Source organism: Trachemys scripta, chromosome 7 (assembly GCF_013100865.1).
Source record: "Trachemys scripta elegans isolate TJP31775 chromosome 7, CAS_Tse_1.0, whole genome shotgun sequence".
NCBI classification, from domain to species: Eukaryota; Metazoa; Chordata; order Testudines; family Emydidae; genus Trachemys; species Trachemys scripta.
In genome coordinates, this window is record NC_048304.1 from 22,569,482 (window position 1) to 22,713,660 (window position 144,179).

General features: G+C 43.7%; 2 protein-coding genes across 9 annotated transcripts in view; one reads left to right on the forward strand and one right to left on the reverse strand.

Annotated features, from left to right (window-relative positions):
* Positions 1 to 9,424: 9,424 nt before the first annotated feature.
* MGLL (monoglyceride lipase) lies at positions 9,425 to 98,924 on the reverse strand. 3 transcript variants are annotated; one of them, XM_034775865.1, is made up of 8 exons: positions 98,533 to 98,924; positions 96,989 to 97,127; positions 69,903 to 70,009; positions 32,370 to 32,506; positions 30,163 to 30,273; positions 23,349 to 23,438; positions 15,408 to 15,623; positions 9,425 to 13,557 (listed from the first exon to the last, which is right to left on the reverse strand). In XM_034775865.1, exons 2-8 carry the CDS (start codon positions 97,111 to 97,113, stop codon positions 13,432 to 13,434), a joined length of 912 nt encoding a protein of 303 aa, XP_034631756.1. In that variant the 5' UTR covers positions 97,114 to 97,127; positions 98,533 to 98,924; the 3' UTR covers positions 9,425 to 13,431. The 3 variants fall into 3 exon arrangements, with proteins under 3 accessions (XP_034631756.1, XP_034631755.1, XP_034631758.1); XM_034775864.1 differs by lacking the exon at positions 98,533 to 98,924 and adding an exon at positions 97,671 to 98,132; XM_034775867.1 differs by lacking the exons at positions 69,903 to 70,009; positions 98,533 to 98,924 and adding an exon at positions 97,332 to 97,582.
* A 19,044-nt stretch (positions 98,925 to 117,968) lies between these two features.
* The window catches only part of KBTBD12 (kelch repeat and BTB domain containing 12), a 57,433-nt gene continuing 31,222 nt past the window's right edge, over positions 117,969 to 144,179 (forward strand). For 2 of the 6 annotated variants that reach the window (XM_034776986.1, XM_034776990.1), the window contains exons 1-6: positions 117,980 to 118,049; positions 118,924 to 118,974; positions 126,369 to 126,452; positions 126,576 to 127,762; positions 128,829 to 129,099; positions 134,698 to 134,848. In XM_034776986.1, coding sequence (XP_034632877.1) covers positions 126,693 to 127,762; positions 128,829 to 129,099; positions 134,698 to 134,848 — 1,492 coding nt within the window. In that variant the 5' untranslated portion in view covers positions 117,980 to 118,049; positions 118,924 to 118,974; positions 126,369 to 126,452; positions 126,576 to 126,692. Of the gene's footprint in view, positions 118,050 to 118,923; positions 118,975 to 126,368; positions 126,453 to 126,575; positions 127,763 to 128,828; positions 129,100 to 134,697; positions 134,849 to 135,176; positions 137,470 to 144,179 lie in introns of those variants that run through there. The other 4 variants (XM_034776992.1, XM_034776988.1, XM_034776989.1 and 1 more) reach the window with 4 other exon arrangements.

Here is a 144,179-nt window from a genome sequence, read left to right on the forward strand (position 1 = left end):
TGGGTAACATCGAGCTTCCATTAGCCATACGCTGGAGAGCTTCATTGTGCTTCAGAGGGGTGTGGTAAACAAAGAAGCCACCTGTGACAGGGAAAAAAATGTTTGTCTAGTGATCAGAGCAGTTCTCTGGCAGAGTCTGTGGGTTCTACGTGGTGTGTGACTTTGGGCAAGATGCTTATGACCTGATCTTGTGCTGATCAAGCCACCTTCAGGACACAGACTAGGGGTCTGATTCAATTGTCCTGTAAGTAAGATTGGGGAAAAACCTATTCCCCACCTCATAGAAAGGTTTAATGTATATGTATATGGCAGTTCAAAGATTGGTGCTATAGTAGTGCAAAGGTTTATAATCTAATATCAAGTGGCACAACACTTAACTCCTCTGTATCGCCGCTGCTGTTTTAACTGTAGGAACCTAAAGAGAAAATATGTATCAAAATAATAAGAGAAAATAGTGTTTTTTTGTTTTTTTTTTGTTAAGCATCAAGGCTCAGTGATCAGATTAGAAAGGCTGGGGGAAAAAAAACTAGGGTTAATTAGGTGACAGATTGCACAGCCCCAGGTGGTGATGGTGTCATGCCTGCCTGCTGGAAAAACTGCAAAGCACAAAGGCTTTTGCATGTGCATTCTGCTCCTGTCCTGTCCTTTCTAATTCTTGGACAATTATCAGGAACTTATTTTTCCTCTCTGAGAGTGCGGCTTCTACGTATGCCTGCTTGTGGGGGGCAGGTGTGCAACCTCGCGTGTTTATAGAGAAGGCTATTGGCTGAGAGCCACTTGTTTCTTGTTTAGATTTCTAAGATTACAGAAGAGGGAGCAGCCCCTCCGGTTCTGTCTGGCTGCAGTGAGCTCAGAGCTCACGCAGTGTCCTCACACTGCCCTTGATTTCTCCCCCCCCCCCCCGGTAATGCTTATTGAACCAAGTGACACCCTGCTCCAGCAAGATGCTCACGCTGGCCACTGAAGGAGTTCATTGCAGGGCAGTTCTGTGGATGCTGAGAAAATAGCACGCAACTGAGCTCAATAGCATAGAGTGGAGAAAACAGGCCAGACTGGCACCTAAGCGGTGCCTGCAGTGTGGTGGGACAGAAGGGCAGTTCGTGCCACTGTGCCTATTACGCTAACACTCCCTGCCCACACTGACACTGCACCAGCACTAGAGATTATTATAGAAGAGGACCACACAGCAGTTGACCTTTCATAGTCCTTTAGGGGGAGGGATAGCTCAGTGGTTTGAGTATTGGCCTGCCAAACCCAGGGTTGTGAATTCAATCCTTGAGGGGGTCACTTAGGGATCTGGGGCAAAATCAGTACTTGGTCCTGCTAGTGAAGGCAGGGGGCTGGACTCAATGATCTTTCAGGGTCCTTTCCAGTTCTATGAGGTAGGTATATCTCCATATTTATAATTTTTATTTATTAGATAGCATCTACTTCAGATGGTGGTGTGGATTCTGCCAAGGTCTGATCTGGATCCTGCCTTGATTCCAGTTTCTACAGGTTTACATGAGCACAATCAATTGGAATCTGGCTCGCTCAGGGATTCTCTCCTGGACTCAGGCCTTGGGGACTTCCTGTGGCTTTTTTTTAGACAGGCTGATGACATAAGGGGTTGGATTTACCAGATTTCAGTATCTGTCCATTTGCTTCTCATGGAGACCAAGCTTCTTACTTGGATTAAACACTTGTGCAGCAGAGTCAGAACTGCCCCCGTGCACATTGTACCCCTGTGTGGGTGGTGAGGACCTTGGGTCTGGGTACAGAAGAGGTGCTTCACAACCTGCCTGCTTGCTCCCTGAAATGTGCTCAGGGAATGTAGAACCTATGACCTGACCCTTGCTACTTCTGGCCAGCATAACTGAGTCAGCATGGTGGGGTGGGTTGTAATGTGATATAAACCATCTGCAAATAGTTCCTTCTTAGAGTAAGGAGGAAGTGAGAGAGGAGTGAGTCAGACTCACAATACCCCGAAGTGTGATGCACTCACGTGCTCCCCTTTTCCCAGGTCTTTGTCTAAGGTCACAGTCTAGTCCTTTAAGTAGTGAGTATCCAGAAACCATAGAAATCACCCACTCTACTTGCTCTCAGTTTTGATCTCTTCACTGAGGTGTCTGAGTCAGGTTGATTGACCTTCTAGTGCTACATGGTTCCCAATCCCAGTGGAACCTGTCAGGAATCTTCCAGCTTTGCCTCAGTGGGGATCACACAACAGCTATCCCATGTGCACCATTTGCCTTGAGACACAATATATTTCCTTTGCAGCAGTGTCCTCCTCCCCTGCCCGCACGCCCACACACACACACACAAAATGTGGGCTAGCTCTCTCCCAGCCCATCTTCTCTTTGAACCTGGCGAGTTCAGTGAAACTCCGCATCATGACTTCTCAGTGGGGTCTGAAAGGGCTTTTACTGGAATGCAGGGGGCTGCCTCACTAGCAAAGGCGAGATAGAAAATGGCTCTGAATGCCTTAGAGATCCCAGACATTTTACTGGGTTGACCCTTTCCCCCCTAAACTCTCTTCCCAGTCTCTCTCCAGCCTTCACCAACACAAGAGACCATACCGGGTTCCTGACAGCATTTTACAGGTAGATTTTTTTTTTCCCCCTAGCCAAACAAAGGGTTTTGCTGGACATAATCCAAAACCAAAAGGACCTCAACACACCTTTTGTGATGTGTGTTCTGAAACCAGCTTAGACGCCTGGACAGTCATCCCAGATGAGGCCCTGAACTTGGTTTCATTTTCAAGGTGTTCCCCAGCCTCTGCCCTTCAATGAATGAGGCGCTTCCTCTTATGTTGGTCAAAAGCAACAGAGGGTCCTGTGGCACCTTTGAGACTAACAGAAAGGTCTCAAAGGTGCCACAGGACCCTCTGTTGCTTTTTACAGATTCAGACTAACACGGCTACCCCTCTGATACTTATGTTGGTCAGTACATTTAGCACACCTGGGTTACTGAGTGGGGTGATACTCTGGTGGTGCGAGCAGGCTTGGATTTTAACGTCTTTCTTTGCTGCCCTACTCTAGCATGCAAAGCTGTAACCCCCTGCAGCTGAGATCACTACAACCAGTGCCCTCCTTGTCACTGCAGTTGAAAATCAGCTTTTCCCCACTCCCACTCCACTGTGCACATTTGTCAGCTAATTACTGTACTCTTGTGTTTAGGCCCAAGCTGTGACGAATAAGATGGGTCATATTATCATAATGTGCTGTGACGCTTTGATGGGGAAAATACACAAGGTGAAGAAAAAGCATAATGACACCTTTAGGGAAGGAATGGGGGATTCGCTGATGGTAAGAAGCCCATGCACTTAGAGGTTAGTTTATGATTCTGATACTTCCTACCTGGCTTCAGAGAGCTTTGTTAAACGATTGTACGTCTCCTCCAGGTGTGTGCTGTGCAGGCCAGAGATGCGTGATGTCAGGACTCTGAGCTATTCTCCAATCCTCCTGCTCACATCAGGTTGCAATTGAATGCATCAGTAAAGAGTTGGCTTTTCCCTAGGCTCTGTAAAACTGGAAATTTGCAAATTGACTTCTGTTAGCTAGGTCTGACTGTATCTGCTAGGTGGGAATAAACGTTGGGAGACTCTGAGCGTTGAGCATTGTGTAAAGAGGCAACTGACTTGGTGTCCCAGATCCTGAATGTGCAATAATATCACTTAGTGCTTATGCCACCTTTCAGCTGAGCCTCTTCGTGTGCTTTGTCAAGTTGTCAGCAGCATTATTCTCCTTCTTCCAATGGAGGCAAAGAGGTGATGGGACTTGCCCAAGATCACAAGTCAGGACAGAGCTGGGAACAGAAGTGAGGTCGCCTGAGGTGTAGACATTTTTCATAAATGTGTTACAGAAACAGGCAGGACAGTTTCACAGGAAAACTGAGTAGCAGACACATTGCCACACACAGCACAACCCAGGCGTGTGGATATATGGCGCAAGCCTTTGCTTTGACATTATTGCTTCAATAAGCAGGGATGCTAATACCCTGCCCTGCTAGGTAGTCCAAATCTCCAAATCTATGTGCAGTGATGGTCACTGGCTTAAAAAAAAAAGTAGTGCTTTTAGCTCCTCACAAAGTTTAAAAGGATGTTGGCCTGGCGCCTGCTAAGTGTGCATGTCGCTTTCCCTCTGGTGATCTCCCATTAGCTAAAGGCCTTTTCCCTTTTGTCCTCCTGCCAAGGCCTTACATGAAGTATTCAGGAAGAAGCATTTGCCTTTACTCTAAACTCCTTGAGCCTAGCACACTTATGTTCCTTTCTTATAGCATTTTATGGGTGAATTTCTCTTCTGGTATGTATTAAAGGGTGCTCACCCCTGCTAGCCTCAGAGATCTAGTCTCCTCTCTTACGCAAGTCTGAACATCTGACTTCAAACACTGGAATGCATATGATGTGCCTAATCACCCACAATGGCTCCTCCTCTAGTCTCCATCAGCACAATGGAGCTACACTGACAGACACCAGCTGAAGATAGAGCCCTAATTCTCCTTTGTGAAACTGTCAGGATCTTAATGCCTCTATTAATGTCAGGACAATGCTGCACGTGGGCAGAAGGGCAATTTTCAAATGTTAACAACTTGGTACGATGACAAATGGGAATGAGGATACGGAGGTAGATATTACCACATCTGAGGTAAAAGCCAAACTCAAACAGCTTAATGGGACTAAATCGGGGGGGCCCAGATAATCTTCATCCACGAATATTAAAGGAACTGGCACATGAAATTGCAAGCCCATTAGCAAGAATTTTTAATGAATCTGTAAACTCAGGGGTTGTACTGTATGACTGGAGAATTGCTAACATAGTTCCTATCTTTAAGAAAGGGAAAAAATGTGATTTGGGCAACTACAGGCCTGTTAGTTTGACATCTGTAGTATGCAAGGTCTTGGGAAAAAATTTGAAGGAGAAAGTAGTTAAGGACATTGAGGTCAATGGTAATTGGGACAAAATACAACATGGTTTTACAAAAGGTAGATCGTGCGAAACCAACCTGATCTCCTTCTTTGAGAAGGTAACAAATTTTTTTAGACAAAGGAAACGCAGTGGATCTAATTTACCTTGATTTCAGTAAGGCATTTGATACGGTTCCATATGGGGAATTATTAGCTAAATTGGAAAAGATGGGGATCAATATGAAAATTGAAAGGTGGATAAGGAACTGGTTAAAGGGGAGACTACAACGGGTCGTACTGAAAGGTGAACTGTCAGGCTGGAGGGAGGTTACTAGTGGAGTTCCTCAGGGATCGGTTTTGAGAACAATCTTATTTAATCTTTTTATTACTGACCTTGGCACAAAAAGTGGGAATAAAGTTTGCGGATGACACAAAGCTGGGAGGTATTGCCAATACAGAGAAGGACCAGGATATCATACAGGAAGATCTGGATGACCTTGTAAACTGGAGTAACAGTAATAGGATGAAATTTAATAGTGAAAAGTGCAAGGTCATGCATTTAGGGATTAATAACAAGAATTATAGTTATAAGCTGGGGACGCATCAGTTGGAAGTAACAGAGGAGGAGAAGGACCTCGGAGTATTGGTTGATCACAGGATGACTATGAGCCGCCAATGTGATATGGCCGTGAAAAAAGCTAATGCGGTCTTGGGATGCATCAAGCGAGGTATTTCCAGTAGAGATAAGGAGGTGTTAGTACCATTATACAAGGCCCTGGTGAGACCTCATCTGGAATACTGTGTACAGTTCTGGTCTCCTATGTTTAAGAAGGATGAATTCAAACTGGAACAGGTACAGAGAAGGGCTTCTAGGATGATCCAAGGAATGGAAAACCTGTCTTATGAAAGGAGACTCAAAGAACTTGGCTTGTTTAACCTAACCAAAAGAAGGCTGAGGGGAGACATGATTGTTCTCTATAAATATATCAGAGGAATAAATACCAGGGAGGGAGAGGAATTATTTAAGCTCAGCACCAATGTGGATAGAACAAATGGATATAAACTGGCCATCAGGAAATTTAGACTTGAAATTAGACGAAGGTTTCTAACCATCAGAGGAGTGAAGCTCTGTAACAGCCTGCCAAGGGGAGTAGTGGAGGCAAAAGACATATCTGGCTTCAAGACTAAGCTTGATAAGTTTATGGTGGGAATGGTATAATGGGATAGCCTAATTTTGGCAATTAATTGGTCTTTGACTATTAGCGGTAAATATGTCCAATGGCTTGTGATGGGATGTTAGATGGGGTGGGATCTGAGTTACTACAGAGAATTCTTTCCTGGGTGTCTGGCTGATGAGTCTTGCCCACATGCTCACGGTTTAGCTGATTGCCATATTTGGGGTCGGGAAGGAATTTTCCTCCAGGGCAGATTGGCAGAGGCCCTAGGGGGTTTTCACCTTCCTCTGCAGCGTGGGGCACGGGTCACTTGCTGGAAGATTCTCTGCATCTTGAAGTCTTTAAACCACGATTTGAGGACTTCAATCGCTCAGACACAGGTTTGATACAGGAATGGGTGGGTGAGATTTTGTGGCCTGCGTTGTGCAGGAGGTCAGACTAGGTGATCATAATGGTCCCTTCTGACCTTAAAGTCTATGATTCTATGATCTATGGTCATTGCGAATGTGAAGGTCTATTATTATTATTAATTATTGCTTTGTAGGCTAGTAGTGCCTATGGTCTGGAACGTGGCCGGGCCTCTCCTGCCCTTGGTGCTGCACATATGCACAATGAGCCATTGTATCTGTCCTGCAGAGCTGGCATCCCATCAAACTGACCAAGGGGCTGGGGAAAGGGAACAGGAGTACCCTGATTTAACAGACTGGGGACTGAGGCCCAGAACTATTCAATGACTTGTTTCCGGTCACAAATCAGGTTTGAAATATTTCGACTACTCAAACCAGAGCCTTGAATTCTTAGGAATGCTGATTCAGCACTTCCCTTTCTACAGTAGCAGCAATAATAACTAGGGTTGCCAACTCTGTAATATTTAAGAACCAGACACTCCAGCAGGAGAGCCAGAACCTCCCCTGCCCCACCCTTTCCCCCTGCTGCCCCGCTCCCCCTTCGCTCCTCTTTCCCCCCTTCCTCCGTTGCTCACTGCTTTTCCCCTCTCCACCCCCTCCCTGTGTGGGGCGGGAGGGACTCGCCTGCAGAGCCAGGGCTGGGAGCTGCAGCCACCTGCTGCAGTAGGAGGTGACCCTGGCTGAGTAGGGTATGGCATGGGTGATGACTCAGTGCTTCCCCCCTCCTCTGCCTGCAGTAACTGGATTTTGGGTGTCCGTCAGATTTACACCATCAGGTCCTCTTTTCAACCAGACTTGAAAACCGGACACCTGGCCACCATAGTAATAACATGTAGCAAGCATGTAGTTCACTGTGTGTGTGTGTGGGGGGGGGGGGAGAGGGCTAGCACGGATGCCTCTTCAAATTGGGCGACTCCCTGCTCTCCTTGGACAAAGATCCTCTAGTGCGGTTTGTAAACGGGGCTGGAGCATGAGAGGAAAATATTTCTTGTGTTCTTGGCCATAACCCACCTCTCTGCCTGAGGTTGTGCAGCTATGTATGTAGGGCCCTGATCCTACAGCTCTCTTCATGTGGCTGGATCTCTTGGCCTTTATAGAGCCCCAGTGACTTCAGCAGGCTCTATCTGGCACAGCAGGTCTGCACGTGCAGAGCCAGTTCCAGGATTGGGGCCCTAGTTTATAAAGGGTTTTGTTATCAAAAGGAGGCGCTCAAGTAGATGGGTAGGGCCTTTGGGGAAGGGCTTGTATCTTCATGTGTGAGGGCAGCCCCTAACGCTCTGAGGGTGCCCCTGGAATGTAAACAAATACAAGGGGCCAAGTGAACCTCAACTTGGGAACTTCCAGCCTCCTAAACTTTGTTTCAAAGGAGAACTCCCTGGTCTCCAAAGCATGGTTCTGAGTCCCAGCCATGGCCAAAGGTAGTGTTTAAAATATTTCTGTGACTGTAATGTTACAAACTCTTCTGGGTTGCTTTCAGTATTGGTAGAATAACAGCTCCCATGGGGTTAAAAACTAGTTTGGTAAATTTCAGCCCAAGTCATATTTTTAAAGCTTTTTATAAACCCTTGAAAACTGGCCTGTAGGGAAAGATGAGCAGTCCCTTTCAGTGAGGGTTACTGCTGTGTAGTGAAGGCATTAGGGCACGTTATTGAATTACGGTAGTGGCAGGGACAAAATCAGGATACAGTCCCCATGGTGCTAGGGGTGTGCAAACATGTAACAAAAGGCCAGGCCCTGCCCTGGAATGCTCAGGGCTTGTTTACACATGGATTCCTTGCATCAGTGAAGCATCTCTGATCCAAACCTGAGGGTATGTCCATGCTACAGTGGCACAGCCGCTGTAGTGTAGACACTTACTACAGTGATGGAAGGGGTTTTTCTGTCAACAGTAAATCTGCCCTTTCGAGAGGCAATCGTTAGGCTGACGGTCAACCAAGTGGTGTCTATACTGGGGTTTAGGCTGACTTAACTACTTCTCTCAAGGGTGTGAATTTTTCATACCCCTGAGCGATGTAGCTAGGTCAGTCTAAGTTTTAGGTATAGACCAGACCTAGAGCATGGCTACACTTGTAGATGTAAAGCGCTGGGAATTAAACCAGCCTTCGGAGACCGCAGCAGGGAAAACGCTGCCGAGTGTTTACACTCGCAGTTGGAAGCGCACTGGCGTGGCCACATTAGCAGCTCCTGCAATGCCACAAAGAGCAGTGCATTGTGGTAGCTATCCCAGCATGCAAGTGGCTGCAACATACTTTTCAAATGGGGGTGGGGTGGAGTATGACAGGGAGTGTGTTGTGTGTATGTGGGGGGAGAGAGAGTGGGTTTTTGGGGGGCTGAGAGCATGTCAGCATGCTGTCTTGTAAGTTCAGACAGCAGCAGAACTCCCTCCCCACCCCACGCCTCTGTCTCACTCACTCAAAGCAAGCAGCATTCCTCAGTAATGGTTCCTTTGTCCTGGAGCAGATAAGCAGCGGGCTGTCAGAAATGGCGCTTTGAAAAGGCATATCCACATTCCTACAGCGAGTTCAAAACAATGACAAGAGTGGCCACTTGACTTAAGGGGATTATGGGACATTTCTGGAGGCCAATCAGAGCACAGTAACGCAACACCTTGCCAGTGTGGATGGGGAGTGAGCTAGTGTGCCCAGGGCTCCTTAATGCGCTGTAACTTGTAAGTGTAGCCAAGTCCCTAGGTTTACTGTGGTATAGCTACACTGGTACAGACTTTCCCACCCCAAGTATAAACTGGCCTTTACATTGCAGGTTTAGGACAAGATGACAAGTGGTAAGGTTGGTTGCACCTGCTATGTTGCTACACTGGAGATTGCTGTTCAGCAATATATCGGTGGCTCCGCTATTTCCCCCCCAAAGCTGAAGTGTTTTAATAACCCCCCTTCTTTCTACTGTTCTTTCAATATAATCTGATGACAACAGCAAATAATGCTCCCAAATACACCACATTCAGAAAACATAACTTTATTATTAGTTGCAATATACATTGTATTTCTTTAAAGAATCCTAAACTTGTACACACTTTTCCCACTGAAAATACATGTATGCACATATGTCTATATTGTATTAAACTGGAGCACAATGGAATGACAGGCTCAGAACTTACTTGGAAAAATAAGTGATCTCTACAGGTTTATGCTGACGGTGTGCTAGGGTGACCAATATAAAAAGAGCAGGCTAAATAGAAAACTGTGTGCATTACACATTATGAGTATGGTCTTTTGATGCTACGCTTGGTACATGTGGTGATATATACAGTAGTTACATACTATTGCTCTGTCATAAATGCATTCTATTCTCAGAGGGAAACTAACCCCATTTGTCTCAGCAGAGCAAGCTGGAAGTTCATAAGGCCAGCAGTGCTCCCCCTAAAGTGTCCATGGTATTTGAAAATAAAGGTTTTAATTACATTTCCACTGGTGGCAGATCTGCCTGCTGCTAATGAAGTGGCTCAAGAAAGGATTTCTACCAGGACATGGTGGAGACTAAGTGTGCCCGTTTAAGCCAGTTTGGACCCGTGGCAATGGATGAACTATAGCAGCAAGAGTTTAAATGTGGGGCGGATCCCTAATTGCTGTCCATCAGTGTAGCACAAATGACCTCACTAGAGCTAGGTTGATTTACACCAGCTGAGGGTCTGGCTCTGTTTCTATATTAAACAGTGAGATTTGAGTTCTGTTCAAGTCTATTAGAAACTGGCCCTCAATTTCTCAGCTAGGTCTGCCCAAGGCCCAATTTCCCAAAAGATAATGCTTCAGAAAATTGTCTGAAAGCGGCAGCAAGCTCAGCTGTGCCAAATGTCATCTGAACACTTTATTTTCAAACACAGTTTCCCCTGCCTGTGTGACCTCGCTGAGCTTAGCTGGACAGAAGGCCAGGTTTTCCTTTCATCAGACTCATTTGCTTCTTGTATATTGCTTCCAAGCGCAGGAGGAAAGCAGCTCTTTCTCAGGCTAAAGAACAGAACTGATCAAAGGCACTGACCCCAGGCCTGCCTATGGCCACATACAGGTTCTAGGGAGCAGCAGGGCTGTGCCCATCACGCTGTAGGGTTAGTTCTTTTTTTCCAGTGCTTGTTCATTTAGGATTCTCTCTTCTCCCCCCCAAAAGAGCTCAGCACTCAACTAATTCTGCTCCACTTTAAGTCAATGGTAGCAGACTCAGGACAACATTGGGTGCTTTTGAAAATCATACCGTCTAATCGCCTCTTTTTATTTATAAAATAAGTACTTCTAGTACTCCCCATGTTACCCTAGCATACATCCCTGTATGATTACATCTACCCTAATGCATGCGTGAGGCCTAAGAGGTAGGCAGGGTCTCCCACCACTGTAATGTCTCCATGCTCCCCATCTCTCCCCATCTCATGGTTAGTGTGTGTGCGGGAGGGAGGGACCGACCTATAGGAGAACAATGTTGCAACAAGCCAGCTCACTGGAAACTCCGGAGCATGCAGTGCGTGAGCTTCACCTTGTGTTGATACCCAAAAGCCATTGGAGGGGGTTTACAGTTGGTGGTGGTAGCAGTTGATTGGCTGGAACAGGGTTTTAAATTCAAGTCCAGCTGAACTCCTGAGATCTATAATGATTTCTCAGATTGCAGCCAGGAAGCCAGAGCTGTACAAATGCCAGAGCCAATCTGTAAAGAACAGCATTTCTGATTAGATGCACTACACCGTTGCAAGCACAAGGATGACTTCCATTAACTTCTCAAACCCTTATTAGAGAACAGGTCTGAGGTCATGAAAGTCAGTCTCTGAATATTATTGTTATTGCACAAGGTTACCTTTCCTGAGTCCTGCCAGAACGGGTTTCAAGGGGAAGTGAAATATTGGTGTAATAGTGGTACATTGCATTACAAGCCACTGAAGCAGCAGCAATCTCTCGTGATGGGAATACTGCCCTATTCTCCTCCAGGGCAGAGTTGGAAAGGGAGCAGCGAGGACCTGTGATAGCTCCAGCTGCTGTATAATGCCTGTATATGCCCCCTCTACAATGGGAGCCATGGAGGATACTTGCTTTTCTCTGTGGTGAAATGCTTCCCCCACCCTCTGCAGAACTTTGATGGAACACGTAAGGGAGTGGGAGGAAAAAGCCAAACTCCCTCCTGCATGTGGGCAGAGGCCTATTACTAAGGGCATGTCTGCATGGGGCATTGTCTGGCAAAACTATACTGGTATAATTATACCAGTATAACTGATCTAAGAGTGTCCACTGGTATAACTGTGTGGACACTTGTATGTCCATATAGGGAGTTTACACTGGCGTAACCACAGTGGTATAACTGTATAATTTTGGCAGTAGATTTCCCTGTGTAGACGAGCTGTAACACAACTACCAGAAGACAGGCTAACAGGTTGATGCAAGCTCACTTGCCATGTGAGTGAGTTTTCACATGGAAAGTTCTCCTAGAAGTCTTCCTCTTGCCTTGCTGGTATGAAAGACCAGTCAGCTCTGGCATTTGGATCTGTAGCTTCCAACCAATATCAGAATCTGCTGGATTTACAAACTTTCTGGTGGCAGCTGTCCTCGTGGTAATATCCTTCCGTACAGCTTGTTCTATGTAGCCCCAATATTCAGATACGGATGTTTGGCTACCTAGTGTGCTCTATGATCTGCTTTTAACTGCCCACCTACCTCTCAGAAGCAAGTGTGATCCTTCATTGCCACCCAGCTAAGACACAGCTGCTAAGTCTAGGAGAATCACCCAAGAAATGACTATTTCACAGAATCGGAAGTGCTTGCAGGGGAACCTAATAACATTATGAGGCTCTTAGTAAATAAGTGGACTGTGAGGGTACATGTCATCCATCTCAATGCCCTTCCCTTCACTAGATGTTCTGAGCTTGACTAGCATTTCTGGCCATCTCCAGCTGATGAGGGGAAAAGGCCAAATGATTGCTGTAGAGTAGTTATGAGAGGAATGGACCATGGTGGGACAACCTTGCCATGGCTACCACAGTGCAGGGGTGAGGACAGTTAGCTCCTTCTTCAGACTCTGCTCCCTTCCTCAGTGACAGCTCTCTGAGCCGCCGAGATAGACATCATATAGTATATTAATATTTCCTCTTAAATAAAATTTTGACTTTACATCTTAAGTATCAGTAGCACAAGTAATTTTTTAAAAAAAGCAGCCCCTAGGAATATTTACAGAGTAGCTCATCTTGCCGAGGGGCGAGGGTTTGGTATCTGGAAGTCACACGGTTTGTGTATGCTTAGTAGGTTTTAAGTATCTTATTCTACATTGGTCCTTCTCCTCTGTGAACTCTGCTCTGGTGCTGGGAATTAAACAGCTGTTAAACAACATGTCTTTCTAGAGTGCAAACTGGTAGGGTAGGACCCTACCCTTCAGGCCTCATGTGCTAAAGAGGTTGCTTCATATTGGTTTGACCTAGAAAATTAGCTTTTCACCTTCAAGTATGGAATTATTCCTCTCTCTCCATCCCCAAGCTCTCTTTGCTAACTCTCTCTAATGTTCCCTTCTCAAGGATAAAGACTTCTTATACAGTATGTTCTGCAACTGTGGGAGCAGGGAAGGGGACCATACTCCGCAGGAGTAGAAATGGAATGAAATGAAAGATGCAGAACTACTGAACATTCCAAAGATTATTGCAGAATAAAAACAGCCTTGGCACATCAGGAATTCCAGAGAAAACAAAGAACATGGGAGGTGGCGGGGGGGCTTTTCTGAACAGGAGCCTTGTAGTACAATAACCAACCTGGAAAGTTTTCAGTGACAACTTCTGCTGCCATAACCCCCTTTCCTGCTTTAGGGCAATGGCCTCTTTAAATGACTGAGTGGTGGCTCCCTCCTATGTGACAGGAATGTCTATTGACAGCAAAGTATCTTATGAGTCCCTCTAAGTTAAATCTTTTCCAGAGAGACTTTAAAAAAAAACAAAAAAACCCCAAAAACTTCCATCCCCAGAAGACCATTGAGAAGGTAACAAGGCGGCTCAAGTGTGGCTGGGTCCCCCAGCTGCTGAGACTTTCTGACCAATCCATGTTAGTATTTCCTTAAACACAGCAGTGCTGACCTCGGGCAGCTCTTTATGGAGAGCATGATAGGCCTCGTCATACACCTGCAATCAGAGAAAGAACACAGGTTCAGACAAAACCCTCAAGAACAAAGCAGCCCACTCGCCAGTGCCCGCAATCTTGACATGTCCTACACACGTCTCGTCGGACTTCCTGTATTTCTTAGATATGGTGAATTATGAAAATTAAAGGACGCCACCAACTTGAGATCTAGTCTGTTTCAGCAAGGGAGATAACCTGGGAAATCCTGTTTCACACCTGTCCTCCCTGCACACGTTTGCGGTGTTGCAATCACAATTCCTTCTCCTCCTGCAGTTCTTTCCACTCCCCTCACCATGCAGGGAAGACCCACCAACAGGAGAATGTGACATATGATCACACGTTCACATGTATGGCCTCTGATTTTGGGTTCCTGATTTGAGACACCTTTCTTCAGCAATGCTGACTTCAGCTGGAGTTGGGAGTGCTCATCACCTTTGAAAAACCAGGCTCCAGGGCCCAGAGCCACAAAAGTGTTTAGACACCTAAACTCATTTGGTGCTTAAGTTTCCAGGTACAAGTTCCTCTGTGCTTAGGCTTTGGCCTCTGGGCATTTGCACTGCTGTCTCACGCTAGGCGTCCGTCCACCTAGCTCCTGCCTGAGCCCCAGAGCAACTCACAAACTGAGGGAAGGTGGGTGTTGGGCTGTCTAAGTCGCATGCAGGACCTGACCCTGTAGGCGGCCTCTGAACACTGGATCCTGAGTCTCCCACCTCCTAGGTAGGTGACCTAACCACGGGACCTCAGAGTCATTCCCCCCCTCCCTCTCTTTCTCTGGCCCAATGATTGTTCCATTGTGGATAAATACTTGAATAGTCATTGGGCCAGAGAGAGACAGTGAGAATAACTCTGTAGTCCAGTGATTAGGGCACCCATCTGGGAGAGGGGAGAGCCAGGCTCCAGTCCCCCTGCTCCCATCATTCTCTTTGATTATTTATCCATAGTGGAAGAGCTTCAAGAGGAGAGAGTGCCCCATGCTGCTGCACACCCTCTGTTGCAAGAGGAGTTTAATAGTGCAAACTCTGGAGATGGCAGTGATGTTATCAAATCTAGATCTGTCGTGCCCAGGCAGAACATTCCTTTGCCTAGTGCCCTCTAGTAAGGGAATCAAAGCCATGCAGATCCATTGTCGCTCTTATTTTAATCCCTATACAGTGTGTATGCTGAGAAGCACAAGTCTCTTGCGAGGGCTGCTTTCATGCACTTAAGCAGTAGATACAACCATTCCCTCAGAGTCTCACACCCGCCTTCCCAGTCCGTGTATCCAGTGAGCCAACTGTAGCATATCAAGCTTGTAACCCAACGAAAGGCAGGAAATATTAATCACACCCTTGGCGTGTAAACGCAACGGGAGGCGTTCCCACAACCCCGTGTGTAATTTCACTCTTTTGATGTCTGGTATAGATAGTTATTTTTCTGACCACAAAAGCTTTTGCTTGGTCTCCCCGTCTCCCTTTCAAGCTCATTCATGTGCTAACAATTGGTTAATCAGCTGTGTGCTCTCTCCAAATGAGCAGATGTGGAATGGCTTTTGTTCAGTTGCTTTTGGAACGTTCTCGCTGTACCTTTACGCCGTGAGCTGGGCTTGGCGTGAAAGCAGCCTGCCCTGTTGCAGAGTTTGGGGGCACTGGGTTACCTGGTTAGGAGCCCAATCCTGGAATGTGCCAAGTTCTTTCAATTCCCTTGGATGTTCAGCACCTCCCAGAATCGGACACGTTCCCATGCTCCGCACTCTGTCAACAGCACCTGGCACCTGCTCTGACAGTGACTCAATCAAATCCTTAAGCCTACACTGAGCAAAGCAGAAACTGATCTGCACAACATTACACCCTTCAAATACAAGAAGCAAGGTGACCTTGAGTGTTTTATCCTGACTCTGCACGGTGTCCATCAGTAAGTAGGAACCTTTGATGTCGCAGAGCTTGTCGGGCAAACCATGTAGCACCAGGATTGGCAGAGTCAATTTAGGCAGGGATCGTTCTATTTTGGCAACGGCATTCATCAGCTGGATGACAAAGGAGATCTTCATGCCCCCATGGTAGACCAGGGGGTCCGAGGTGTAAGATTCAACCTATTGGGAGGGGAAAAATCATTGTCAGCAACAGTCTGTTCTGAAAATGCAAGGCAGAGCCCTCCATGTGTGATGAATCTGTTACCATCTATTGCTTAGGCTACCCATTTCCCACCCTCAGTGGGCTCCTGTGCCATTTCACCCTCCATCAGGGGAGTCAATTATTTTTTGTCAAGGTCCAAATGTCTTGGTCAAGGTATAGTCAAGGTCCAGACTCCAGAGAAAATAATAATAAATAAATAGATTTTGAGGTCCATTCAAAAGTGCCTGGTGGTCTGGGTTTGGCCCAGGGTCTGCCTATTGACTACCCCTGCACCTAGAATGATAACCCCAGTTAGCAGCCAGGGCCCATCACCTCTTGTGCAACTGGAAACTGGGCTACTCCAAACTCCTCACTTACACCACTGAAAAACGTTCATGAGTCAAAAATGCTGGGGCAGGCAAACAAGCAGCATCAACAAGACTTTGCCCAAGAGAGCTCCTTTTTGCACTTATTCATGCTCTGCCCTGGTCTCCTACTACTCAAAGGTGGCAGCCTTTTTTCCCCCATAGGCAGTTTTTCATTCTGCTTTATTGCAAAGATGATATTGATACAAACAATTCCCGAGTACCAGTTCTGTCTCTGGTGCTGAGTGGCCCTGCCATGAGTCACTTTATTTCTCGTTCCCTCAGTTTCCCCATCTGCAAAACGGGGATAAAGATATTTACTTGTCTTGCAGGAGGGCTGACGGTACTGATTAGCTCCTGCTTCCAAAGCACTACTAAGAGGAGGAGGTCTGTGTTGGTGTTAAGTGTGTGTATGTGGAGATGGTGCCTGCAAAGATGATGGATCTTGACAAGTCGTGCTGCCTTGAACCCAATGGAGGCTGCTCTGCTCACGCTGGAGCATTGCTTGTTGGGGCCTGTAGTCTCCAGGGACCACCCCTCTGGATTAAAGATGAAGGTAACTTCAATCTGAATACTTTATGTGCTCACTATGTATGGGCCTTGAGCTCCTGATTGGGGAAAGTTTTCCTTAGTTTAAACTATGACATAAAGTGCCAGGAGCCACCCTCCTTCCCCCCCACTTCCCCCCCCCCCCAAAAAAACAGCAACAAAAAACTCAAACCCAAAAAACCACATACCCCAGCATTTCACTTGCAAATTTGTATCCTCTTACAAGCTGGCTAAGAGCGGAGAGTCAGCACGAACAACCTGAAGTGATGAGAGTGCTGAAAACAAGGCACTGGACTAATCAGCACAGGGTCTGGGAGCTAGGAACGGGTAGTTACTGCATCAGGCATATCTACAGTAAATATTTGTATGCTGTATATAGAGAAACGAGCGTTGGCAGCCTACGCAGGCTTTACCAGCTCAATCTTTGCCAGAGCGTTTTGATTATAGGTGGATCCCTGGCACAGCCGCCGATTCCTCTAAAGTCTGACGCGGTTTTAAAAAAATAAATCATCATTTATTTGTAGGTTGGCTGAAGGAAGCCTAATTTTTCTTCTCTAAGGCAGCGTTTCCCACATGGTGGGTCCTGAGCCACCAGTAGGTCGCAGGAAGGTTCTAGATGGGTCGCCACATCCAGGGCTGGATTAACCAATCACCGGGCCCTGGCCCAAAGCAAACATACACTTCTCCTAGCTCGGTGCGGAGGGGAGACCCCAATGGGGGGGGGGGTGTTCGAAAGCAAGCCTGCCCTACTGTCACCCCGCACCGATAGTGCCTGCCCTGCGGGGCTGGGCATCGCTCCCCACTCTGGGCGTTGAGACCTAGTGCATGAGGTCGCAGCGCCACTCGGGTTTCACACGACTGCCCCTCCATGACGAAAGGGCAGCCAGGCCAAACTGAGTGATGCTGCAATGTGCCAGGTTGCCATGCTCTCAGCAGGGAGCTGCACCCAGCCCTGTGGGGCAGGAACCGTCGCTGTGGGCTCTGTGTGGGGCAGGCCTGCTTTTGTACACCCTTGGCCTCCTCTCCTCAATCTGCACCAGGCCTGGATTAGGGGGGTAATGCCAGGGTGGAGGGTGCCTATGTTTAATGATGGGTCCTACAAAAAGCAGTTGGTGGATTTCCTTAGTATGAGACCATTCAAAAATAACCCCCCTCCCCCACCCTGCACAGCAACCTCCTATGGTAACAGTTCAATAGACACCAACATACAATGAATTCTTTAAAAAGAACAGGAGTACTTGTGGCACCTTAGAGACTAACAAATTTATTAGAGCATAATTTTCGTGGACTACAACCCACTTCTTCGGATGCATAAGTACTCCTGTTCTTTTTGCGGATACAGACTAACACGGCTGCTACTCTGAAACCAATGAATTCTTTGGCAGCTGACACGCCCCTCGTAAAGTCAGTCCATTACAAAGATAGTTATTCTAACTGATGAAGTGTTTTAAAATGTGCCCATTGCACCCTGCACTAATTCCAACGAGCACGCAGGTTAGTCTAAACTCCCTCCTTACTGTGCTTACACAGACACCACATCCAAGCATTAGAAGGCTCAGAGATCGACTCTCTTTCCCAATCTGGTCTCTTTGACGGGCTCAGGTGGCACAAAGGGAGTGGAAACCATCACCCTTGTTCTGGATACCGCCCATGTGTGGGGGGAGTCCCCAGTGGATGTAGAGCCAGCCTCCCTCCCCACCACTCTTAGCACAAGAGATGCATTGGGGAAGGGACGGAATGGCTAGGACACAATGCACTCCAGCAATCCCTAGTTGATGGGTGGTCCTTAGAGGAGCATATCCAGCAGGCACAAGTTAGAGTGGCCCTTAGGCTGCGCTAATCTTTGCCAGGGCTGGCCCAGAGAATTGGGGAGATGTAATTAGCTACCTGATACTCCCTGCTTGGCTGGCCCAAGTGCAGGAGAGAATCTGCCATCAGTATCCAACTCAGGAACAGCTCCTCTACTCGTTTGCTGACTGAGCCTAATTCCATAGATTAGCAGGGTGAGTCTTTTCCTTTCCTTCCCCTAGCTGAGTTCTCACGAACTAAACAGTCTACACTGCACTTTTGTCAGTAAAACTTTTGTCAATTTGGGGTGTGAAAAAATACCCCCCGCCCGACAAAAGTTTACTGATGAAAAGCACTGGAGTGGACTGCGCTTTGTTGGTGGGAGACCCTCTCTCGCCGACAAAGCTACTGCCGCTCATTGGGGGTGGTTTTATATTGCTGGCATGAGAGCTCTCTCCTACTGGCAAAGAGTGGCTACCCGGGAGACCTTACAGCGGCACAGCTAGGCCACTGTAAGGTACGCCGTGTAGACACAGCCTAAGAAGAATCCTCATTCTCTGCTGTGCTGATGGTCTGAAGGGTGATTACAGACTTGGCCAGAGAGAGAAGTCTTAATCGGAGCTCTGAAGCTCACCAAACTTGGACTCTGGGTGACCCTTGCAGGGAGCAGGCTTCATAGGAATGGTCCTGCCACTGAGACATCCATGCTGCAGAGGTTGGAGAGCTCAGCACCAGGAACTGAGAAGAGTGACCCACACTGCAACTGTCCTGATGGGTTATAGGAAATGAGAGCGAATCAGTCAGACCGCGAGGTCCCTGCCCATTTACTTGTGAATGTTGTCCCTGGTTGTCCCAGAGGCAAGCCTCTGATTGGATTAATTAAGAGCGCCAGCATCCGTGTGACTTTACTGGTAGTATGGGATCCTTTTCCTGACCATGTTGGTGCAGTTTGGCTTCTCTTCTGGAATCACTTAAACTTCTTTCAAACAGCATACTCTGCTGGAGGCAGCAAAGGGTCTCTTTTAGAACCCCGCACAGGACTATTTTTTTAATCCCGCTCCCACTATTATGGCAGCGGGTCCTGCAAGACCCATAGGATTCCAGACCCGCTGCAGGGCTCTACACTCGTCCTGTGCAGGGCTCCAGTCTATTTCCCCTGCCATGGCAGGTCCATAATCCCCATTACTGGAAACTCAAGTTATGGGCATGCTGGAGTGGACCCTAAAGTGAGGGGCAGTTACTGGAGGAGAGACAAATGCAGTATGGCTCCCCTGATCCTGATGACACACCCACCCTGAGGGTCTGAGATCTAGCCCCTGGGAAATGCTTGGAAGATCCCCCTGGGCAGGTGAAATGCTGGCTGAGGTTGAGCTGTCAGGGCCTGATCCGAGGAGGCGGTAAGCATCCTCGACTTCCAGAGAAGTCAATAGGAGCTGAGTGTGCTGAGCTGGCCCTCAGTCAGTATCCACATAGACTCTTCAGTGCCTGGAAGTCTTTTCTAGAACAGCTCTAAGGTGGCACCATGGCTGCTGTAGGTACCTCTAACCTCCTCTGCATCCCCTACAGGCAGGCAGCCTTTTTCAGTGGGATTACACTCTTGTGAGATATAGCCCTGCTCGTTTTAAATATCTGTCCTGTTCTGTAAACTGTCTCACTCCCGAAAGGCTGCCTTTCATGAGAAGGAACCGCCCTGCCTGTGAATGGGCTCATGGAAAAAGTTACACTCTGGCTTCTGGAACACCCAGTGCATCTAATTTTGTCAACTCTCACTTTAGCAGCTGGTAACTTGACATTTTCACTCAAACCCATTGACTTTTCATCTGCAATTTAAACAAAAGCACAGGGTTCCTCTGGCTACTTAGCAACTGGCTTCAGCCTAATCTGGGAGTTATTTGTTTGGAGCTGTGTCACAGCACTGCACTAAGGCAACACAGCTTTGAGGGGTGTTTGTTTTTTTACTGAAAGCAACAGATGAAGGACTCCGGGAAAAAAATCAAGAGGGGTGGGTGGCTGGATTGACAGACGTTGCCTTCCCATGGAGTAAAATAATGTAGATTAATTCATATGAGCTGCCCCCTTCCCCGCCCCCGTGTAGTGCCATAAATGCCAAGAGATGGCCTAATGGGTTTCTTTCTTCTTTTTCTTCCCCCTCCCCCCCCAAACAAGGATTTTTTAGCTACTGAACAGCAGACAAATCTTTTGTGTAGATGGGGGGGATCTTTGAGAATGATCGACATTGTGAGAGGGATAAAAACAGCTAATGAAAAACAATCCTTATCGGAAAGTTAATGATCTGTGCATGGGGCGAACGCACTGCACAGGGCAAGTCCTTGGTGAAAGGAGGAGGAAAAAGGGAGAAGGCTTTATCTTGAGCCTTCAAAAGAAGGTAGAGAAAAGGGGAAACCCTTCCGCTGTGCAGCAGGGCAACTCGTAATGGGGTAGGGGATGAGGTTTAAAGAAATGTTCTCTAGAACGCTGGGTGTGCTGAGTATTAGTTGTAGGGAGGGATAAGAGAAACTGGGGTGACCTTCCAGGCTCCACATCACGCTGTCCACCTCAGCCTCTGCTCTTGTTTCTTAACACTCCCCCCTTGTCCACCTTCGCTCTGCCAGCGAATCCTGACTCATCTCTTCCTTTGTGCCTTCTCCTACTCTCATGTCTGCACTCTCTGTTTAGGAAACCCTGGGTCACCTCTGCCTCCTTCCTCTGTTTCCTGTTCTTCCTTCGTTCTTAGTTACAGCTAGCAGGGCCCCGCTTTCCAGGATAGATACCTTGGACAGTGTCTGCATAGTGGATCTGGTCTAAATATTTGGATCCAGTTCAGTCCATTGATCCTTTCCAGCCCTGGCTTGGAGTGGGGTCTGTAGAATCCATCACAACTGCCAACTCTTTTTTTAAAAAGATTCTCTTCAAGACAGAACCATCCACCAGGTCTCCTGGTGCATTTGGTATTGCCCATCTATTTAGACTGTAAGCTTTTCTTCTGGGCAGGGGCTGCATCTTTCCTTTCCATCTTGCACAATACTAAGTATGCTGTAACAATATTTAGCATGTTCTTAGCATCTTCCATCTGAGGACAAACCCCTTTAAGGTAGGTATTTTTACAACCATTTAACAGATGGATAAACTTTGGCACAGTGAGTTTAAGTAGTTACATAATAAGTCAGTGGCAGAACCAGGCAGGGAAACCCAGGAGTCCCTGCTGTAACAGCCAAGGCACACTGTCTCCTATTCATAGGCTGTGGCTTTGATAGGCCTTTTACTTTATAAACCTGGTATCACTTATCCGTTACAACCTAGGAATATAATTCTTCCTTCATATGATTTTATTGTACCTTTTCTCTCCTGTTATTACTTACACAGAGAATTATTGGTAACACCTTCCATATGATGGAACACTAGCGCGTATGATGGTGTTCCTATAATAATGGAATCTGACCGTATTTATTTATTTATGTATGTTTTGTACATTTTTGTTATGATAAGGCTTACCAAAATATCTGAGGACATATACATTACAAAGTGGATGTATACTAATGCTTTCTATGTTGGTTCTTATACTGTGTCCAGTATTATGGAATCGCTGCATTTGCCCTATCTAATTCTCTCTTCTCTAGCTGAAAAATCTCAAAGGGCTTTTCAATTGTGATGTTTTTAACCCCGTGAAGTATTAATCCCCTTTTACGGGACAAGGAAACTGAGGCATGGAAAGAATAAGTCACTGGACCAGAAAATCTGTGTCAGAGCCAGGTACAGAACCCAGGCGTCCATGTGGTTTATCCACAAGATCAGTCTTCCTTCCAATTTACCTAAAGGGCAATTTGGCAAGTTGAATGTGCAAACAAAAGCTAAGTGTACTGTACTTTAAATATGTATTAACACCCTCTTTGCTCCTTATCTAGTCAGCCTGCATTCTGATGTCAGCATGGACAGGGACCCGCCTAGCCACCCACAGCTGGGGAATTCATTAGCATCTATTTAAAATAAGAATCCAGCTCATCTAACCAGTCAGAGACATTGAAAAATTACAGCACGCCTCGGGGGCACGTGGGCTGCCCCAGAAGTAAGCATTCACTACACTTACAAAGCGCTCCTGCTTTTTAGAGACCCATGGGTGCCATCTTCTGTCATTCCAGTTGATCTTAGAAATAAAACTAAAATCCTGATTTGTGATCCCTTCCCAGACACAGCTGTTTCATTCACTTTTTTTCCTCCTCAGCAGTGCAAATACAAACCTAAGCCTACATGTGGCTGTTTTGTACTGAAAGATGTGGGAGCCTTTTTAGTTGTGCTGCTGCAGCAGTTGTCAACACATCTGGTTTTACCAGTATTGCCGAACCAGGCTGTCTATAAGCAGGAGAAGGGGTGTTGTTTTTCCACACAGCAGCCTGGTCCCACAAGCCTTGTCTAGACTGGCAAAAATGGGGGCCTACAATTCACAATGGTAGAAGCTCTAATTAGTTAGTTACAGTGGTTAAACGATGGGGCAGGGACCATCTTTGTACAGCACCTAGCACCATGGGGTCCTGCTCTATGACTGGAGTTCCTAGCCACTATCTCAGTACTATACAAATAATAGTAAGTGTAGATGAGACTCAAGCGTCTTTGCTACTGTATTTGTGTGAAAAGCAGATTTAGACAACATGGTCTTCAAAGTATCTGAGCCCTGCCTAAACTACAGCTTCTATCACTGCTGCCCCATTGGAGCTGCACTTGGTGGTGAATTATGGGTCCCATTTTTTTTGCCATAGTGACTATCACACAGCCCAGATCTTAGATCTCCTTCTCAGAACAGGACATGGATGCAAAGTGCACTGAACTGGTGACTGAATGGTTCCAGACTGGACTAGTCAGCTTATGAGCCAAATTTTCTGTGTAAATGGGCACAGATATTGACTGTAAGGGCATTTCACCCATTTCCACCAGCAGAGAATTTGGCTCGAGGTGTTTACACCATTACAGAGGGCCAGCAGTGACTTAAAATGATATTAACATCCTCACCTCCTTTTTGTTCCGGGAAACCACATTTGGATCTATAGCTCCAAGCGTCAGATTTGGTAGAACAAAGTTGAGCACTTTAGCTGCAAAAACCTGTGGGAAACAAATGAAATGAATTAACTGGGCAGCAAGGAGAAGAAATATGTGAGCCAAAGTCTTAGCTAGCATAAACTGGCATAACATAGCACCACTGAAGTCAATAGAGTGTCCCGATTTGACACAAGCTAGGGAGCTGGCCCTATAGTTACAAAACTGTCACAAAACCAAAGAATTTGGATATCCATCGGCATCAATTACAAGAATGGGCACAATACTATGAAATATTCACAACTGCCCTGACACTACTCTCTGCATTTCTTCCCCTTGCAAATGAGAGATCACGTCAATGTGGGAAAGGCCTGGCTTAAGACCCTGCTAAGAGCCATTGTTTTATGGAGCTGGCGGTATCGCTGTTGCTGCTGCCCCTTCCTACCATCGCTCAGTTCTGATTTCGGGCTGCAGCACTTAAGTGATATTCTGTGCAGTTTACAGTACTTGCCTAGGCTGGACTCTCTTTGCTAAGCACATTCTCCAGGGAGTCTGCAAATAAACAACAGTAAAATGTGTATGCATTGACTAAGGAAATCTATTGCTCGCTTGTCTCCTGGGAATCAAACACAAAAGCGTTCAGCAGCCTGAGCTTGAAAGCACTAGCATGAGAAAGGATATCCTTTATTTCAGTAACATTCCTCAATCCCCGCGCCCAATGCAAGATTCTTCTCTGATCTTTGATAACTGTCTTCTAATTAAGTGGTCACCGCGTAGAAAAGATGACAATGTGTAATTGGCCTTTGTACTGTCTTACTGTATCCACAGATACTACCTGCAAGATTAATTTGTAATCTGCATACGCTGCTTGTGTTTGAAAGCATAGACTGTAATCCATTACATAGGATTGTCTGATACTCTTGTATCAAAGATACTATGCAAAGGAAAATTACCAGGCTGAAATTAGAGTTCTCCAAGAGTAGGAAGCAGTGAAGGCTCATAGGAAATATCAAGGAAACCCCATTCCTAGGGGGATATGTAAATCATGTAACTTTCACCTTGTACTCTGAATACCCCATTGGTACTCCAACCCCATGAGCCAAATTCATCTTCATTGAGGTCAATGAAGTTGCACCAGGAATGAATTTGTCACCATGGGTATAAATACAAGCTCATAACTTCAGATAAGATTCCTACCTAGGGATGGAGCGAATTTCCTCTGGCCTTCTTTAATTTAAGAATCATTGTTATTTGCTCTGTGTGTGTGTGTATTTATTTATGCCCTCATGATGGGAGTCTTGCAAAGAGAGAGTAAATCTGAATTTTCCCACATGTGAGCACATGCTACTCTAATGAGGCTCACTTTTTGTTGTCATGGCTCCACACACTTGTGGTTACCTAATCTTTAGAACATAAGAACGGCCATACTGGGTCAGACCAAAGGTCCATCTAGCCCAGTATCCTGTCTTCCAAAAGTGCCCAATGCCAGGTGCCCCAGAAGGAATGAACAGAACAGTTAATCATCAAGTGATCCCTCCCCTGTTGCTCATGCCCAGCTTCTGGCAAACAGAGGCTAGGGACACCATCCCTGCCCACACTGGCTAATAGCCATTGATGGACCTATCCTCCATGAATTTATCCAGTTCTTTTTTGAATCCTGTTACAGTCTTGATCTTCACAACATCCTCTGGCAAGGAGTACCACAGGTTGACTGTGCATTGTGTGAAAAAATACTTCCTTTTGTTAGTCTTAAACCTGCTGTCTATTAATTTCATTTGGTGGCTCCTAGTTCTTGTGTTATGAGAAGGAGTTAATAACACTGCTTTATTTACTTTCTCTACACCAGTCATGATTTTACAGACCTCTATCATATCTTGCCTTAGTAATCTCTTTTCCAAGCTGAAAAGTCCCAGTCTTATTAATCTCCCCTCATATGGTAACCGTTCCAGACCCCTAATCATTTTTGTTGCCCTTTTCTGAACTTTTTCCAATTCTAATACTGTATATCTTTTTTGAGATGGGGCGACCACATCTGCATGCAATATTCAAGATGTGGGCGTACAATGGTTTTATATAGAGGCAATATGATATTTTCTGTCTTATTATCTATCCCTTTCTTAATGATTCCCAACATTCTGTTCGCTTTTTTGACTGTCGCTGCACATTGAGTGGATGTTTTCAGAGAACTATCCACAATTATTCCAAGATCTCTTTCTTGAGTGGTAACAGCTAATTTAGGCCCTATCATTTTATATGTATAGTTGGGATTATGTTTTCCACTGTGCACTACTTTCCATTTAGGAACACTGAATTTCATCTGCCATTTTGTTGCCCAGTCACACAGTTTTGATTCTTTTGTAGCTCTTCACAGCCTGCCTAAGACTTAACTACCTTGAGTAGTTTTGTATCATCTGCAAATTTTGCCACCTCACTGTTTACCCCTTTTCCCAGATCATTTATGAATATGTTAAATAGGACTGGGCCCAGTACAGATCCCTGGGGCAAACCACTATTTACCTCTCTCTATTCTGAAAACTGACCATTTATTCCTACTCTTTGTTTCCTATCTTTTAACCAGTTACCAATCCATGAGAGAACCTTCCTTCTTATCCCATGACTGTTTACTTTGCTTAAAAGCCTTTGGTGAAGGACCTTGTCAAAGGCTTTCTGAAAATCTAAATGCACTATATCCACTGGATTTCCCCTTGTCCACATGCTTGTTGACCCCCTCAAAGAATTCTAGTAGATTGGTGAGACATGATTTCCAAAACCATGTTGACTATTCCCCAACAAATTATGTTCATCTATGTGTCTGAAAATTTTGTTCTTTACTATAGTTTCAACCAGTTTGCCTGGTATTGAAGTCAGGCTTACCGGCCTGTAATTACTGGGGTTACCTCTTGAGCCCTTTTTAAAAATTGGCGTCACATTAGCTATCCTCCACTCATTTGGTACAGAAGCTGATTTAAATGATAGGTTACAGACTACAGTTAGTAGTCCTGTAATTTCACATTTGAGTTCCTTCAGAACTCTTGGGTGAATACTATCTGGTCCTGGTGACTTATTACTGTTTTGTTTATCAGTTTGTTCCAAAAGCTCCTCTAATGACACCTCAATCTGGGACAGTTCCTCAGATTTGTCACCTAACAAGAATGGCTCAGGTTTGGGAATCTCCTTTACATCCTCAACCATGAAGACTGATGCAAAGAATTAATTTAATTTCTCTGCAATGACCTTATTGTCCTTGAATGCTCCTTTATCATCTCGATCGTCCAGTAGCCCCACTGGTTGTTTAGCAGGCTTCCTGCTTCTGATGTACTATTTTGCTATTACTTTTTGAGTCTTTGGCTAGCTGTTCTTCAAATTCTTTTTTGGCCTTCCTAATTATATTTTTACACTTCATTTGCCAGAGTTTATGCTCCTTTCTATTTTCCTCACTAGCATTTAACTTCCACTTTTTAAAGGATATTTTTTTGCCTCTCACTGCTTCTTTTACGTTGTTGTTTAGCCACAGTGGCTCTTTTTTGGTTCTCTGATGATGTTTTTTATTTGGGGTATACATTTAAGTTGAGCCTCTATTATAGTGTCTTTAAAAAGTTTCCATGCAGCTTGCTGGGATTTTACTTTTGGTGCTGTACCTTTTAATTTCTGTGTAATTAACCTCCACATTTTTGTGTAGTTCCCATTTCTGAAATTAAATGCTACGGTGTTGGGCCGCTGTTGTGTTTTCCCTGCCAGAGGGATGTTAAATTTTATTATATTATGGTCACTATTACCAAGCGGTCCAGCTATATTCACCTCTTGGACCTGATCCTGTGCTCCACTTAGGACTAAAACAAGAATTGCCTCTCCTCTTGTGGGTTCCAGGACTAGCTGCTCCAAGGGTATGTCTACACTACCCACCGGATCAGTGGGTAGTGATCGATTTATCGGGGATCGATGTATCGCGTCTCATCTAGGCGCGATACATCGATCCCTGAACGCACTCCCCGTCGACTCCGGAACTCCATCAGGGCGAGAGGCGGAAGCGGAGTCGACGGGGGAGCGGCAGCCGTCGATCCCGCGCCACGAGGACGCGAAGTAAGTCAATCTAAGTCAATCTAAGATACGTCGACTTCAGCTACGCTATTCTCGTAGCTGAAGTTGCGTATCTTAGATCGATTTCTCCCCCCCCCCCGCCTCCAGGGTAGACCAGGCCCAAGAAGCAGTGATTTAAGGTGTCAAGAAACTTTATCTCTGCATCCCGTCCTGAGGATGGTACATGCTCTGGACATGTTCTCAAAGCTTTCACACATTTCTGGAACTCTCGCCAACTTGATTCAATAGCAACAAACCAGCACAGAACTAGAATGGGCCTGGTTCTGATCTCACATACCTCCAGTTTTACACTGGTGCAGCTCCCTGACTTTAGTGGAGTTACTCATTTACAACTGCATGAGAGAAGAATCAGGCTGTGTGTGAATGTACGTTTGTGCATGTGCACACACACACATCCTCTGTGTGCGCATATACACAAATATTACTCATGTACAGATATAACTAATCTTAGGGTCAAAATGACTGACTGACAGTGATAAGGAGGTACTCGGACACCGTCCTCATAAGGAATTTCAGATATATGTGAAAAGCCACATTACCCTTGTAAATTTAGTGCAGGGGGCATCAGTCAATACAGCTTATAGCTCAACAATTCTAAGAGCCAAGGTCATTGCCACTGGAAAAATAATCTTTCATGTTATAAACCTGAGCTTCTAGGGTCAAAAGGTTCCAATGTGGCATCATTGATTTTGTGAGGGCCATGGTGATGGTCTATAACACAATGGGCTTTTAATTAAAAATACTGTGTTGTTAAACACCCTAGCTACATTTGATAGCTGAAGATTTTATCTCCCAACGGGTTTGAAGCAGCAGGTGATGCAATATGGATTATTTAGGGAGTAGTTGGCAGGCCAGACTCAATAAAATGGAGAAGACGGTAATCAGGCAGTTTTGGTCTGGGACAAAAGAGAAGTGAACAGTACATCCATTCAGGCATGGCAAACCATTCAATCTTACCCTTCTCCACCCCAGTCTGTAAGAGAGAGATCCCAGATTGAGATGGAAAAAAGTGTTTTGAGTCTGAGGGCTTGCTACACACCAGTCCGTATGGGTTTTTAACTAGAAGTGTGATTTAAAACCAATTTCGTTAACCTGGTTGCAAAAGGCTTTGCGGGAATGCCTAAACCAATATATACGTGTCTTATATTGATTTATCTTAAATTGATTAGGAACAGGTTTAAATTAAACTGAAACAAACCACTCTTAAGCCAAAATAAGAGTATCTACACAGGTTTTTACCCCAGTTCAACTACATCATGTTTAAAACAGATTTAGTTAAAGTTAAGCAAACCAGTGAAATTTTATTGTGTGAAAATAAGGCCTGAGTGATCAGAGAAGTTGTAAGTTTATTGGGACCAGCTGACATCCAGCCACAAAGAAAAGTGAATGGCCCTGGTCAGTAAAGGCCAAGTGGAATGGAGAATTGTAACACAGGTCATACAAATTAGAGATGGAAAAATCTCATTGGGTCCCATCTAATCCTCTCCTGGGAGGCCAGTGCGGGATTGTTTCTTACAGAACATTTTCTAGGGGTTTATTCCACCCAGGTATAAATGTTTCAAGCAATGCAGCCTCCTTCGGACGCAAACAGATTCCAGGGCTTACTAGGGACATGCTTTCTATTATTCATCTTACATTTCTCTTTCCATACTTCTACATGATTCTCCCTGGTTCCATCTCCTCGTGCCACCAGAAATAATCCCTTGCCTTCTTGCTGTTTACATCCTGCACATGCTTGGAAACACAGGGCCAAATTCTGGCTGCTCTTACCTAGGTGAGCAAGAAGGGAGGAAAGTGCACTTGTGCAACGAGTAGCCGGGTGCTTTCATTCTCTGTGTGAGGGAGTCAGAGAGCACACGGGGATAACACAGGCTGCATTTTTTTAAAGTGCATAGTGGCTGCCACTCCTGCATGTGCTCCCCCAACACCCCTTGAGCTGTTCTGCCTGACTCTGTCCTCCACAGCCAGAATGACTCCAGGTGCTGTCCCGGGTGCAATACTGTTCTGTTCCCCTCTTCTAACATGCTAGTGGCTGGTTAAGCTCTGTTCTACGGCAGCAGTGTCTGGGGGATCTGGGCCCCTCTTATGTTCCCTCTGATCATTATTTACCTAGGCCACGTCAAACTCTTCTTGCCACAAGAGGATGAGCGTGATGGCCCTTGCTCTGTCACCAGGGAGCAGGTTCGGGCACTACAAGTAATAACAGCTCAAGGGGCTATAAGCACCACTGTTAAAGCTACTGACTTTCAGCCGCTCCTGAGGAGAAGAGCAGACAAATTACCTGATTGTTTTTCTTTGTTTCCATCTAGAGTTTTAGAGCCTTACTGTGCAAGGCGCTGTGTGTCCTATGGGGAGCCCAGAGCCCTCCTTTCTCGCTGACTTCATTGGGTGCTGAGGGTACACAGTGCCTGGCAGGATTGGGCCTCCAGTCATTTGCCTTTGCAAACTCTGTTCTCATCACAGACTCTCCTCCCGCTCCAGCGCAGGAAGAATTTAACCATCTAGATTTTTAAATCACTTTTCCCTTTTCCAATTTGACTAATCAAAAAAACAACTTTCTGAACCAGAGGCCACAATTCATTCTCCTTTGTGAATAAGTAGCATTTGCTTAGAAACAGGGGCTGATGGAGGAAGAAAGTGATGGCCGTGTGTGTGTGTGTGTGTGTGTGTATTTTACATCCATTGCTATTACCTTGATAGGCGTCGCTACCTCTGGGCTTGCTACAACTAAAGGAGAAATTAACACCAGGCCTGAAAACTCGTTTGGTCTCTCGCAGGCAGTTAGGATGGAGATGGCTCCTCCCTGCAATACAAAAGTGAGAGGCAGCCTGAGCACTAATACAGATGATCATACTTTGCTATTTGTACAGCATGGTGATGTGCCGGGCACTTTACTGGCAGGTACAAAATAAGGTTCTCTGCTCCAGGGAGCTTCTAATTAGCTGGACACTTTGTGCAAGCAAAAGATGGAATAACTAGAAGCAAAGGGGTAGATTTGGTTGTTTTTTTTGGTGGGGGGCAGCTTTTGGAGAGTGGAGGTAGGATATTTTTTTGAGCTAGGCTTCAGTACTGCAAACCCTTATGCATGTGCTTAACTATATGCACATGAGCAGTCCCAGGAATTTACTGGATTATTCATGTGCATAAAATTTGCAGGTTCAGGGCCTGAACAAGCCTCTGTGGGGAGGACTAAAAATTAAAGGTCTCTTGGAAGTAATATAAATTTCACATGAGACATGAAGGAAGAGAAGTGGGGACTTGGGGGACTGGAGCAGAGAGGGGGCTGCATGACAGAAGGGGTGGAGATGAGCAGGAATGGGACACAAAGATAGCGAAAAAGCAGGCAGTAGTTTTACCCAGTATTTCCGAGTTATACTGGTATCCATGGGTAACAAAGTATTGTCACCTGGGAATGGAAACCATAGAAGTTTGGATAATTACTGTAGGCCCCAAATTATCCTCTTGCAAATGTCTCTTTCCTCATTTCCCCCCCCACCCCTCCCCCGAGCAAACAGTTACAGAGTTCTACAATCAACAACCTACTCATGGGCTGCAAGTTAAACAGAGGCGCATTCCCATGTAGTTTCAAGCCAAGTGTTGGCAGGATTGCAGAAACTGTGTGAGAATTGTAGGAACTGGGGTGCTTGGCTCGCTTGCTCAGTAAAGATCACAGAGGATTAGTTGTTAAGGAAAATGCTTGGTGAACTTACATGCTACTGAAGAACCACTGGCTTGTTTAAATGGAGCAGCAGCAAAAAGAATCTCAATGACCTTATTTGGCTTGGTACTTGGAAATTAGCTCCTTGTTACAGAGGCTTAGAGCACAGTGAACTCTTAAAAGCATGCCATGTGCTTTAGATCAGAATTCTTGTTTATTGGAACATGGGGTTAAATCCTGAAGTGCTTATTCATTTTTTGTACGCAGGGACAATCACTGTGACACCAATAGGAATATTGCCTGACTGAATCCACGGGATTTGGCCTGTGGTGTCAGAATCCCATTTAAAATCTGCTCACAAAACCAATCCTTCTTTTGTTTTTCATCCCTAATCCTTGAAACACTGTCCAGTACAGTTGTGTAACTGAATGAGGCTACAGTGTGTCGCCATGTTTTATTCCCACTCCACTCACAAGGCCACAGAGTGTATTACCTCCTGGTTACCGGTTCAAATACAAGCCTGGTTGTTGGTGAATGAAAGAAGTTACCATCTGCCAGTTGTTCAGTGCCCCCCCATGAGGAATGTAGGAACTCAGTCCGGTTCCTAGTGGGCTGGTAGGGATGTGCATCATGAATTAGCCTATTGTTGCAAATGGCACTAATTAGCATCCTGATCTCAACAGAAAGGCCAAGGACTGAATGGGTCACAGAGACTGAAGTTCTCTCTAGGGGTGAGGCAGTGAGGGGAAGCTTGTACAGTAGAACCTTAGTGTTATGAAACCTCAGGAACGGAGGTGGTTCATAACTCTGAAATATTCATAATGCTGAACAAAATGTGTTGGTTGTTTTTTCAAAAGTTTACAACTAAACATTGACTTAATACAGCTTTGAAACTTTACTCTGTGGAAGAAAAATGCTACTGTTAACCATCTTAATTTAAACGAATCAAGCACAGAAACAAACTTTCCCTTTATTTTTTAAATAGTTTACATTTAATACAGTACTGTACTAGGGAGCTTTTTTGTCTCTACTGCTGGCTGATTGCGTATTTCCGGTTCCAAATGAGGTGTGTGGTTGACAGGTCATTTCGTAACTCTGGTATTTGTAATTCTGAGGTTCTTCTGTTTCTTAATTTGCTTTTCTTATAGTAGGTTGTGTGATTCCCATCCTCCAGAATGGGATCCATAATGCTGTGGCAGATGTAATGATGACTATTAAGGTGTACGGTGTAGCATGCTTACCATGGAATGCCCCAGAATGAAAACTGGGATGTCTGGGTGATCCTTCTTCATGAGTTCAATGTGCTGCAAGCTGTCTCTGATGAAAACATGGAAATCTGACACGACCATGCGGTCACCTTCGCTCTGCCCGTGGCCAACTGTATGGGGGAAAGGAAAACATTGCTTCTACATCACGCAGAACAATATTAACATTTTACTTGGCACCTAGATACTCCAGATATGGGTGGATCAGAAATGCGGCAGACAGGTAAGTAGGTGAGCAACGTTCTAGTTCCCACACACACTGCGTATTGCATAAATCCGGTCCCACCCTGCTTCCTTCCCCAATACCTCATAATGGATAACTTCAATGTCCTGTAGAAATACGCAGTACAACACACAGGACAGAAAAGCAAGCTTATGGCTGCCTAGGTCTTGTCTAAGAGCGTTGTTAATTCTTCACGTACGCATTGGCTCCCCATCACTAGAGATAGGCCTGACTAAGAGAGTTCAGATCTAGTCTCTGACTACTCTCAAGTTCAGGGGCTGTTCAGTTCTGGGTGTTTGGATTGGCCTATTATAGAGACAGAAGGCAGATGCCAAGTTCAGAGTTTGATCCTGATCCAAAGTTGCCCAGAATTTGTGGACGTTAAGATGCAGCCACTCAGATGCCATGGTGAGGGGTGCAGTATATACACATAGAGAGACAGATAATTTTAGATATTAGATTAAACCAGTGGTTCTCAAACGTCATTGCACTGTGATCAACTTCTGACAACAAAAATTACTACGTGACCCCAGTCCCTTGTGTTACGCTAGATTCTAGAGTCTAGAATCAGGGCTGGCATTAGGGGGCGGTAAGCAGGGCAATTTCCTGGGGCCGCATACCACAAGGGGCAACACGAAGCTAAGTTGATTGGGCTTCGGCTTCAGCCCCGGGCAGCACGGAGTCTAATGATGGCCCTGGAGGCCCATTAAAACGAACTTGTGACCCACTTTGGGGTCGCGACCCACAGTTTGAGAACTGCTGGATTAGACTATTATAGGCATAGCAGGTCTCCTGCAAAATTCAGACTTGTGTACAAACTTTCCCAAATTCTGGGGCTCTTGGGACTCTGGTCTTTGATTTTGCCACGTCTGTTCCAGAAACAGTTTTTATATTTGGAGAGACCTGCCTTGTCCTCTCCTTCTTCTGTTTGGGGGCAATGGGTTAGTGCACTAGCCTTCATCGATGGAGAGCTGAGTTCAAATGTCAGCTTACTGTAGGGCCACAAGCGTGGGGAGGGTAAACAAGGCTCTCCTACTAAACAAGTGGTAACACAAACCCCCAGCCTCCCACCCTGACAGTCTATTTATGCTACACACAGCATTTGTCTTGTTTTTGATCAATTTTTAGTCTCCTCTGCCTTTTTTTCCTCTTTGAAGTACACTAGTTACTATGGAAACAATGGTATCTTTAGTAGGGGAGGGATTAGTGACATCCATAAGCACTGTACAAAGTCCATTTATTAGCATGCCAAGGTTAGAAACGTATACCACACATTGTGGAAACAACAGCGTATATATGATGATTATCATAACCACACACATTGTGTGATATATATAATGAATATAATTATTTTTTCCCAAAAAAGAACCTTGCTGTTTCTGTTCAATATAGTTTGTCATTTAAGGAGATTTGGGGGAAATAAAAATTACTGGTTCCATGTTACAGGCTGGCCATGTCTGCTTCTAACACCCACCCTCTTCGCAGGTGTTGCTCCTGCTGGGAAATGCTAAGTGGGCCCTTCTGACTCAGTGATGCAGGTGTCTCTTACCTCCCCTGGATGTTAGGGAGATGGAGAGGAGGTTCTCTAGAAAGAGAGGATCTAAGGTGTGGGCTGAGCAAGCCAGAAGGAGGAATCCTGGGAGTAGCCAAGTCTAGGGAAAAGGTGTGAGCAATACTTTATATGATCTTATTAATTTCTGTGTTTGAAATCAAATACCAGGCAGAGGGCGAGTTTGGCTTCCACACAGTGTGTGGACTGTGTTTGTAGAGCAGGCTGGGAAAGGCACTTGCTCACATTCCATATTCTTTCTTAAAAACATCAGTTTAAAATAAATCTCATCACTAACTCTATACATGGCTTCATTTCCACAAAAGATTAAATTCTGCATTTACTTTAATATTTATTGGTCATTTAAAGCTGTTTTCAGTCCACTGATGTATGGAAGATACTTTGGGAGAAATATGCTAAAAGCTTGCTACTGTCTCTACAAATGGCACAGTGATGTACTGTACCATGTCATTTGTAATATACTAGCATGTTGCCAACACGTGGGCTGATCCTGCAAATGCACTATTGATTTTAGTGCTTATTGCCCTGGTCTCAGAGTCAGGAAAGCACTTAAGTGGGTACTGTAGCCCCACTGACTTCATTGGCATTACTAAGAGTACTAAGAGTTGAATTTCTTGAATTGCTTGGTGGCTTTTGAAGGCTCAGACCCTCAGAGGGTCCCCTCTTTACTATGTGTAGTTAATTTTTTTTTCTCTTATGATAGATCCTGCCATGAATAGCGTACAATCTTCTATTCTGTGTTTGGAAAGTTCCTTGCACATGGTGCATGCTACCACACTTAGGCCAGGTGTACACTAGAAATTTTTGCCATTATAGTAATGTTGGTTTGGAGTGTGACTTATTTTTTTTAATGACATTTCCATACTGGCAAAAGTCCTAGTGTAGATGCTGTTATGCCAGCTTAAAAATGCTTTTGTTGATTCTAATGGGATGTACATACCCCAGTGATACAAGAAGAATTCAGTGGAGCCAGAGAGCAGTTAGTGCACTCAGTTACACCTAAAGGATGGGTCAGGCCAATTAAAGATTAGGCCCAGCTGTAGCAGAGTGGGGGTGCTTGAATTAGTCCCATCTGAGAGGAGCCATGGTCACTAATAAAGGAAGGCCTTCAGGGCAGTAGAAGGGAATCAGGAGGCTGAGGGACAGAGTAGGCCTTGAGATCCTGTCTCAAGAAGGGAGCTTTGGCAAAGGGTTGAGAGAGATACTGGGAAGCCACGGGGGTGACGTGAGCTCCTGTGGTGAGCCTTGACAAAAGAACAAGACTCCAGAGGTTGAATTTCAGGAGGAAAGAGAGAGGTGCACAGAGGGCCTTGGGAGAAGCAGACAGGAGCCAGGTCTCCACGGCAAAAGCCCTGGCAGGCACTGTTCAGGTCAGGAGTTGCAAAGAACTGTGCAGAGCCTGGGGAGGGGTGAAGGTTTGTGGATGAGTGAGCCCAGGTCGGGGCTGGGGAAAAAGACCTAGAGACAGGCTGAGGAAGGCAGCAAGGAGTCTGAAGCAGCAGATGTTCACTGTTTGCTACAGGGTCCTTGGAGAGGAACCCAGAGGATAAGGAGGGCCTGGGTTTCCCTACCAGCTGTGAGGAAGGTGGCATGTAAGCCCTGATATAAGGGGTGTGAGGACCACAGAGCCCAAAGTCAGGCTGAAGAGCGACTGGCATAAGATCACTGGACTATTGTTTTGTAGGACTCTGTTACCCGGGAAGGGCTGGGACTAAAAGTCAACTGGCTGGGGATCTGGCGAGTCACAAAACAAAGCCCACCACAGCAGAGCCAGATTGGTTGTCTGCAGAGGGCTCTACAGTAGGAGAGCCTGCTATGGCGTGCCCAGCCACAAGGGGGGGTATGCCAACCAGTGAGTCACTCTTACATTGGTATAGTATATTTCACTCAGGGAACTGGCATAAGCTATACTAAGAAAAGCACTATTTTGGTATAAGCTGTGTCTATGCTCAGAGAGTCACAGGTCTAGATATATTGGTATAGCCATCCTGGCAAACCTTTTCTGGCATAGACCTGGTCTAAGGCCTGGTCTATACTTAAAAACTAGATTGATCTAGCTATGTCGCTCAGGAGTGTAAAAAACTTTGTGCGCTGAGTGCAGTCCTTAGGTTGACCGATTCCCCTGGCGTAGATGCAGTTGACAGAAGAATGATTGATTTAATCAACCTAGCTGCTGCCTCTCGGAGAGATGGATTAACCACATCAACAGAAAACCCCTTCCATTGATGTAGGAAGTGTCTATGCTACAGCGGCAAGCTATGGTATTGTAGCTGTGCTGCTATAACGCTGCAGTGTAGACGTGCCCTAACTGACCACTGCTCATTATGGAGAGATTTTTCAGCTACACAAATGGCAGTTAGATGTCTAGGGCTCACTGACTTTCAGAGGAAGTTAGACACCCCACTGCCATTTGTGCCTCTGAGAATCTTCGCCTCTACATACACATCTAGTGGCATGCATGGCATTTTGTTTAATGGTGCATATAAAGTCGCAACACATTGCACTGAAATGGTACCTTTAAATCCAAAGACGTCTCGGCACTTCACAAATGTTAAGGAATGAACTCTCATAACACCTCTGAGGGGAACCCGAGCCAGGTCAGTATTTCCAGTTTTACAGATAGGAAAAGGCATAGGGAGATTCAATGAATTCTGCAAGCTGGCACAGTGATTTAATGGCAGAGTTAAGAATAGAACCCATCAGTCCTGATTCCCTTCCCCCTGTTTTCACCCATTAGACAAGCATTCCTCTCTCAGATCTCATAAAACAACCGATTAGGGGGATTTCCCCCTGCCTGTGACAGGAGTGATGCATGTGTAATAAAGGGAGAACAGACTCCCCCTTCCCCTGTTAATATATTTTTATTTTTGGCATTGATACTATAATTGGCGATCCAGCAGTGTTAATGAGAGAGTATGTGTAGATTACACTAAGACATTCTTTTCCCCCCTTCATTTTATTTTAACAGAGCAGTCACTGCACTTTTATCTTTTCCTCCCTGAGAAACCAAACCTGCTCTGAACGGTAATGAGTCCATTAAAAGTTAGAATCTCCCAACTGACAACTGCTCAGGGCAGGGAGCTGAGACCTTCTGAGCTAAATGAAAGGAGGTGGCACAACCAAACATCAATACAGTAAAGACTGCTGATATTTTTCCTTCAAATTTTACAGACTTCGGAAGAGTTTGTGAGAGAGTAAAGGGGCCAAATGCATCCCTGATGAAACCCCAATATCTGCAATGGGGTTACACAAGGGATGAATCTGGCCTAATGGTTCTAAAAAGCCAGTTTCACAAAAGTCAGTGCAGAAAAAAGCTACATCTGTGAAACGTCTGGAGGATGAAACTAAGCAAGTGATGCTCAAAAGCGAGGAGCACAATAGTGGGTCACAGAAACGCCACAAGCTCCAAAGCTCTGTGATTTGGACAGCTTGTCTTTGAGGCGAGAAATACCAAAATACACGATCCACTAAGCCACCTTGCTCAGAACTTTTGTCTAATGTACAGAGACAGACAGCCATTTTAATGACAAGCCTTTCAAGACGCTTAGCTGAAGGGGCTGATAATGGAAGAGACGTAATCACCACACAAATTCTATAACACGGGCTTGATTTTCCAAATTATGCCTACACAATTGTGTGTCTAATTTGCCTACTCAACCACTACTATTGCATATGCAAATAGCCAGAGAGATGACAATGCAATGGCTGTAACTAAGTGCACAAACTCAGTGTACAGCTGCATGCATGTTGTGTATTTTTAAAATAAATCAGGCCACTATTCTTTTTTTAAATTGTTATTTCTAAAATGAGAGGGTCTAATCCTGCCTTCTTTACTCCAGCAAAAGCACCCGTGCAAAATGTTGTGGTGTTTTGCCTGAGTAAGGACTGAAGGAGGATTGCAGGATTTGGCCCACTGACATTAGAAAAGGAAAATAAGCATTAGGCCATTTTATCCTCCCCCATGGCCAGAGCAGGACTGTTCCCTAACCTAGTCTGTTCAGATTATAATGATACCTTAGAGTCCAAAACCAAAACAGCAAGAGGAGTGGGTGACAAACTCAACCATGTCTGAATGGGGCCTTGGGCACATGAGTTTCAGCCAAGAATCATAGCCATGGAGTTTAAGGCCAGAAGGGACCACCAGGTCATCTACTCCAACATCTTGAATATCACAGGCTACCAGCACCTGCACACTAAACCTAACAACCGGAGCCATAACTAGGCATTTTGGTGCCTGGGGCAAGCAAGCATATTTGCATCCCCTACCGTTTTTTTCTGCCCCCTCAGCTTTGTGCCCCGCTCGCCCCATCCTGGTTACAGCCCTGCCAACAACCAAAATTAGACCAAAGTATTACAGCTTTCAGGAGCCTAAACTATTATGTGGCTCCTTCATTGTTACACATCTTTGCAGAAGGGGAACTGCTGACTAGCCTTGCTGGAAGGTGGGGGTGGGGGGATGGAAGAGGGAGCATTTGGGGGTATGGAGAGAGAGAAAGAGAGCTACCACCATATAAGCAAGGATTTGCTAAAATATTCATCCTGCCTGTATTGTTTGCGCAGTTCTGCTTGCTCCTACATCCTACAAGTGCCTTGCCTGCTTTGACCCCCAGCTCCCTGATACGATTTTTCATAGAATCGTAGAATATCAGGGTTGGAAGGGACCTCAGGAGGTCATCTAGTCCAACCCCCTGCTCAAAGCAGGACCAATCCCCAGACAGATTTTTACCCAGTTCCCTAAATGGCCCCCTCAAGGATTGAACTCACAACCCTGGGTTTAATGGAGTCTTGCTCTTGAAAAAAGACTGCAAGGTGAAGTCAGCAAAACCCTTCAAGCTGCTATGAGTTCACGCTCTTTAGGAGACTTGACACATTGGCAAGTTTGCCGAGGTGCTAAGCAAAAATGCACAGTGTAACTTTACACACTTTAATCAGGGTGAATGGTGCATCAATGGCTATTAGCCTGGATGGGCAGGGATTGTGTTCTTAGCCTCTGTTTGCCAGTAGCTGGGAATCAGGGCCGGCTCTAGGGTTTTTGCTGCCCCAAGCAAAAAAAAATGTTTGGCTGCCCCTCTGGGGTCCCCCCCCCTGCACTCCCGTGCTGCCCCCAGCCCTGGGTTCTCCCACCCACACCCACTGCCGCCCCAGCGTTGGGCACTCCCCTTTCCACCCTACCCCCTGGTGCCCCTGCCCTGGGCTCTCCCCCACAACCTGCACCCTTCTGCCGCCGCAGTCCTGGGTCACTGGTAACTCGCTCCCAGGGCGGGTCATTCAGCAGGAATTTTGGATGTGCACAGAACACAGACAGGATTGGTTCCCATATGGTTACAGAACTGCAGTAAAGTGGAACAATTTTCAGCTTGTGTGATTGGAGGATCTCTGGATGCATATTATAAGACTGTCCTACATAAATGAGGAAAAGTTGAGGTGCCTTTATTATTCTTTTGTTCCATTCTTTCTTTCTATGGGGAATTTGCCAATGCAATATCACTGTCTTCCTTTTAAACAAATAAAACTAAAAAAAAAAAAAAAAAAAAAAGGCAATGGCAGTTGAAAATAGCAATTCCAGTCCTAAAAACCACTGGGAAGCATTTCTTGCTCAATTTTATCCTACTTTTTCTACAGCAAGTTACAGTGGATCAGTATATTTGATTTGGGAGAAATGAAGTAACAGCTGCCTGAATTGAGCTTGAGCACTCCTGAATTTTGAGGTGTTCAAATCTGGAAGGCAGGTGCTAGATTCCCGTTCTGAATATTAGCTAGATCTGGAAAGGAAATGTCAATTTCTGCTTCCAGGGCTCAGAAGTGGAAATCCTCCTAAGTGCCTGGTACTGTATCTAAATCTGCCCAGGTCCAGAGCCTCCCCTCCCTTACTTTTCATTTTAAATTCTAGTGGGATCCATGTACCTCCCTTGCTAGGCTTCAGATAGAGAGGGGCACTGTCCATTTAGTCCACTCAATTCCTTCTTTGGGGGCTGCAAGGTGAGGTCCAGTATCCCTAATCCAGTCTGGGAAAGTCTTCTGAAGGGAATATCTGAGGCAAAGCCTTCTACTCCTTGGGCACACTTGTTCCCCATTCACAGTGCCACCCCTTTCGACTCCTGGCAAGCTGCAGCATGGTTCAGCTACCTGACTCCCTACCCCGCTCTTTCCAGTTGATAGCTGCAAAGGGATTGCTGGGAAATGTAGTTCTTTCCCTGCTCCAGGGCTGGCTCTATAGGCAGGGAGCCAGGCAAGGAACTACAGCTCCCAGGGTCCTGTGGGTTCTTAGCTCCCATGCTGGATCCCCAGCTGCTCTCTGGCTCCACTTCTGCAGGGTTGTGAGAGGGGAGGAAGTGAGTTTAAAAAAAAAAAAAAAAGGGATGGCCCGAATGCTGTCCCCTGCAAATGTGCCGCCCCAAGCACCTGCTTGTTTTGCTGGTGCCTAGAGCCAGCCCTGCTGGGAATGAGTGACAAGGGATGGATCACTTGATGATTACCTGTTGTTCATTCCCTCTGGGGTACCTGGCATTGGCCACTGTCAGAAGACAGGATACTGGGCTAGATGGACCTTTGGTCTGACCCAGTATGGCCATTCTTATGTTCTGACACTTCTTGATGAGTAAGCTCAAGGAACTTGCACAGCCCTGCACTGCCACCACTGAAGGAACTAACCCATCACCCACAACGATATCCATGCTATGTGCTTAGGGTGACCAATTTTATAGGGACAGTCCTGATATTTGGGGCTTTGTCTTATATAGGCGCCAATTATCCCCCGTCCCCTGTCATGATTTTTCACACTTGCTTTCTGGGCACCCTATATGTGCTTCACCTGACGCTCCTGCTGGCGACAGCCTGGGGATAATTAACATATAGCATGATGCCTTCTCCTTGAAGTCAATGGGAGCTGCAGTTCTCAGCATGGCTGAAAAATCAGGCCTTTAAATACAGTAAATTAGATCAGCAGGACATTAGCCACAGTGGATATCATGGTAGCGTCTGCTTTTCGCCTCTCCCAGGTCCTAGGGCCTCTGTCACATTATTTCACAGCTCACAGATGTATGTATTAAAGGGTTGGTGAAGACTGTTTAAACCTCATCAAGGTCAAGATGTGGAGAGTTTGCTGGAGAGACCAGGTCCTTTGAAAGGCTTTTTATAAAAGGTGCTAGCAGCTTTCATTTCAAACTTAGAGAGGAGTAAAGAGAACTAGGCAATGCGCTGGTGCTTTTTATAACCTGGTTTCTTCTCCACATCACAAAGTGATCTCTTCTTGGGGGAAGGAAGGCTCCAATCTCCCTGGAATCATGTAAATTATTGATGGAAAAATCCCACTAGGTCTTTCAGATCAGCTCCCTGTCCATGCAGGACAGGGGGTGAAAGTAATATTAAATTTTTACCGGTATGGGCGTCAGCTCTGGGCCCCCGGAAGGGGCAGGGCCTCGGGCGGAAGGGGCAGGGCTGGGGGTCAGCCTCCCCCAGCCAGCCCATCCGCACTGCCTGGCCCGTGCCGCCCGGGGTTCCGGTGGTGATTTAAAAGGGCCCAGGGCTCCGGCCGCTGCCGCAGTAGAGGTGGCCAGGAGCCCAAGGCCCTTTTAAATTGTCGGCCCCGGGTCAGCTGCCCCTTTTGCCCCCTTTGTCGGTGGCCCGGGAGGGGGCAAAAGGCAGCACTTTAACATCGTCTGGGTACGGGCCCGTACCAGCTTCTTACCGGTACGCCGTACTGGCCCGTACCAGCCCACTTTCCCCCCGATGCAGGATTGTTCTTTATCAAACGACTGTTAGGTTTCTCGTTAGTTTTAAATGTTTTTCATATGATGATGCTTCCACTATTTCCCTTGGGAGATTATTCCACAGTCCAAAAGATCCCACGATCATAATTTCATCCTATTCCTCTGTTATCTCCCTTAAGGCATTCCTATGTGCTACACTCCCTCGTTGGTGCTTAAACCCCTCAAATATTTGTAGACTTTCATCATCACTTTACATATTACTTACAAGCCATACATATTTATTTATTTTAATCCTTTCCTGTAAATCAAGCCTTCTAAGGCAAAGGCAGCAGCCTAACTCTGGTTTTTAGTGAATCGCGGTTCACAGCTTTATCTAGAACATTTCACTGCAGGAGGACTAAGTGGTCAGGGAAAATGCAGCGACAGATACTGATCTCAGTTGTGCTGGGGTAAATCCATTGATTTAGTGGAATCACTCCAGATTTGAAATGGTGTCAGTGAGATCAGAAGTTCTGGGCCTATTCTGCCCTTTATCCCTTCACTCCCAGTTTACCACTGAAAAACCATGAGACTGGGAAGCATGGGGTGAAAAACCTTCAGCCTAGAGAGGAGCTGAGATGCGGTGTTTGAATCTGGATCCAAAGTTCAGTGGAGGTCAGGTCTGGGAGTCTGGGTTACATCCATTTTTACTTAAGACAAAGGCTGTTTAGCGACCAGGGAGCAGGATATTATCACAGGGCTCCCTGATGGAGCTCTGTCCCGAAGGGTATGTCTACATAGGAGCTGGAAGGTGTAATTTCCAGCTTGAGGAGACATATCCATGCTAGCTCTGATTGAGCCAGTCTGCTAAAAATACAAGTGTAGTCATGGCAGTGTGAGTGATGGGATGGCCTCGCCACCGCAATATGTACCTAAGGTTTCACACAGGATCTTATGAGGGGTGGCTCCCCCATCTTGCTGATCATGCTGCTGCCGCTAAACTTTGATCCTGCTAGTGCGCTAAAAATAGAGCGAGTGCAGGTATATCTATTTGAGTTGGAAAGTACACCCCCACTGCCAGTGTAGACATCCCCCTGATCCAATAGGTTGTAAAATAAGGGGAAAGAATAAGAAGATACGTCTCTCCTTTTACTCATGTTCTTGGTCACAATTTCCCACTAGGCTTTCTCTAACCTCTAGGCTTATTGCTTCTACAGTTCAAAAGGGAAGCTATTAACAGATGAAGGAGGGAGGGAGAAGATCATAGTCTACCAGCCCAAGCAGTGCTTTGCCTGTAGCCAGAACTCAGCTCTCACTCTGAGCATAAATAAATATTAAATCCAAATGGCACTAAGAAAGAAGCTTGGATCCAGAGAATTTTTTTAAAGGTAGTTAAAGGTGAAAACTCTGTCAACACCCACATAGACAAGAGCATCTCCCATAAAGCAGAATCCACACATAAGGGATGCTTATTAATTATGCCACAAGGCCTTCAGCAAGGCAGAAATTAGATTCAATGCAGCAGTAGTGTGGCTGATTTAATAAGCTGGAGTGCAGCTGAGAAGCTCCTTTTCAATTCCCAATAGAGCCTTTTGGAGGCTAGAAAGGGCGGTTTTACTGCTTCAGAACTAGCTGGGCCGTAGCAGCAGGTACGTTACAGAGGACCCTGCCATCGCTCTCAGTGTAGTGCAAAGGAGGGTGTTTCATTAGAGCTCAAACCAAGTTCCAACTGTACGACTCATTAGTTACCCCACTGCCTCTCGGCTCAATAAGCCCATGCGGGAACCCAAAGAAACAGCAGGGAGACATTTTTCTTACAAAGTAATCTAGTGGATGAATATCCAAATCCTATGGGGGTAGGAGCACGTTATCCTTATTAGATCCCCCCCCCCCAACAAAAAGCCGGGTTAAAACCCAGTTAAAATTGCTGTCGCAGTTATCGGGTGTGCTGCCCCTTTGAGGCTCCCTTGAGCGCCCCCCGTCAGGGGACAGGCCTGGCTTCCTGCACCTCACTCTAGGTGGAACCACGTGGTCCAACCACTCTTAGACTGGATCTCTGCACAGCAGCCCTGTGTTTACCAACTGCATTTATCTGACAGGCCCAGGCACCCATAAGCTGTTTCCTCTGGGCACATGTGACAGCAGCTGATTAAATTGACTCTAAAAAACAGCCTCTCCAAAACAGAGCATTATTTATTCACCCAAGGTACATAGCACCCAGATAAAAGGGTAAAAACAAGGAAGGTCTAGATGCCTGGGTATTACCTACAGTCCTGCACCTTAATCTTGACCTTTCAAGCTTTTGAAGTTCTCCTCAGCCCAGATACCTCCATCTCTGGAATGAGTGAATCAGACTGCCCTTCTGCAGCTTCTGTCTTGTTCCCTCTGCCAGAGGCTCATCTCTAGCCACTCGGTCCCCCTTCCTCCCTAGGTCAGCATCTTTAAGGTTTAGGAGCCCCTTTGATCCTCCTTGGCTTTCAGCCTTGGGAGGAGTAAACTATGCTAGCCTGGTGGGAGCCAGGCAAAGGTGTTCCCCAATTAATAGCTTCCTCCGGGAACCCATTTGTTTCCTTATCTTTGCCATTGTTTCATTTCCTGTTTGCTTCCGCCTTAACAGCCTCCTTGAACTTAACTCCTGGCAGTCAGACAGGCTAATACCAAACAGAAACTGAATTACCGACAATTATGAAAAAAATACACATAGCATCAACACAGCCATCAAAAAGCTATGAAATCACTGGTAAAGTCCTCACCCATCTCTTGCAACCTACACCCATTATTTTTCTCTTCTCTACTTTACCTTGCCCACATCCATCTACTCCCAAAACATGGCCTCTCTTTCCACCTCCACAACAAACATGTGACTTTCAACTCCGACCAGGTGGAGTGGCTAGAAATTGAGGTGTTCTGGTTTTTCAGTGTTGAACTGGTTTTGTACTGAAGCTGATGGTTAGTGTGTAGATTTTTAGCTGATGGTTATGCTGAAGTGAGTCATGCTGGATAACTGTCAATAGCAGTGGAAATAGTTTGCATAAGTGTTTGTTAGTTTTGGAAGTCATAGGAGTTGAATTATTTAGGTAATGGAATTATGAAGAAGTAGGGTATTTTTAGTATCTGATGTCTGTATTTAGATGATCTGTACTTCGATTTAAAGCTTGTCAGGGCATCGGTTGTCTTTTGTGTGTGTGCAGCACCTAGTATGGTGGAGACCTGGACTCTGACTGGGGCCCTTAGGTGCCACAGCAATACAACTAATAAATAATTATGACATGATCAGATTTAAGGCTGCACATTTTGTGTGGAGGCAGGAGGAGGCACGCAGGTAGTGAATGTGGGTGAGAAAATGAAAAGACAAAATCATAAATGTAGGTTGCAAGGGCTGTGTGAGGACTTGGTGTTTTCCTATTTTTTTAAGGTTTATGTGGAAACATACCAAATGTACTAGTAAACATTTGAAATTACATCAGAACAGAGCAGAACCCACTATTTAAAAATGAATCAAGTAGATACTTTTTATTGACTGAGCAAAGTTCATTAATTAAACATAAAGCTCCTGATGCTGTTTTCATCATTTGTTTAACAAGTCACATACCTCATCTGCCATTCAGACACAAACAACTAAAGCAGCAGGAACAAACATCAAAGCAGGACAATCAACATCTGGAAAAGTCAAGAGACTGTTCCATATCCTTCATATCACGCCAAGCAAAGGCGACACTCACAGAACAAACACACACAGGAAGCAGCTCAGACTTCACCAGAAAGATGGGGAGCTGCAAAACAAGCTTCCTCACGCTGGGAACCATCTCTTAGCAACAAACACAAAGTGAACTTGTTCTCCATCCACCTTCCAACAATCCAGGCAGGACTGTTCCCTGCAAGATATTCCCCCAGTGTCTGCTTAGGTAATTAAATGGCCCCCATTACCCTAGTATTTGAGCACCTTACAATCTTCAGTGTGTTTATCCTCACAACATGAGGTAGGGCAGTACTATTATCCCCACTGGACAGGCGGGGGACCCAGGCACAGAGAAACCAAGTGACTTGCTTAAGGTGACGCAGGAAGTCGGCGGCAGAGGAGGGAACTGAATGCAGGTCTCCAAAATTCTAGGCTTTAACCCTAACCACTGGATCATCCTTCCTTCCTTCCTTTCTCCTTGCTTAGTGTACTGAACAGTCTAGTTCTGAAATGTCTCTCAAAGCCCAATTTTAATGAACGGTGTCATCTTTCACCTGCACAGAACACACCTGGTATAGCTTATCACTCGCACACACATAGCTAATATATACAGTGCTCTCAGATGCTATGATGATGGGCATGTTATAAGATCATAGAGGGAGAGAGACACTAGGAATATCCCACTGATCCTCTGGACAGTACACACCAAGGATATCCTGCCTGTGACCTGCATAGAACATAGGAGATGTGTCCCATCCATCCTCTATAATACAGTGGGTTTCCCCTACAGGATCAGGATGATCCATTTTCTTTCAGCATTTACAGGATGTTTTTTTCCCCATCTCCTTCCTCACACAAACACTGCAGTACACTGTGAGCCTTCTCCTCCCACATCAGACACACATTTGCAGAGCCAGGATATTTTTAGACTAGCGCATGCACACATACATTATTATTTGTTGCCTTGGCAAAAAAATAATTGGAAACGGGCAATTTTCTAGGCTAAAATTATTAGTGTCTTATTCCTTGGGATCTGAGAACTCCTGTGAAGCCATTTAAAGTCTTTTCTGTGCTCAGATGATAAACAAAATGACCTAGTATATTAGAATAGCTGTTAAATCCAACAGCTAGTCCAGCAAGGTAAACTGTAGTTCTGAATGGCTGTCAGTGTTAAGGATCAAATTCAGCTCTGGTATTAGCAGGCACACTCTTTTGAGTTCAGTAGAATTGTCCCTCCTTAAAGGAAGGCTGGATTCGGCCCTGAGTTGTGTTTTCTTAAAGGACATTATTGGAAGTAGATATTGATAATCCCACAGCGAAACTTCAAAGTGAGCATGTTGCAAAGTAACAGGTTCTTTGAAGAGTTCACTTGCTAACAGAACTACAATTGAACTGGAAATATTAAAACTAACTCCTGCAATGCACTGTAATATGGGAGACGCAATGATGGTGTGAAAAGCATCGTTTAGCTGGCTAGTCCTTGTACCAGCCCTGCCTTTGAGACATTCACTGCAAAATCTTTGCACAGTTTTGAATGGCTTGTGAAGGGGTCATGGCAGATGTTGTTCTATCTCCTTCCAATATATCCCTTCACATTCATGGGAGATGCAGTTCTTTATTCAGCTACTTTTGAAATGCAGTTTCTCAGGCCAGCACTGAGCCCATTCCCTTCATGCATATTAAGGCAACAGGCTGACAGGAATGGATGCCCCAGTCTATCATTAACTGTGATCAGTCGTCCTAAACTGTTATGTAATGCTGCTGCGTGTGGTTAAATAGCTGTTGAGTTCCACCCCAAAAGAAGCTGCATTTCAGTAGTAGGTGAAGGGATTCCTATCAAATATTTTGTTCCTCGGGAAGAAAATCTCTATATAAATTTAAGATCTATAATCAGCGATGCACTCATTAGGGTGTAATCTAAGGAGCTATATATCCAGGCATTAAGTGGTTGTACTATAGGCCCTGTAACAATTTTTCACTGTTGCTTCAGCAGAATGTCACAGATTTATTCCTCCTAACTGAACAGTGTTTGATTGCCTCCAGGGTAGAAGGGTGACAGTGGCTAATATCAAATAATATAATATATAGAGATATATAGGGGGTAGGGATAGCTCAGTGGTTTGAGCATGGGCCTGCTAAACCCAGGGTTGTGAGTTCAATCCTTGAGGGGGCCATTTAGGGATCTGGGGCAAAAAGCTGTCTGGGGATTGATCCTGCTTTGAGCAGGGGGTTGGACTAGATGACCTCCTGAGGTCCCTTCCAACCCTGATATTCTATGTACTATGTACCTATCTCATAGAACTGGAAGGGACTCTGAAGGGTCATTGAGTCCAGCCCCCTGCCTTCACTATCAGGACCAAGTACTGATTTTGCCCCAGATCCTTAAGTGGCCCCCTCAAGGACTGAGCTCACAACCCTCGGTTTAGCAAGCCAGTGCTCAAACCACTGAGCTATCCCTCCCCCCCAAGTTTGTCTTCAATGACTTATCACCCTGGGAACTTTAAGATGACACAGGACTGTGATGGGGTGTACCAACCAACCCTGCAATAGGCAGGGAGGGATTCACTAGTTACTTTGGGCCCAGGAGGCCACACCCCCTCGCCCTTCCTGGGCATGCTCCTGGTGGAGAGAGTATATAAAGGAAAGCAGCTCTGCTCAGTCTGGGCTGGCTGAGGAGGAGATTAGACCTGCTGCAGGCTTCTGGGGAAGAACCGCCAAGATTCCAGATTGCCAAGGCGGGGGACCCTGACTGTGCTGCGGAGAACCATTGGCTGGGGGGACTGAAGGGGATACCAAGCCACTCTCAGCTGAGGAGATGCCTGAGACAGGCATAAGGGTAGGAAGCAACCCAGGGAACACATTGGGTGACACAGAGACCTAAACCCTGCATCAGGGGGACTGGTTTTGCAGAGCCCTGGGTGGGAACCTAGTGGAGTAGGGTGGGCCCAGGTTCCCCTACCCTCCCTGCACCTACGCGCTACTGCCAGGGACTGTCAGTGCTAGGCGCTATTGCTTTGGACTATTGATACTGCTGCTATTGCGTGGGGTTGTTGACAGTAGGCACTACAGCTGGGCACAATTGGTACTAGGTTCTACTGCCTGCGGTTGCTGATGCTAAATGCTACTGCTGGAGACTATTGGTACTAAACGCAACAGCCGTGGATTGTTGATGTGAGGTGTTACTGCCTTAGACACTTTCCACTAGGCCTTGCTGCCCTGAAGGACAGGGTGGCTCTGAGAACCCATACCATTAGATGTTGTGACTGCAGTAGAGGGGGCAACCTTCATTGGATCCCTGTCATCCCATGTGACAAGGACCAATTTCTACTGTTACACAGGAACATTTTATTGGAGTTATTCCGGCTTCATACTGGGTACAACAGTTCAGAATTTGGCCCCTATGCTTCAGATCTCTTATGAACAGTGAGGGAGGGGGGTCTATATTCTGTTTTCCCTGCACATGAGTTAAGATTCCATTCATGGGCGTGAGAGTTTCACACCCACAGGGAGAGAAAATGAATGTCTGTCTGTAGCAGCCAACAAAATTTCCTTGCTATTTTTAATCTAGAAAGATTGCCAGAAAAGCACGTGAAAAAAATGCACAAAGGACATGTTTTTTTGTTGCTTTAGAACTACATGCAACATAATTGGGTGCATGTCTTTTTTTCTATTTATAAATAAGGAGAAAACAAATCTACCTGCATTAATTTGTTGGTCAAAATCCAAACAAAAGTGCTTTAAAAACAGTTGAGGTACTAACTCAAAACACCAGGGTTTCCTCTGGAAAAAAAAATAGAGCTGTAGTGGAGCTGTGCACTATACTTCATGATCACCACCACCCCTTTATTTCCCAGCCATTGTTGGTGTGTGGATCTGCTTTCCGACACGCGCATGCTATTAAGTCCTAAATGACAGCTTGTTTAACTGGAAAACATTTCCATTTTTCCTCAACAAAAGCCATTCATTTCTCACTCTTCTGTTTGCTTAAAGACTGTTTCGTTCACCCTGCCTGAGAGTTCTGTACAACCTAATAGAGTTGCAAGTTAAAGACCTACCTTTTGATCTCTGAGGGGGGAGCCCGGCCAAGTGCATTGCTAGGCCTTCTGCATTCTATTAATCTCGCAGACTCCATAAATGGGCCTCAAATATTTTTGAGTGAGACAACATGCAAATCAATTATCTCAGGAAAGACAGTCCTGATTCTTCTCCGCTAAAACTTCAGAACAGGCACCAAGAGGAGAGGAGACAGAAAGCAGGACTTGGAGTCACATTTAATAACTTCATCCATGCTGTCTTCTCTGCTTGGAACACCTGCCCTATGCAAATATCTCAGGGGCCTGCTTTCAAGCCCTCGTCAAAAAATTCTCCTTCCATGAAGACCACCCAACACGAACCCACATCAGTAAAAAGCTGTCACTCACCCACACTATTTATTTTTAAAAAATAAACACATGCGCTTATATAGAACAAGGGCTCCTAGTACATTCTGTTTTGCTGGTAAGATTCTTGGGGCTGGGAGTGTATCTTGTGTGCCTTAAGCACTGTTGGTATTTTAACAACTAGTAAATAATTTTTATGCTTTTTAAAACAAAAAATGCTGCAGGGCATTGCAAAGTAGTTTATATGTTAACCCACCAAAAGTATGTTCGCCGGGCAACATTTTCAAATTCCAGAAATTTGGACCTGAGTCTCTACTACCTGGCACCTTGTGTTGTCACTTACACCTGTGCAAAGTAAGTATGGAATTAGGTATAAGTAAAACACCACTATTCTGAGCTGGTAGCATTTTATATTCACTTTGCACAAGTTCATTGAGTACACAAGGCAGTTGGATTAATTAGACAATGGTGTCTGGAAATATTCCCCTCTCACTGTGTAAATACATGGGGAACCAGAATGGCAGAAAATAGCTCAATTCACCTTGTCATGTAACAAAACTTTCTTCCTTTCTTATAGCTGATTGATCTCACTGCTACTGTTCCCTCTAGTCTTTAGCATTTGATTTCCTTTCTCTTCAAACCTCTTCCCTGTGATTCTGAATACTTCATCATATGCTCAGGCAATACAATTACTGGAAGAGTTGGGCTCAAATAGACACATTATCAACTTTCCCTGACCTATAACTCAAATTAAAACCACAGTTGGTTTGTTGTAGACAATGAATAGCACCTAACAAAACTGTGCTACTTTAATGCACCATGAAAACCCACATTTACTGCTTTTGAACCGTCAAAGATCAGGGACCTGTATGTTGTTCGGTGCTGCCAGAGCCATGCCACAAGACCTTAAACCAACCATAAAAGGGGGTTCCTCATCTTGCTGCTCTCTGCACCAGAGTAGGTTGTATGCTAGGTGTGGGAAAAGGCATGCGAGGGTAGGGGGGAATGGGGTCCCAATGGACTGCTTCAGCCAGTGCAATTTAGAACAGCCCTCAGGCTGCTCTAAGTTACACCAGAAGATGTTTATGGCCCCAGATCTGGGGACTGGAAAGGTGGCATGGAGCCACCTTCCCCTTCCCTTCTCATAGCTGTACTGAGCATAAACTTGGCACAGCTGAGGCTCTTGGCCCTCTGTACCTTAGTATTATACCAGATGCCAGGGCTTCCCAAAGCTCTCTGTCTTTTTATTCAGCTCCAGAAAATAAATGCAGCTTAAAGAATGTCAGTTTTAAGGGATCTCGGCTGGTAGCATTAGTCTTTGTATCATCTACAATTCAGCAATTTTTTTTTCCAGGCTGAACAAGGATTTTCAAATTGCAGACTGCTGCCAAACACTGAACAAATCACAGCATTAGAGATGCTGTTGGCATAACAGCTTTTCCCTATGAATTGAATCAGCAGATAGTCTCTTTCGAGAAATTAACCCCTTCATGCCATGGATTGGCATATCTCTTTGACATCTGTTTGACGCACTGAGAAATCTTGCCCTCTGGTGCCCAATGATTGATATTAGTTATTTTACCCCAGGGGAAAGAAAGCTGAAGATGGGAGCAAGAAAGCCAGGCCCAAAGCACACATTTCAAATAAAACACCGAATAACTTTAGTGCCTGGTTTGCAACAAATTGGGCATGGAGGTGCAATTATATGAAAAACACTGGGTAGGCATGCAGGTAAATAACCAATTGTGCATCTCACCAACCATTTGTACGTGCAGTTACCTGATGCATTCTTGTAATCTGGATAATTACACATACAGGTTGGGCATGCAGTTGCTTACATGTTTTCCATGCAGTTGCATGCTTACATTATTTTAAAATCTTACCGTTTAGATGTTCTGAGATGCACTGTGAGTAATGCTCTTAAACATTTTACTGTAATTCTTGCATCCTTGAAATATTTGTATTTCATTTATCCTAGGCGATAAACTATTTATGGCAGGGACCATATCTTGTTTTAAGGTTTTTGAAACGTCATTCATATCTATAGGCTACATGCTCAGCACTTACTCAGTGCTTTTCATCTATAGATCTCAAAGCTCTTTACAAAGGTGGGTCAGTATCATTTTCCTCACTTTACAGCTGGAGAAACTTAGACTTCACCAGGTGGGTATTGCAGTTTTAAGCATTCTTAAATTTTTCTGTGAAGAAACAGACTGACAGAGCCAGAAGGGTACCGAGAAGTCACCTACTACAAGACAGGCCCAACAAAGAAAGTAACAGAATGCCACTAGCCGTCACCTACAGCCCTCAACTAAAACCTCTCCAGCGCATCATCAAGGATCTACAACCTATCCTGAAGGACGATCCCTCACTCTCACAGACCTTGTGAGACAGGCCAGTCCTCGCTTACAGACAGCCCCACAACCTGAAGCAAATACTCACCAGCAACTACACACCACACAACAAAAACACCAAACCAGCAACCAAACCCTGCTACAAACCCCAGTGCCAACTCTGATCACATATCTATTCAAGGGACACCATCATAGGACCTAACCACATCAGCTACACCATCTGGGGCTCATTCAGCTGCACATCTACCAATGTGATATGTGCCAGCAATGCCCCTCTGCCATGTACATGGGCCAAACCGGACCGTTTCTACGCAAAAGAATAAATGGACACAAACCTGACATCAGGAATCATAACATTCAAAAACCAGTAGGAGAACACTTCAATATCTCTGGTCATTCAATAACAGACCTCAAAGTAGCAGTCCTTCAAAAAAAAAAACTTCAAAAACAGACTCCAACGTGAAGCTGCAGAACTGGAATTAATTTGCAAACTGGATACCATCAGATTAGGCCTGAATAAAGACTGGGAGTGGTTGGGTCATCACAAAACCTAAACTTAATTTCCCCAATACTAATTTCTCCCTACTGTTACTCACACCTTCTTGTCAACTGTCTATAATGGGGCATTCTCTTACCACTTCAAAAGTTATTTTTCCTCCCTTGGTATCATGTTAATTGATTTATCTTGTTACCTCAAGTGACCTCACACTTGGAAAAGCAACCCCCAGCCTTTAATGTATTTATACCTGCTCCTGTATTTTTCACTTCATACATCTGATGAAGTGGATTCTAGCCCACAAAAGCTTATGCCCAAATAAATTTGTTAGTCTCCAACTTGTGGCACCTGTAATGTAAGGTGCCACAAGGACTCCTCTTTTTTTTTAAGTCAAAGAGAATCTCTCCATTCACTGCAATAGACTTTGGATAAGGTTCTACTTGTGCAACTGAGAGGACTAGTAATGAGTTATGAAGCTTTTCAACCCCAGAATCATTAGACTGGGGCTGGCCCTGGTTGGGACTGACCAAAAAGTGTTGTCATCTGATGGATGGATGAGTGGTGGCCTGTGTGAAATGAGCTAGTGAGTTCTCATTCCAGTACTTCACAAACAGGTTTCCACTTCCCAAAATTCGCCACCAGAATAGGCAGCCTCACAGCTGATCTGGTGGGAGATTTCAAAATGGGGGGGCAGCATAAACTTTCAGATGAGATTTATCACATCTGGCCACTGCCTGAGTGAGATCAAATGTTTTTCTTTCGCAATTTCACTTTCTTGTTCTATTGAACAGGGAGGTACAACCAGGCTAGAAAGAATGTGGCTGTGATGCTGGAAACCGCAGGTGGTTAGAAAGTGTGCCAGATGCTAACCAGATGCTCTGTTCAGTGTCACTAATGGGCTCATAAATGAAGATGCTCTCACTGTCAAAAGCTTTAAAAAATGAAGATTAGACTTTAAAAAAATTTCAGGAATCTCTCTCCCAAATCATCAAACCAACTTTTAAAATAAACATAACCTGGTTTCTCGAAGCGGCCTGTGCACTTCCGTCAACTGAAATAAAGGATTTTTTCTGCATTTTTAAAGAAGTATGTTTGTTTATTTTCTTAAATAACAGAATAGACATTGTAATCCCTGGATCAAATCCTGGTCCTACTCAAGTCAATGGCAAAGCTCCCTTTGACTTCTGTGGGTCAGGATTTCACCTTCTAGGAAAGCAACAATGCCTACCTAGGTGAATCAAATACAAACCACCCCAAACCCTACATTATAAACGCTATAACAATTTCCTTTGTAAATATGTATCAACTTTAAGCTCAAATAGGGATCTCAAGGCTTCTTCGATATCTACTGGTGACCTGTGGGGCTTCCTAAAGGGTTATGTGGATCAGTGCTCTTCACCCATTGTGGCCCTGAAAGTACAAACTCTCTGCATGACCCCCAAGTAGGAATCTCATAACTAAAACCCCACCGAGCCTGATTCAGCCACCCTCACTCATGCACATTACGTTGCAAGCAGCCCATTTTCAGCGAGGCTACTTATGGTATAAACCACTCCTCAGTGGGCTCGATCGTGAGCAGGGTTGCATAACTGATCTGGGGATTGTAGGAGCATAGAGAGGCTTTTTATTCCCCTGTGTGTGCCACAGAGCCTGTATAAGAGGGAGACAGCCATCCCCATACGTGTGAGCAGGCAGAGACAAGGAGAGTGCAGAACCCTGACTCCTTCTATCTCCCTCTGTGCCCAGCTCATCTGACACAGTGGGGGAAGTAATCTGCACCAGTAAAAGGGCTGGGGCAGATTCCTTCCTCCTGGAGCAACAGGTACAAGCATAGATCAGATTGTGATGCTCAGAGCCGCAATCTAGTTCCTGCCCTGCTCCTCAGCAGTGCAACTAAAGGCTGCCCCCTAGTCAAATTGAATTGTCTGGTGACACTCCAACCTGATGTAATTGGGTGGCAGAAACAGGCCCTCTGGAAATTAAGGGGGACAATGTATTTGTTTTTAAGAGGGATAGCTCAGTGGTTTGAGCATTGGCCTGCTAAACACAGGGTTGTGAGTTCAATCCTTGAGGGGGCCACTTAGGGATCTGCTACTCTGAAACCTGTCGTTAGGGATCTGGGGCAAAATCAGTACTTGATCCTGCTAGTGAAGGCAGGGGGCTGGACTCAATGACCTTTCAAGGTCCCTTCCAGTTCTAGGAGATAGGATATCTCTATTAATTATTATTATTAAGAGCATTAGGGAAAATAAATTTTGTTATCCTGGGTAAGGCGATTGGTCCAGTGAGTCCAGTATCCTCAAAACTCAATGATTTGGAGGAAAGCAAAAAACCCTCTTCCAGAATGCACCTGCTGACTGTGCAAAGGTTGGCAGGGCAGAAAAATTCCTTCCTGATCTACCTGGCTATCAGCTTCCATCTTCCCAATATTATTAGTGTTCAGAAACAGTCCTCCACAGACTGGTAATTGACTCTAACTGAATGCAGCAGTGAGTACCATAAGTTGAACATATGCTGCGTGAGACTGTTTCTTTTTATTTCTTCTAAATTTACAAGCCATTAACTTTATCAGGTGACATCCCTATCATCGGGTCTCAGGTTTTGGGACAAAATAAGATGGAGGGATAGGGTAAGAAAGAATTGTCCATCTCAACTGTAAGTGAAACATTCAAATAGATGGGCCAATCTCTGCTTTTGTTCATAATGTGCAAGACCAGGCTAGCTCTACTGACTTCATGCTACCTGAACTTTACAATTCGCTAAAAGAGAGCAGACTTTGCCTCAAGGCACTTGCTACTAAAAATGTCTACAGCATATGTACATTGTTTACTAATGAGATCGTTAGTATTTGGGCCTGGATTTTTAGAGCTGTGTGTACAAAAATCCATACTCATAATTGGAGAGTGGCAAACGCTTAAGGCCAGAATCATGCTTGGTACTTGGGGATGGTGCAAAAAGCCTTCCTACCGCTTCCATGGCCTGCATAAGGGTCAGGCAGATTTGCAGTCCCTGTGATAAGTGGAGTGCAGGTACTGCTCTGTCTCTACTCCTTAGGTGGCCCATGGTGAGCCAAGGGGAGAAGAGAGAAGGCAGGGCCATGAATCTGAGTGGTATTCTGGGATTCAGGAGACACAGGTTCAAGTAACAGCTCTGCCACAGATTTCCTGTGTGACCTTGGGTAAATCATGTGGTCTCCCCGTGCCTCAGTTTGCCATCTGCATAATAGCCCTGCCCCACAGGATCTTGTGAGGTTAAATGCATCAAAGACTCTGAGGTGCTCAGGTACCATGGTCATGGGGGCCATATTAGTACCTGGGATGGCTGACCTCCACACGCTGGCAGGAGGGAGAGGTGCAAGTACACAGGCTGTATGCCATGAACAGGTGTAGTGGCAGGCATGGGGAGCTCAGAGAGGGCATGCTGCCAGCCCCTCCAAAGAAGAATGCCTCTTGGTGTCTTTGTGCTGGGCTGTGCCTAGAATGCATCCTCTAACCCAGGAGTAGGCAATCTATGGCACACGTGCCAAAGACGGCACACGAGCTGATTTTCAGTGGCACTCACGCTGCCCGGGTCCTGGCCGCCGGTCCGGGGGGCTCTGCATTTTAATTTAATTTTAAATGAAACTTCTTAAACATTTTAAAAACCTTATTTACATTACATACAACAATAGGTTAGTTATATATTACAGAAAGAGACCTTCTAAAAACGTTAAAATGTGTTACTGGCACGCGAAACCTTAAATTAGAGTGAATAAATGAAGACTCGGCATGCCACTTCTGAAAGGTTGCTGACCCCTGCTCTAACCTTTCATAGCTGTGATGACAATCTAAACCAGAAGCCCAAGTTCATCCAAGGAACAATGAATACATTTAATAAAACAAACAAATGGCATTTCTATTTCTTAACAGTCAAAAGTAATTGAGTAATGGAAGGGACACTGTCAACCTAAAAATTAGACATTGTAACAAAATGAATGTCCTCTGTGTTACTAACAGCACCCAGGATTATTAAAAAGAGAAGAATTCACTTCTGATTATAAAATGGAAGAATTTCACTTTTGTTTATTGTCGGTCACGTTTTGAGGGGTTGGGGGTCAAAGTGCAGTGCTTGGCTTGCAGATGCTGCTGGGGGATATTTATTTCTTGTAAAATAACCGTCTCCAGTTTTTTAAAATATGAAACATTTCTATTGGTTTTAGGGTTTGTAGAAGTTTGTTTTAAAAAAAAATACAATTTGGGGGCAAATCTGAAATCAGTGACCCTTCAAAAGCTCTCAAGACAATTAACAGACGTTACTATTTATAGAAAATCAGTTCTGGACTGCTATTTACAGAATAAACTGACTTATTTGACTCAGGACTGGGAGCCCTATAGCTATGTGTCATATTTTGTGAATGAGCCAGTCAATAAACAATAAAAATAGACCCCAAAGCCACTGCAGAATAAAGGGTGCTTGGGTTCATTTATTTTGACAATTGCAGTTGAGGCCCCAACCCTGCAATCGGATCTGTGTGGGAAGACCATTATGTCTGAGAAGAGAACCTGTTTGAAGTCAACAGAGCTCTGTGGGGGTTTGAAACTCCGTCTGCATGGATCCAAATACAGGGCTGGGGCCTTCGTTTTCATCAGCTGATAACACTTCATAAGTCTAATGTACTGTATTTAGCAAAAAACAATGAAGTCTTATCACACCACACACCTGTTAAAAACTTGCTGTGACGTGAGTGAGATTGCTACATTTTTACACAAATTCTAAAGCATAGGGCTTAGCGAGTTAAAGGTTAGTGAGGATCTGACTCCAACTATGACTGTTGGTTATTTATCCTGTTTTGGATTTTGAGGAGCAGGTAGGTCAGACTTTTGATTTGTAATTAAAGAAATCTAAAATACACATCTACCCCGATATAATGTGACCCGCTATAACACGAATTCAGATATAATGCGCTAAGCAGCGCTCCGGGGGGGCTGGGCTGCACGCTCCGGCGGATCAAAGCAAGTTCGATATAATTCACCAATAACGCAGTAAGATTTTTTTTTGGCTCCTGAGGACAGCGTTATATCGGGGAAGAGGTGTATCTTCCATTTTTTTTTCAAATGTGATCCCGCCCCTGACTCTCCTTCCCTTAGTGTGGTGGTGGTTCAGTTCAGCTGCAGAAAAACTTAGTTTTACCCGTTAGTTTCCAGCATAGGGTACAATAACCATAAAAACGTAAACTGAGATGAAACAGCAAAGCTGCCCATATAATCAATGGGGAAGCATTTAACTTTGCTTCATGGAGTAGCCCTTCCCTTTCCATTGCTTGTGTCGAATAACAAAGCACTCATGGGACCCTCTAATAATTTTACTCCTCAGTTTGCTGATAAGTGGGGGGCTGATCCAAAAAGCGCTCAGATTTCCCTCAGCTCCCACCAGCCACCACGGGATTTGAGGGTACTCGGTGCCCTGCAAGAGGTACTCAGCAACACACAGAGAAGGAACTAGTGCAGCCAGTTTTACCGGGCTAAGATGACAAACTGAACATCTGTGTAAAGATACATTTGCATGGGAGGAGTCACCCACAATTGCCTCATAAAACACAACCTTTCAAATTAGACACGGCCGACAAGTAAACAATAGGAAAACCAGTCAGTTGATCATGTTAATGAAATGCTGTTGCTATGGAAAAAATCGTCCCGGTAAAGGTGAAAACACATACACTTTTCTTTCTATACCACACTCCAGACGAGTAAGAAATCAAGTTCAAAACAGCTCCTTGAAAATGGATCTGCCATGATTATGGGTACAACCAATGACTATTTTTAAGGGGTTCACTTCCTTACACCCCCCAAATATTCAGATATAATTTGGAAATAAAGTGCCTGTTGCCAGCTACTGGAATGATCTGCGAAGCTACACAGGGCACATGCCATATTTGCCCTATGACTTTTTCTTTCCTTTTTAGTCTGAAGCTATAGGTCCTTCTGAATAAACTCTTACAGCCAAACCTTTAGCTGCTGTAAATGGGTGTAGCTGCATTGGAGTCAATACAGGTACACTGATTCACACCAGCCCTTAGACTGATAATTTATGGCAAACCTGACATCTGCACAGTAACCTAAGGAAGCAGACATTAGTGATGTTAAATCATCTGCAGCTCCAGTAACAGAAACATCTGGCTCTTGTATTTCCATCTTCTAATGGGAGCATGCAGATGAATTCCTGAAGCTAGCCGTGCAGTTTTATTTTGGGGTGGGGAGGGGGTTGTTGAAAATGTAATGACAAGGTGCTGTCAACTGTACTTTGCTAATGGTAAAATATGGAACAGTTACAAATTATGGGCAAAAATCTACTCTCTGTGACACTTTGGTGGAGTTGTTCTGGATATGCACCAGTGCACATGAATTGCTATGGGAATTGATTTACATCTTGAAGGGGTCCCTCCAGAACACAACACTGTGGCATTTGCCCAGCTCTTTGCGCCAACATTGTTGAGGTTCCCTGAAACCAACAACTTGTAAAATTAAATGGAACTGCTTCTCCTTTCACTTACATGAGTTTTGTGTGGGTGTATCTGCGATGTCTTCAGTGGTAGGTTTCACCTAATTAATATTGTTGTACATGAGAAGAGAGTCATAGCCAGTCTACAGTAGAACCTCAGCATTACAATCACCTCAGGAATGGGGGTTGTTCACAACTCTGAAATGTTCATAACTATAAACAAAACGTTATGGGTGTTCTTTCAACAGTTTACAACTGAACATTGACTTAATACAGCTTTGAAACTTTACTATTGTGATAAACTCAGGACAGACAGCTGCAGGGGGGACGGGGTAGAAATCAGTCTCAGAGGGTTAAAAGGCCTTCCTCGCTATCAACTGAGGAGGGGTAACTACAGGTCAATCAGGTTCACCTGAGATGGGGTTACCAGAGTATCAATTAGAATCAGCTGAGAGGGAGCTACCTGAGGTTAATTAGGATCAGCTGATTACAACTAAGGGCTGCCTGAGACCTTTTTAAACCCTCCCCTGGGGGAAGAAGGGAGAGGAGCAGAGAGAGAAGGAGTTCTGCTGCCAGGAGGTTAGGAGCAGCAAGACAGTGAGCCTCACCAGGAGGAGTGGCTACTTTTCCTTCTGTAAGGGAGAAAAAGAAGCTAAAAAGACTGGTGGAGAGAAGGAATGGACTTCCCCTGTGCCACCAAGAGGGAATATATTACCCAAACCTGTCTTGCCAGGGCTAAAAGCAGTGGAGGCTGGGGAGACTGAGAAGGTGCCTTGCCACACTATGTAGAAGAAAAATGCTGCTTTTCCCCTTATTTTTTTAGTAGTTTATTTAACACAGCACTGTAGTGTATTTTCTTTTTCTGGTCTCTGTTGCTGCCTGATTGTGTACTTCTGGTTCCAAATGTGGTGTGTGTTTGACTGAGTCTGTGACTGTGATGTTTTGAAACTCTGAGGTTCTACTGTATTTACATACATGGGGGTTCCCATATTTGGACTCAGAATCTGATCTCAAGTTTACTGAAGTCAATAGAGTCTCTATTGGTGTAAGAGAGGTTGAATTAGGCTCTGTGACTTAACTGGAGTTCTCTGGATTTACACCAGAGTAACTGGGATCAGAATCTGGCCTTTGATTTGTATCACTGGCAAGGTAGTATTGCAATTCAGGGCAGGGGAGAAGGCTGCATTATAACAACATTTCACTTAAAAGCCTATTAAATCAACCTCTAGAAAAGAAAATTGAGCATCCTTTGCTGCTGTCAAGTGTTCTGTTTTGTAACTTGCAAATCTCCACTTGAGGATTAGGAGCATGATGAGTGGTGTCATGGCAGTTCCTTCTGGCGCACTGCTCAACGAGCAATTCCTGACTGCACATGTGGTACAATAGCATGGAATGGAGCTTCTGCCCTTTTCAGGCTTAGCCCCTGGCTCTGAGAATCATGACTTGTCTGAACCTGTGAGAACTATGCTGGGAAGTAGGTACCCACACACTGTCAGGCAGGGATGGAGTTAACTGCCTCCCAAGAGAATGGAGCAGGGCATTTGCTCCAGCAGGAAAGAGAGGACGCCCATCTGGTTCATCAAAGCGGTTCTGTAAATGGGAAGGAAGTGTCCTAGGGGAAGGAGGGAGCAGGGCTAGGAGACTCCTAGATGACTACTTGACCAGAAGGCAGGAAGACCACAGAAACATGCCTTTGACTGTACTCCTCACTAGAGGCTTTAAATTACAACTGTTTAGTTCCCTTTTATATTGCTTACCCCTGGCTGGAGCGAGCCTGCCTGGGTCTGACAGTGCTCTCACCTTTGGCCCAAGTTCCCCTCTGGCCCACACCTCTCAAATTTCCCTCATTTTATTCCCAAAGGTGCCTGTGTTCCATACAAACTTGGTATCCCCTTACTCTTATGATTGATAGTTATTCATCTCAGATATAAAGAATCATGGGGCTGGGGTTGAAGGGAGTTCTTTACATGGAAAGATGGAATCCCTTTGAGTGTCCTGCATGAATCATGTTTTGGTGTTCCTCATTCTGGATCTTTGTCATGCAGTGTGCCCCCTACTGGGGCAATGGCAGGTTGAGAAGTGTGGTCTGGAAGTTAGCCAGCAGCCATGGGCTCTCTGGTGAAAGGTATGTGCCTTAAAAAGACAGTGCTTTGTTTCTTCTGTTGTTGTTTCCTCTTTTTAAATGGTATCTGGTATTACGGTCTTTGGCCATCCTTGTGTGAGCACCAACAGCAAGGTGATTATGTCCAGGGAGCAGCTCTTGAGAAAATACATCACCTCATAGAACAACCTAGTGACACTTCTTCCTCTGTTCATTATTGAGAGTAAATTAACTATGAACACTGGGGCAGGCCAGCCAGATCTGACAGTATGTCTAAATTTGTTCCTGATTTTTTTTTTTTTTTTTTTAAAAGAACATGTTAATGTTTAATTGATATGTCTAATTGACACGTTCCGCTCCCTTGGTTGTATGTGCATTTGTGGTAACGCTGCATGCAACCTTGGTGTGCAATTTTGCATCTTTCTGGACTGAAAAACAGTCCCTGGGACTGATTCTCCTCTCATTTACATCTGTGTAATTCTGGAGTAACTACACTGAAGTCCATGGAGTGACCCTAGTTTTACACCAGAGTGAGAAGAGAATCAGACTCCCTGGGTCTAACAGCTGGACAGGAGACTGAGAGTTGAATCCTCACTTCACTCCCTAAAGTAACAGAGGGGCAAAACATGCTGAGTAAATCTATGCCTATGCTCCAAATCTGGATGCTTCAAGGTAAGCATTCCACTGCAGCTTGTGCCAGCACTATCAGCTGTATGCTGTCTCGTTGTCTGTTTTTAGTTCAGTGTGGTCCAACTGGTTCCTGGTATGACAATGTTGTTGCATCTTACTTCACAGGGGGTTGAGCCAAAAATAAAAACCACAGTTGCATTTCTCTGTATTAATATGTGGTCTCTTCCAGCATGAGAAACGCTGTAAGTATTTGCTTTCATGACTCATCAAGTATTTTCCTTCTGTCTTACAGTAACCTTCTTCAAATGGAAGCACTGTAAAATACACTGTGGGGCTCAATCCTATGTAGGCAGGGAATTTGCATTATATGATCCTGATAGGTCATATTCAGATCTTATACACTGCTCATGCTAAAAGACACATTCACTATTGAGATAACCGTACTCCAGAAGAAGCTGGGTATGCAGGTCTAGAACGTGGCCTGCAGATGACCTCCTCTTTAATAAAAGTGCAACATGGAGAGGCTACCTCCATGTCCACAAAAGACGGACCCAATGCATGCTGGGATCTGTGGGCTCTATGGGCTGAACCACTGTATTAAAGAGGAGGGAGGCTGCCATATGCTCCACTTCATTTAAATAAAAGGCCTTGAAGTCAATGGGAATTGGGCACTAGGCGTGGCCTTAGACTCCTGACAAATTGCCAGTGTGGCCCTGGCTTGGGCCAAGTGAAACATAATGCTAAAGTCTAGGCTCTCTTGGCATCCGAGGGCTCTTTGGGACCATCTCTGCTATTTACAAATAATTCTATTTGTCCAAAGTTGCTGAAGTACAAAGTACCAAAAAAGCCCATTCTAAATTGTGCTTGGGGGTCAAACAAACCCAGTTCCCCACTTACCAGAGCTGCTGAAGATAAGCATGACAGGTTTCGTTCTGACCGGAGCTCATCAGCTGTAGGCAACTGGCTTCCAAAATCATCTTTGGTTAATTTAACTTTTTTTTCCCTTCAATTTTGTCAGCTGCTATTACTATGTTCTGAGAAAAGAACGTTCTTACACCTCCGACGTGGTCAAGTCTCTACTTTAAAGTTAGACTTTTAAAATTAATATTTAAATACAGTAGAACCTCAGCGTTACGAACACCTCGGGAATGGGGGTTGTTCGTAACTCAGAAATATTTGTAGTGCTGAATAAAATGTTATGGTGCTTTCAAAAGTTTACAACTGAACATTGACTTAATTCAGCTTTGAAACTTTACTATGCAGAAGAAAAATCCTGCTTTTAACCATCTTAATGTAAACGAAACAAGCACAGAAACAGTTTCCTTATCTTGCCAAAATCTTTTTTTAAAAAACTTAATTTTTTTAGTGGTTTACATTTAACACAGTACTGTCCTGTATTATTGTTTTTTTTTTTTTTTTTTTATTGGTCTCTGCTGCTGCCTGATTGCATACTTCTGGTTCCAAATGAGGTGTGTGATTGACTGGTCACTTTGTAACTCTGGTGTTCGTAACTCTGAGGTTCTGCTGTAATCAAAAACAGTTAGAGCCAAATCCTTGCCTCCTACCATCCTCATTCACTTGGCTAGACCCAGAGTTTCCACACAGGCCGGGGAGGGAGGAATCCAATAGTCAGCATCTGCAGAGCTGCGCTAGGGGTGCACTTGCTCTTGCAGTTACAAGAACTGCTGGATAGGGATTCTACACTGCGCTTGAAACCTTATTGCCTGGGGTGGGGAAGGACCCTGGGTGGAGCTGCTGGTTTTGCCACATGCTAGGCAAGATGTGTACCTTAGAGCTTTTCAGCCAAGCTCTAGGGGATTTCAGAGCTTTGCTAAGCTTTCACAGCTTGAGTCCCCATAACTGAGAGTTAGCAAATGGCAGGGGATTTTAGTCTAGGTTATTACCAAGGGGCCCTTTTGTCTCTAGCTCTCCAAACCAGAAATGGCATGATCTATTGTAATATCTAGTCTAGAGCCATGCGATGATCATGCTTTCCATGTTTACCTTTCATCCCATGATTTCTAACTGCTTTACATATGTTAAATATCATCCAGAAAACACCCCCCCCCCCCCCCCCGTGAGGCAGGTCAGTATTGTTATCTTAATCTTACAGATGGAGAAAGTGAGGCTCAAGGAAGTTATGCTTGCACTATGAATCAGTGGCAGAACTGGAATGAAACTGGGGATGACTGCCTATTCTATGTCCTAGCTAGTAGACAACATTGCCGCCCTCTCAAGAGCGCAGCAATGTTTCTGGCTGTCTTTCTTTTACTTACAAGGAGGGGGATGGATGAGCTGCAGTGGTGCTCATCCATGGGAGCCATACAGGGAGAGCTGTATGGCTCCCATATAATGAATAACATGGCTGGAGATTCAAAATATTATCAAAGAGCTTTTGCAGCTGAGGAAATATTCTGACTACTATTGCTCTGATAAGAAGCTCTCTACGCTGTAGTTCTTATAGCTATAAGAGGTACAATTTACATTTATGGTTTCATAAATCAATCCTGCCTTGATCCCAGGGGCTGGATTAATAACACATTGCAGCCCCCTTTCAACCCAAATGATCCTTTGATCATAAAAGATTTAGAGACAAGTCAAGCCTAGGTAATTTGAAGAATAAAGATTATTTCTCCCTCAGACTATACTGAAAAGTCTAACCTGAAGCTCTGAAGACTTTTCTCTTACCAGACTATGCAGACAGCAACTCAAAGTAAGGGAGTAAGGAGAAAATGACCCAGCCATAGACCCTATCTGACAAAGGAGAATGAGTTCTGTGACTCTGTAGACTTGGAGACCTTCCAGAATCAAATCATTAGTAAAGTTATTAAAAGAAAGATATCAGGGTGTGAAATTAACTTCACCTGTATATAGCTAGACTGTATACAGATGGAATGCATGGAGATAGCGGGGAAATACAAAGCGAGATCAGGACACAAGGTCTGCAGCCCTTTGATGCCACTTGTGCACTGTGTTAAGACCACTTGATTTGCATAATTGCAGACCTTGTGCCCCCTCTTTTGGCCCACTGCCAATGTTGCCCTCTATGGTGTGCTGTTGAGAATAAAATCACTGGGTACCAGGAATCCTAACAGTTCTGGGCACAAGCTGTCCCCAGCTGGGATCACAAAGACATTTCCTCCCCCCGAGCAATGTCCAAGTAACATTCTGGAGTTCAACACAGCCTCCCATGAAAAATCTTACAGTAGCTACTGTCAGAGGGAATACAGGACTGCGCCTCATGGCAATTTAAGTTCCTGCTGCAGAGAAGCCAATATTTTTTTTTTCTACTGAGCGGTCTTTGAGTCATAGAAATCAGAGACAGACTAGACCATTACGGCTCACTGAGCTCACCCACAACCATAGCAAGATTGTTCCTTGCAGAACTGAGCGCTTTGTCCAAACCAACTCTAAACTCCTGCCCAGGCTTCCACCATCCCTGTGTGGGACCAGACTGGAGTCTGCTTGACCTTATTATTAGGGAACGTTGCTAGCCAGACATTTTCCTTTCCTTTTATTACATGAGCTGTTGCTTCTCACCTGCAGAACCACCCTAATCCTTGCTCTTATTAATACTGACACTCGATCATTTCAGCCCCCCTGCCCCAGCCTGTACGTATTTAGTCCTTTTAACCTTTCCTTATAGATCAATCTTTCCCAGTGCTATGAACAAATGGAATATTTCTGTTCTCACCAAGGGTCTTGCAACTCACCAACAGTTGCAAGAACAAAACAGCGACCCTGCTGAAAAATCCCAAACATTTGATGCATTTTTAAATCTACAGCTCCAGCTGGTTTCTTCTTTTTAAAGTAAGAGTTTTATCAAGTCTGGAATCTGATGAGAAAATTAATGGAAAGCATAAGCATTAGTGGATCTCTGTCTGAGGGGACTTCCAACTCACCACAGAAGCAAACCACATACAAAGTAGCAGCAGGGTACTTCAGTTAGGAACTTCTAAAGAATCTATATAAGCTACAAGAGCAACATCTTTCCCTTCATTTTGATCTGACTTTACAGATAATTTAGAGCATGCAATTCACCTGGTGGTCCTCTAAGTTTCAAAGCAGGGTGAAAGACTGGGAGGTGTCTACACATTCTGTGCATCAGAAAGGGGAGACTTTATGGGAGCTCTGAATATACCTGCACAGACGAGAAGCACCGAGGGACTGGATACTTACATTGTGCTTAAGCAAACCGAGTGGCTAGGAACCTCCCCGTAGTGGGGATGGAGGGAGGGGGCAGATTATTTCATCCTTCCTCCTAATGACAGCCACTTATGTTACACTCATAAGGAGCACTAGCAAGTCCATGTAAAAGGAAAAAAATATTGCAACATACTGAAACGGGATAAGAGATAAGTAAATACAAGATTCTGTTGCTATCTACAAAAATGTAAACACCGTGGTAACTGCTATTAGTTGATACCCATTTATAAAAGTGAAATAGTAGTTCTTTTGGGCTCTGGTCATGTAACGCAATCAAAGTAAATATAAAACTCACCACAACAGACAAAACAGGATAGGGTCTACAATGAGAGTGGATGGAACACTTTGAACTTTAATAAATTAAAGTGCTTTGCATGTGAAAATGAAGCCAGGTTCTCTATCCTTCAGCTTCATTTTCTTTGGCTCTTAGTTTCATGGATCCCTAAGGCTATCACATCCTATCTAAAGCATGTCTCCAAAACAGGCAGCAATCGCCCCAATCCACAGAAAACATAACATCTCCAACATAAATTTGTTGCTGATGAGTGATTCTTCAGTGTGTCCCCAATAAATCAAAGACCTTCCAGGACAACCAATGTAGACATATTCTTTTTTTTTTTTTACTATCATCAGAGCTTCACAAAAAAATAGGTTTCCTCTTTTTAAATTAAACTGAAGGCAACACAGAAAACTTTTCAGGACTTGGAAAATAACTTCATGAAGTGAGAGGGAAGGTTGAGAGCACAAATCAGTACTGTAAGGGACAAAAACCTTACAAGAATGTTGCAGTTATTAAAAACAAAAACAACTATCAAAAAAACCAACCCCAAAACCCAACCACTCTGAATTCTGGAAATTCAGAATTTAAATTAAATTCAGAGATTAAATTTCAAAGAAACCCAAATGTTATGAACATCTAGAAATGCACAGCAAGGTCATCCAAACAACCTTAACTCTGCCCCATGTTGTGATGCCCTGAGTAAACCAAGAAACTTTGAAATAACATTTTTCATCCATAATAAACAGGTTTATCACATGAAGGACCACAAAAACCAGACACTGGAGACAATGGAGAAAATCTTTCTATATTACAAAGGAACTCTTTGTTTTTCTTCTGCCAGATGCTCTCATGCTTTATCGTAGGCTCAAAACAAAGTAATGTTTGACTGACTATTTTGGGAGATGTAATGGAGAATTAAGCATTCTTATGGCATTAAGTTATCATCAGTTTGGGGAAATTTTCCAATAAGGGACATTTTTTACCATTTAAAGCAGTCTGTTACTGTGTTTGGAAACTTCTGCTGGGGAGTATGCCCAAATAATATAACCTGACTCAGAACAGTTATTTGCAGTGTTGTTGTAGCCATATTAAAGAGACAGGGTAGGTGAGGTAATATCTTTTATTGGACCAACTTCTGTAGGTGAGAGACAAGCTTTTGAACTACACAGAGCTCTTCTGAAGGAAAAGGAAAAACAGAGTTCCTTTGTAATATAGAAAGGTTTTCCACATTGTCTCCAGTATCTGATTTTTGTGGTCCTTTATGTGATAAACCTGTTTGTTATGGATGGAAAATGTTATGGCAAAGTTTCTGGGTTTATTTTTCTGAAGAGCTCAGTGTGGCTTGAATGCTTGTCTCTTTCACCAACAAAATTTGGTCTCTCTCAGAACAGTTAGTTAGCTGAGTATCTTTACCGGTTGCGAAGTCAATAATGATGCTCTAATTTGGATACTGCTATTCAAAGAAGGTAAGAAAAGAATGGAATTGTTCTCTGTTAATAAAAGAATATTTGCAGTTCTCTAGCCTAAAAGATATTCACGGCGACACAGAGTGAGTACGCTTCTCTTTATATAGTGCAATAACTCCTGACAGGTACCTTTGCTTTCAAAGCTCCTTTTCTGTCTCGAGATGTGGCATTCTCTCCCTACTAAATTTACACTATAAAGTGCTGTGTCTTGTTGCTGTTTCCATTTCCATCCCATTAAATATTATTTTTTTAAATCTGCTACTTCAATCTTGTTAAAAGTTTTCTTGTGAGGAGCATAAGGAACTAAAGTAAAAAAGCAACAACAGCTCCACATTCCAGAGTGCCCAGATCTTTACAGCTCTGGCATTCAAACAAATCACTTAGGTGTGCACTAAAATTCTGCATAGCTCCTATGTGGAATAATAACAGAAATCTGGGTGGCTACAGAGGCAGCCTCACATACAATAGGGAGTCTGCTCAACACACTATATGATCTTTCTCATCAACTTTATGCCACGTGAGAAAAAGAAACACTTTCCACCTGGATAACTAAATATATAAAGCCTGACTAGCCCCACTTATGCAGGTGTAACTCAAAAGGAAGTCTATTGAAAGTAATGGCGTTACAGTGGTGTTAAAATTGTATAAGTGAAAGGAGAAACAGGCCCATACTGTCTGCAAAGATTTTTCTGTCCTGGCCAACTGCCTGTTTGCCTGTTGTTAAAGCCAACCCTGTATGTGGTGTTTCATTCACTCTTCATACAATCACAGCTTTGTAAAAACATGACAATTTAATTGACTACCAGACTATCTCTATCCTAAGGAAACCTAGGGCCCATTTCTGCTCTGAGATGCCAGTGCTGAAACTCAATGACAGTCTCAAGTGCATATCTAAAGGGAGAATGTGGATATTGGGTCTCGCTGAGGTTTTACCATTGTTCTTGAAGACCAGATGGGTCTCTGCTGGATCTCAAATTTCCTAAACTCTGAAGTGGTCAGATTTGTGAGACATCTCAGGCTAAATTCAGAGGTAATGTGTACAGAGATGTAATTTACACGTCAGTAAGTGTGTGTCAGAGGGGCGGGGGACTACAGGCCAAATTATGGTCTTGATTTCAGTCAAGAAAAGCCAAAGATACCTAGCAGTATCTACACTGAATTTTTCACAGCCCTGAGTGAAGTAGCTAGGACAACCTAAATGTTAGGTGCAAACCAGGCCCAAGTTACATCAGCGTAGATTCATACCACTTCCCCTACCACCCATCTCTGAATTTGGCCTCACTGCTCATCCACTGCCCTGATCAATCCCATTTATTTATTTTGCTGATTTGTATAGCAGCTATCACAGAGGCAGCTGTATGCAATGATAAAAACAAAACAAAGGCTTAAAGGGGCAGGAGAATGGCAAGCTGTGAGTGCAGGAAAAGGCAGGAGGGGACCGCTGCAGGACAAGGAAACACATCATTTAAAATATTGTTGGGCTGTCCCAGTTCCTGGGGATTGCTAGAGAGGTCACTCACCCTTTGTCTGTTTGTGTCCTGAGGGAAGGCCTTCAGGTTCAGTGAGAGTGTGAAAGACACACTGCCATTTCAGCATCAACTTGGGGTGATTCAGGATAGTAGCTATGGTGACCCTAAGAGGGAGGGGCAAAAATCCCCACCACAACCAGAGACAAGGCGCAACAGTGACAATCCCATAAGGAGAGGATAAAAATAGTGTAAATGGTGGCTCCATAAGGACAAGGCTGAGAAAACCCAAGGAACTGGTGTGGCCATTTGATAGATAGGCTAGATTAGACAGGCAGTACTACATGATGCATTAATCAATTCTTTCCCTTTTACGCTGGTATATAATTAATTTATTTTCTTTTTTTCTTCCTGCTGAACAGTTTTAACTCCATTCACCTTGTTACAGCCCTGATCTGCTATACGTCACATGCTGTTTCTTTTATAATACTCACCATGGTCATGAGCAAATACAAACAAGTTAAGTCCTGTCAGCATCTGGGCTAAGTCATCATAGCGGCCGCAGTGTTCCCCAGCACCATGAGCGATAAACACGAGGGCCCTAAATGGAGCATCAAGGTATAAAGCATTAACTTGGAAATCAGCCTAGAAAGGCACCAGAGCTGTGGGTAAAAACAGCATCATCATTTTATCAACAAGCACCTCAGTCGTCAACAAATTCAAGCCAAGTAAATGTGGGGCCCGAGTGGCATTTAACTGATGGTATCATGGTGAGAAAGGGAGCAGATTGTCCATAAAGACCTAGGAGCGTATGAGAAGAAATAACATCAAACGAACCTCTAACAGATGGCTTGATGGCGGCAGGCCTTTAGCTAGATGTGAGCCAGTTGCACACTGGATGGATGTACTGTACTTTTCCACCTGGCTCAGCACGAGGCTGCCACAATGGGAAGCTACAGGTCAATATTGTAGGTGGGTCTCTGTAACTCTCTTTTATCAGTCTAATTACATTCTGGACTGGACTTTGCTCCTATGGAAATCAATGGAAGTGTTGCGATTGACTTCAGTGGGATCAAGGTTAGGGCCTCTCTCTGTAGTTTCACCCAGATATATTATTATTCACTTTCTGACTTAAATTGTTCTGACTTATATTGCTGCACACACTGTTAAATGGTTACTGGATTTCAACAAAAATATGATGCAAACCGGAACCCAGGACCTGAGTCGAAGTTTGGGGAATGCTGGACTTGATCCCAACATCAGTGTTTTACCCATTTCCAATTTCAACCCAGAAATAGCTGCATTACAGAGATGAGTGAAGTGATTCCTAAACAGTTACAGCAACCTTAGGCTCACAGAGTGTAAACCACACTAGGATCCTGCTGCGTGAAAGGCGCTATCACTAAGTATTCACATTTTACAAAATTTCTTACCCGTTCAGAGGAATATCATCAAATAATGAAATTAATGGTTTGAGTTCAGAGAAATTTTCCTGTGTCTTTACTGGACAACATTTACGAAGAATGTTGATTTTGTTGTAAAAATAATTATGGCCGAGTGAAACTCTAGAAGTTTGCTCTGATTGATAGGTCTTTTTTCACCCCTATTAAATTTTAGTGTCACAAATCTGAGTTGTTCATTTAAAGGTGCAATCTGTTGTCAGAACACTTGTAACCATACCAGAGACTGATACTTCTAGTTTTTCAGTATATATAAAAAATCCCAAGATGAACTAATAATAAATGGTAACAACAATTTACATTTAGTGAACTCTTCAACTCTATTTTTACAAGGGTTTTTGATACATCTGTAAAAGATGTAATCACACAAAGAAACTGCTTTGATCTTAGTTATATTTAAACTTAGAGAAGATGCTAGATGCTGTAGTAATTACTGCCCCATCTCTTTGATTAACACTGATTGCAAAATAATTGCTAATGCTAGGCAACTTGACAGACCATCCATTTGAACTAGACAGGCTTCACAAAGCAAAGAGTAGATTCTCTAACAGCTATATAAGGTTACCCTGACATTTCATTAACGCTAATCAGTAATGACAAGTCCAGGAAATGTAGCATCCCTAGCCCATGGCGTTGGAGAGCATTTGATAGGCCACACTAGGGGTTCCAAAATGACCTGTCATACAGTAGTAATGCCTTGAGTTAACATTTCCCTTAGAAAAGGCTAAGAGATCTTAAGCCTTCAGAACAAGGGGTGTAGGGTGGGGGAGAATTCTGAAGCAAACTCAAGATGACTAATGCATATGCTTCAGATCCTGCTTGCTTTGCTTGTCTACAAATCGAACACCAAACCAAAGTAAAGGAATAAAAAGGAGAATTTTTTGCCTGTCTATATCAGGCATTTCCAAGGTGTCCCTCACCATGGTCTCCAGGCACAACATGTAGTTTCTCAAATGACAAGTCATTTAAAATAACATACCAGGTGACCTTCATGGTATGAAATCCCTCGTGAAGTGAGCAAGCTGGTAAAGTGAGAGCCTTGTAGGAAGACATTAATTGCTACTTTATCTTGCAATTACACTGGAGGCTAAATTTTGCTCTCATTCATACCCATGCAGCCTCACTGACTTAGAACCAGATCAGCTAAGGTGCTGAGCACCTTACTGAAATACGTGGAAATAGAGGGAGTTCAATGCTTCACAAAATTAAGGCTATAGGGCCTGATCCTGCAGCCTTTACTCACAAGTAATTCTTAGTCCCAAATGACCGCAATGGAACTAGGATATAGGAGTTCCAAAATTGGATCCTTAAATGTCAGGTGGCAGGGACCTTGTCTTTTATTTGCCTGCAAAGCATCATGGATAAAATTCTCAAATGCATCTGAGGGTATAAACACCCGTGGCTAGCCTGTGTCAGCTGACTCAGGCTCGGGGGGGTTGTGGTTTTGGGACTATAAAACTGTGGTGTAGATGTTCAGATGCGGGCTGGAGTCCGGGCTCTGGAATCACCATGGACTCCCTCCTATCATAATGCTTGTGAAAAGGAAGAAACACAATACAGCAAATAGGAAACGGTTTTCAGTTTTTATCTTAATGTTCCTTTTTTTGTGTCATTTAAAGTTAACTGCAAGCTTTAGCACTTTGTAGGACTGCAGTGTCTATGGACCTGGCAAGCAACAACTGCAGGGTTGGCCTCCTAGGAAATTGGTCTTAGCATGTACCTTCATCTCCAATTGTCATTCTGCCCACAAGACCATTTGGAAGTGACATGGCTCGGGTAGAAGCCAGTGCTCACAGCTTGAAATGCTTTTCTGAAGACTCAGTTATGCCTGAACCATGTTAATTTCATGGGCTCCATGAGCTCAGCCAGAGGAATGTTTGTGGCGCTTTGGATGCTTCAAATGACTCTGGATGGGGGATCTGTAGTTGCTAAACTTTGTGATTAAACATCATTTTGGACTCAGTTCAGCAAGATACCTAAACTGATGCCAAACTGTAAACATGGATGTAGTCCCAATGAAATCAATGAGACTACACATGTGCTTAAGTACCTTGATGAATCAGGGTCATTATGGATGGTAGTGGTAAGATTGTGCCATTACTCAGAGAAAGCTGGTGCATGTTTGGTCAAGAATTTTTTAAAATGTATAAATTAATGTTTATTTGGCATATTTTTGTAGCCATTACAGCAAAAGGAGGTCTCAGCTCTCAACGCTTTGAACACTTGTAGACTTACCATTATAATTACACGTCCTGTAAAATGTTATTTCTTACTCTTAGCCAGCAATTTAAATTATGCTGGTCTCAAGTCTAGGACACTATGATCCCTGTGCCAGAGGAGAGCAGTTTGCAGGGAATGTATTCAGTCCTGGATCAGTGCCAAGAAAACACTGCTATACTGAGAGACTGGCACTGTTTTAAGGGCTGGTGTCTTGTGATCCCTACCCTCTACCAAGGCTAGAAATAAATGTTTCATACCATTAGAAAATTGGGATTCAAGTCCAGTTGGGCCATGAGATTTACTGTCTTGTATTATTTTATTTATCACGATAGAGACCACTACAAGTATGAACTAGATGGGGTGAGGGGAGGGGGAGGAAGCAAGACTGTAAACAGAATGATGTGACTGTAAGATCTGTTATCTTGTGACCAGACAGGGCTAAAGGCATTTTAGTGGGACCGGCACGCATTCTTTTAGGACCAGAAAATGTCTCCAAGCCCTGAACCTAGACCAGTGATCTGAAGAAAAATTTCACCCCCTGTTTATACTATCAGAAAAAACACAAGCCAAGACCCCAATTCAGGAAAGTATTCCTACTCAGGGCAGTACTTAACTACATGCTTTAGCAACCTGCCTAAGCCCCATTCAAGTTAGTAGGACTTATTAAGCACATGATTAAAGTTAAGCACATAGTTAAATGCTGTCCTGAATAATGATGGTCTGCAGCATACGCATAAATGCTTTCCTGAATCAGAGCCCATCTGACTTGAGCTTATGGCATGTTAATCCATGCTAGACAAGTCTGTCTTTTATATATATATCTATATATCAGATACATTTTCATTATAACCAAAATTACTTTAAAACAGTTTAACTGACATTTGCAGTTTGAAAACTTTGAAATTAAATCCCCTAATGAGATACAAAATCAACTAACAGAAACCAGAGAGTTATCTGGTATGCTGGGAAATTACTGAAAGGAAGTACTAGATTTAATTTTACTGCTTTAGCTGATTTATTAACCCTTTCATAGTTGACATCAGCCTGACTCTTAGAAGTGGAAAGAACAGTTAAAACTCATGTATATTAAACCTTATAGTAATGGCATTTTCTAGACTACCCAAGAAGTGAATAGTTAGTTGGATACATATGTATATCTGCAGTGTGCAAAGAGTTAACTTATTTAAACAGACTATTAGATTTTTCTATATTTTCTACTATTATGTTATTAAAATCACTTATAGCACCATAAATTTGCATGTTAATTTACAGACATATGGTAAGACACATTCCATGCCCTACTATAGATGAGGCTGGTTGCATTGCCTATTATTAAGGTTGCTTAACACTTCCCATTATAAGACCCTGTTTTCAGCTGAAATTTTCCATGCTGGCTGTCAACTGCAGGCTGAATTATTGTTTTGAAACTTATTTCCAAGAACAAGGCTAATGAAAAATACATTGATTTGCCCATGTTAAAAAATTCTGAACACCTATCCTTTGGAGAAAGCTTTTGAAATTGGACCAGGAGGTGGCCTTTGTGTCCAGGATTTGCCTTTTACTTGTCACGAATGGGACTGGTATGAGAAGCTTGAGGAGTGGAGCCTAGGACTGGTTAGGTTAGGAGAATGGGACTGGGATGAGAAGCCAACGGTGGGGAAGAGAAGATAGGGACAGGTTGGAGGGTAGAGGGCAGAAGGAGTAATATCTGGGGGAGGAATGAGCAGAAGAGTCAGTTCCTCCTAGCGAACACTCCCCCCCAGAGCCAGGAATGGAACCCAAGATTCCTGAGTCTCATCATTCTTCTGCTATCAGCAAATATCGGTGAAGTCCACTGGCAAAGTGTCCCATTCCCCCTCTAAGGGAATCCACACAGAGAATAACAACCTACCACTATCAGTAGCTCAAGTGGCAGAGGTTTGTGTGGTGGATCTAAAGGTTCCAACCCGGCTAATGAACCTGGTGGATGTCAATATGATGCCACATGATGGAATTTCTTCAGTTTGCTTTTTTACAAACCTACGAAATTACACAAAAAAGCTATGCTAAAAGAACATTATTAAGGCTGCAAAATCAAACACCCAAGAGTTAGGAAATGCCAGAACTAAGGTTGTCTGGGTAGCCTTAATTTAGTGTCCTGGTGCATAAGCCATTGTGATACAGTCGTTAATTCCATGATCGCATAGTGTTTTTACCAAAGGACCCTTGCCTCATTCAGTGAACGGGATGGACCTGTTCTGGGATAAATTAGGATTGTGTAGTGAAGGAAGCTGTTGTCTGTAGGACCCCTGCTTCATTTCTTGAAGAGGTTGGAAGGTATGTCTTATTTGCAAGACTGGGACAGGTGGGTCTAGGCCTGTTCAAGACTAAAGACCTACCCCCTCAACTAATGGGGAGGAAGAGTTAGGCCCAGGCCGCAGTTGAGTATGTGGGGCAACAGATGGAAAAACAGGAATAGGAGTGAGGTCAAATCTTGAATATCAAGGATCCAGAAGGGGACACCAAGAAGAAAACCCCTGACAGCATCCACTACTTCTCAAAGTTGTCTAAGGAGTCAGTGGGAACTTCCCAGAAGAACTTTACCTGGAGGTCTGATCATATGAGGCACCGGTTGGAAGGTGTGTAGTGAATGCGGCAGGGGAATGCAGGAAGACAAAGGATGGTCCCATGGCTAAGGCAGATGAATGCTGTCCTGGAGAACTAGAGTGTATCCCTGCCTCTGCTACAGATTTTCTATGTGATGCTGGCCAAGTCACTTAAACCCAGCTTTCCAGGTGATCACTAATTGTGTGTTCCTCATTTTATGAGTGCCTTACTTTATACCTTGCGGTCTGATTTGCAAGAGTGCTGAGCACTCACAGCTGCAGCTGAATTCAATGAGAACTGTGCTTTGAACATATAAAGTACTACATCCTAAGTACTCTGAAAAAAATCAGATCTTAGGCATCTAAGATTGGGCACACACTATCAGTGGATACTTTTGTCCAAACTCTCTCTGTGCCTGAGCCCTCCCTCTCTCCCCAACCCCCTTATGTAAAATGTGGATAACACCACCCCCTCACTTTGCAGGGATGTTGTGCAAATAAATTAATTAATGTTTGTGAAGCACTCAGGTACTATAGTGATGAGTGCCATTGAAAAGCCCACGAGGAAATTAATAATTCTGTGTTCGGAGCAGGGTTTCAATAGGGCGCAGTAAATAAGACCTGGGGCCATACAGTGAACAATGAGGATAAAACAAAATATTAAATAGCTGCTTGTTAAGTGAGCGCCATCCATTTTGTGTACAGAAGCCTGTGCAAAAATGGCATGTGATCATGTCTTTAAAGACTGTATCATAATGCATATGCATAGGGGGCTGAATTAAGATTGCACAAGCATTTCCAATTCTGGAATTTCCTAACTTTTGAGTGCTTGGCTGTGGAAGCTTAAACGTTTGTTTAAGACAGCGTTTGTGTATATATATTTATCATATGTGGTGCGGTGTCTGAATAGCCTCATGCAGCTGCAGACAGGGCAGAAATAATGTTGACCCTGACATGGTGTCGTCTTGACATATATGATCCTGTAGTTCTAGACACAGGAATTTTAGGAATATGGATCGTAAACAAAACTGGTGAAATACTGCAGTGTTATCCCCTGAAATCTTTATTCTAATCTGTGGGCCAAATTCTGCTCTCATATCTGTACACTTCTGGAGTCATTCACTGGCTCCAATGAAATCACACCAGATTTACATCGGAGTAAGTAACATTTGATTTTATGTTAACAGGCAATAGCTTACTTATTCATAGGCATCTCCAAATGCATTTTGCACAGGCCTGGGTCAGGCAAATGTAGTTCAAGTCTGTACTGCACCTATAGGAAGGGCAGCATGCAAGCCACAGCCCAGGGGGAAGAAGGGACAAAGGTAGCTTTAAACCTTTTTGTCCTTCTGATTCTGGGGCTCGAAATGGCCTTTGGCATAATTTAGGCAGTCTGAAGGGGCTGCTCTCTGCTGCTGCCCCTGGCTTGTGGTGCAAGCCAGAAGGGCCACAGGAGTGGATGCTACAGCCTCCCACCCTCCTGTCCTCCATACTGGAGTTTATGGAGTGCCAACATAGGGCCACCTATGGAATCCCCACACAGCTCTTATGTGGGGTGGGGCAGGGGGAGACGCCTCTGGCTGCTATGCTTCGCCAAAGAAATGTTTTGGGGCCAGAATCCCTCTCACGATGCCCCAGAGCCATTTTTGTGAATATGTGAAAAACCTACAAACTCCACCATCGAAGGGCTGCAGCTACACTCTCCCTGCCCGAAGCGTCACTTGATTTATTGGACTTTGAGGGCACATGGAACCCTGCAAGATCAGTCCCCTGGCATGATAGAAATTTCAGGCCCAATTCTACACGTGTAACGTTCAACATACATGAGCAGTTTCTCTGACTTTCATAGGACTACACACGAGTAAGGGTTTGCAGATCTAATATCATATTGGATCCCAGGATTGCAACAATTCCTTCATCTACACAGTGTTGGGATGAGATTTTTACAGCAGACACGACCGCCAGAGTAGAATAACGTCAGTAGGTTATTCAGCGATACCAGAAAGTGGTGTTGTTATAAATCAATGGAGCTGAGACAGAATTGCACAGTACAGATAGATTTCCATACAAAAGGCTCCACCGGAATCCATCTAGAGCCAGCATGAAACAATGCAGAGAAACAGCTTGGAATGTATGATTTATCGGGCCTTTTGAAAATGCAAAACATCACTGTGCTCACAACTGATCAGCTAAAAAATGCAAAGAGCTGAAACAAACGGTGGAAGGATTCTCTGGACACTGCAACTGAATGAGTAGAGTGATTCCATGCAGATCTCTGCAATGTAACATTTTAATAACAGATGTTTTGTTTAAAGGATACTATCTTTTAGGAGACATTGGGCTTAAGTCTGAAGTGAATTATGTGGCGTTGTAAAGTAAAATTCCTAGGCCTAATCTTCCCTTCCCATCCCATTCCAGGGTAAACCCAGAAGAAGGGGTCACAAGGATCCTGTCACAAAGTCTTCCCCAACTCTCCCTTCCACCATTTCCCCACCAAAGTGGTGGGATCTGCCGCAGCAGAACAGACTCCAAGGTCCACTGCCCCAAACCTGGCAGACTGATGGGCTCTTTGGAAACGCAGACAGCATCGACAGAATTTTAAAAGACTTTGTGCTTGAGACGCCTCTCACACCAGTTTTATGCTGTTGTAATTCCACTGATTGCAATGGGGTTAGTCCTTAGTTTTTCATTGGAATAACTAAAAGAAGAATCAGGGATCCTAAATCTAAATACACAAATGCAGGCTCAGGTCATACACAATTGAGAAGTGCATTAATATAAACTTTTTGTACCAGTACTACTAACCCATCCCTCCCCATCAGGATCTGGTTATTTATGAACCAGACTGGATTCAGTTTTGTACTGGGTTTTACTCTTTGCTCTGCTACAGACTTGTTGTGTGACCCTGGGCAGGTCAATTCACCTCTTTGTGCGGCACAAATTGTGCCTCAGCCTCCCTCTCCCAGTCTGTAAAATAGGGATCGCGTACTTGCCTATCTCCTAGGAGTGCTATAAGGATTAATGCATTGACATCTGTAAAGCACTCTGAGAGCCTCAGATGGAAGAGGCTATAGATATCTTGTGATGGGCTGGACTAGGCCTAAAGGTCCCCTGAGGGAGGCCTCAGGGTTCTGCCACACCCATCCCAAAAAGGAACAGTGGGAGAGGTTCTCCGAGCAGCCTAGAGTGGTTGGGAGGGAAGCAACCAATCAGACGGGCTATTAGAATGGCCAATTGGGGGCCAGGAGGGCTATATATAAGGAGCTGCAGAAGAGCACAACAGTTAGTTGCTGCTTGAAGGTGGAAAAGAAAGAACTATGTGCCTGGCTGGAAGAGCAACAGGACCAAAGACAGTCTGCTGGCAGGGACTGAGGGAGTGAGAGAGATGCTGGCTGGCTGCTAGGACTGAGCTAAGACAGTTGCTAGCAGGGACTGGGGGAACAACGAAGGAGCTCCTCACTGGCTGCTGGGACTAAGTAGGGACTGAGCCCAGGAAGGGCCACAGGATGATAGTGTCTCCAGAGAGGAAGCCCTGGGGATATGGCCCCATGCCAGATCTGGGACTACTGAAAGACTGAGCACAGGGAGGTCTAGAGAGACATCACCAGAGGGGTGCTGAGATAGGCCCTGGTGGACTGTATGACCCCGAAGGGGTCTGTTCTGGTTCTTATGCAGAGTGTGTGACTCAGCCAAAGGGCCCAGTTGCTGAAAAAACCACCTGAGAACCACCAAAAGGACCAGAACTGAAAGAAAGCAGACACATCCAACCAGAGGGGGTGCTTGTGAGAGGTGGCTGCTGACCTTGTTACATATGTACCAAGTGTAAAAGATAGGCTCAACCTGCAAAATCCAGCTCTGGATCTGAACTTCCTCAGAGACCTGTCACTAGTACTAAGATGTAGGGGGAAACTTTCAAAAATGCCTAAGGGGTTGAGGCACGTAAGTTCCATTGACAGGCAATATGACAAGCAACTTTCTATCACATTTATGCCACATTCATTTTCACTTAAAATGAAGTTGTTATGGATGAAAGGTAGCTGCATGGCCACAATGCCATGGAAAAGGACTAATGTGAGAGCTAGCTAACAGCAGTCACATGCAATGGGTAAAAGCTATAGTTGCCAGAAGGTTACTGACCCAACCCCTCCGCCTCCTTCTTCTAAGAGGTTTGTACCCAGCCTTGAAGGGTTTGTGAAAGGACAGAACTTGCAGTTCAGCGGGTCAGCTTTATTAGTGGTTCATTCTTAAAATCAAAATGCAATGAGTGCCAGCTGAGTAGATGCCCAGGAAGTAGTAAGAATAGTGCAATGAAAGAGGCTGAGTTTTCAGGGCATGAGAAAGCTACATTTAAAGGGCCAGAAGCTGTATGCCAATAAATCACTAATATTTAAGGCTATTTTGTTTTTTTTGCCAATCAAATTCAATATTGAAACCTGTTGATTTAATAACCAGACAAAAAGCTTTGCTGTTTAAAAGTGTTGTTCTGTTCTGAGAAGTGACTGTAAAAATGACCTTTTTTTACTCAGCCAATCTGCTGGCAGGGCGTATTCAGAGCCATTTCTACTGACTCTTCTTACTAAATAAGTTTTTACTCCTTTTAACCCATAGCTCTGCAAAGCCAACACAGCTATGAGTGAGGGAGTTAGACACTATAGCTGCTCAGACAGGAACCAAGCGAGGTTAATTAAGAGACAGGCTCCTCTTGTCCACTCCCAACTCCAGTCAATGCAGGATTGTATCCAGTCCTACTGTATATTCAAGGCGAGAAGGGACCATTTTGATCATCCAGTTTGACCTCCCCTATAAAACAGGCCATATAATTATACCAAGCGATTCCTGCATCAAGCCCAGAACTTCTGGTTGAGCTAAAGCATATGTTTTAGAAAGACATACGGTTAGCAGGGCTGGCTCTAGGCACCAGCAAAACAAGCAGGTGCTTGGGGCGGCACATTTGCAGGGGGCAGCATTCGGGCCATCCTTTTTTTTTTTTTTAACTCACTTCCTTCCCTCTCACAACCCTGCAGAAGCAGAGCCAGGGAGCAGCTGGGGATCCAGCATGGGAGCTGAGAACCAACAGGGGAGCCTGGGAGCTGTAGTTCCTTACCTAGCTCCCTGCCTATAGAGCCAGCCCTGGAGCAGGGAAAGAACTACATTTCCCAGCAATCCCTTGGCAGCTATCAACAGGAAAGGGAGGGGTAGGGAGTGAGGTAGCTGAGCCATGCTGCAGCTTGCCGTGAGTCGAAAGGGGTGGCACTGTGAATGGGAAACAAGTGTGCCCAAGGAGTAGAAGGCTTTGCCCCAGATATCCCCTTCAGAAGACTTTCCCAGACTGGATTAGGGATACTGGTGTGACCTCACCTTGCAGCCCCCAAAGAAGGAATTGAGTGGACTAAATGGTCAGTGCCCCTCTCTATCTGAAGCCTAGCAAGGGAGGTACGTGGATCCCACTAGAATTTAAAATGAAAAGTAAGGGAGGGGAGGCTCTGAACCTGGGCAGCTTTAGATACAGTACCAGGCATTTAGGAGGATTTCCACTTCTGAGCCATGGAAGCAGAAATTGACTTTTCTTTTCCAGATTAGCTAGTATTCAGGAAGGGAGTCTAGCACCTGCCTTCCAGATTTGAACACCTCAAAATTCAGGAGTGCTCAAGCTCAATTCAGGCAGCTGTTACTTCATTTCTCCCAAATCAAATATACTGATCCACTGTAACTTGCTGTAGAAAAAGAAGGATAAAATTGAGCAAGAAATGCTTCCCAGTGGTTATTAGGACTGGAATTGCTATTTTCAACAGCCATTGCCTTTTTTTTGTTTTGTTTTGTTTTATTTGTTTAAAAGGAAGACAGTGATATTGCGTTGGCAAATTCCCCATAGAAAGAAAGAGTGGAACAAAAGAATAATAAAGGCACCTCAACTTTTCCTCATTTGTGTAGGACAGTCTTATAATATGCATCCAGATATTCTCCAATCACACAAGCTGAAAATTGTTCCACTTTACTGCAGTTCTGTAACCATATGGGAACCAATCCTGTCTGTGTTCTGTGCACATCTAAAATTCCTGCTGAATGACCTGCCCTGGGAGCGAGTTACCAGTGACCCAGGGCTGGAACAGCAGGAGGATGCAGGTTCAGGGGGAGAGCCCAGGGCTGGGGCAGCAGGGGACTGCGGGGGGGTGGGGTGGGGCAGCCAAACATTTTTTTTTGCTTGGGGCAGCAAAAAACCTAGAGCCGGCCCTGACAGTTAGGGTGACCAGATGTCCCGATTTTATAAGGACAGTCCCGATTTTTGGGTCTTTTTCTTATATAGGCTCCTATTACCTCCCACCCCCTGTCCCGATTTTTCACACTTGCTCTCTGGTCATCCTACATACAGTCTTAATTTAAAGACTTCAAACACTGGAGAATCCACCACATCCCTCAGTAAGGCATTCCAATGGTAGCACTTGGTAATTTGTAAATGCTTGGTTAATTATTCTGAAGTGCTATCGCTCGGTCCATTACAGTTAAGGTTGAGCAGTGGTTTCTGTTTAAAGGTTAACTTTTCTAAGTGCTCTAAAATGCAATCGTATTGTCTTGAAATGTTCTGTGCCTCACGGGGAACCTGTGTAGGGCTAGTGGTCCAAACTTTGGACATCCAAGCAAGGAGATCCTGAGCTATAGCCCACTGAAAAAACACCATTTTACAAAATCAACAGGTTCTTACTTTTTTTTTGCACACACCTGGGGTTCAAAGTGCACGAACTCAGTTGCTTGTCATTTATCTCAGCTAGTGAATGGCATCCACTGACCCTTTGGTGAAGCCATACTGACGAGCTATCACAGGAGAGTCTAGCTGTCTGGAGTGGTTTGTCCTAACACGCCAAAGCGCTTGAAATGCACGTGTGGAGCGAGAGTAGGCAAGAGGGCTAGGCAGCCTGTTGTCACAGTAGTTGAGTGTGTCCAGGGGACGTGCTCAGGGCTGGATTTACGCCTTACACGTCCCTAGGCACAGCATCTTCAGTGCCCCCCCTGCCTACAACTGACCTTCGTCTTGCATACAGTTTTAGAGAGCTAAGGCGCCCCAGAACCCCGGTGCCCCTAGGCACGTGCCTACTGTGCCTAATTGGAAATCCGGCCCTGGACGTGCTGTGGTCATTTATTCAGTTCTTACTCAGGCAAGCTGTCCTATTGAGTTCTGAGCAAGTAAGAATTTCACGTTTTTGTCCCCTGTGAACTTCAAAAGTGTCTGTATCTATTTTTTTTTATAAAGCAGGATCGCACAATTCCCACCCAGTGGCAACAGTTTGAAGTAGAACATATAAATGTAATGCACTATAATACTTGCACCAAACAGTACGGTTTGTAACTAGGCAACTTCTATCACAATGTGCAAAAAGAACTCTTGATTATTTCCTGCATAGGCTCAGTTATCCATCCTCCCATTTATCCTTCCAATCCAACTTAGTCTGCAGTCCTCTCTGGCTACACAAATCTTCATCTGTTATCTTCAAGCAAGGTGGATAATTTACTTTTTATAAACTATAGATTTCCAGGGTAATACAAATCCCCATGTATCCAATTTCTCCTGGACTGATTTCAAAGAGGCAATAGGGAAAGGTCGTGGAATCCCATATGCTTTGGAGACCGAACTTGAAGGACTGATTTATTTCTTAAGCGCAAGGCAGTTATGTATTTTTAAAATACCTAGAGATTAAGCACAGTAATTTCAAATGAGTAATTCTCTCTCAGCATATTCCAGAACTGCATGTCAGCCCTGGTCATCTACGAAAAGAATCTTTTCAGCGAAAGGGTATTTTACACGCTGTGTCAAAAACAATATTAGGAACCGATCTATTGGGAAATTAGTAATGTCATCAGCAAAGCATGTGCCAAAGGTCTGGGTATGTTCCAATTAACTGAATACTCCATGTCTGTCACAAACCAGAGGTAGGAGGAGACTGCTGAGTGTAAATAGTTAAATGTGACATTTTATAATCCTGTTAAGCCAGTGATTACTGAAACATGTGCTTTATGGGTTGAGTTGGGGTCGGCAACGTTCAGCAAGCGGCTCGCCAGGATAAGCACCCTGGCGGGCCGGGCCAGTTTATTTACCTGCTGACGCGGCAGGTTCGGCCGATCGTGGCCCCCACTGGCCGCGGTTCGCCGTCCCAGGCCAATGGGGGCGGCGAGAAGCGGCGCGGGGGAGCAATGTGCTGGCCACAGCTTCTTGCCACCTGCATTGGCCTGGGACGGCGAACCGCGGCCAGTGGGGGCCGCGATCAGCCGAACCTGCCGTGTCAGCAGGTAAATAAAACTGGCCCGGCCCGCCAGGGTGCTTACTCTGGCAAGCCGCGAGCCGAACGTTGCCGACCCCTGGGTTGAGTCATTTTCCATGCTTTGGGTATACAAAAGCTTGTGTTACTGGCACATTAGACATTACAGTCCATCTACAGCTGATTTACAGTTAACAAAACTTTACATACTTTTGCCTACTGCAACGTCAGTCTAGCTCGGCATTATTCCTTGGTCCCAGCTATCTACCTAGCTAAGACTAGCTACTGTAGACTTGTTCCCTTAAACATTTCCACCATTGCTAACACCACGTCAGCTTTACCTGTGGTCACAATGGTGGCAACACTAAGTAAAGAAGGAGCCAGTTGCCATTGGCATTTTAAGCTCTGATCTGGTAGATCGGCTTTCTACAGGGTTAGCTACAGTGCTTAGAACACCAGCAGCTGAATGGTGCACTGTCCACATTAGAGCTCCACTGGTAGAACTAAAGCTAGTGATAGCAATGATGGGGAAACAGCCCAGTGCAGACAATCCCTGAGTTGCAATTACTTAGGGCACATGCAAGCAAAGCTAAAGGCACGTTGGATGCATTTACTGCAGTATGGCTTTAAATAGAAAGGGAAATCAATACTCATTTACAGTATCTGGCAATCACTGAACCAAAACATACATGCACAGCTACAGCAAAGCAGAAATAACAACACTTATTGAAATGGCAAGCTGTTATTCTGCTGAGGGAATGCTGTGTCTTATGTGCATTCTTTCATTAGAAACTGAGATATACCGCCCATCTTTGCACATTTTAAAAACTATAACAATGTCAGAAGCAATCAATCAAAATACTATGATTGTTAACTCAACGGCTGCTGGACTCTGCTCCAGCTTCTGTGCTGTGGTGAAAGGAAGGAGCGTTCCTTTAGGACTGCCAACATACCAAGATGTCATCGTTAGTATATGGGATAGCACTGGGGAGTCTGCCTCACGCCAGGTTTGGAAGGGCCAGAGGATTGCCATCTGTCTCCAATGTTGTAGAATTGTCCAATGCATGTCTGGCAAGCAGGACACTTTTCTCAGTCTGAAAATGATTTGGGGCTGGCAAAATGTTATGCAGTCTTAATGTTGCATTACAATGTGATGCTATTTTGTATGACATCACTACTCTGTGTGACATGACTCTCCTTCCTGATGCAAACTCCAAAAGGTGGGTAGCAGTAAAAGCAGAAACTGCAGTTTTTAAACAAATAAACATTCCCTAACCACTGCTGCAAGAACCTGAAAATAAAACTGGAGATAAACAAAAGTGAAACTCTTCATTGATTTCCATTGCCCTATCTGGGAGCATGCAACCAGTAAACAACTAGCATAAATAATAACAGCTAGCTCCCATATGGTGCTTTTCATCCACAGAGCTCACAGTGCTTTACAAAAGAGGAAAGTATGTTATTCCCATTTTACAGCTGGATAAACTGAAGCACAAGAAGTGAAATGCCTTGCCCATGGTCACACAGTAGAGCAGTGGCACAGATGGAAATAAAATCTAGAGGTGAAATCCTGGCCCCACTAAAGTCAATGGGAGTGTTGCTATTGGCTTCAATGGCACCAGGATTTCACTCTAGGTCACCTGAGTTCCTGTCCAATGCCTTGTCCACTGGGCCACAGCGAATGGCAAAATGTATTTTTATAAGTCTTTCTGTTTTGATAACCGATGGTGGTGTTAGTAATGTAGAAAGGGAAATGTACTTGTTTACAATAGAAGGTATTTTTAAGTTTATGGTGTCCCTTGCTAAAATCCCTTATAGTCAGCCTGAATGATGGTTTAAATGTTGACCTACTGAATATCCCTTTAATAAAATGAGATTATAAATGAAGTTCATAATACAGTTTTTTAATATTCCAAATATTGTAAAATAGCTTTCGTGTCAGATTAACAAAAAAGAGTTTCACCACTAAGTCAGCTAGATGTTATCTCTAGAGGAGCTTAATTACTTACTGCTTCCTCATCACTTCTCACTCCTTCAGCCCAGCAAATTAAGCCACCACAGATCTGCGGAGTTTGACAGGTGAGTTTGAAACCTCACTGAATTGGCATTGAATAACAAAGGTAAAAACGTTTAAAAAAGGCCCATCTGTATAGCTGCAGAGAGCTGACAGACACCGCAAATTAAATCTTCTTTCTATTCTCAGATAGGACAGTCTTTTCCACCCACCTAGTCTCAAGCCTGAACAGGAAAGAAGGAGATAATACACAATAGCCTCTTGTTCAGCTCAGGTCAGTGAGTTTCCTGAAAAGAGAATACTAATCTTTCTTCCTTGTAAACGGTGTTGTTTGTTTACTGCACCTTCTCTTTATCTAGCTGGCTGGTACAATCTATACACAATAATAGAATACATAATTACTGTATTGATTTACTCCTTATGAGTGTCCTTAAAATTCTGTTGACCTTCTTGCTCTTCTTCCTTTATCTGATCACTATCGGGCAACTTATTCCTAGGCTTGGTCTACACTACCAACTTATGTCGGTATAACTACGTTGCTCAGGGCTAGGAATTTCCACACCCCTGAGCGACGCAGTTATACCGACGTAACTTCTGGTGTAGACAGCTCGATGGGAGGGCTTCTCCTGTCAAAATAGCTACCACCTCCTGGGGAGGTGGATTAACTACGCTGACAGGAGAAGCTCTCCCATTGACATAGATAGCATCTTCACTAAGTGCTACAGCAGCACTGCTGCAAATGTAGACAGGCCCCTAGTTGAAACGTAGAGTACACACCTTGAATCACAGGACATCAAGAACAAGACACCTTCAGGGAATGCTGAGTAATATTTTTCCCTTCTTCTCCAGAACCTTCCATCAAGGACATCAGCTCACGTTACAAATAATTAATTTAACCTTACAATACCACTAAGGCTTATTACACCTATTTTATAGATGAGGAAACTAAGGTGTGGCGAGATTAAGGGCCCACTCCTGCAAACCATTGATCATGTAAGGTCCTTGCAAAAAATGAACCCCAGAATATACAATATCAAACACTGTATTAAGACACAGCTGATCACTGTTTTGACCATGTTATTTGTATGTTGACTGACTGTTTTGTCTTTTCAGCTTCTGAGGCTTTGTGCCTTCATCATCTTTTTTTATGGTAGTGTCCAGAGACCCCAATCACTATGCTAGGTGTTGTACAAACATGTATGAAGACAAGTCCCTGCTTGAAGAACGAAGAGCCTGGCTCCCCAGACTTACATTAAGTAAGGAGTCTCTTTGGTTTCAGTGGGAGTATTCGTGTCGTATGGGACTACTCAGTGTAGAAAGGTCCTTGTAAAATAAATGTTGTTTTTGTGAGCACTACCAGCAACTTCTTACAATAATAACAACAGTTCCATTGATTTCACGGGGACGCCCTGCGCCAGTAAGGGAGTGCAGGATCAGGTGTTAAGTGACTGGGTGGTCGCAGAATAAGGCCTGCACTAGAGCAGTTTTTGTACCATTATAACTATGTCCGTTGGGAGTGTGTGACTTTTTTACTGATGTAGTTATATTAGTACAAGTCCTAATGTGGATGCAGTTATCCTAGTATAAAGGTGCCTTATTACCTTTCCTGTACAGTGGGTCCCAAACTTGGAAGAGTGTTGCCATTTTCATAATGTAATAAAAATACTGTAATTATAAATAATAATAAATAATAGTGTGTAATAAGTGTGTCATAAAAACAAATTTTATATTTCCAAGATCACTGCTTTTATCATTTATACTCAGGTAAAGGAGAAAATTCCTGGAAATATTCATTTTTAGGAGGGGGTTCATGAGACTTGACATTTTAGTGAAAGGGGTTCACAGGTTGTTAAAGTTTGGGAACCACTGATCTAGGGGGAGAGATCTTCCTGAGCAGGCAATGGGTGGAGCGACACCTGAAGCCACAGGGGGCCGCCCACAGCCCTACAGGGAATGCCACAAACTCCCAGGGTATGTGACAGAGTGAGCCTGATTCAGCTACCCGTCCAGAAGGGCTCCTAGAAAACCACTATGCAGACAGTTCTGAAGTAAGAAGGTACTGCTGACCTTTTCCCCTCTGAGTTAGCTCCAGGAAGAAGTTATTCTCCGGTGTGTTCGAACATTTATTTTCCTTTTGATTCCCCCACTGGAAGGGACATAAGAAGGCCCGCAAAGGGCGGGGTCTCCCTTGCTAAAACTAAGAAAGCAGGACCTCAATGTAAGCCACTCAGTGTAGCTAACTTGGCATGGCCAGGGTCTCCCAAATCTGGGAGAAAAATCTAAGGGGCTTCGTTTACAAACAGATTCCTCATTTTTACAATGGCAGAGTTTGTTGTTATTAGTCGGGTAACAACCAACTAGGCACCTTTATTTTGTCCTTTGCTTCTTAAAAAAGGTGGTGACCTGAGTGCTAAAGACGTCCAAACAGGTCACTTTTCTAAGGGGAAGGGTTTTGTTTCTACAGGTGGGGTGGGAGAACAGAAACTTAACTAAGCTAAAGTATGTGAGGGCCAAATTCATCCCTGGTGTAAGCTGGCCGATGTCAGTGCAGTTACACCTGGGTTGAACTCAGCTCACCTTACCAGACATCAATGGTTTTCATCCCCCGGGGTTCTGCAGACTATATCTAAGATTTCCAATGGGGTCCGCACCTCCATTTGAAATTGTTATGGGCCCACAAATGAAAAACAGTTGAAAACCACTGTCATACATGATATGCATCACATAGAAGAAGTAACATATTTTTGCTTAAAGATTAACACTGTCAAATCAACACTCAGGGCTTTATGTACTATAGTGTTGTATTGTTGCCTGTATTTCTAAATGTTTCCCTCTTCTATATCTCAATCATTTATGCTTCTCCTTAATGCTAATACTTTCTTTGCACCATGGTGAATTACCTTAACTGGAAATGGAACATCCTTTTATGATTTTTTTTCTTTTTTCATTTCCAAGGGAAAAAAAACAAACCAGCTTCAAATATGAGGGACTCTTTGACAGCCAGAAGGGCTGCTTCTATTCTTGCTGTAGATGTTTCCAACCGCCTTCATTAGTAGGATGATTTTTTACCAGTTACCACAAGAATATTCCACATAAACAAATCTGTCTTTGTTTTGCACTGGGACCCAAGAAAAAGGCAAACAAGCTGCTTCATGAATAGCAGCTATTATTATCCTGCCTGTGTCTTTGGGACACCTGCAGCAGTAGGGTCAGTTTCTGAGCCCAGGTGTGCAACACTCTTGAATGTAAAATGAAAGCAATGCAGCACTGTGGATACCTGTATGAGAGCAGGAGCTGCTTTTAGGAGCGCTCCATGATGAATGCCATAGATATGGGATTCCAAGCTGGCCCTTAGGCAATTGAAATGAAAGCAGAATTATTTTAGCTATCCAGGTGCCTCCAGCCTGACACATTCTTGGACTTGTGCTCTCCAGCCATGTGAAGATTGATAGGGGAGGAAGGATGAGACGCGAAGAAGGACGATTGTGTAGTTGATTTTCAGGACATGGAGTCAGGAGACTTGAGTTCTGTTCTGGGTTCTGCCACTGACTTAAGATTAAACCTTTCTCCCCTCACTCATGCAAATAGTGCATTTCACATTACAGGGATTACTAGTGTGGGAGTAGGGTTTGACTCTGAGGGTGTGTCTACACTGCAAAAAAATATGTGTTCTTAACTTGGGCTGAACTAGTAGTGATGAAGACATGGTTACTGGGGTTCTCAACTTGAGTTCAAGTTTAAGCTTATAGCAACTTGGGATTGCTCTCAAGCTGCCAAGCCAAATTGCTGTGTCTTCACTGTTATTTTAGCATGGGTTAGCTAACCCAATTTAAGACTACATTTTTTTTGCAGTGTAGAACATATCCGTAAGCCTTCTCTACACATCAAAGTTGCAGTGCTTTAACTACAGGTCTGTCGCATCTTACGCGCATTTAACATGCACGATTTCAGCTTTACGTGGTCGGCAAAAACAAAAACAAAAAACAAGAGAAAAATAACAATTTTAATACTGTACCTGTAGTGCGGGCGATTCCACCCGCCATTGAACTCAATGTAATTTTGACTATACGCGGTTTTCGCTTTATGCGCTAACCGCAGAACGGAACCCCCGCGTAAGATGAGACAGACCTGTATACCATATGCAAATGGCACAATCCCCTCCCCCTCCCACTGTGGACACAGTTATACCAGTATACATCTGCTTATACCATTGTAGCTTTTTCCTGTACAGCAGTGGTTCCCAAACTTTAACAACCTGTGAACCCCTTTCACTAAAATGTCAAGTCTTGCGAACCCCCTCCTAAAAATGAATATTTCCAGGGATTTTCTCCCTTACCTGAGTATAAATGATAAAAGCAGTGATCTTGGAAATATAAAATTTGTTTTATGACAGGCTTATTACACACTAGTTATTATTTATAATTACAGTATTTTTATTACATTATGAAAATGGCAACACTCTTCCAAGATCTCACTTTCGTAGCTTGTATCACTTTGAATAAGCCTGTTATAAGACAAGGCTCCTATGTTTCATCAAGGAGTATCAGATGAAACAGGATGAAGGTATTTAAGAAGCCAACTCAAATCATTCCTCCTACACAAGCATTCAGGTCTTGAGCAGTCCAGGCAAACAACGCAGGTTACAACAAAGCTTAAACTTGTTCTTCATAATGATTTTTAAAACAACACTAGCTGCCTATTTCATTTTTAAAACAGCAAAAAATATCCACCTCCCTTTCCATTTCTTATAAGAAGTCTTGAAGTTTAAATCTCCTCAGTGTGATAGATATGCTTGCTTTGATCTGCTTACCTCTTGGAAGTCCAGGGGTTCTGGGCTGCTGGCCCCATGCTGCCCGGGGTCCCTAGGGACAACTCTGTCTGACATTTTTTCCCGAGGACTCCCTGCAACATTTCGCGACCCCCCCCAAGGGTTCATGAACCCCAGTTTGGGAACCATTGCCCTAGATGACTGCAATCTCCTCCTTTTGAAAGGCCTGCTCTCTACTGTACATGATTGACAGGGCTCAAGAGACAGGGCTAGCCCCGCTCCCCCACGGCCTTTCTGGTGCCTGCCTCATTAGCATGGCGATGCACCCTGTCACATACCCTCCCCCCAAAAACGACACAGGCGTGTCACCTTCTGGGGTGGGTTTGCCTTCCTTGTGCATTATAGCATCCGTGCTATATTATATTACTGTAGCTTTGCCTGGCCAATGAGGCACCTGGAACTAGTATGGTTGTAGAGGTTCCAATGTATGATTCTCACGTCTGTGTCATTCATTGTGCATGATCTGTAAGCAGCAAAAAGGGGTTCCCTAATAGGTCATGAGGTAAAGTGTCGATGGCCCACTTCAGGAACAGGGCTTCCTTTTCTGTTACAGAGAAGGTCCTTTCATGTGGTTTTGACTTTAATACAATATGGGGAGTTCCTCTCCCTCCGAGATCTAGGAGAGCATCCCCGCCCCCTGTCTGATGCGTCTGTCTGAAGTATAAACTCCTTCGAGCGGTCTGAAGAGTGCGGGATCATGACACGTCTCTTTCAACATTTTAAAGGCTGCATCCCAATTGTCTGACCACTACACTTTGTGTGGTTTCTTGTCACGGATGTATGTGGGGCTGCAATGGTGCCAAAATTAGGGACAAAGCATCTGGAGTATCCAGCCAACCCTGAAAATTGTCTAACTTGCTTTTTGGGCGTGGGTATCGAGTAGTTGGTCAAAGCCTGCGCCCTGTCCACAGATGTGTGTATATGTCCGCCTCCCACCGTACAGCCCAGGTACATGGTTCTTTTATTTCCAGATTTGCTCTGAACCGGGTTGGTGATCAGGCCTGCTTGGGCAATCTACTGCTGTGCCGGAGTAACATGGTGGAGGTCTGACTACATCGTCCAAATAAGCCGCAGCGTATCACCCATGTGGAAGGAGAATCTGATCCATTAACCTCTGAAAGGTCACCTCCACCCCACACAGCTCAAACGGCATCATTAGAAAACTGTACAGTGCAAAGGGGAGGGCGAACACAGTGTGGATTTGGAACTAACCAATACATGATTGAAAAGGCTAGGGAGGCAGGGCTATTGCCGCACAAGGAGCTTTCCCTGCACCTTCCTCATCAGGGTGGGGGTTTATACACCCTGTCACATTCTTCCTTTTTTTCTTTTTCTGCTTTGGTTAGTTGCTTATCTATTCATTTTGTAAGTGCCTGAAAGTTTCATTAAACCGTATTACTTGGCCTTGCTGTGAGCTGGGCTGTTTCTCTGGAAATGCTATAGAAATTCTGGTAATGAACTGCCAAAATCAGCAAGCAATATGTAATGATTTAAGGCTCCATTCAAAATAAAACCTGCTTGGATTTCTACACCACAGGGGCAAAGCCCAAGAGGGAGAGGGATTTATTTTAACATTGGGTTGGTCCTTTGGTGCCGTTGAGCTGGAAAGAAGTAAAAGGGATTTTACAAAGGATAAAGGCTCTAGAAACATTAAATGCAAAAATCGTTTTGTTGGTTTTTTTAAATGTTATTTTTAATAGTAATTTAACTCTTTTCAGCTGTAGATTGGAAGGCACGTCTCAAAGGTGGATAAGCTTCATGCGTGCCATATAAGCAATTAGATAGCTAGATAGATTATTATTTCCATTCTACTGATGTGGAAGCTGAGGCTAGGTCTACACTAAAAGGTTAAGTGGACGCAGCAACATCACTCAGGGGTGTGAAAAATGCACACTCCTGAGTTAGATAGTTAAGCTGGCCTAACCCTGGGTGTAGGCAGCACTAAGTTGACAGAAGAATTCTTCCATCGACCTAGCTTCTGCCTCTCAGGGAGCTGGATTACCTACAGTGATGGAGGAACCCCGCCCATCGCTGTAATGAGTGTCTGTGTTGAAACATGACCGTGGTGCTGCTACAGCCGTTTAAATGTAGACTTTGCCTGACGCATTGAGAAGTACAAGATCCACATTTTCAAAAGTGTCCTCTAACTTAGGGTGTCTCAGGCTTGGGGTGTCTGACCTGACAAGCACAGGAGCTGAGTTTTTTAGACGTGCTGAGCACCCTTATCTCCATCTGAAGTCACTGGGAACTACATCCACTCAGCACTTCTGAAAGCCCAAGTTGTCTCAAGTTTGTACACGCAAACGTGATGGTGTCCAAAACCTGTGGCTCAGTGGTGGGCAACCTGCGGCCCATCACGGTAATCTGGTTGCGGGCTGCGAGACATTTGGCTGACGTTGACCGTCCGCAGGCACAGCCCCCTGCGGTTCCCAGTGGCCACGGTTGCCCATCACTGCTCTGGATGCTTTCAAAAGTGTCAGCTTATAGGACTAGCTCAAGCCCACACATCTGTGAATGCTGGGAACAGAACATGGGTTTCTTAACTCCTTGCCTTCATTTCTATTCAAACAGCCAGTCGGGGACTTAACAATGCTATGGTTTGTTTTTTTACTGTAAGCACTATTTTTTAACTAAGGCCTTGTCTACACTAGTAATGTAAGTCGATCTGAGTTATGCTACTTAAGCTACGTACGTTACAGTGTCTATGTCGCGCTATGTCTATGGGAGACCCTCTCCCACTGACATAGCTTCTGCCTCTCATTGAGATGGATTAATTAAGTCAACGGGAGAGAGCTCTCTCATTGACTTATAGTGTCTTCACCAGACCCACTAAATTGATTGCAGCAGTGCCGATTTATCCCATAGTGTAGACAAGGCCTAAGGCAGGATTCCCTTATTGCATGATGTCCTACATGTGGGCAGAAGTGAACCTGTCCTGGTATTAATGACTAGCTGATACTCCAAACACTGCTGACCTGTCCTGAACGTGCTCAGCCACAGTCCAGTTATAGCTTTCAATGCATTGGTTAGCACCTGATGCAAAAGAGTTAACCATTATCATGCTATACAAGATATGCCTATTGTATTGCTAGGATGAATTAGTTGATCTTGTTAACCACACTAGCATGTCCCTACCCTTTTCCCAACATTTCCTTGGGTGTTAACTTGGCTTCTGAATTACATTTTCAATGCAAAAGCTTCATTTACAATAAAACAGGTTCAACAAGTTGAACAACTTACAGGTGTTACCCAAATGCACCTGCCTTGCTGTTTGCAGAGAGAGCTGAGCAGAACAAAACACCCACTCCAAAGCTGCTCCATTGGGAATAACATCCCACCCTAAAGGAGTGAGAGGAAAAGATCACCACCTCCCTTCGCTAGCCCCATTATTATCTAATCTATCTATCCCATACCCATCACTGTGACATCAGAGTGCTTTTGCTTCATAGGAGGTAACTACCTAAATCTCTTCTCAACAAAACAACAGACCTGGCTGAGGCTCTCGCAGTGGGGATGGGGGTTCACTCTCTATATCCTTGGCCTTTGCGGTTCCCTACATTCATTTGTAACAAAGATTCCCTATGCACAAGTATGGGCCAAGGGGATCTGTGGGATGCTCAGTGCCATACAGGACCAGGCCTTATATATTTCTATCCACTAAGCAAGAGATCCTATAAACGCCCCATTTTCCTGACAAATCATTTGACACAAAGCTGCAGCCCTTCAGTCTACTGCAGCTGTTATCCACCTTAATGTGCCTGTTTCTAGGAGTAACAGATGGGCACTTTAGAAGGGGTAGTAACTGTCACCTGGCCCTGTTCTCAGGGGTATTTAGCCATCATTTAGAGCATGGCCCCTGGCCAATGTATTTTACTTTATTATACCTTTGGCAAATTTCCTGTTTCTTTCCCCTGGGAAGGGACCAAGGGTAATAAATCTCTACCAATGGAACCCAAGTCAATACTAACCTTTGGACATGTGCAGCTATCTAAAGCCCTTAGCTGGGATTTGATCAATGAAAGGTTCTGTTTGAGCATTACAGCAGCACATGTTAATATTAAGGTTCCCAAAGCAAGTCAGCAGTTGACTAACACTACATTTATTGTAGCTAAAATAATAATTGCAATAGTTGCCCTCATCAATATTTGAAACCGAATACATTCATAACGAGCCTGTAAACCTTCTCTGAGGTCTCCTGATCTCATTTTCATTGAATGTTTAAAGTTGGATAAAAGTGACTGAGCTTCTGCATATAAAAGAGAAAAACTCTTGAATACTTTTGAAGAGAGAGATAAATGTATTTTCTGTTGTTCTTTCAATCTAAACATTCCAAGAGCATTCAGGACAGTTGGATCTAGGTAGTAAATTGTTATTCAGTTACTTACACACTCTCTCTCTCTCTCTCATACACACAAAGCAAAGCTAAAACACACACACACACACACACACCCCACACACACTTAAGAGCCACTTGTAAATGAGCAGCACTGATCCTGTTTACTTTGTTGTTACAAAACTAGGGTAACCTCATTCTCAATTAACTACTTGGTGCGCACAGCCCTGAAAAGATGAGCTAGTGCAAGGAATTAAACACCAAATTTTAACTTCCACTTCATCATCCTTTCATTTCTTGATCAAAGACTCGTCTGCTCCCCACTAATTTTCTAAGAAATTAAACATGAAAAGAGAATGCAATTCCACAACTGAGTGAAGAACACTGTGGGCAGTTAATGATTAATTAGCATTATAATACATGACAGGCTGGTTTCACAGAAGAAGCTCGTTTTTCTTAAATTTGTTCTGTACAGGAAATCTTTAGGCTGGTGCCGGAACTATATACAAACCGATGCCAAAAAGTTTCCTCCTGTTTTTTGGAAGACACAGTGGGGTTAGAAATAACTGCTTGAGTTGCTGCCTGGACCAGGTGATTTTAAGCTAAGACAGTTGTGTTATAGCCTGATCCTAAAACTGTTGTCATCAATGGGATTGACTTTAATGGGCTTTGGATCAGGCCCCAAAAGTTCACCTGTTTGGTGACAGGATAACAGTGGATGTTGCTTCAAGGACAGCAAACTGGGTTTTCCCACATGTGCACTTCAGGAGTACTTGTGTCATCCACATAACTCCTGTCCGGCTTGGTAATGGTTATGGGAACTGAAGCAGAAGGCTAGTTAACCTCAGCCACATTTCTACTACTCAGCAAGACCCACTGATTGATCCTGAAACAGAAATGTGACAAAGGAGTTGGACAGCTGGGGCAGAAAAGTTTAACTTCCTGCTATTCCTTGGGCAGCCATTTCCCACAAATGTCTATCCCTGCAATGCAATGTAAATCTGGTTTGATTGCAGAAAAGACAAACAACAGCGGAACAAATGTCTTTTCATATGTAGCCTATCTGTATAGCTAGTGCTAGCATTCATACACATCAAGCCAGCATCTTGTAACAGTGACTGGCAGGTAGAAGTGAGATCATAAATAACTAGAGAAATACAGAGGCAATTTTCTACCACACTACCATATGCATACTTTTAAAAACACATAACCTAACTCAGAAGCCATTACAGTAAAGGATTATGAATAAATAAGAGATTACTTAATCTGATTATTTGTCCACGTTCCATCACTGAGTTCAGCTTTGAAACCACAGACAATTTAAAGTGAAAGATCCAGCCAAGTAATTTTCCAACTATAAATTTAGTAAGAAGTAAATTACATATAGTGTGTAAAAACCTGTCATTGCACTGGGATTTATAGCACCGCTGTTATAGCTGAATCAGACCTCTAGTGTTTGATTTATTAACACTAAAAATAATGACAAACGCTGGGCAATGAAAGCCTGTGTATATCACACATCTCTGAAAGTTGGTGATATCTGATTAAAAATATCTACTATAGCTGAAATGCATCATATGCATGATATTTCCAAGGCTACTGAAATGTCACCCTGTTCAACTGAGCATGCAATGAAAGTAAGTACAAATCTTGCAAAACATTACTCAAGTAAGTAGTCCTCATTTATGCAAGCAGTAAGGCCTGCTCGGGTGAGTAAGGAGTTATAGGCTCTAATCTTTACATTGGAAGCGCTCTGGGGCAGGGATATGCCTTTTTATTGATTCTCTAAAGCACCATGAACACCTATGATACTGTTTAATCTATAGATAATTAAGTTATGCTAATGGAGTCTTATTTATTGAGAACAAATGCATCATTTGAAAGTGCTCACCTTGGAGTTGCGGCTGGTTTCCAATATCTGCAGAAAAGATATTGTCCATCTGCATTGACCATATGAGGGAGGTCCTGATAAGGGATATTCTGAGGACTCCGTCTTGGGGAATTTTCCTCAGGCATTCTAGAAGACTGACCTATAAGGTGTTGGAAAAAACAGGACATATTTTAAAGAGGGGCAGGAAAGATATTGGCAGAGGGATTTACTAAGTAAGCCCATTCAAGAAAGTCAATAAGGCAACTGACAGTGATGGAAATGTTTCTCCCACCCCACCAAAGATCCACAAAACTGGGCTCAATCTCATCTGCTTCTTGAAACTGCTCTGAGACTGAAGACTCACATTTCTTTTAGAGAAAATGTTCACATTATTAGAGAGGGGGGAGATAACAACCCAACCACACAGCTTCATTACTGCTTTTTTCCCCTTCTCCCATCTGTGTTTATTTTACATCGTCTTGGAAAACGGCTCTTAAAAAGAATATTTAGCTGCAATCAAGTGCAAATTGTAAAGCACCACTATGGATACAAGGAGACAGCTGCATAAAAGATTCATCTCTCTTAACATCTCCAAAGAACGGCGAAGGGTGCGCAGTAATGAGGTGCCTGGTGGCACTGTGTGGTTATGATGCTCCTTTCTGACATCTGAAAAGGAAAACATATAGGAGGATTCGCAGCAAACCTGTTTTCATCCTGTGCAAGGGTTTGCATCCCAGAGAGACGCCGGCATTGCAAGTCAAATACAAGCATATAGAGCCTTGTGCATATCGCCGCTAAGATACATTAACACCCAGCCAAACATTCAGCACCCCCAGCCCCAGATCAATTCCTTTCCGTTGCAAAAAAAAAAAAGGGCAACAGAGATCTCTTCCCCTTGCAAGCTTCTGTGCTGGCTGCGATCCGCTCCCCCAAGCTCCTCGTTCCAATCTCTCTTTAGGGAAACTCGCCCGTAATTCATCACTTCTTGTTCATTTCATCACTTTTCTTAAACAAATCGCATGTGTGGGCTGAGGTGGTGGTGGGAGGGGAGGTGATGGGGATGGGAAAGCTGCAGTCCACTTTCCAGAAGCTGCTGCACACATCAAAGGCACCTTGAGCACAGGCAGCTGTGTGGCACTGGGAGACTTGTACAGAAAGTTACTGTTGCTGCAGGTTGCTTGCAAACTTTACTTCCTTCCTGTCACTTGCTGTGAAGGGGCATGGGGGGTGGGGGGGGGGAGAAAGTGGGGCTCTCCACTCAGCTCCCTGCTGCAGTCATCGCGAGTGGGGAAAAAACCACAACTTGCCCAGCTGCCTCTCTCTAGTAGCGAGACCGGGCAGAGGAAGAAGAACTCGGAGACATTTAATCTGCTCAGATGCCAAAGAGAGCCAAGGTTTCACAGGCAAAATAAAATAAAACCCCCCTGGGCTTCAAAGGCATCAAGGAGCCCTGGTTTCAAATGCAACAGACACCCCTGGCTTCCAATGCACCAGGGTCCTTTGCACCCCCCAGCCCCGGGCTCCCGGCACGTGAAGGGCGAGGGAGCTGTGCAAAGGGACGTTACCCGTGGCTGAGAAGCGCGGCGTGTTCACAGCTGCCCGTGGAGTCAATGGCCCCGGGAGCAGCTCGCTGGCTCCGCGCCGGCGCCCAGCTCCATTCACGCATCCGCGGCGGTTCCGCTGCCGAGTTAATCCTAGAGCCGAGCGGTGGTGCCGAGCAAACCCCAGCTGGCAGGGGCCCAGGAGGGCAGGCGCACTGGGGCCGGCTCCGAGAGGAGGGTGGAGCGGTAGCAGCCTGCCGGGCACGGCGAGGATCCCGGCTCAGGGCAGGTCGCTCTGCCCGGTGCACGTGTGGCCAGGCAGGGACCCGCCGCAGCCAGGCCCCAGGGTCCTAAGAGACCCAGACCCCGGTACTTAACTCGGGATCTCCCCGAGAGCGCAAGCAGCGCTCTGAGTCAGGTCGCTGATCCAGACGGCAAGGCAGCCTGTGTCTCCTCCAGCCTGGCGTTCAGTCAATAATAAATTAATAATCACTAACCTCATTTCGAGGCGAGCCAGGGAAACCCCAGGAAAGAGGCAATCCCCACGCACGGTGTATTGCTCGCCTCAGTACATGGGTGGCGTACCCGAGCCCACTTATCCACTGACACTTTAAAAACCCTTGCACCCCAATCTGGGTCTATGCAGGTTAGGCGATATGTATGTATCTTTCCAGCCTTGCAAACCATACCTGTACCCCCCATAACCGAAGCCTGACCCCAGATGTAAAGTACCTTCCCTCTTAACTCGTGTATATTTCATTTTAAACATTCAACTGCCCCAGGAGCAAATCCAGTGGGAAGCTTTTCATCGCAATTAGCCAGGTCCTCCATTACTTCAGGCTCCATAGCTAGAAATGGGTGCTCTAATGCCAGAGCTATGCACTTGGTATGGACAGGCAGGCAGACGTTAGATGCACGGGAAACTTGAAAGATACACAAGCTGAAGAGAAATGAGAGAATGAATCTAATACCCTTTTAAATTTCCCCAGCTTTGATCCCACTCCCGGGTCCTGGTTCTAGTCTGATCCCAAACTAGAAGCAGCCCAGTTTGTTGTGCTGGTTCAGATGTGCAGTTGTTCTTGTGAGATTTCTGCCATTTGGGGCTGAACGCTCTGAAAACGTTTGGAGCCACTCAGTCCAAACCCAAAAGCCTGAGTAGTGCCTGGAGTCCAGATCAGTATCCCAACACCACCTGGTTGGCTCCTCTGTAATTATAACCTGCTTTATGGTATATAAAAAATGCTTAGGAAAACAGTCAAAGCTAATTTCTCTTGAGTGAAAATCATCTCCCGGGTTTAAAGGCAAATGTCCAGGTACTGAATTTAAGAGCTTGATCCTTCAGTTCCAATACTAGCAAAACTCCCTACTTAGCATTTATAGAGTACTTTGTGTATTGCCTACCTTAAGAGTGCAGACTCAGGCCTTTTATGCTTCATCGTTTAATCTTTAATTTCTGGAGGCCTATGGATGTCCAAGAGTCTCTTGGCATCTTAAGAAAAAGCAGCTATAAAAATATGGTTTAAAAACTAGGCAACATGCCCAAATAAATCCCACAGTGGGAACAAAGGCTGAGGAAAGGAAAGAAAAATATAATCAACTACTAATACAGCAATCTCTGAGCCAAAACATATACATATTAAAGAGGAAATCAAAAGCACATTTTTATCTTATTGTCATTTATATTAAACCCCTTAAAGGAGTTTGTTCATTACAAACTGCAAAGGCAAAATTATATAGTTCCGGAAATGCTAATATATGGAAATCCATCCATGGACGTTTATAATGAGCAGGATTCAGGACTCCAGGTGAGGCGGGGGCCTTCTCAGAGCCTGGAGAACAGTATGTTCAAATAGCATATGATTTCTTAGCTCAACTACTCTACAAGTGTTGCTGTGTGTTGTTAAGCAGCTGTTGCATTCCACTTCAGGGGTGGATGAACCAATCTTATGTATATAAACATCTTATTATCTTTTGGGGTACAAGGTCCATTAAGTGTAAATTATTATTATATATAAAGCTACCATCTGAGCAGTTGACATTTAGTTCAACAGCACTATGGGCCCAATCCTACCTTCTCTGCATGCTCCCAAATTCCCATTACTTCACTGGGAACTCTGGGTGTGCAAGGAATGTAGGATCAGGCCCTCCGGGGCATTTGGGGATAATTCTCTTTTGTAGACACACCTTCTGTCTTGTGATGTAACTGTAGAAATTAAAAGAAGCATCTGACTGTCTGTCTGATATTCCTCATGACTTCTGAGTCCTAAATAAGAAAATTATTCAGAGGAAAATTGCATGGATGGGGACTGAGGGATCCACCTGTTTGAGATCAACACAACATGGAAGGACCCAACTCAGCAATTATTGCAGGCTAGTCTCCAGTGAGAAAACAAAGGGAGCTGTGAGAGTGCCATGATTGCCAGATGGTCACATCGTTTGCTTTCTCTAGTCTAGAGAGTGAGGCATAATTTGGAAATATATTTTAAGCGCAATCAAATTCCTAATCAAAATAGAATTAGGCTCATTTATATCTTTACAGTAACTTGATAACAGCTCGGATTTACGAGGTGCATCCAGAAAAGTTGTTTCGTGTAGGAAGGGCCAAACCCTGCTTGCTATCAGGAAGCAAGCAGTCCCATTGACCCCAGTTGTACATATGTGAGTACACAGAGATGGATTTGGCCTAAAACAGGGCAAATGACAGAAAAAGAATCCAGAACTGGAAAGAGAAAAACATCACATACAAATGAGGAATGGATAATGGAGGGGAGAGGATGGAAGATCTGAAAGACATTAGGAGGGAGAGAAGGATGATGGAGGAAGGGACGCATGGAGGGCAGGGAAAGTGACACTGGAGCAGAGACGGGCATAAGTTTCTCTTTGCTATTAGACTTCCAGTCACAGAATGACTTTTTAATGGATTATTTCCTGTTAGCATGCACAGGTAAAGAGATTTTATAAGATCCTTCTGTTCCAGTTGACTGTCACATCCTCGTTAATTGCAAAAGAGTAGTCTGATTTGAGAAGTGGATTTAATTGGAGATTTTGCTAAACCATTTGCAATTCTGCTGAATAGGATCATAAAACAGCCAGCTTCACTGATGATGATTGATGAAAATTGGATCTCGGGAAGCAGAATTAAAACATAACTAAGACATATCTGGATATGAAAGAATGAACTATAAAGATGAGATATGCCATAGGTTACAATACACAGAGAGCAGATGGAAAGCGCAACAGAAAATGTACGCCAACAGAGCACATGGGGGAAAAAGAAGACGATGAAGAAAAATTAAAATGCAAGAGAAAAGCAAAGAAGACGAAGTAGCAAATGTGATCAATTTGCAATAATTGTTTTAGTTTTGCCACTCTCTTTGGCCAATTCTTTATTCCTCCCTATCCAGAGTTTAGTCACCAGGCTCTACTTCTTTTGTGCTTTCTACTTTAGCTTGACTATTGTTATTACAGGATAAGAAAGACATGTACAGAGAGAGGCAAGGGGGTTGGGGTGAGCTGCTTTTCTTAGACCCTAAAATATTTATATTAACTCCTTGCCATATTCATTAAAAACATAGGCTTGGTACCATGCAAACTGGGTTGAGAAAAAATAAATAAATTATAATCTCTCTGTTGATCAAATTCATGCTTCATGATGGCCTCAAAGACTAGCTCTGCACTGGCCTGTTGTCCTTTGGGCCCATGCACCAAGTCAAAGTCAGTTTGACTTTAGAAGGAGGGTTTAGAGCAAAGACCTGAGAACCAGAAATCCTATTTCCAGGCTCTTCCATTGACTTGCTGCCCAAGTTTAGGAAAGTCACTTTGTCTCTGTTTCTCTGTCTGTGTTCCAATGGGAATAATAATACTTAATCTTTAAAACACTCTAAGACCCTGGATATGAAAGCAAAGTAATCTCATTTTGTGAAAGAAAATGATTAGTGTTCATAAGAGTCCTACTTATTTGCAGCAGAGAAGAGATTCTTTTTGCCAACGGTCCGATCCTGCTCTCATTGAAGCCAGCAACAAAAGTCTAGCTTGGTCTACACTTAAAAATTAGATCAACCTAGCTATGTTGCTCAGAGCTGTGAACAATTTTGCACTCTCAGCACTGTGGTTAAGTTGACCTCACCCCTGATGTAGAAGCAGCTAGGTTGATGGAAGAATTCTTCTGTCAACCTAGCTGCTGCCTCTTGGAGAGTTAGTTTAACTTTATCAATAGAAAAAACCCTTCTGTTGATGTCTACATTACAAGCCCTACAGCGGCATTGCTGCTGGTATAGCATTGTAATGTAGACAGCCTCTCACTTCAAACAGGACTACTTATATGAGTAAGGTGAGCAGTATCTGGCCCTAAGTCTCCCTAAATACACATATTTAAAAAAAATCTTGTGTTTAAAAATACACAGTTTGAATATGTTTCAATCTTTTTCATTAATGTTTAAAAGGTGACCCCTCCTAGTTAGTGTTCTAATTTGAGAGCTGGCTGTTTTAATGAAAGAAGCAATAAATGTTAAAACCCATAGAAGAATATTCCTACTGAGAATCAGAGGCATTGTGCATACAGAAAACATGAAGCACACACCCTTCAAAGATAGACAATTCAAAGCTAAAGGCTGAAACTCCACCCCAAAGCCTTGTCTTCCTGACAAAAATTGACCAGCTATTCCAGAATAACTATTCCCATATAATTTAGTTATTCTAGAATCACTGTCCTATGTGGACACTCTGTTCCAGAATAAAAATGATTTGTGGAAGGAGTAATTATCTTGGAATAGTCACTTTTATTCTGGAATATTGTCCACACAGGGAGATATTCCAGAATAGCGATTGTGGAATACTTATTCTGCCATGGCTAGGCCTGTCAATTTCTCCATGTAGACAAACCCTAAGTATCATGACTGTTACGCTCAGAGGTTGCAGGAGGTAAATACTGCAGTACTTGGGCACTAGAGGCACAGTAATAGCTTCTCTTTATCCATGGCACATATGGGTATTTTGAAGACTATATTTTAACAACCTTCCTTTGTCATGTGCTTTCTCAGTATTTCCCTTTTTGTGTTGTTACCAATATTTGTTTCTAAATAGAAGCTTCCTGTTATATAATTAGCCTGTTTGTCCTGCATGATTCATTCACATTGTGAGAGTGAATTGCCATGTTACTACTGAAGCACTTGAAGGGAAATCCTGTCCCCGCCATTATTAGGATAGACAGCTTAACAGATCTGTTCTGGGACGGTATTTCCTGTGTTACTGTGGTGTGGTTTCATGTAGCCATATTAGTACATTGATAAGATGTCAGTCCTAACAGTAGAAACAGGAGTTTTTCAGTGCATAGTATGTTATCGAAAGATGCCTTAAAGGAAAAGGTTCTAATCTTTGAACTTTAAAATACATAAAAATAAGCATATGATAACATGGTAAATTCTCTTGTATCTCTTTGTACAGCCTTGTATTTCAAAAGTGCCTATCTATTCTTTTCTCATTTTACTGATGTTGGCTACATAATCCACTTTACAAACCTGGCATAATTGTGTCATGACTAAATAATATAACAAAAAGACATGGTAATTCTGTGGCGGATGGAGTGGTGCTTTATTTTGGTAGTCAAACTGGAAGCATTGACTGAAGAAGAGGTGCTATTGTGTGGCTTGGTTCTCTTGCTGCTTTGCCAATTGACAAAGCATCATCCATCATGTTTTGCATTCCAATTTATCCTTGCATGTTTCTCAGCTCATCATAACATAATTATGTTTCAGTTTCTTCTCGTCAGGGGCCGATACTTTCTTTTACTAAGACAACAGCTGCACAGCACAACCTTGATGAATCCCCATAAGGGCAAAAATGTGTCTGCGGTGTTTGTTTCTGCCTTAGCAACCCAAATGTTAAAGCTGCTTCTGCTTCTTCGTCTTCTTCTTCTTCTTTTTTTTTTTGGACAAATGATGCTATTGCTTCTCAAATGCACCCAAGCCTGGTGCTTTCATAGCAGTTCTCAAAGTGGCACCCATGTTGTTTTATATTGTAATTTGTACTTGAAATGTTAAGCATCCTTGCTGGGTTGTAATTTTTAAGTGTTGAAAGGCTGATTCTGTGGAATTGCCTTTTATAGGCCCATAAACACTGACATGGTATTTTATAGGATCATAATTACTGATATGGAATTTATTTTATGAATGACTGAAAATCATCACAATAGAGGCTTCCATCTCCCTCTGTTGTGCTTCTGCGATACATGTGAAGTAGGCTTCAATATTGTATATGGCCTTATTAAAATACTTAGCTCTTACATAGCCATTATCAGTGGATGTCAACGTGCTTTGAAAAAGAAGATATGTGATAATCTCTGTTTTATAAAGGGGGAAACTGAGGCCTGGAGCAGTGAAGTGACTTCCTAATGTCAGAAGCAAGCTGGGAACAGAATCAAGTCTCCTGGCTACCAGTCCAGTGACTGGTTCACTGTATCACAGTATTTCATGTCCTGGAGTAAATTTCAACAAAATGAGACTCCATCTTTTGGATCATACATAACATGAATGTTGTGACCCTGTCACACTCCTGGCACTCTTTGGAAGTGTAGAGATGTTTGCTACAGTGTCCTGGCCAAAATACGGTTTGAATGATGTAACAGGGTGGTCTGTCCCCTTAAAGGTAATGGGGATTAGGGGGTCAGCCAATCCCTGTTCCATGGCATAGCGCTGTTTGGGAGTTCTGATGAGGGCCTAGGAAATGGCAAAGGCAGATACTGGGAGAGAGGAAGTGGTCCTAGGGAAATAATGAATATTTGGGGGAAAACTCACACTACTGTTCCTTTAAAGGTCCGGGACCAGGAGCCTTGTAGTGAAGGATGGAGCAAGGCTCAACTCTCCCATATATGCTGCCTCTTGCCCTCTTCCCTCACAACAAAAAGACGGTAGAAGGGAAAGGACTGTTTGCCTGCTGATCCATCCCAGCCCAAGGGAGAAAGGACTGAGGGGGTGAGACCTGGTCTCCAAGCCATGGAGGAAGGTTGGAAGACTGCACCCCACCAGAAATGCCTGGGTGGAAAGGACTTTGTTAGGAAGGTTTTGTTTTGTGTTCTGTTTGTTTGAAAGACTTTGTTGACAGTTCAGGTGGAACTGGATGAGGGTAATTTAAAGGGGCCAGCTGGGAGAAGCTGGCCTAAAGCAGAGTACAGCCTCATGGAGGAGGGATGTGGGGAGGTCACAGACCTACAGAGGGGGGCTTTACTGATCCCATTTCCAGGGAGTGTTAAGGCATAGCTCTATGAAAGAGGACTGTGGGGCCCCCAGAGGGCCAACAAAAACTGTTTGTAATGACTCAGTAAATTAGCCATCCCCTGTCCTGTCCCCGACAGAAGGGAGTGTTGTTTTACGTACTTGACTGTGGGATTTATTAGGAGAGTGGTTCTCAACCAGGGGTATGTGTACCCCTGGGGGTATGCAGAGGTCTCCCAGGGGGTACATCAACTCATCTAGATATTTGCCTAGTTTTACAACAGGCTATGTAAAAAGCCCTAGCCAAGTCGGTACAAAGTAAAATTTCCTACAGACAATGACTTGTGTATACTGCTCTATCTATTATATCAGCAGTTCTCAAACTGTGGATGAGTTTGTTTTAATGGGGTCGCCAGCGCAGGTGTTGGACTCGCTGGGGCCTAGGGCACAAAGTCAAAACCTGAGCCCCGCTGCGCAGGGCTGAAGCTGAAGCTTTTAAGTGAAGTGAAACTTGGGGTACACAAGACGAATCAGACTCCTAAAAGGGGTACAGTCGTCTGGAAAGGTTGAGAACTACTGTATTAGGAAGAACTGAGGATGAGGTGCCTGCAGGGCCACTCCATGCTATGAGGCAGTGCTCTAGAGCAGGGGTTCTCAAACTGGGGGTCGGGACCCTTCAGGGAGTCGCGAGGTTATTACATGGGGGTTGCGAGCTGTCAGCCTCCACCCCAAACCCTGCTTTGGATCCAGCATTTATAATGGTGTTAAATATATAAAAAAGTGTTTTTAATGTATAAGGGGGGAGGTCACACTCAGAGGCTTGCTGTTTGAAAGGGGTCACCAGTACAAAAGTTTGAGAACCCCTGCTCTAGAGAATGCACCCTGCCACAGCTGCCTCTAATTCTTCCTATAGTTTCACTTTCTGGGCTGATCTTTGGGGGTTTGTTACTGCATGCTGTTAAACAGCTGCTACCTTCCATTCCAGGGGTCGATGCATTTCAGCAGTAATAGTAATAGTAATAGTGAAATAACTCCTATAAGCAGAGCCAAATCAGGCAACCATGAGGAACTCCACTCCTGTGAATAGTTCCATTTATGCATAAATATGTAAATAATGTAGTCCATTTAGTTTCTAATGTGCTTTGAGATCCTTCAGTATGAACGGCATATATACCTGCTGTAATAATAATTTTTGTTACTATCCACCACGTTAATTCCTGGTATAACTGGATGAAACTCCCTTTGGTGTGGATGGAAGTTGCACTCACTTATGCCGGGTTAAATATAGCTCTTCTTATATCTAGCCAAAGAATTGTGAGTACAATTACCAGCCATTCTTGTGTGTTTAAAAAAGACAACTTGTTTATGGCCTTGGTCCTTACCACATATTTATGGATCACTAGTATCGGTATAGCTGGATAACTTGCCATGCATTATTTCTTACCTATAAAAATGTGTGTAAATTCCAGCGGTGGGAATACAATCAGACGTCTCTCTAGGTTTTCCCGCATTCATATTTGGTTTCTTTGCTTAATCCACTTACACATACCAATATATGGCTGTATAAGATGTGAATTTTCTTTAATTTATGTGCAATAATTACTTCCTAACATCTGCATAACAGATTTTGTAGGAAAAGTAACTCTGCAACGTTAAAAAATAAATGTATGAAATCTTTCACATCTCTATTACTGGGTTTTGTTATCCACAGCTGACTGGATACATTCCCAGGAAGCTGGTTCAGCAAAACAGCTGCATTAGTGATTTAACTGTGGGCCTTAGACTGCTCCTATTTACACCAATGTAAATCAGGAGTGATGCTACTGAAGACAAAGGAGTTACACCTGTGTGAAACTGGTGTGAAAGGAAAAGTAAGCATTAGGGTACAGAACAACCAGGGAACATTCAGATATGATGCATGATGGTGAAGGATACTGTGTTAGGGCCTGATCCAGCAAACACTTCCTACCAGATACATTGCTTTCCGGTGAGGTTATTATTATTTAATAATTTTATACTGTGATAGGGTCTGGAGGCCAACTAGGTCAGGGCCCCATTGTGGTGGGCACGGTACCCTAGTCCCATGGACTTAAGTGAAACTACTTTTGGTAGTAAGTACTGCACTCAGTAGTGAGTATTTGCAGTATTGGCCCCAAATTATTCATTCTTATTTATATAGTGTCTAAAATGTTCTGGGTTCATTATAATTTACTGTGTGATTTGTAGTCCTGGGAAATTTATTCATTGACATTCTTTCAACACTGCCTTAGTACAAGTGATAATTAATCTGGTTTCAGAGTAACAGCCGTGTTAGTCTGTATCCACAAAAAGAAGAACAGGAGTACTTGTGGCACCTTAGAGACTAACAAATTTATTAGAGCATAAGCTTTCGTGGACTACAGCCCACTTCTTCGGATGCATATAGAATGGAACATATATTGAGGAGATATATATGCACACATACAGAGAGCATAAACAGGTGGGAGTTGTCTTACCAACTCTGAGAGGCCAATTAATTAAGAGAGAAAAAAAAAAAACTTTTGAAGTGATAATCAAGCTAGCCCAGTACAGACAGTTTGATAATAAGTGTGAGAATACTTACAAGGGGAGATAGAGTCAATGTTTGTAATGGCTCAGCCATTCCCAGTCCTTATTCAAACCAGAGTTGATTGTGTCTAGTTTGCATATCAATTCTAGCTCAGCAGTCTCTCTTTGGAGTCTGTTTTTGAAGTTTTTCTGTTGTAATATAGCCACCCGCAGGTCTGTCACTGAATGACCAGACAGGTTAAAGTATTCTCCCACTGGTTTTTGAGTATTTTGATTCCTGATGTCAGATTTGTGTCCATTAATTCTTTTGCGTAGAGACTGTCCGGTTTGGCCAATGTACATGGCAGAGGGGCATTGCTGGCACATGATGGCATATATCACATTGGTAGATGTGCAGGTGAACGAGCCCCTGATGGTATGGCTGATGTGATTAGGTCCTATGATGATGTCACTTGAATAGATATGTGGATAGAGTTGGCATCGGGGTTTGTTACAAGGATAGGTTCCTGGGTTAGTGGTTTTGTTCAGTGATGTGTGGTTGCTGGTGAGTATTTGCTTTAGGTTGGGGGGTTGTCTGTAAGCGAGGACAGGTCTGTCTCCCAAGATCTGTGAGAGTAAAGGATCATCTTTCAGGATAGGTTGTAGATCTCTGATGATGCGCTGGAGAGGTTTTAGTTGGGGGCTGAAGGTGACAGCTAGTGGTGTTCTGTTATTTTCTTTGTTGGGCCTGTCTTGTAGGAGGTGACTTCTGGGTACTCGTCTGGCTCTGTCAATCTGTTTTTTCACTTCAGCAGGTCGGTATTGTAGTTTTAAGAATGCTTGATAAAGATCTTGTAGGTGCTTGTCTCTATCCGAGGGATTGGAGCAAATGCGGTTATATCTTAGAGCTTGGCTGTAGACAATGGATCGTGTGGTGTGTCCTGGATGGAAGCTGGAGGCATGTAGGTAAGTGTAGCGGTCAGTAGGTTTCCGGTATAGGGTGGTATTGATGTGACCATCGCTTATTAGCACAGTAGTGTCCAGGAAATGGACCGCTTGTGTGGATTGATCTAGGCTGAGGTTGATGGTGGGATGGAAATTATTGAAATCATGGTGAAATTCCTCAAGGGCTTCTTTTCCATGGGTCCAGATGATGAAGATGTCATCAATGTAGCGCAAGAAGAGTAGGGGCGTTAGGGGATGAGAGCTAAGGAAGCGTTGTTCTAAGTCAGCCATAAAAATGTTGGCATATTGTGGGGCCATGCGGGTACCCATAGCAGTGCCGCTGACTTGAAGGTATATATTGTCCCCAAATGTGAAATAGTTGTGGATGAGGACAAAATCACAAAGTTCAGCCACCAGGTTAGCTATGACATTATCAGGGATACTGATAATTAATCTGGAGCTTTCCTTTGAGAAGGGGAATTTTAACCAAGGAATGTTGAAGTCAAATACAAACTAGAGCACCTCTCAAGAGCCCAGTACATTTCCAGTATTGGACTGACTTCTACTCAGTTGTAAAACAATATACAGTTGTATTACCAGAAATCTTATTATTCTGCCTTGTAGATGGGCTTTCAAGTAGGGCAGATATTAAACCTCTCTAGGCCTCTACTGCTTCCTTTAATGAGCCGATTTGTTAATTATTTGCCAATAACAACAGCTACTGTTACAGTATGTGTGAGCTCAAAGAATGCTAGCAGTGAATATCGGATCTTGGATGTAATCTCTGATTACTCTTCTAGCAAATGCACAGGTAGTTTTGTAAGTGATTTGGACTCAGAGTATCCGCAGTGGCTGGAGGGTTGGCACACATCGTAAGAATATAAGAACGGCCATACTGGGTCAGACCAATGGTCCATCTACCCCAGTATCCTGTCTTCCAACAGCAGCCAATGCCAGGTGCCTCAGAGGGAATGAACAGAACAGGTAATCAGCAAGTGCTCCATCCCCTGTCGCCCATTCACAGCTTCTGGCAAACAGAGGCTAGGGACACCGTCCCTGCCTATCCCGGCTAATAGCCATTGATGGACCTATTCTTTATGAACTTATCTAGTTCTTTTTTGAACCCTGTTATAGACTTGGCCTCTATGTGGATTCATACTGGAGTTCCATGGATAGGACCCCTTGTACGCCAAGGCACAATGGACCTAAATTATGCAACAGATACCCATCAATTCTGGGGCAGAAAACCCTCTATTCTATGACAATGATAATTAAGGCTATGATTTAGTCATGGGTAATTTTAGTAAAAGTCTAAGCACTATGCCCAGCAGTAAGCGTTTGCAGGATTTAAGACTTTTGAAAATATTCTGAGGATGCCCAGCATGTCTCAGTATAATATGAGGACACACTTGTGCAGATAGCCCAAAGTTTTAACACTATCTTCCTGTTTTGGTTTGCTTAATTCCATGTGAAATGAATTTTTTCCTCTCAAAGAGTTTGAGCTGAACAGTCTGTGCAATAAGAACCATATGCCAAATCTCAACATGCCTGAGGGCCATCCTGCATCTTCCAAAGAGAACCTTTTTTTAAACCAATTTCCGCTGAAATACTGGAACTTCACCCATTTACGTACGGCAAGGCCCTTCTTTTTTGATCTTTGAAGGCAGCAGTGACATGATGGCTGGATAAAGCGCTCATTATAATTCTGGATGCAGTGCAACACATTTTAAAAGCTTTTTACTTAGAAACTAAATAAATTTGTTAGTCTCTAAGGTGCCACAAGGACTCCTTGTTGTTTTTGCTGATACAGACTAATACGACTACCACTCTGAAACCTGTATGCTATATATATATTCGGAGGTGTTTTTTATTATTACTAGGAGCATATGTATAAAAACATGATTTTTGTGTTTTTGAAATCAGTAATTCATTGGCTTCTGTTGGTTCTGTCTTACTTGAATAATTAGTATCATAATACACTTTTATACAGGACCTGTGTACCCTGTGGCAAGCTGGACCCAATTTCTGTAGCAAGGTCTCCTGGTTTCTGAGGTTCTCTGGGCCTAAATTCTGCAGAAAACTGGAAATTCTGTGGCACCTTCAGTTAATGTCAACTTCTACTGATTTTAAATATGAGTATGAATAATGAATTCATTGCAGTATCCCTTGTGCTGTTCATTTTTGATGATATTTAAATGAATTTTACATTGCCTCAGATTTTCAGTCTGCTGTACATTTTTGTATGGACAATACACAGTTGTATGTTGGAACAAAGCCAGAGATTTTGGCAGCAACTTGGAGTTTTTGGCACCTGGGAACATATGGCACCCAGGATGCAGTTGGGACTTTCACAATGGAGAGTGGCTACATTTCTTCTCTTCCTCCTTGTGGACAAGGGTGGAAGGGACTTGAAATTTTGGGATGGTATGTGCCCGCCTAATTCCCCACCACAGCAACTCTTGACACAAACATTGTCCCAGTTCCCCCTGTATCAACAACTATGGTTAAGCAGAATTAGCTAGATATCGCTGCCGAAATGATCAACAGTGAAACAGTTAACAATATTGACATTTAAGTCATCATTAAGTTTCAGAGTTAACACATCACTACAATTAAGGAAAATCACACATCATAGAGCTATTGTTTCAAGCCAGTCTGTTTGCAGACTCAGGAAGATGAGACAGCAATTTGGTTCACATTTGGTAGTTTTCCTTCAAAACAACAAAATTTTGAAATGTATTGTTTAAAATGAAAGCTTAGAGCCTGTTGCTCAAATCTGCAACAGGATGTGGATTTTGTGGCAGTGCTGTAGCTACAGAACTTCAGAATACAGGAGACCCTTTTTAGCATCTTCCACGTAAGGATCTCACAGCACTCTGAGTACTAATTAATCCCTGTGTTGTAGGAAAGTATAATTATCCCCATTTTACAGATGAGGAAGAGAGGCCTAGAGAGGTGAGAGGCTTACCCAAGGTCACAGAGAAAGCTGAGGCAGAGCTTGGATCAGAACCCAGGGCCAAATTCTTCCCAGGTATAACTTCACTGGAGTCAACTGAATTACACCCAGGACAAATTGGCCCCAAGTCTCCTAACTGTACCTTATCCAAACAACACTCTTTGTTCCTTTATGACTTATGGTCATAATCCTCTGTTTCATCACAACCAACTCCAGAGCAACCAACTGAAGGCGGGGCTGGGGGAAGCTCCTGGTACTCCTCGTCCAAGAGTGTACTGGGGCCATTTAGGGTATGTCTCCACAGCAAAGGAAACCCCCGGCTAGCCTGTGCCAGCTGACTCAGCCTCGCGGGGCTTGTGCTGCAGGGCTGGTTCATTGCTGTGTAGATTTCTGAGCTTGGGCCTGAGCCCTGTGGAGTTGAAGCCTGCGGCCCGAGCCCTGCGAGCCCGAATTGGCTGGCATGGGCCAGCTGCGGGTTTTTCTTTGCAGTGTAGACATACTCTAAGTGGCTGCTAGTTAGTCAATACACTCTTGGAGTTATAATGCCTCCAGCTCCTGCTGTTTCAGACTGTGCACCTCCTCTCCCCACTTTCAATATAGTTCTGCTTAATTTGGCCCCATATGTCTAATACAATTGCAGCTATACTATTCTTTCATATAGTAAAAGCACTAAAAATGATGTACAGAAACGTATTTCTGCAAAACTCATTAACCTTACACTGTAAGCTTCTTTGCATTTCCTTTCCCACCTCAGCTGATATAAAGAGTTGTTCTGTCCTGTCTCATCAGCCTCTTCCCGCTATCTGATTAGTTCACTCACATCACAATTCTTTGTGCTATTCCAAGTCATTTCCAGAGAAAGAACCATGATGCTGAGATGCTGGATTGTGGCATTCCTGCATGAAACAGGCTGAGGGACAAGGAAGAGGAAAACTTCTCTTTATGTACAAAAGGTTTAGTCCTGCCCTCCTTACTCAGGCTACACATTTGCGGAAGTCAATGGAGGTTTTGCCTATAAGCCTCAGCCAGCACATATTACTCAGTAATAACCACTTATCCGCAATGCTCAGAAAGGAAACCCCCGAAGAACTACTATACATGGCAGTTACATGGGTTGTTTTAGTTTTTTTAAAGCCACCTCAATGTGATGGAGGCTCCTTTTCATGTAACAGACAGAAAGAACCTACAAATGAAACAACATCGAGCCCTAAAGTGCAGAACTGCAATTTGCATACTTCGGGGCAGCTGCTGTGTCTGTCCTTATTACCACCACTGGGGTGCTAATTTAGCCACAACTTTCTCATTTATTTAAATGAAAAAGCAGCGGGTGGCTGGCATGCCACATTAGCTGCAAGGCAAGCCGGGAATCAAGTTGACAGAGCTAGAAAGAGATTTCAATTCAGAGAGACTTAGGGGTCTTGCTCCCTGGACTGGTAGACACTGGCAGGTTCAGAATTGCCCTTGGTCTACAGTATAGGTCAACACTTATCTTAGGGAAAAAATCAGTATTTGTATTTTGACTGAAATGGAGAACAGATAACAGGATTGAACTGGAATTCTCCATTCAAGTAATCTCTCTCTCTAAAATATATCTTCATCAAAATAGTCTTGTCTCTACAGCAATATAAATAATTAATACTACTCATCTGTGTGTGTACAGCATCTAGCGTAATGGGGTGCCGGTCTACGACTAGGCTCGTGGTGATACAAATAGATAATAATACTCTTCCGCACTCATTCCTTCTGCTACCCTCTAGTGTTCTCACATTGTAAGTGTATTGCATTGACTTGCTCCTTCTCTGTTCAGCTGGCCTCCGGTACAACAGTCAGGTACTCTGCTTGTGCACACCGGCCCTGGTTCAATAACGTACTTAAACATGTGCTTTACTATAAGCATGTGAGCAGTCCATTGTCTTCAATGGGATTACTCACCTGCTTAAAGTTAGGCATCTTGCTGAACTGGGGCCATCGTGCTGTAGATGATTTCCCAGGGGAAGCAGTAGCGTGCCCCATGTCGTAGAGAAAAGGACTGAACTCTAGAAGAGAGAAAATATTCAGTCACCCTGGGCCACATGTGGAGAGAGTCTGGGCAGCCCCTTCTGCACCAATTTAGACTCCATCTAGACTTCCTTAGGCCTTTTAGACCCATGTTCACTAACATGGAACCCAGATGTAGTCCACCCCAACCCACAGATCTGGAGCCCCAAGGAACTCCCGTGTAGAGTCTTCTGTGGGATCTATAGAGGGGAGTGGACAGGCTAGGGAGCCATTCACAGAGGTGGAGGGAAGCCTAAGGCCTTATAATTTTAGGCTAGAACTTTGTGAACCAGTTTAATGAAACACTTGTGTGAAATGATGAATTTGTCAGCTCAGCACAGGCAGGAACAAAACCACTGAGCAATGACAGGATTGATAATGAGTGAAGACAAGGTTAAAACTAGCATGTAGGTCTGAATGTTTGAATGGTGGCAGTAAAAGAAAGTGATCAGATGGTCATGACCCTAGATTGGCAAGGAAATTAAACTATGCTGTATTTTCTGAAGCGGGTATAAAAAGTGACCAAAACCCCACTACAAAAAACAATTAAAAGTCACAGTTGCTTGTGTATCTACCTGTCACTAACCATGACACAGAGAAAAACTATATGTATGGAAGACTTGCATGTATAGCAAATAAGCTACACTCAAAATAGGCTTTTAGTCATGGATGAACTGTAACTATAGTGCATTCAATCCTGCTCTCTTTACTCAGAAAAATGTACTTCCTGGAAGTCAATGTGTGTTTTTCTTAAAAAAGGAGGGCAGGATCTGGTCCATATAGCTTGGTATTCACTAATGAGCAATGATCAGAAAGAAAACCCTCTGTTCATGCCAGTTACATGGAAGTTAGTATGTACTACATGGACAGTGCCATGCAAAACTCCACACCAAAGCCCCAAACCCAACCGGGATTTCCACTCCTTTATATTTACCTGTACATCTGCCTTTCTATGTATGTATCAGTCTTTGTATATATCAATATCAAATAATACATTAACCTCTGCACCTCCCTGTAAAGGCATTTATATTTTAAAAATGTTAAAAGAATCACTTATTTGTCCTATTATCACAAGTGTTTTTTCCTTTTGCTGTTATTACTAATTTGCTGAAGTTAAGTAAAAACGTTAGTCCTCACCCACTCCTTAGTCAGTCATATTATACTTATAATCACCATGACAACAGATAATGATCTCATAAAGGAAGGATTATGACTCAATTGTATGAAGAAGAGGAAGACAGGGTAGGTTTACACTGAAGAAGAGTTTTAATTTAAGCAGAAACATCTTGGGCCTGATTCACCACTATGTTACTCCAGCTTTACACAGGTAAAACACCACTGATTTCAGTGGAGTTACACTGGCATAAAACTAGAGTATTATAGTGATGAGTCAGGCCCCTTGATTAATTTCAATTAATTGCAACAGAAATATTCAGAATTACATTAATGACAAAAATAAATTTGTTTTAAAAGCCTCGGTTAGTGTTTTTATGAAACAGGCTCATTATCCAAATTAGCTCAAGAAATGCACCCAGAAGTGAAACATGATTATTATTGTCAGCAATATGATTTCAAATAAATATAATTTATTACATAAGCAGTCTGTGTTAACCACCAAGATACTATAAATTGTTCCATTTAATAGGGGAACAAGGCAAATTGGGGGATATGGTTCACTTTTATCACAGCTGTGGCTTTTCATCCCCAGTCTAATGTTCCTTCTTGGCTTCTAAAAAAAAACTATGGTGTCAGACTGGATATTTTTATTTCTAAGATAAAGCTGAAGTTTTAACAAGAACAATCTAGTAATTTATACAACCATATATCCATGCAATGTGGTCAACAGAAAAGAGGAGCAGGCATAAAATTTTATCAGCTTAATTTTTTCTTAGTTCAACTAGAAAATTCTATGGCAATTTTTTATATATGTGTTTTTTGATGGGACAATCATCTTAAAAGCAAACAAAATCAGCGGTAGCAGCTGAGTGCGCCTGAGTGTTCTTCCTGGTGCTTTTGAAAAACCTATGATAACAAACCACTGAATGCAAGTAGCGGAATAAAAAATCTTGATAAGGAAACATATTTCAGTTTCAATTTTCCAAGCTATTACAATTAATCAACCGTGTGTTTAAAAAATAAAAAAGAGGGGGGAAAAGATTTTCAGTACCATGAGACCTGCTTTAATATCCCTTTCAAGTAAAACTGGAGGCATAAAATGAATCCATTGTGTGACTTTAATTCTAAGATAGATCTTTTCTGTCCTTGCTTCAAAATATATTAAGATTTAAATGATTGATCGAGGGCCTTCAGATTCTCCTCTAATTTAGCCTGTTTTACACTGGTGGAACTATATTGGCTCATATCCTCAGCTGGTGTAAATCGCTGTACTGTAGCTTCATTGACCTGGCCTCTGACATCAGGGGATTTACTCCTGATTTGCACCAATGTGAGAGGAGAATCAGACCCTCATGTCTTCATATCTAAATCTCTAACCTAAAATGTCCTTCCCTTTTTTTTTCTGCTCAGAGCTGAGAGTTAAGGTCTCAAAGTTCAACTTTGTTTAGGAAACACCCCAAAACCCTTTAGTTTTAAAAATTAATGCTTCCCTTTTAAAAGGGCCCAATGTCACTTACTGAGCTACCTCAGCTTTAAGTGACCTGGTAAGGGCAGAAGAGAGGGATAAACGGCGGGTGGGGGGGGGAGGAAAAGCGCCTCTTGGACGCTGCAAAGCCATTGTCCCTGATTCTGAGCTGTGTCCAAGCAGAATGCAATGCAGCTTAGGGAGTGGTTGTGGACCAAATGATGGTGTTCACCACCTTTCTGGCTTCCCGAATTCTGGGGCAGATGGAGACCAGTTTGATCCCTGGCCTAATTTAGAGCTACCTAAAGGGCCATTACAGAAGCCAAGAATAACTGGAACAGAGAGGTGTTTTGGCCCAATGCCCGTGACAAGCCCTCTATGTCAGGGATTGTAAGTGGGTGGCATAGAACTATAATGTGGCCTCTGTGCCTTCCAGGGATTTTCCTGAACTGGGGAATATCCAAGGTAGTTGGAGTGGCACAAAGCAGGAGGAATGGAGTTGTGGGGGCAGAGTCAGGGCCAATAGGCCTGAAAGAGTTCATACCTCTGTAATATAGGAACTGCAAAAGGCACTCTAGAAATAAGAGAATATTCTGTACTGACAACACAGTAAGGGCCAAATCCTGCCATTCATACTCAACTGGAGTTGTGCACATATATCTGAAGAAAAAGTTTGGCTCTTAGAATTAGGGATGGAACTCTATCCTTAATTCGTCACTATGGTAGGTCAAACCCTAGTCTAAATGTGCTTGGCACAGTGGCATCCCATACTCTCGGGTTTGGGACGGAATCCTACCCTATGAGAGCACGAGTAGAACCGTTTTCTACTGAAGCCCCAGTCCACGTTTCCTTTTATGTAGGAGTGGAGAAAGGCTGATGGATCTGTTTAGGACGGATCTATAAACTTAACTTCTGCCAGTGAGAAGGTGCAGTGGCAGCTGTCTGGTCACGCAAGGATCCTAATGTTTTCTTAATAGCTATATGTGGCTGATGACAAATCAGTTAGTGGAAGGAAGAGGGGTAGTGGGAGACGTCAGTGCCAGACCGAGGTCTTTCATTTAGTCCTAATGTACTCTGCATGTGACATTAAAACGGCTCCCTCTCATAGCCAGGAACCCAGCCAAGCCTAATAATAGACCCTGGCTCCCTCTCTGTCCACATGAGGTTCTCAGATAAGCAGCAGCCATATGAGGTATCTCTTTGGCTCCCGTTTGCCCCCTCATCTTTCTCTCATGCAGTCTCCCAGACATATGCAGATCCAGAGGCATCGGGGACAATAGGGAGAAAGGTAGATATATCCATTCCCATCTCTAGGCACAAGAGAGAAGGGGATTTGCTGCTGAGGCTCACAAGCAGTGAGCAAGTGCCACTGTGGATTGTTGGGTGGGTGTTATTGTCGTGGGCAGGGTTGGAGAGGCCCTGAAGATCTTAGGGATGTCAAAACTGGGGCCCATTGGCAGTTACATGGGGAAGATAAATTGGAGCCCTTTGCACCTGTTGGGCACCCCCTGGAGGTGCTGAAACAAAGGTCCTCTCACTTCCATATACAGCTGTCATTTCAAAATGGGCATATGGGACTCATTCCCAGGGATATCAATATGGGAACCCCTGAGAACAAAACCAGGGGTCTATTTGTACTTATATAGGGTTTGCAGTAGATGTGAAAACAGAGACTCTCTGCAGATGTAGAAACTTGGGGGCCCCAGTGCTGCACACACCAAAATAGGGACCTTTGCACTCTCTACAAATCTGAAAATTACATGCACTTTCAGCAAGGGCTCTTGGAGAACGAGTTGCTCTGCTGTCTTAGGATTTTCATGTGCCTAGGTCTGGCCTGGACTGTGGAGTTCCGAATTTGTAGTGTAGGTGTGTAATTGTGAATTGTGGGGTTGTTATGAATTTAACCTGTATTATTGTGGGGTTGTTTGAGATTTACTGCTATGTTGTTGCCCTGGGTTGCTGGGTTGTTATGGGTTTGAGGTGCGGGAGGGGGGATATGGCCCTACAATGATATTTGCCTGCTACTGACTGAAACTGAAGCTAGGGAAAGTTATAGGAAAGGATAGATTCACAAAATTGCAAAGTGACTAGTGAAATGCTAATATCAAGGTGTCAGGGTTCTACAACCAGCAGGCTATTTGACTCTTACTGTTGATTGACAGGAGATGTTAACTCTTAGAACACTAACATTTGCTAACCAGATGACTGCTCTGGTAAGTAACGTTTTTCAAGTAATTATTGTCAATTATATTTCACAAGTTTTGCCAATTTAAAAAATGAAAGTGGAAATTGGTTTATACAAATTATTAAATTACACGTATTGTAATCGCAAAGTAGACCAAACAATTTATAAAAGCAAAACCATAAATAATATTTCAAGCTTTCCAGAATTTTCTGGTATATCAAACATGTTTAGACAAACAAAAAGAGAAACTTGAGAGCTTTGGCAGATGGATTTAGCTAACAGAGGAAATTTTAGAAAAATGGCCTTGTTTTCTGAATACATAATTTTGGGTGTGTAAAATACTTGTGCATGCACTTTTTGTGCACTATCACTTCTCTGTGCAAATGATATTTTTATATACGGAAAACCCATCTGCAAAGTGCAATGCAAACTGAACAAAAATGGGTTTTGTGTGTATAACTTATATCATTTTCATGTACCACTGAGTAGTGCACAAAAACTGCCCACACAGGAATTTGCTTGTGCTAATTTTTATGTGCACAAAGTGCCTGATCTAATGCCCACTACAGTCAATAGGAGTCTCTTCATTGATTTCCCAGGGTTTTGGAGCATGCTCAAATTAAAGTCAGGCTAAGGCATAATTGAAAAGGTAGCCCACTTCGTCATTTCATTCCTAGCTCTTTGATATTTATGAATCTGTAACATTTTAAAGAAAAAAACATTCCTGGTATTTGCTGAGATTGAATCAGTATTAATCTAACTCCACTTCAGGGCTAGGGTGACCAGACAGCAAGTGTGAAAAATCGGGACGGGGATAGGGGGGTAATAGGAGCCTATATAAGAAAAAGATCCAAAAATTGGGACTGTCCCTATAAAATCAGGACATCTGGTCATCAGGGCTCTGGGCTGGCAATAAATGCAGCTCTCAATGTCAAAACTTTTCAAGATCACACATCACACAACCCCTTTGAAAAGCAATCAAAGCATCTTCAAGTGTCCACTGATCAAAGACACAGCCAACAGTTTGTGTAGCATTGTAAAATGCTGAAAAGCCCGTTGTTAGGTGTTGTGTTGTTTCTTCACACACAAAGAGCAAAACACTATGTTAAGTCCGAATTATTGTTACTTTAGTTTAAGAGAGCAACAAAACCAGGAAGAAGAAAAGTAAGTGTCCATCAGGGAGCAGTGTGTGCATGTGTGTGTGTCCTCTGTAACAATCTGACCTGAATGTAACACAAAATGGCTGCCAGTCTCTGCTGACAGCAGTTAGCATTTTAAAAATCCTTTCATTGACTTCAGTGGATCCAGAATTTAACTCCTGTGCTTTGGCTACAAAACCATCATTCTCTTCCTGACTTTTAGTTTACCATTGCATTTAGGTGAGGTAACTGGAAGGACATTACTACTCTCATGTACACTGTTGGAAAGGTTATTAATAATAAAATGGGTCTGCTCTGCTTTCTGCTCTGGCTTATAAAGGGAAAAGATGGAACATTTATATTAAGGAAAGGATAAATGAGACACAAATGTAGATTGCAGCCAGATACTGTATTTATATCAAGCAAAGGGCTTGGATGTCATTATAAAACTTTCAGGACAATGCTCGAGTGTTTTGTAAGGTCACCAGACGCCCGAAATATATTTATAGCCTTGTTTGATGATTTCATATTTTTTGGTTGTGAAAAATGGATCTAGTTGCAAATCTTCAAATGCAAATGTTACTTTATTTCAGAGCAACATTGTTGATTTACTTCCTGTTCTCATCCGCTACCTTTATTTTTATTTTACCTGTTTTGTTAGTTTAATTTAATATTCTTCTTTGTGAAGTGCACCTTAATAATAATAATACATCATGTTATGCAAAAACTAAAGCTTACTCTCTCCGAGGCTCTAGGGTGCTGCATGAACAGTTAAAAACATAAATACACAGTTGTGATCTCAGAATCTTGAATTCCAGCTTTTATGAAGCTGTCATACTGTAAGCGTACTCTGTCCTTGATTCTCAGTTCCACTACAGCCCCTTTGCGCTGCTCCAATGCAAAGGGACTGTAAACCAGGTAGAGCTGCCCATCCCCCCCAAAATTTCCCTTGTGTAGAGAGATTTCTCAATTGGGGTAGAGTCAGCACTGTGAGTCTATCATTCCTTTTTAGCCCCTACACAGACGGCCTGGCTGAGGGAAAAGGGTGTGGCTGGATTACCTTTGTGCTCCAACAATTCCCAGCCACCAGAATAAGCCCTTGTGGAAGATGGCAGTCAGATGTAAGATAGAATCAGGGGGTAGCCGTGTTAGTCTGTATCTACAAAAACAACAAGGAGTCTGGTGGCATCTGTTAGTCTTTAAGGTGCCACCAGACTCCTTGTTGTAGATGTAAGATAGAGCAGTCTTCAGGCTAGTCCTAGAATCTGGCGGATACAAAGGTGGTACAAAGCCTTCTTTGTCCCATCTTCCTTCGGGTTCTGTACAAACAGGGCCGGCTCCAGGGTTTTGGCCGCCCCAAGCAGCCAAAACAAAAACAACAACAAAAAGCCGCGATCACGATTGCAATCTGCAGTGGCAATTTGGCAGGAGGTCCTTCGCGCCCAGGTGGAGTGAGGGACCATCCGCCGAATTGCCGCTGAATACCTGGACATGCCGCCCCTCTCAGGAGCGGCCGCCCCAAGCACCTGCTTGACAAGCTGGTGCCTGGAGCCGGCCCTGTGTACAAAGCACTGCTCAGTCAAAGCCAAGAACTGGGGCCTCTGCCTACATATTCTTTATGTTTTCTATGCTCTGCTGAGCTATGAAGAAAATATGTTGATTACACATACTTTTATGCCTTGGCTAGCAGCCACTAGAGAGGTAAATCAATATCAGGGTGATAACATTATAAACTGTGTGTTTAGAATCCCAATATTATATTACTGTATGGCCTTTAGATGTTGTTAGTAATGGGCTTTACTTTCTATAAAACCTCCATCTAAATGACTTAGGAGCCCAAGTTCCATTTTCAAAAGTGATTTAGGCTTTCACTGTGACATAGGCTCCTAAGTCACGCAGGCATTTTTGAAAATTTTGGCCATAGGGCCTGATCCAAGTCCCAAATGATTAAAAAATCATTTGCTGTTCAACTTTAATTAATCCTACAAGCCCTATGCAGAACTCCCAGTGAAGTCAGCTACTGGATCAGTAGTGTAATGGGTTGTCGTGGAAAATGTCACCCACACATTGATTTTAGTTCACAGACTCAAGCCTGAGGCCAGTTTATTGCAATACATACCAACGCGTTGGGGTAGCAGTCCGAAAACTACCACACCCAGCACAGCGCGCAGGCTGCTTTTATTCTTACAAACCGCAAACATAGTACAAGTTATACGTCATTTACGAAAACAAGCTTCCCCCCTTTATTCCTAGCACCCTCCCTTCGGGATTTTCCGAGAATGGGGTGCAGAGTGGGGGGGTTCCCCATTCTGGTCAGGACTTGGCATTTATCCAGGGTATATTCTCGGCAGGGTGCATAGTACCTTCCGGGGTGTTACGGTCAGTGTACCGGGGCGGGGTTGACAGGACGCTCAAAAAAGGTATCTAATTGGCTAGTTTTGCATTTAGCTGGAATTACAGGGTGCTCACAGGAGAAGTTGCATTTAGTCAGTTTGCATTCAGCTAAAGTTACCTATTGCTTCACACAAGCGGTTATTATATTTCAGTCAGCCATGCACATATTTCATTAGTGTTGCTGCTGGGGCTTTTTATTCTTTCCCTCCTTGCCCCCCCCCCCCCCACCTCCTCTGGTCATGACCCTTGACCGAGTTTGGCAGGAGACTGTGTCACTTAGCCTAGTTCAGGCTTGTGGCCTGCAGGGCTGGCCTATATGATGAGTCTTCGCCGATGTTCTGATCGGTGCAAGGGAGGCCAGCCAGGCCTATTCCCCCACAGGGTTCTCAATGTAGACAGCAAAAAATGGCTATACTGTTACCTTTGTCACCTTTCACAAGCATAGGGCCCAGTCCTGAGGCCCTTTTTCATTCTCCACTAAGTCTTTATTCCAGCAAAATTCTCACTTCCTTTCACTAAGTACAAACTGAGTCATAAGCTCAGAATTTGGCCCTCAGAGATACTCGTTATGGTTTGTTTTCCAGATACATTTTTAAAATCTGGTAATAATCCTGATCCATTGCTCAAATTTGTTGTGTTGAGCTCAAGACTTGGAAAATGGAAAGAAGTGACAAAGTCAATTGATGTGTCGGGCTTTTACTGTAGGTTCAGTATAAGAAATCCACATAACTTGCTAAAACAGCATGATGACTAGTTATGCAAACATCTTAACAACTGAAAGCACAGTCCTGGGGCTGGTACTGTAACTGCACAGCCCTTCCTCACTTGGGAGAAAATTATGATTTCTAAACTTTGACACTACAGAGAGATGTGGACTCTGCCGTGAGGAGCCCCTTAGTGGATTTTTTGATAATTTCATACACTTATGTTTTTCATATTGATGTCCTTTTTGTTAACGAAAATGAGCCTACAACCTAGAGTCTTGTTAATGCTACAGGGAGCTGCACACCACAGCTGCAGACTGAGATCCTGCTCCTGCTTGTGTATAATATTTCTTATTTGAATAGCCCTATTTAGTGTTTGCAGGATTTGGGAGCAGGTTTATGACCGTCTTTATAACAGCTTTCAAACATGGCTATACCATGATTTTACAGCCTGTCTACAAATCACTTACCCTGTGACATGATTCCTTAACACAGTTCTGTAACAGTACTGTCTCATTATCACCCTACAAACAAAAAGTGTGTTAAAACACCGATGCCTCTAGACATGACAGATACATGTGCCTTGGCACAGATTTACAGGGCCTCATTCTCCCCTCACACCGGTTTTATATCAGTGCATCTCCAAGTCCATAGCTTTTCAACTGAATTGGGGAGGTTGTGAGGTACAAAGAAAAAGATTACAAAACCACCGTGTCCTTCACATTTTTTCCCTTTGGATAAACATAAAGATACAGTATATAAATAATTAAAATTCAATTAAAATACCATCTGGGGCCACTATAGATGGCACCAAACCTTGTTAAACGATGTTACTGAACTACGTAAAGGCCTTTGGAAAGGCTGTAGCACACAGTTTAGAAACATGGGCCGGATTCTCCCCTCAGATACCCTGGTGCAAATCAGTAGTAAATGGAGTTACACTGGTATAAGACAATGCAGACTCAGGCCCATTGTTTAGTCCCAGGCCCCTCCTAACAACACTACCAGATCATATTATTTTAAGTTAATAACTATGCTGGGAGGAATGGCCATGTTTTAACGGGGTTCTACAACATGGTAAATTTCATAGTGCAGGCAGATAGGACTGTATTTTGAAACACTTGGGAAGAGTGGAGGTCCTCAGATATGATGGTGATGAGTAGGCAGGTAGATAGAACCTAACTCTCTCCCGCCATTCCTCTTTCTTCTGCTTTCCCTCCACTGGTTTGGATGTTTGTCCTCCCCTCCCCACAGCGCACTGTCCTCAGATCTAAGAACAATCCTCCACCCTATGTATCCCTGTGGGTCTCTCCCTACTTCCTGCAGCCTTTCTCCCGCTCACCTGGGGTCCTCCTTCTCTCCCTTGCCATGCGAGCACCAGGTCTAGGGTTGCCTCTCCTCAGTGACATCTTCTCTGCCTGCTCTACTCTTCTCCTCAAACCCACAGAGAAGGCTGCCAGCAGGGGGAGAGGCAGGGTGGTATCTGCTACTGCACCAAGTAGGAGGCCGCTTCATGGCTGTCCCTGCTAGTGGGAGGACAGAAGTGCAGGGATTTTCTCTCAATACCCTTCTGCATGCCGGGATTTGAGCTGGGAGATGCAGTGGGGGACAAATGGGTAGGTGGTGCCACCCAATGTCTGCCGATTGCCCATTGCATCTTTGACCCCAGTTTGAGCAGAGAACCAGGTCTGTTGTGTAAACAGGCCCTTTCTATGGGCTTAGTGGGCTTGAATCTCTACCATCTTGCGTTATGTACATTTACTCTGGTGTAAAATGATAGTGAATCTGAATTCTTCACTCACTTGCATTGGTGGTCATGTTTTACACCTGCTTCACAGAAGTGTAAATGACTATACAAGGTGTGACGCAATGAAGACTCAAGCCCATGATTGTTGTTAGCCTTGTGGGCCCATTTCCTGAAGTCCTTACCCAGACAAAACTCCTGCTGAAGTCTTTAAGGAACAGTGAGCACTGAAGTGTGCCACTGAGCTAAAGAAGCCGAACTATAAAGTGACATTCAGCAAAATCTGTGTGGTGGACTGGTTTTGTGTGTGTGTGTGTGTGTGTGTGTGTGTGAACTGAAGCTTGAAGGCCTGATCCATGAACTTTTACAGTCATTGAGAATCTTTCCATTTGCTTTAATAGACTTTGGATCAGGCCCTAAGAGAGGTGACAGCAGGGAGCCACAAAAGAGAACTCTGAAAGGAATGTTTGGGGTTTCTTTGACTGACAAGAAAACTGAGGGGAGAAAATGGAAAAATTACTGAACTCCAAAGATCATTTGAGGTGGCCTTTGTCTTTGGAGAACACTGATTCACGAAGTGTTATTCCAGTTATTTGCCAGTGTAAATGCCCTGAAATCAGGCTCTTTGTATTTATTTTTTATATCTGTGACATGTCAGGAAAAAGGGAGGAAAACTGTGAGCCAAATGGCAGAGATAAAAATATAGTCGTTGAAAGTATATTTTTTCCCTTGGAGTTTTATCACATCTAAAACTAGTCAAGGCAGGCAAAAGACTTTAATTAGGGATCAACCCTGCATGAATTGCACTCGCAGAACTCCCACTGGGTTGCAGAGTTTGCAAGGCAAATACTGCAACATTGTGCTAGCTTATGACAGCCTGAAAGTGATTCTAAATGGACTATAAACAGAAGTGAAACTGACCAGTTGATTCTCAAAATCCAGGCTGAGATCAATGTAAAAGGTAATGGTGACAAGTAAATTTTAAATTTCTTTCAATTTTAATAATCTGAGCTGTGAAACCTATGTGTCACATAGGTAAGGTCAATTAAACATATGACTTTTAACCTGTCAGCTTAAGTCAAAATAGGCTCAAATGATGAGTGTCATTGTCAATACCAATAACTGATTTTTAGGCTAAGCAGAAACACAGGGCCTGATTTTCAGTTAGCAGGTAGCTGGATGTCTACACATAATATCAGTAAGAGTTTTGATTGAGTGATTTGGAGGATTTGGCCTTGTAATTTTAGTTCCAGTTGGGACGTAATATTTAATCTCTTGGATCTCTCTAAACAATACCATAAATATTTGGTAGCATGCATTACATCATTATAACATTACTGTAATGCAATATTTTTTCTATTAAATGCCAGTGCCCAGTCAGAATATTAAAAATATGTATCAATTGTAGATGCAAAATGAAAACTATATTTCATTTGTTCAGGCATCAAAAACGAGAGTGAAAATGATACAGTCGTCATCTTGGAATCAAGCTCAGTTTGAAAGTGAAACTGTTATACATGCTCAAGTATGTATGAATGTTTTGTAACCTGTCCTCTAGAAATGCTTACTATTGTTAGGATTTAACAGCAAAATTCAATTGTCAGAGGATTTATTCTTATAAGAAAATTATATGCTTTCCTCCCTCCAGAAATATTTGATGATGAAGTTCATATCACTTTGAGAGCAATCGGACATGCAAATAGCCCTTCCAAAAATCAAGCAAGTTCTTGAAGAGATTTAAAAATAGAAAATTTGGAGTTTTATCATGGATCACAAGACCGAAGGGAAAAGGAAGCAGCGACATAGCTTGACTTTACTGGATCAATTAAACAGTATGAAAGAATTAACACAAATGATTGATGTGGTCCTTGTAGCAGAAGGTGAGAAGTTCCCCTGCCATAAACTGATATTGGCTGCGTTCAGTCCCTATTTCAAAGCCATGTTTACCTGTGGCTTGCTTGAATGCACCCAAAGAGAAGTGGTGCTCTATGACATCTCATCAGAGAGTGTGTCCATAATACTCAACTACATGTACAGTGCAGATTTGCACCTCACTAATTTCAATGTCCAAAGTGTTGCTGTTGCTGCATTTTTTATGCAGATGGAAGATGTTTTCAATGTGTGTCAGAAATACATGATGGACCATATGGATGCTTCCAACTGTGTGGGGATCTACTATTTTGCAAAGCACATTGGGGCAGAAGAATTGTCCGATCAAGCCAGGCAATATTTGTATCAGCACTTTGCTGAGGTGAGCTTGCATGAAGAAATATTAGAGATTGAAGCACAGCAATTGCTGAGTCTCATAAGATCAGATGATCTGAATGTATCCCGGGAGGAGAGCATTTTGGACTTGGTCCTCAGATGGGTGAACCATAGCAGAAAATCACGTGTCGAGCACCTGATTGAACTCCTGAAGCAAGTGAGACTGGAACTTGTAAGCCCTTCTTTCCTAGTGGAAGCTCGGAAAAGGAACACGGTGCTTCTATCTAATTCAGAATGTCATGATATGATTGATGGAGCATTAGAAACTATAAAGAAATCCAACCACCCCTCTCTCAGTCTTCGCTATGGCATGGAGACCACCAGTCTTCTACTTTGCATCGGCAATAATTCTCTGGGGATTCGATCAAGACATGGTAGCTATGCAGATGCCAGTTTTTGTTACGCTCCTGCAACACAAAAGACTTACTTCATTTCCTCCCCGAAGTATGGTGAGGGTTTAGGATGTGTGTGTACTGGTGTTGTCACTGAGAACAACGATATTATTGTGGCAGGGGAGGCCAGTGCTGCCAAAATGTCTAGACAAAAAACCAAGAACATTGAAATTTATAGGTGTGTATCCTCAAACGGGAGGAAAAAATTAATCATTGTTTTAAAGTTAAACTATAAATAATGTTCCTGGAGCAGGAAAAGGCCACCAGAGAAAGCATTCTTCTCCCCATGTTTGTATACGGATTTCAGTTACCCAAAGCAATTTGTTACAAAGGGCAATCTGTCCCTCTCCATGAAACACGGAGGCATTTCCTTCTATATTTAGGGCCAAATCCTGACCCTTTTATTCATGAGAAAGCCCATTGACTTAGATGGAATCCTTGTATAAATAAAGTGAGCTGGATTTGGTCCTAAGTCTCTTTCTATATACCTCATATTCCCCTAACCAAAAGGTCACCAGTTTGTTAGTATTTTCTTTCCTGGATCATTCCTCCAGGTCATTTATTTAATAGTGGTGCTGATGTCTGAGATGTGAAAATTAATGAATGAGTTTGGTCATTCGTGAATCTACACCCAGCTTTAACTATACCATGCTGATCATGCATGGGAGCTAAAAATGTAATAAATAATAATAATAATAATTAATAATTAATAATCATGAAACCTTCACTCTGTTTTTACTCATTCCTCACTCAGATAAACCCACGTTAAGGACACGAGAGCTTTGCCGGAATCAAGACTGATAAAAAACTGAAGCCAACATCAGCAAACGTGGGGCCTAAATTGAGGCACATAAATCCATAATTAGGCACTTAAATAAATGTGGTCTTCGTTTCAGAGGTGCTACTGCAGCTCTCACTGAGTGCAGTGGGAGTTATGAGTGCTCAGCTCATGCAAAATAAGGATACTTTAATTATGGTCAACATTTTCAAACTTAAGTGCCTAGAATTAGGTTCCTAAATCCCTACTAAAGCCTTGATAGTGCAAACACTTATGCATGTGAGTAACTTAATGCACATGACTAATCCCATTGAGTTCAAGGCTAGAAACTTTTCTTCTCTGTTGACAAGAGAAAGAACTTCTGTTGTCACTGTAACATCATCTGAAACTGGAGAAGGGAGATGTAAATACAAAATTGATATGATTTTATCAGAACCACAGTTTCTAACTTTGGATTTTCCTACAGGTACCACAATAGAGGAAACCGGTTTTGGCAAAGTTTGTGCACTGCTCAGTTTCGTGAACTCTATGCCTTGGGCACTGTTCATAATGACCTGTATGTCATAGGAGGGCAAATGAAACTGAAAAACCAATATCTGGTCACAAACTCTGTTGAGAAGTATTCCATGGAGCAAGATAGCTGGAGAAGTGTGGCGCCTCTCCCAGTGCAACTGGCCTGCCATGCTGTGGTAACAGTAAATAATAAACTCTATGTGATGGGAGGCTGGACACCACAGGTAAAGAAGTTTACTAATTATTTTATTATATAAGAGCTAGCGAACCTGGCTTATGTGCTGCCTAACTTTGTGGCTCTTCTTACATAGTTAAAATACCTCAGTTATAAGCAAAAAATAAATTGCACTCATTCCTCTCACATCTTTAATGGGAAAATCAAGCAGGCCAAGGGGAAATAATGTCCATGTCATATGATCTTCAATTTATATGCTACCTGTAATAAAGGCAGTTGTTTCAAAGGGAATTTCTCAGTGAGAAAAAAATTAAAACTGCATCCTGTTTAAACATGATTTCACTCACATTCCATTTTTACTAAGAGTATGTCTTCATTACCCGCCGGATTGGCGGGCAGCGATCGATCCAGTGGGGATCGATTTATCGCGTCTAGTCTAGAGGCGATAAATCGACCCCTGAGCACTCTGCCGTCGACTCCTGTACTCCAGCTCCTTGAGAGGTGCAGGCAGAGTTGATGGGGGAGCAGCAACAGTTGACTCACTGCGGTGAAGACACCATGGTAAGTCGATCTAAGTACGTCGACTTCAGCTATGTTATTCACGTAGCTGAAGTTGCGTAACTTAGGTCGATCCTCTTCCCCCCTCCACATTGTAGACCAGGGCATAGTCCTGGGGTAAATCCTGAAGTCCTTACTCAGTTTTTAATCCAGCGAAATATTAATTAAAAATAAATCATGGGGATGATTATACTTGGCTCTTCCCTGGCACTTTTACAACCCACTAATTAATAATTGTCCTCTATAACTTTTCTATCAGCAGCAAATAGTTGTGTTTAAGAGATGCAGCAAATCCTGCATCTTGGCAGGGTTTTAGACTAGATCAGTGGCTCTCAAACTTCATTGCACCGCAACCCCCTTCTGACAGCAAAGATTACTATGTGACCTCAGGAGGCAGGACCGAAGCCTCAGCCCACCTGAGCGCCACCACCCCAAGTGGGGGGGCCAAAGCTCAAGCCTCACCCCCCCATGTGGGAAGGGGGGCAAAGTCGAAGCTCAGGGCTTCAGCCCCAGGCAGGCGGCCTGTAACCTGAGCCCCCCACCACCCAGGGCTGAAACCCTTGGCTCGGCTTTGGCCCCAAATGGTGGGGCTCAGGCTACAGCCCCAGACCCCAGCAAATCTAATAATGGCAACCCCATTAAAACAGAGTTGTGACCCACTTTGGGGTCCTGACCCATAGTTTGAGAACCCGTGGACTAGATCAGTGCTTCTCAAGCTGTCTGATGTGGGGGACCGGCAATTTTTTTCCCCCAATGTGCCAGGGACTGGTGTCATATTATTATCCTATTCGACGCTCTTATGAAGAAACTCGCCACGGACTGGCAGCCGATGGCTCGCGGACCGGCACCAGTCCGCGGACCACCACTTTGAAAAGCACTGGACTAGATGACCCTTGCAGTCCCTTCTAACTCTATGGTTCTATGATTCTAAGACATGGATCCATACTGGAACCCGAAATCCAACCCCTATCAACTCTGGTAAATTTCAGGTCCAAATCCATATATAAGCTTCACAGCTCAGCTCCATTTCTTGGGGAAACTTTTCCGTTTTTAGGTGTTTGGGGGTTTTTTTAATAAAAAGTTAAAACTTTCAGTGGAAAAGCAGATGCTTTTCATCAAAAAATTAGTTTGGTCATAAATGCAATTTTCCTCCAAAAAAATTTGTTAGACTTGATGTGGGACATTTATAATAGATGTTGTTGTCTGTAGGATATTAAAAATGTGATCACATCTCGTTGGTTTGGGACCACTTTTTAGAAACAAATCTTTAAAAATTGAAGACTAAAACATGTTCAGAAAACACAATTTGCATCTGTTAAGATATTCTGAGTGTGGAAATCCCTAAGGAGGCAACAGAATGATAAGAGAGTAGGTCTGACACTGAAACTGAGCAAAGATACTTTCTCTTTTTTTAAATAATTAAAAGACAAGAACATACGTAACATGGAAATAATATGGCTGTAAAAAGCTCAAGCTGGGTGGTTTGTAATATAACAAAGATAGATGTTAAGATAGACACCCAGCTTTTGTCTAGCTTGATAGCGCTCTAAAACTAAGAAGAAAAATGCCTGAGAAGCTATTGTCCTGAATATTGAGCTGAGACTGGTAAAAATACAGGCACCTGGGAACTGATATCTGCCAACTAGCTCTTTCTGTGACAATTCACGAGTTCGTATCTATGCATACAGTTGTTTGGGATGAGCAGTTTAGCATTAACTGATAAGGAGTTACATAAGAATCTACCTGTACAGGTCAGAATGCATTAGCCACAGTGGTGAAATAAAGATTTTAAGACCCAACGACCCAGTAGTAGGTGTGTTGCTTCAGTATTAGTATTCCCCTCTTAGGCACTAAGGGTGTATATCAGGGGAGGGCAAACTACGTCCCGCGGGAAACATACAGCCCTCCAGCCAATTTAATCCAGCCCTCGAGCTCCCGCTGGGGAGTGGAGTCTGGGGCTTGCCCTGCTCCCATGCTCCAGCTGGGGAGTGGGGTCGGGGGCCGCTCGGCACGTGCATGCCACCACACCACATGACTCCCACAAACAGCAGCATATCCCCGCTCTGGCTCCTATGTTTAAGGGCAACCAGGGGGCTCCGCACACTGCCCCCGCCCCAAGCGCCATCCCCGCAGCTCCCACTGGCCAGGAACTGTGGCCAATAGGAGCTGCAAGGGCGGTGCCTGTGGATGGGGCAGCGCGCAGAAGCACCTGGCCACGCCTCTGTGTAGGAGCCAGAGGGGGCGCATGCTGCTGTTTCCGGGAGCTGCTTGAGGTAAGCGCTGCCTGGAGCTTGCACTCCTGAGCCCCTCCTGCACCCGAACCCCTCTGCCCCAGTCCTGATCCCCCTCCCGCCCTCCAAACCCCTCAATCCCAGCCTGGAGCACCCTCCTGAACCCCAAACCCCTCATTCCCAGCCCCATCTCAGAACCCCCACCGCAAACTCCTGCCCCAGCCCGGAGCACCCTCCCGCACCCTGAACTCCTCATTTCTTGCCCCACCCCAGAGCCCTCACCCCCCCAGCCCGTGCTCCAACCCCTTTCCCCAGCCCTGATCACCCTCCCGCCTTCCAAACCCCTTGGTCCCAGCCTGGAGCACCCTCCTACACCCCAAATCCCTCATCCCCAGCCCCACCCCAGAGCCCGCAACTCCAGCCAGAGCCCTTACCTCCCCCCCCCCTGCACCCCAACCCATGCCCCAGCCCGGAGCCCCCTTCCGCACCCTGAACTCCTCATTTCTGGCCCCGCCCCAAAGCCCACACCCCCAGCTAGAGCCCTCACTCCCTTCTGCACTCCAACCCCAATTTTATGAGCATTCATGGTCCACCATACAATTTCCATACCCAGATGTGGCCCTTGGGCCAAAAAGTTTGCTCACCTCTGGTGTGTATGTATTATATTGTCAAATGAGCAGTATGAAAGCATATTAAAGTTCCTCAGGTTAGGGGTTATCTTTATATTTGCGCAACCCTGAGCACTCACTCCGTCAGCCTTGACAAACATTAATGATATAACATTGCTATAGTGCCATAAGTGTACATGTCAATTCACAGAACATAGTCAAAGACATATGCCCTCCCCACTGAGACCTTGTAATTGAAATAAGACAAGACGAACTCAAGATAGGTCATATCACAACAGCTCAGGAGAGGGAAGGCCTGACTCACCACAGCATTACTTCAGTTCTGCACTGGTGTAACTGCACTGAAGTCAGTGTAAACCTGGAGTAGTGCAGTGAGTGTCAATCAGGCCTGTGGAACTGGGAGTTGTTAATAATGAGAAGGAAAGAAGGATTTTATGAAGGGGTTCTGTCAGAGGGTAGCTGGCCTCAGCCTACCCTATGAAGGCTCAACAAGGGGTACATGAGGCTGCCCAGGTTCACCTGGGACTTATTACCTCATTGAATAACGGGAGGCCATTAATTAGGTAGGGAAGCACCTCGACGTAATAAAAGGAAGCTAATCTCTGTGGGGATGGGCCAGAGAATAGAGGTTCCTGGGGAAGGGAACTGTCCCTACAAGGAGAAAGTTCTCAAGGGGAGCCTGGTGAGGGGAGTCACTAGAAAAGGAAACCAATGAAGAATGTTCCTAGGTGGGAGAGGCTCTGAAGGGGAGGAGCTATGAATGCCAAGGCTCAGTGGCCCCTGTGGAAGGACTTCAACAGGTAGCAACAGAAGCCCCTGATCATGGGAATTATAGGCTGTTCTGAGGATGGGTGGTCATGGTTTGATGTCTGTGGGGATCTTGACCCAGAATGAGAGACCCTTCGCCAGCCAATGACAAAACGCCCTGGCTCCAGAAGATGATTCTGGGACAAGAGGGCCTTGCTGGTAAGGGACCTGGACATAAGTGGGGTTGATGGACTAAGGTTAATTCAGCCCCCTCCCCCTTCAGCTAAAGATGCTGAGGGGGAGGCCTGTTTGTATACTGTTCCACCTTTGGGTTACATAAACTAGACCCCTGCAGGGGCCCTGTTCAATACATGTGTCTGGTTGCCCTTATTGAAAGCCCACTGGGGAAACTGAGGCAGGGATGTAATTGTGATGCTATACTGAGAGGATGCTCCAGGAGTGAGGGCCGCCATCACAGGTAGGTTTGGGAGGAGGCTGATGAGGGCAGTGAGATGATTGCTGACTCTGAGAGCAGTGGAAGAAAAGTGTGAAGTTAAGTGTTCCGTGCACAAAGAGCAAAGCATGCACGTTCAGTGTAAATTACTTTCATTATCTAGGCTTTTATTCCTTGCCCATTGCCATGATGTCAGAGTGTCTTTATACTAAGGAAAACAACAAGCAAAAAAGAACAAATATAACAACCCCATGAGTAAGCAGAGGATGCGTGTGTGCGCTCTCTCTCTTTGAAATACTTCAGAGCCCTCCCCCACAGCAGACTGCTTACATTTAAAGGCACCGTACTCTGAAAACATAATTATAGCTATTTACGTAGCACCAAAAGGGAGAGAAAATGGGGAGGAAGACTGGAATGAACAGGGGGAGCAGGAGTTGGTATGGGAGGAGTATAATGGGAACAAAGCTGTAGTTGGAAGCCAGGGGTTTAGTATTAACTATTAAATAGAAAGATTTAGCAATTGTTCAGTTTTAATTATTTGTTGATTAAATAAATATATGTTAATTCAGATCAAATATTGTATAAAGAGGTTCTTAGAGCAGCCTTTAAAGTACCCCAGCAAAACTCATGGTACAGCATGAGTAACCAAGTAAATAGAAATCCAGTCTTCAGGAGGAAAGGAATGTATTGAAAAAAGGTTTTGACTTATTCTTAGAGCTTCACAGAGGCCTTGTAAAAGAGCTATGCTCTGTCAGAGCTGTGTCTATAGATGTTTGGTTATTACCCAAATCCTCAGCTTTTTTGCTATAGAATATAAATGCACTGTTATTCATCTGCCTTCTACAATGTACTTCCAGCCACAAGTCATGGGTGCTGGTAAATCGTAGTGAGTATGAATCACTTCACAGCTATAATTGATGTGTTTATGTTATTTATCTGCTCAGCTGTCTGCTGTGATTAATTGCACGCAGGCATGTCCAGAGGGCTCCAAATGTTGTATTATTATATGGCTGTCATATTTCATACAGATGGATCTCCCTGACGATGAGCTGGATCGATTAAGTAACAGAATGTTGCAGTATGACCCAGGCCAAGACAAATGGACAGAGTGCACACCAATGAAGTACTCCAAATACCGCTTCAGCACAGCTGTAGTCAACAGTGAGATTTATGTCTTGGGTAAGAGGAAACAGATTTTTAACAGATAGCACAACCACTTTTTATTTTTCCCAGCAATTTGCCTCCATGAAATGAAAGATTGCACCTTTTGTTTTCAACAGTAGGGCAAAGTATATTGGACTAAATGGATTGAGGTTTTTTTTATTTTTTTTTTTTCATAATTTCTTGCATTCTTAAATTCAGTTAGGTGAAGTTGAAATGAAACTTTATTGCTCTGGCTTAATATAATTTCTTTAACACTTTCCATCTGAGGATCTCAATATTAATGAATCAAGACTCACAACACAGCCCTTTTGGGTAGGGAGGTCTCATTACTACTGTTTTACAGCTGAAGAAACTGAAGTACAGAAAGGTGAAGTAACTTGCCTGAGAGATCTGGCAGAGGAGAGACTAGACCCCAGCAATCCCAATCTCATGCCTTAACCTCAAGACCAGCCTTTTTTATTTTGGGATCCAGTGCAACTTCCATTAAAGTCAATGGGAAGATTCCCTTCCCCTTTGCTACTATCAAACATCTTGGAAAATAAAGATAAACCAGAATGAAGAAAAGGTGATGGTTTAATGCAGAAAAAGAATGTAGGCGTTTCAGGCATAGGGAATAGCATAGGGGGGAAAAGTGGGAAAAATATGTAACTTGGAAGGAGAGTAGACAACAGAAAGGGGAATGGGTGGAAATGAGAGCAGATTTATAGGCAAGGGCTTGACTGTGCAAGGCCTTGAAGATGAGGGTGAGAAGCTTGAATGTGACATGGAATACAAGAGACAGTCAGTAGAGGATTTCCAAGAGGGGAGTGATTTGAGGGGAGTATCCTTGGGTAGCAGAGGAGGAAAATGTCTTCCACCCTGCCCTTATCTTGGTTTAGAGAGACCCTTGTCTACAGTGGAACTGAGTGTCCCCATAGGCATAGCCAGGAATAACCGTCAAAAAGTGGAAAATGGTTATTGCCAAAGGTCACTGGCAGGTGAATTCAGCATCCTGTCCGATCAAGGTAGTGTCGCCTATGTAGGTTCAAAGGTGCTTTGAGATGATCAAATATAGATGAAGTCCGGTCCTCTGTGGTAGGTACAATAATGAAAGCTTGAAACAGGCAATGTAGTGCATAAGTAGAGGCAGCAGCAATGTCAATGAAGAAAGAGGCTCTATTCATGTATTTCAGGAACAAGTGTCCTGAGATCAAGACCAAGAATTCTGTGATGATACAAAAAAGGCAGGGAGAGAGAAATGAAGCAGTCTTCCGATGCATTTGATTAAATAGATTGTCAGTCTTCTATACAGTGAATGTGATACTGTAACACAGAGACGCTTTCTGAAGAGCTGTGGTTAGTAAAGAAAAACTACATCCAGCATTCTCAGTCTAAAATGTCACATGGCAAGAAATATGTACCGCAATGAATAAAAGAATGAAATATATAATTTTGCTGAAAGTGCCATTTTAGTCTGAAAAGTGGCTGAAAGAATGGCATTGTGGAGTGCCGTGTTTACGGTCTCTTCCTGCCCTTAACTGGAGATTTGCTTCGTTCACAAGTGAAAAGCTGTATTCTGCCATTTACAGCTATCAGTGCCACAAGCTGAGTCAGGGTTCCAAACGGCAAGTTGGGTTCTCCCTTGCTTGCCAGTCAACACCAATAGCAAAGATTCTGTATGTGGAACTTTGCTAACAATTCTGTTGATGATCTGTGAGCCAGGCAAGAAGCCTTCTCCCTCTCCCATCACTGTGTCAATTCTTCAGGTCTAACAGGAGCAAAAGGAGGTTAAATCATTGGGGCTGACCTTGCATACCTTTATATGCATAGTCCTTCCATTATAGCAGCTCCACTGAAATCAAGGGGATTACTCATGTGAGTAAGGATTTGCAGGATTGGGCCCTGTCATAGGCTTGCTGGTCTTTCAAGAGGATTTGGACTTAGCCTCACCTGTGACAGATCATCTACCCTTCTCCATCCAGCTGATCATGATCAACTGGAGATCAGGTGGCTCAATTCACTTATCAGATCCAGATGGTGAAGAGTTGGGTGGGAGAGCTTATTTGTGGAAGAGAGCTACAGGAAAGAGATTATTTCCTGTGATAGGCCCTGAAGGGAAGAGGTGGTAGGGAGGAAGGAGTCTCCTGGGGCAGGCCTAGTTAAAAAACAACTCCCAAGCAAATGGGCTGGAGGTAGGTTGGGATTAAGGATCCAGTCTGGGGAGAATCAGACTGGGGGAGGGAATCCAGGGAAGAAGCCCTGAGGGTCAGCAGCTTGTTAGGAGCAGGGCCTCTAAGGAGAAAGTGTGGAGGGTCTGCACTCTACAAGAGTGGAGGGTAACCCTGAGGGGCAGAAGGCCCTTTTGTTTTATATTTTCTTTGAACTGGAGACTGCTACTTGACAGAGCCTGTTGGCCTGTTGCAGGACAGTGGTTGGGACTAGGAGGGGAACAGATAGAGTCACTACTGCAATATGTCACAGCAGGTCACAAGGGGGTACCAGGATGCTGTGCTGCCACAGACCTTTAGTTTTGTTACTAAAATAAGCAAATGGGATTCAAGTCACAGAGGCCAGAATCTGATCTCTCATATAACAGTGTAAATTGGAAGTAACTCCACTGAAGTGAGTAGAGTTACTTGGAATCAGGGTGACCAGACAGCAAGTGTGAAAAATTGGGACCGGGGGGGGGGGGAGAGTAATAGGAGCTTATATAAAACAAAGACCCAAATAGTGGGACTGTCCTTATAAAATCAGGACATCTGGTCACCCTACTTGGAATTTACATTGGCATTAACTCAGATCAAAATCTGCTCCAGGGAGCAGATCTCTTGAGAAAGACAGTGCTATGTTTCCAGTCACACTGCTGACCATATTTGCACTTCAGTTAAAATTGGCATTTTGTAGGCTGGTTCTGGCAATGACCACCTTGCTAACAAGACAGTTTCTTCTAGTGTGTTTAAAAAAAAACACACACACACAGAAAGAAAACAAAATACAGGTTTCTGGACACATTTTGCCTTTAAATACACTGCAGAAACTCTGTTCTATCAACGGAATTACTGCAGATTTACACCAATGCAACTCAGGGCACAATTGCACTTAGAATTCCTAACCGTAACCATTTGAGTGTCCTGTGTAAAAGATTGCAAACCATTTTCCCTCTCCAAGCCTCAAAAGAATTCTAATATTAAAACAGGTTGGTGACTGCCTGGTAGTCACTGGTATTGGTGTTTCATTCTGCTAGTGTCACAAATGGTCTCATCTCTGGCACTAGGCTCCCACATGCCAACTAGAATTAAAACCTTGCACAAAAAATACATGCCATGGTTTATTCACAGTGACAAGTGTGTGTTACCTTGTGAATTCTCAGATTGTTGGGCTGCGAAAATGGATACACTTCTCCTTATAAAGACAATGGTGATGGTGTCCTTGCTAGGCAGACAGACAACTCGTGACAGTAGAAAGAACAAGTTGAAAGCTTTCTTAATCTGGTTGGTGAAGCTCTTGGTCATGCAGATGACATCCATGAGAGAATGAGAGTGGAAACAACTAGGGCTGATGTGGACAGACCAAAGAATAATAACTGTCATGGGGAATGGTTAAACCCCATGGCAAGCTGCTCAAAGGCATGGACTCTCAGGACATTACATTGTTTCACAGGGAATGTCAAGCACTGTGGGAGGCTAGAAAAAGACTGACAATGCCAATTTGTTCCAAAAGCCAGATTCTGAAGACTCTCTGAAGGAGTCCCTGTATATGGTGTCCCCAGAGATACCAATACTATGCATTATGGCTAGATATGCCATTCCAGAGAAGCTATGCAGACTTGTTAAATCTGCAGCCAATTTGCAGATTATGGTGCAATTTCAGTAGATCTGGCAAAGGGAGGTGTAACTTTTGGTGTTGCTAAGTTTTTGTGGCCTGCTGAGAGAGTTACTCTAGTGGAGGCGAGGTAGTGTTCCTCCCTCTGCGAGGATTCCAGATGAGGGGTATGGCTTTAATTCCCACCAGGACTCTATACAAGCTCTACTTTTGGGAGCATCTGAAGTGACACTGAACAAACCTACTGTACGGAGAGACTGACCATGCTTATCTCCCTCCCAGTGCTACCCTCTTCTCAGGCTGCACTTATGGTATCTGTTGTAAACGTAGTTGTGGCCTTTGTGTGGAAGAACAGTGTCTCCGTGGGTTCCCTGAGAGCTGCATGCATCTCAGAAGGTCCACTGGTTTGTGGAACAAACCTCCCCTCCCCCCATTCAATAAGGGGAAAACCCTATCTTCTTAATAGAATGATGAGAAGGAAACTCCATGAAAGAAAGCTCATGGAGATCCCTGCTGCTTGTATGATTTAAATATATAAATGGGAGAGAATATAGCCTCTCCTTGAATAAATGCTCAGCTCATAAGAATGGTATTGCAGAAAGGCTGGACTTAATTCATTTCAAACAAAATTTAACACCTGCATCCAAACTAAATAATATTTTTTTTTTTGAAGCAGGGTCCGTGTCTTCCTGTATGTTTGAACAGCACCCAGCACCATGAGGCCCCAAGCAGGACTAGGGCCTCTGGGTGCTACTGCAATACAAATAAATAACTAAAGAAATTAGCTAAGACCAATATGAAGCAAAAGGCATGCATGCCATATTTGCTTTGAGTAAATTGCTGTAACATAATTTTTTATATTCAGGTCCAGATTCTGCTCTCAGTTCCATGGTGTAACTCTGTAGTAACTCTATTGACTTCAGTAGTGTTACTCCAGACTTCCACCATTCTAACTGAGAACTGTATCTGGCTTTCAGTCTTTCATGTGTTAATTTCTGAAAAGATCTGCTGGCACAGAACATAGAATACACAGACACTGCCCAAGAGTACTTCTCAATCCAAATGAGAACTGAGCATGCTGACCCTGGAGACTGACTACTCCAGATCCTTTGGTTTGAGAGAACCTGTGTCAGAATACGGAAAGTGCTTTATTTAAATTCCAAACTAGAAATACACATTGATAACTACATAAGGCCTGATTCTGGTCACACACCAACTTTACACCTATGTAATTCCACTTACTTAAATTGAGTTATTCCTGTGTTACACTGATATAAGGGATATGAGAAACACTCGTACTGTTTGAGGGATTGTATTGTTCATAGAACCTGTACCATGTGTCTTTTATCAGCTGTTCTACGTTAGAATTGGCTGTTGCAACAGATAATGTTCCTGGAGACTTTTATGCTATTTAAATGACACACATAATCCTTCCAAGTAAATGAACAGCCTTTCCTGAGGCTCAAAATCCTTTCTCCTATTCACCACATTCGACTGATCTTAGTTCTTTCTCTCTATATTTTCCCAGGAACATAACTATATTCGTTAGAAAGCTCAAGAAAGAGTGGTATTGTGTTCTTAATGACAGAGCCAATTGAGATACTTCTGGAAGAAAACCAGATGGGAAGGCTCTATTTAAGGTCATGCATTTTAATCTCTTGCTTAAAAAAAAAAAAGAAATCCTTTGCATCTGAGACTGTGAAAACTCATTACGACTGATGGGTAAATTAGAAAAAGACCTGCCAAATACACCAGCTCATGCTAAAACACTTTCAAAAGAACTACAGTCTTTGAAATATAGGTCAGTGGTAAGTGATATTGCATTGGCAAAAGGGCATTAGTTCTGCATTGTTTTTATGTTATGTAATCCCTGTTTTATAAATAAGAAAATATAGAAGGAATTAAATGAAAAATCCTGTTAGTAAGGACTTGGGAATCAAAGAATCTTTGTTTATCCTCCTTACCCTGGAATACCACCTCATTAAAACTGAGTTTTCCCCTGAGCTCTTGCTGAGAGCTTCTCTTTAAAGTTTTAAGCAGTTAAATGAGGTTCAATTAAATTCTGAATGTCTCCCTCATAAAATACTTATTTGAATATGGTACTCAGGGGTCTCTCTGGGAAGGAAGGTTTGTGTAGGAGGAACTGGAAGGAGAAATTTTAACTTTCATGCTTCAGTATTAACTGTGCCTTTGAATAAATTATGCTGCTTCTAAAGTAAACATGTCTATTCATAAATACATTCTGGATTTCCTCTGAGTAGCAGATAATGGGCCCAATTCTGCCCTGGGTTACCCCTGTTCACATCTGACTGTGGTAAGTGAGCTTGCATGGCAGTTGAACCAAGAGGAGAATTTGGCCTGATTCTGGCTATCCGAAGCTCCCCCATGCCATTGAGAGGCTACCAGCGTGTTGTAGGAGAAGCTGGAACTGAAATTGTGGTTTGTGTTGGCAACCGTTTGCTTTTCTCATCCCTTCTTCCAGTCAAGCTTTTCCTTCATGTTTTGCTACAAGACACGTTACGTCATCTGTTTTCTCTGCAATAGTAAAGAATGGCAGGTGGTTTTCAATTCCATCTCTGTAAGAGTCTGTCGGGGCTAGCATTATGGCTCCCTTATTTCTCCCTGAAACCAATTATGCAGCGCTGGTTTACAGGGAGTGAGAGAGCAATGCAAGTCCTAATACTCAGCTTGAGTGCTGTTAAAGAGTAATGAAGGGAAATGTTACATAAGGGTTTAGAGCTATTAAATCCATTGTGGATTCTAGAGATCAATTTAATAGTGAATTATTTTACAGAAAGAGGGAGTGAAGGAGCTTAGATTTCACTTGCTTATTGGTGAACCTGCTCTGTTTTTTCATCTTCATTTCTCTTTGATAAAAATTCAAACAAGGACTAAGAATACTTTTTACTGCCTGTGTATTGTGATCAAAGGGCGTGAGATGGTGGGGAAGTATTACGGTCCCCGTTTGTCTGAGCTTAGATGATCTGTAATTTCAGCTGCATACGTTTTTTTGCACACCCAACTTGGGACCCCTCGGTGCTAAATACCCACCACATTCATGGAAGTTAGTGGGCTTTGTGGGTGCTCAGTTCCACTGAAAATCAAGCCACATATGTCTCAAGTTGAGTATCAGTGGCACCCAAAATTAGTGGCCACTTTTGAAAACGTAGGCTTCAGTAGCATGGCTGAGATAACATAACCCATGGCTCTTGATGCCAAGGTCGGTACCGGACCCCCCGCGCACACACAAAAGGGATAGACTCATGAGTATTTTAAGGCTCTAATCACCATTCCAACTAAGCACCAGCGCAGCTGAGTATTACTCATTACTTCCATCCCTCCCCCACCATCTCTACAGAGATACCCACCCAAAATCCTGATTACTCAATTTTACCAGGAGTTTAAGTTTACCCATCTTTTCATACCACTGTTCCCCGTACCGTTTCCTAGGTTTAGATATTGGGATGGATGTGACTCAAATCCCGTTTAGTCTCACTGTGTAAAGAATAAGGGAGGTGGAGGGGAAGAGAGTTGTCCTAAAGTGAAACAATATTCTTTGCCTTCAGCCAATCAACAACAGTGTGTGGGTATATGTAAGGCACAGCACTGTATCTCATTGAAATTCTGAGGCTGTACTGATCACATCACCTACCCTGCGTCGTCGTCTTTTATCAAAAGGCTTGGTTTGTAATCCTGATTTCTCAATAAAGACTATGTATTGTATTTATATATTTATTTTGCTAATGGAGCCTCAGGTTAAATTTAAAGTCCATTAGAACTGCTGCTTGCAGAGTGCCCTTGAAAGTGTGTTTGATTGCAGAACCATCCAAGCATGATAGGGAAAGCTCTGAAGCATTAATGGCTTTGCGAACACAAAGGTGGCTTTGCCGACTTATTTTAGTCCCACAGTGGCATCTGAACTGTCTCCTGGGGAAAGAAAATAACATAAAGGGTCTATCTGTTGAAACGGTGTGTTTGCAAGGGTAGGGACAGTGCTCTGGAATTAAATCCTCTTTTGTGACAGATGTGAAAATGACAGGCAGAGAAATGTTCAAAACTCCCAGGGTGAAATCCACCTCTCCCTGCACAAAGGTCAAGTAATCGGGCTTTGTGCAGAGAACTAAGCTGGGTGGTGGTGGAAAGAGATTGAATTCACCCACTCTGTTAATGGCAAAAGTCCACAGGGAGGTGTGGCGGGGGAAGGGGAAAACAATGCAGACCTTCTAGCTGCTGTTCCAGACTATAGGCTGAAACAGCAGTTGGTGCTCCTTCACAAACCATGTACAGGAGTTTTAGGTCAGTGGAGCCATTTATTTTTCATGGCACCTCTCCACAGCTTTAGGTAGTTTAAGATAGGCACAATTAAAAGGGTAAAAGTCCAGAATAGAGAGGCATGTCCCCATCATATCAATGTCGTGCCAGACTATTTGGCAGGACAGCTGCCTCCCCTCAATCAGCTATCACATCCAATCTCTTCTGTTTTTTTTCTGGATGCTTCAGGAGGCTTTTCCCATTATCTCCATCTTGTGTGGATTGAGCTTCAGCCAGCTCACCCTCATCCATTCCCCAGTCTCAGCCAAACTCTGAGTCAGTTACTTAACTGCTCCAGCCAGGTCAAATGAGGTAGAAATGAGTGTCTCCAGCAGCCTGAAGGTACCACAGCAGTCCACATGTCCTGACTAACCCTCCTGATGACTTCATAAACTCATTGTACAGGACAGGCAATAAGGTAGAACCCTCTGGAATGGAGTGTGAGCAGTTACAATATACAGTAGATTCTGACAAAGAAAAGTTTCATTTCCAACCATCTCCAACCATGCCTCCATTCAAGGGCCGATTTGAGTTTCCTTCACTGTGAGGAATTTCTGTGTTGTGGATTCAAGTTGAAAGGACAGGCCTGAATTGTCAGCCTCTGCGGAACAAAATCTGTGTCTTCTTTCTTGGAGTGTAGACAAGTCATGCCGACTGAGATTCTGGAAGCAGTGCAGGAGCTTTGAGCTGCTACCTGCAAGTGTGTGGCTAAGCAACTCCAGCAGTATCTGGAGTTTGCAAATTCCTTTCATTATCTGCTAGCTTATTTCAGTGTTAGCATTATCTTAAAAGAGAAGCATAAAGCCATTCCCCTTTGGGTCGGATTCCTCATTGCTTAGAATACCCTTTTAGAAGCTTGAAAATTATATTTTATTCCTATCTGATTTTTGTTTCTCATTTTCTGTTTGCCAAGCATTGATTTTTGGCCATGTCTTGAATGAAGCTGAAATTGGATTTCTCTGTAATGGCTTGGTAAGGTCCATATCAAAACTTAGCTATTTCATATCTAGGGGACTTTTCCCATCTGAGTATAACTACTTTTAGACAGGTCAGATTTAAGGCCTAAACTAGTTGATGGCAGTTTATTTAATTTTTTAATATACTAGTCTTTAGTTTAGGCTTTAAAAGTGACTTGTGATAGGCCATTAAAGTTTATTTCTTTGAAACATTTTCCTTGAATAATTATTAAAGTCTTCTCTCCCAGGGTTTCCAGCATGAGTTCCTATATTAGTTG

What these genes read in the sequence shown, in the direction of transcription:
- MGLL (XM_034775864.1), bottom strand. An exon ending in AAACCAGCCGCAACTCCAAG is followed by an intron (nt 70,010 to 96,988) that starts GTGAGCACTTTC and finishes TGCTCCATTTAG; the next exon opens with GGCCCTCGTGTTTATCGCTC. An exon ending in AGGTAGCGACGCCTATCAAG is followed by an intron (nt 23,439 to 30,162) that starts GTAATAGCAATG and finishes TGTTTCCCACAG; the next exon opens with GTTTTTGCAGCTAAAGTGCT.